This window comes from Lutjanus erythropterus, chromosome 3 (genome assembly GCF_056507025.1).
Source record: "Lutjanus erythropterus isolate fLutEry1 chromosome 3, fLutEry1.hap2, whole genome shotgun sequence".
Taxonomy (NCBI): Eukaryota; Metazoa; Chordata; class Actinopteri; order Lutjaniformes; family Lutjanidae; genus Lutjanus; species Lutjanus erythropterus.
Genome location: NC_139319.1, coordinates 16925626 through 17047521, shown reverse-complemented (window position 1 = coordinate 17047521; position 121896 = coordinate 16925626). Strand labels below are relative to the sequence as shown.

The window sequence follows — 121896 nt, the reverse complement described above, 5'->3', positions numbered from 1 at the left end:
CACATGACAATTAACCTACACACCAACTGCTCTTTCACCTTAAAATACACTCTTCTTCTTTGCTTGTTTTTTTAAATATGGCGGTTGGACTCCATCGCACACCTTCACACAGTTAATCACTGTGGTCAGAGGGGGTGTGGCGTGGGTGTTCACTTGGGCTGGGACAGCAGCTTACGTTCAGTTGCTCCAGCCTCCACGCAGGCTGATTCATGCGAAACAGACCAACGAGGAAAAAAAAGAGAAAGAGGGGAAAGGGAAGCGAAGTGTGGCACCGTCCGCGATTGTTTATAGGAGGAAATGGTATGCAGCTCGGGCTGGGCTGCGCCTCGCTCTGTCCCGTAGACACCAACTCATCTGTTGTTATTTGCACAAACAATAGCTCGCCTTGGACTGGAACAGCGGGCTCCGAGGCGCACACCGTGGAAGTATTTGTACCCGGAATGCCCCAACAACGGCAGCACAGCTAACACGGTTAGAGTTAGAGCTAACTAACGGCTGACGATGGCTGCGGTGCGGATAGTCGGCAAAGTTACGGCAAGACTTTTGGGAAGTATTCAGCCTCTTCACTGTGGTGTCAAAACTGCTCGCCCGGTTACATTTCTTCACCAGGTAAGCTAAATAAATTATTTGGCTAATCAGCTATTTAAAGTCGTCGCAGGGTTTGTAACTTTACGCCAACGTACAACCGTTTAAATTTGCATGGATGTAAGTTAACGTAGTTGATGAACTAGCTAGTTTCCTGGTTTTTGAACGCAACACTGCACCGGACGGTTATAGAAAACTTCTGCGCTGTAAAATCCGATTTGTTTTCTCAGCTCCTTGTTTTCTGTGATATTAAACCAAGTTTCTTCTGATGAAGTTAAACTTTAGAAAAAAAAAATGTTTGTTTTCAGTCGTTCGGGGTGTTTGAACATGAGCCGTTTCCCACCCTGTAATCTAATGGAGGTTTTGATGACTGTGGGAAAAGGCAGCTCTCTTACTGGCCCTGTCCATGTCTGTCTGTCACTATCTGTCTATTTCTGTGTCCTGTGATTTTCAATCAGGTCTAGCAGAACAACGTATAAATTATTCAAGTACATTACCTCGCTCTACACACGGGGTTAAAAGGTCTAAAAATGTCTACATGACTGATCATTGCTGTACATTATCCCATCACTAAAGCGCATTTAATAATTCCCTTGAGAAAGCTGTTCAGGCACCCATTATGAGGAGCCAACCATGATTAGACTTCTAGATATACTTAGAAACTTTAAGTAAGAACTTGCTGGGTGATGTAGAATAACTCAAATGCCATGATATTTTTGCCCAAATACCTCAATATCGAAATAAATCAGTTAGGTTTATACCTAAATATCGATACACTTATCAGAATACTATGTTTTGTCATGCTGTACCAATTTTCAAAACACTGTATCATGATATCATGATACATTCAAAGATTGCTGGAAGTCATTCAGACTGCTAGATAACAGTGTTGATATCTATCTCCACTGTTCTGATTGCATAAAAAATAAACTTATATAACTCAGATGTTATGCATATGACAGATTTCCTAAAGTTAGATTAAAAAAAATAGCTGTACATCATCTTGCTTACAGCACTGCTGTACACTGCTTTTTTTTAAAATACTTTATTCTGATTGGTCAATTACACTAAGGTTTATTATTTCTTAATAACAGACCTTTGCTATGAATAAGGTACCACTGCTGATGCAGATGCAGTTCCAATCGTAGATTCTGGAGGCGCAATTGAAAAGTTTCTTAAATTAATATTCTGCATTTTTAAGTGTGTAGCCATGTAATAAGTGGGATAATGCACAGTGAAGACCCTTACCTGTTAAGTTTTTTGCAATAATGACCTGCTCGCATTATCCCTTATTCCTTGTCTCAGTATATTGAATAATAACCTCTATATCATAATATATATCATATTGCTTGATTCTTGCCTTTACACAGTCCTATTAATATTGTAGCAGTTTTGTAGTGATGACTGGTGCTTTTCACAAAATATTAACACAGTTAGATTTTTGATAAATAATCATCAGAAATGGTGATGACTAAATGGGTAAAGGCAAATAATATAACAGCTAGAATAGTGTGGTAAGTTCAGAAAATTACATCAGTTTTACTGTAATGCAGCCTTTAAAGCTGGGAAAAGACAATACACATGCCATGTCATGATATGGTACATTACAAATCATATTGCAATTATTTTTTAATTTTATTTACATTTAGTGGAAATTATCAATTTTCCACCACAATTTTCATTTTCATAGAAAAATATAAATAAAATCATGTTGACATTTTTTGGGGTCTGATCCAAACAGGCATGTTCTGTTACATCTGGAGAACAAGATTTGTAGGCCAGGCCATCTCTGCAGCACTGCAGTACTTTACATTATAATGCTGTTTTGTCACATATTTCACCTGTAGGCCTGTCAGAAAAATCAATATATTTTGATTAATTGTGCAGCCCTAGATGATAATGAGTCTCATATCACAATATCAATCTGATAATGATATAGGCCGTTGCTCAGGCTTATTTTGCCCTATACAAACCCAAACGACAAGACTTACAACACTTAGTCACAGCTAACAGTTCTCTTTTCTGCAGCCTACTGTATGTTCAGCATAGAGGTCAGTATCTTATTGTATAATATGGCAGTGCTGTGCATCATCAGGTACTTGTCTGCCATAGTCAAAGGTGCAGGGTAAATGTGTCTGCACAAACCATTAAATGCATGCATTTGTGAGTGTAGTGTAGTTGAGAAATGCTGCAGAAAGTCAAAACCCACATTTCCCTCAGAGCATCATCAAGAGGTTTTTGTGGTGTCACAGTTTTATTAATAAGCTGTGAAATGGGACAGTTTAAATGACCTGTCTTTTATTATCCATTTTATCATCCATTGCAAGAAACTGCAGAGGTCAGCAAAGTCGTGAGCATGCAGATCCCATGTGGGCGCCTTGAATCTTGGCCAGTGCAGGAAGAACAGGGCATACTGTGTTGCTATACACCTGCAAGTCTCCATATTGAGTGTACACTTACATACAGTTGCAGCGTGGGATTGAGGAAATAGGCATTCTGTCTGTTAGATGGGCAAGCTGTCATGAGTCACTCCTGCATCCCAGAATGACTAAGATGAGTTCTATTTTTAGACTGAACCATATATAAAATCAGAGCTGCAGTTTTTCTCATTTCAGATGCTATACTGCAAGAAAAGTGTTCCTACAGCAAACCCCATTCAGACATCTAAGAGTGAAGACACACTGAGTGCAGCCATTATTTAAAAAACAGAACCCACTGGAATGCTCTGTAGTTTCAAAAAAAGTCAAGTTTTCATTACCATATTGTTAAGGTCAGTGCTTCCATGTTGTCTTGTCACCGTCTTTAAAGCCTGAAAGATACAGCAGAAACAGTGTATTTAGCCTGCTGAATACATGCATCAAGGCTCCCTGCAATTATATTGTCAGCATATTTAACAGCTAGGCTGCCAAGATGCTCCTTTACAGACTGAGTGCATGTTTTATTATCAAAAGATGGACTTTATGTGGCAAATCATTCAGGCTGAGTCTGTGCGGTGTAATTTTCATCTGTCCAGGAATATATAAATATAAATTTTGGTCACAAATTTGTTAAAATCCATGTTGGTGACACACTTAAAGGTGACTCTAAAATATGCCATTTTATCTTGAAAAAAGACATTATTAGACACCGAACTGTGGCTATTTCACAGAGGGCCACAGATACCAATATGTTTTCTCAGGAGGGCAAAGTCATGACCTCCCTTACTCTGCCTCTGATTGGCTTACCCTAACATTCTTATCCTAAACATAACCAATCACTCCTCATGCTTAAACCTAACCAGTCCAACCAATGGAGGTGATGAGTACTAGCCAATCAGAGGCAGAGTAGTGTAGGTGATGACTATGCCGTCCTAGGAAAAAGATTTGGTATCCCATTTGGCTATAGCCATAGTTCAGTGCCTAATTAATTGTAATTTTTTTCAAGATTAAAACTGCACATTTTAGAGTGGTCTTTTATTGTGACCAGCCCCAGGCACACCTGTGCAATACTGGATATAAATGGAAAGCAAAGAGCAAAGAGGAAGTACTCTCTACCATGATTTCCATAAATTTGTGAGCAAAATTTGAGAATAATAAACCTTTTGTGTGCACAGATGAAGTGTTAGGACTTAATCTCATGAAAAATGCAAGCCAAAATAAAAGTGCTGCATTTATATTTTTACTGAGTGTATGTACACTGAACAGAATTTGAAACTCAAATAAAGTGTTTTTCAAAGGAGTGGCTAGATCACAGCTTGTTTTGAATAGGTGAGTACAACACCTGTGATAAGAGAGCTGTTAACAAGACAGAGAATACTCCTATATATAAAACCAGTTTTAGGAATCCAGAGAGAGAGAGCTGTCAGTTTAATACAATACTGTTTCTAATAAATAGTTGAGAAAGTGAATTTAGATAATCTAGGAAGCAGTGGAAATAAACTGAGACTCCAGACGTTGTGGGTTAGAAAATGAAAAATTTGCAGGGATTGTGTATTTGCTAATTAACTGGTTCTGTACCTCAGTGTAAACACAAAGTATTAACAACTATAATCAGTGCGAGCAGACATGATTGAGCATTGACCTGTGTGTGTGGTCGACAGCACTGTTCAGACCTGAGAAACATTGGCTTGTGGGTAGAGAAAGTGTCATATTTTTGTCACATTTCATTTTTTAAATAATGTAAAGATGAGCCATTATCTACTAAGTGCACAGGAGATAAAACACTCTGCCATCTGCTGTAATTTTTACATTGCCCTCAGCAAAAGTTTGCCACTGAGGAAATTCTATTAAGGCAGACATTTCACTTTTATGAGAGAAGCTTTTGGGAGTTTGGCTTTTATGTCAGTAAGTGATGGTGCTGCCAGATAATTTCTTTCTTTTCTGCAGTCAGTAATGTTCTTCTATAGTATGATGGAGCTTGAAAAGCCTCTACGCAGGAAAGGAGTGCTGAGTAAAACTTTGTTTGACCTGTGGCACACACGATGGTACTGAGTTTGACCTGCAGCAACCTTTGTTTACAGTAGCACATTAAAGGAAGGGAAGTAGATTTGTTTGCATTTTTTTCCCTGAGTCAGATAAGAAGATCAATATCAGTTTCATCGCTGTGCATCTAGTATTGAAAAGTTCAGGAGGCTAAACAGAATGAAGATGGGGAAACTACTAGCGTAGCGCCATCAAAAGCGCCATCAGATGGCTGTCAGTACAATGCTTTCTTATGTAGGACACCAAGACTTTGAGGAACACCATAGAAAAACAAAGCTGTGACATTTGGAGATTGTCTAAGAATCATATTTTTTTTGCCATTGGATGGCAAACAATTTTATTCTAGAAAATGCATAGAAATAGTTTTATTGTCAATATGCCTAGAAGAGGTATACATCCTCTGATTGCTCCAGGTTTCTAGTGATCTGTGATTGTGAGGTTTCATGATGGTGTGATTATCTTAGGTCATTTTATACAGCAGGGTCAAGTTTCAAAAGATGGTTTCACTACAATGAAGTAGCGACTATGGGCACTAACATCATCACACATGAATACGATTGGGCTCATTGAATCCACAAGAATCTAAGCTCTCCAGTCATACCTAATGTACGCAATTCCAATACTGTTTAGGGACCCAAGTATGCAGAAATATTCAAATAGGATAGTGTAGGGCTGGGCAACATGGACAATTATTGCAATATTTTTGACCAAATACCTTGATAGCAGTATTTATCAATATTGCAACAATATTGTAGGGATGATTGGTACTGGTGCTTTCACAAAATATTCACACGATGACATTTTTGTTAGATAATTACCAGAAAACGGAGATACAGTATAATGAGTGGGTAAAGACAAACAATAGAAATGCTAGAACAGTCTGGCAAGTTCTGAAAATTTCATCACTTTGGCCTTTAAAACCAAGGAAAGACAACATTCATATAGGGATATCCAGATTAACTAAGCTTATCAACCAGTATTCATTAAAAATAGGCGATCGGGTGATTGGGATCAATCCTTTCTCGTCGCTGATTGCAAAGACCTCTCGATGAAACACTGTCACATGATGACTTCAAGGAGCACTTCATCCCAGGCCTGATGTGTATATCAGTTACTCACAGGAACGAGTTGTGGAAAACTGACTGGCTTGCAACTCCACTCTCATTCATAGACTCTTGATATGTTCAGCTCATGAGCGGCTGAGTCACCTGTGACGCATAGTGGTAAAATTTATCATTACAAGGGATGTAATGATATATTGATCTGGATCTGGCATGTATCGGCTGATATGGCTTATCGACGATTGGTAGTGGAGATCAGCGGCAAAAGGACGCGATTTGAGCATCCTATCAAGATATATCAATATCCAAAATCTAACACAATAGCTAATCTCATATCATGATGTTGGTATAATATCAATATATTGTTCAGCCCTAAAGGAGAGCCCTTTGAAAATAGTCATGCCAGTTTAACTTTGGAGCATTCTTTACCCCACTTGCAGACAAGATGGGATGACATGGTTGGTACCAATAGATGCCTCAGGTCATCTTGTTCCATATGATACCAGTATCATCATTTTACCAGCATTAAGTCAGGTACAGCCTCTGAAAGACAGTAATGTCAGCTGTGGACATCAGAGTCTGCATGGAGTTAAATAATGATGAACGTATTTAAGCATCTCCTGCATATTCAACAAAAGCAATATCTCCTGAAAAGAGATGCCACCATTTTATGAGCACTTATGATTTGGGGCACTTTGTACAAATCGATGAGCACAATGACTGCACAAATTGTTTTAAAAGTTGTGTTTCATAGTGGGTTGCCAAGTTTATGCATTGTCATAAAGTTTGCTCTGAACAAAACCCCTGTGACTTCTGGATGCCTTGGTGACTATCCAGTTTGCTGACAAAACACAACATGTGAAACAGACTACTCTGGAGCTCTTGATAGGCATTTTTTTTCCATTTTTGGCAGTGGTGGGGTGGCAGTAACTCTGTTCTTTAAAGCATGGAGTGTCAACACTGCACATTGTGAAAACAGAACACGCACAAGCATACAAGAATGAACTGTATTGTTATGGTTATTCAGTCACATTTATAGTTTGTGCATTGAGTGTGCAGAAATAATAAGAACATTTGAGGCAGAAATAGAGACACATTTTAAAATGTTAAGAAGACTGAAACATGCATCACTTTGTCACAAGTGGGGTTGACATTTTTGTCTGACAGGTGGCTCCATCTGTTATCTTGCATCTTTTAACATCGCGACTGGTATTACACTGTAAGATGGAGGAGGTTTCATTCCAGCAAGCCTGTTCATCAGTGTCAGGACTGGCCATGCCAGACACGGAGGCTGTTCTTTATTAGAGCAGCATACACAGAAATAGAATAGGACTGAACTACTGGAAGAATCACGTGGCCATTGCCCGCAGGGAGTCTTTCAGACTTGTGTTTCACACAGTAGATATCAATGTCTTGAACTTGGGACTGGTGTTGCTCAGTGTGGAAAATTCCTCAACAGAGTTATAGTAAGAGAAATAGTGTGGCAGACTCTCCATTTAAATCTGGTAATAACATGTGATCTGGATGCCTGGTCGCTTAGTGATTGAGACGCATACCCCGTAACTGCAACGTCTGCATTTTGATTCCAACTGGGGGCTTTTGTTGCATGTCACATCCCTTTCTCGCCCCTTTTATGCTCTGTCTGCTTCTCTGCTATTGACTGTCCAGTAAAGAAAAATGCATGGCAATACAAAGTGCACGCAGAACCCATCGCAATTGGAATACTGTCAAAAAGAACACATCTGGAGGTGGTCTGGCTCCCAGTGTAATCTGATCTGAGCTAGGCATAAATGCAATCAATAAAGTTCTGCCTCTTCCTCCTGTCTCAAGCAGGACTGACAAAAAGCTACAGACAAGCCATTTGTGTGTAAATGAGTAGGGTCTGTGCAGTAGCATTCCTTCCCTTAACTTTGGACACCCCATATTTTGCATTTAAGCTCCAGTCATGTGCTCGTAGGATGGTCACGTTCCCAAGTGTGTTCATGAGATTTTAAGTCGTAATGTGGAAACAACTTCATTACAAACATGGACACTGCATCAGTGCATTCCCCTATACTACTAAAATATTGCTTTACCGGACTTGTTATCAGGGATAATGCTATTAAATAACTTTAATAAGCATTAAACAGATTACATAACTAGATACATGACAATTCACTGGTATTTATAACATCTAAGTGTGATGACAGGGATAGATGCTAATATTTATAAGTACTGGCCACCAGAGGCCACTATGCCCCTAAATTTGGTGGCCAGAGTACATTTTTGGTGGCTCAAAGGCAAACTTATGTAAAACAACTCGGTGTTGTTTTTCCTGAAGGTATTGTTTCCAATAAAAAGTACATTACATCCTTCAGTGGTTCATATTCTAGCCACTTAAACTCCTGCTTCCATTCATTCCTATTTTTTCTTTCTTTCTGTGTAGTTTTTTCATAGTTGCCTTAGCAGTTTGAGTAAGCTAATTAAACCAGCACATCAGTAGCTTTGACACATCAGTAGGTAACCAGTAACAAGTACTGTTTGTGGAACAATAATGTTGTGCTGGCGAAGGCTTGCAGTATGGGGATATAACCTGGTGGCCATAGGGGGCCACCTACAAAGAATATTTGGTGGCCACAGAGTAACTTGTTGTGGCCACATAGCACCATGATAAATGTTGAACAATGATAAATATACAATTTTTAGTTATTCAAGTTAATTTAGCATAAAATTTCTTGTATTTATTTTCAGAAAACTCCAGAACTTAAAAATATGAGTTGATGAGTTGAATAAATGTACTGTATAGATGGGTTGATTGAAGGCCTGTGACATTATAACTGATGCAAATCAGCAATCATCTGGCACATCTGGTATTTATCAGCTGTTGATTCCTAACACCTCTGCGTGCTCCTGATAATGGTTTTAAACTAAAATCCAATGTTGTCCTTTTTGGATTTAGGCTATATCTAGGTTCATATTAAACCAGCTCTTAGTTTTCACTCTTTCTCAAGACTTCAAAATTACAGTAAAAAAAAACATTAAATATTATATGTTTTTCCTGTACGTCACTAGACAATAGTGATATTTGAATATCTGGTACAGGCTTCAAAGTTTACACCTGTAATCTGCTTGAGCCAAGTTTTTATTGATTCCTTGTAGAAATGTAGAGTAAAATACATTGTGCCGTTGTGGTTAAAATAGACACATAAATAAGTCACTTAGTGGTCTGTGGTTTGTATTGTCAACAGCACATGCTGGACATATGTGAAATCAATAAGAAGTCACTGAATCTTTCAAATAAAAACAACAGTTACAACCATGTGGCCAAATGATTACACACTGACAGAAGCCTTTGGCAAAGGAATAAAAACAATGGTGATGATGACCCAGTGACCCCCACTGAAATGATAATAATGATAGTTTTGTGATAGTTATCCCACAACAATTTTGTTGTGGTTCATAGCACTAAATTCCACGATACTGGAAGTTTTAAGTGAATCGTAAAAACACAAGTGAATTAATTTCCTTTGCTAACATTAATGTTAGACTTAGTTTACTTATTTTTTAAGGTTTGTTAATTTTCAATCCAATAAACTAATTAGCCAATGTGCTTCTAGTCCTGGCGTGACCTTGTGATGATGCATTGCTTGGCTATGTGTGACCAAATGGGAAATGTGACTCACTCAAGTTGGTAAAGGCATGGTTTTTGTGGCAAAGGAGAATTGGGTTTTTTTTTTGCTTTGCCTTTTTTTGGAAGAGTTGTTTTTCTCTTTCAAAATTTTCTCCCTTGTATCAGGCTGCACTGGACCTTTGTGAACACCACTTGAATTCCTAAATCAGTGCCCCCCTTTTGGTGCCCCTCTTTTCAGTATGCAGCTCCTCCGTTGTGTTTTACTGGGCTGCAGGGTAAGGACTGTTTGCCGATTTCAGCTTTGAGTATCATGAGTCAGTGATAAGTATAGTGTTTGAGCTAAGTAGTGATTTACTGTAAGAACAAAACTACTACTCTTATAAGTGTGGTATAAATAAATAAATGTCTTGATTCTCCTTGTTATCCTGCATCACCCATTGTGGCTGCAGTGAAGACACAGATGAGAAGCTCTTTCAAACAGACAGTTATCATTGTCTCATGACAGAATAACTGTTTGGAAAGCTGCCAGAAGCTGAAAAGCTCTGCTTGTTGGATCTGCTTGCATAAAGTCCATCTTAAAATTCACAGCAATGCATTCCATAAATTAAATCTGGATTTTCATTTGGAGTATCCATTACAGTATGCTTTCACTTTTTATTCCTCAGTTAATTTTTTTTTTTTATCCTGACATATTTATAAGCAGGTTTTACAGTTTTATTTCCATTATAGAGCTCAAGAAATGACCACCTAATTTTTCAACAGCTCTGTTTTCAGAAATGAATTTCCCATTCATTTCCTACACTGTTTCAGAAATTCTTTATACAGAGAGTTTTAAGCCCGGGACCAAGACAACTAACTAAGAGATGAGTAGTTACCATAGAACATTTGGATTGGAGCGAAAAAGATTGGAAAATATAAAAGGGAGAAGGTACAATACTGTGTGCATAATAAGTTTAAGAGTGAAGGACATCCCATCCCAACAACCACTGTGATTGATAGCGCTTCTTCTTAAATTTAACTTTAGTCATTATTATAGTGATTATAATCTTAGTAATAGCAGTGCTATAATAAATTGTAGTTTGTGCTGTGTGAATATAAAAATTATATTCACTGACAATATTATTATCATTATCATGTTAGTTAGTGTTAGCTGCCTAGCTAGCTAGCCTGCTGGCAGAGCCACCCTTTTACTGGTGCGGTAAATATTCCCATGGTAACGATGAGCTCCACCAATCAAAGACGTTGCTGCTACACTTTTTTTTTAAACAAGGTTCATATACAGATTTATGGCTTCTACAAGAGCATATATCGTCATTTCACAATCTCAATAATAATAATCTAAATCCTATATTCAGAATATGAATGGGATTTTCATTTCCATAATCTTACTGTTGAGCTCTATTACCAAATATTTTCAAAGTGCTATACAGATGCACACCTCGTCTTTCCACTACCTTTACATCATCATACTGCAGTCATCTTCATGCCATTGTTTCTCCCTAACTTGACCGGATCATTAACTGGATAACAGAAGACAAATGCCTCAATGCAAATCATTTTCATGGTACGGTGCCGGCTGTTCTTAGCCATGATGGCAATACAGAGTAATTCAATTTCTCCTCTTGGCAGCCTTCGTTTTTCACCCCAGTGTTTAGGCAGTTTATCACTCTTTCTCTGCCTGCTTCAAGTAATGACCGCCAGACACTGTAAATCATAATATTATGATCACGTGTTTGTGTGTGCGCGCGGGGAAAAAGTCACTTTCCTTTTGCTTAGTGGTATCACACCCTTGACAAGAGTGGGAGGAGATACCGTGAGGACATCGAGATGCAACAGGCCATAGCTCAGTTGTGACAGAATTCATAATGGAGCGACCTGCTGGGAGACTACAGGGAAAATGAGGCTGCCTGTCACTGTGATAACCCCGCTCATTCCTCAAGCAGGAAGCCCCAGCCTGCCTCACTGCAGAGGAGGGACATGGCAGTTTGTCACCATATTGCCCAGTTTTCACTCTGTGTCTTCTCGCTCTCCTCTCCCCCCGTTGGCATGGCATAAATAAGAAACGCATAGCTGAAGGGGTAAATATACCTTCAGCTGATTGTTTAGAGAAAAAACAGTTGGAGTAAATAATTTGGTGAGGAAAAGCAGGTGTGCAGCGTTGTTCCCTGCAGCTGCAAATTGACTCATGAAATGTGTGAAGGACAATGAATAGACAGAAACCACCATGCGCTCTAAATATAGATTAGTTTTATAATTGGGAAGTGTGTTTTGTTATGATAAGCAGACAGATGTTCAGCTGAGAAGCCACTGGTGACATTAGTCATCATGTGGAGCAGAAGAGCCCCCTCCTTTCTGCAGGCTGTATGAGTGCATTGTGACATAGCATGGGCGTGATTGCCTCTTACTATTGTGCTTGCTATGTGCAGGCTTGTTCAGGCAGCATGGTCTTAAACCTGCAGTCTGTTACAACCCTTTGTTATGTGTTTAATAATGCATGGGTGTGTCGGTCTCTTTGCATGGGAGTGGTCCCATCTATTGCACTGAGGTTGGACATTTTTGAAATACAGTAATTGGTAGCCCTCCAACTCATTTGCTGACCTTTCTTAAATTTGTCTGCAAAGCTTGAAATCTCAGTCTACCTCACATATAGGTAAAAATATCAGCAATATGAAAAAAAAATTCTAAATGAAAAAAATTCACAGTTTCATACCTAACTCATTTGGTCTTCCAGACATTTTAGTTTTATCCGACCCAAAGTTACAGGTGTGAATCTTTCCCAGGACCACTGTCAGCCAAACCTTGGTATGACGAAAAGAGACCATTTTCCATTGTCCTTGGCCAAACCATGCCGTGCTGATTTCCAGTCCATTTCAATTTAGGGGTGCTACAATTTTTCTGCAAGGCAGAATCACAGTTCTCACAGATTTTTTTCTCCATCCCTGCCTACTTGCATAATTCAGCACACATCCGAAGAAAAAACAAAACTTCAGACAACACAGTGTACCTCACCGGCCGTCACACTTGATACCATATAGATTATCTTTTTAAAGAAGAATTTGAAAATGGAGATGACAGTTGTCAGGGTATAGAACCATTGATCTGTTGATGAACGGCATAGGCATCACTGCATTGGTTAGTCTACCACCTTAGTCCAGACTGAAATATTTCACTGATTATTAGATGAATGAGCATGAAGTTGTGTCCAGGCATTTATGACCCCCTGAGGATTAAGCTTATCTGCTCTTGTGACCTCCTGACTTTTTCTCCAGCAGCACCACCATGAGCTTCACATCCTTTGTTTTGAGTGAAATATCTCAACTATTAGATGGATTGCCATGAAGTTTACTACAGATATTCATGTTCCTAGAGGACATGGGGAGGAATTTTCCTCTCACACCAATCTTAAGGCCAAAATTTTAATTTGTATAGTGCTTTGGTGTATGACCAAATACCTGAATGATATTCGGCTTAGCTATGCTTTGTGCTTATTGCCTTTGTCAGAAGGGATTTTCTTGATAACACTATTGATAATGCTTCGATACTGATCAAGACTCTCATCGATACTACAAACCTTTATGTGGTGCAGAAAATGTCACAAATAGATATGCTAAGACTTAACAGCTTAAATTGTTTCTTGAGCTGTTGCATTTAGCTGCATTTTCGTTAAACGTAGTAGAGTGAGCCCACACTTTTGAACATTTTGCCGTGTCAGCTGTAATATTACATAAATATCAATAGCAGTACCATCCCTGTGGTTAAGACTGTAGACATTATCTGCTGAACATCATTATGTAACTGTGAGCATGTTAGCATGCTAACATTAGCATTTAGCTTAAAGCACTGATGCACCTAAAAAAAATACAGCCTCACAGAGCCGCTAGCATGGCTCTGGCATGCTCCTGTCAATACTAAAGGATTCTCTATATTACTTTTCCAATGGGTTTTAAGCATTAGAGTCAGCTCTCAGATTATCCCCACAAGGCACATAGAAAGCCGTATTGCAGCTGTTCTTAATGTGTTTGAGTCTTTGAGTGTAATGAGGCCAGGGGGCTTGTCTGCTCCTTTCAATAGTCTTATAAAAACTTGACTATGGGAGTCATCTGTCACATAATATATATATATAACATATTGCTGCTAAGTTGTTCTTTAATATAATTGTACAGCTGTGCGAGAGCATTCGTGAGAGAACTGAAAGGGTCAGTACTTATAAGGTAGTGTGCTACAGACTGTGATAACACAGGGCAAGGAGCATGGCGCTGGAAATGGACTATTATTCATCATACAGCGCTCAGGCTGTATTATCTGTCACAGAAGCCACGTTCTGTTGATTTAGAATGGGATTGGTGTGTGAGCACAAAGCATATAAACTGCCTGAAGTCAGTCAGCTGTTGAATTGGTTCTGGTCAGTGATCTCGCACGCACACACACACACACACACACACACACACACACACACACACACACACACACACACACATACTCCCATTCTGTAAAGAGACAAATAGTCCAACCTCGCCCTTGATGCTTAGCGGTTTTCACATTAGCAGTGTGCAATGGGAGCGCAAAATTCGCTCCCCTGTTAAACTGCTTTGACATGAAGTGTTTGCTAATGAGAGTGACAAGGTATAGGCATTTTCTTCCCATGCAGCAGCTGTATGTGTTGGCAGGCAGCGCCTACACCACTCAGTTTAATGAAGCGCTATTGCTGCAGCAGAAGGGCTGGCTTATAAAATGCTGTTCCAGGCTGTTTAACATACTGGTAATGTGTTTGCTGTCTGAGGTTAACTGTGAGGAGTCACAGAATAAACACACTCTTTCAGGTTTCAGGGATAGCAGTTATGTAAAGATGTAGTACAGATGGATGATATGATGACAGTGAGATATCACAAATATGCCAGCTGTCAGAGAGTTATTTATACCATGTATAGCATGGTAGCTACCCCTTTAATCTCACTGGTTTACAGTGGGTCCCAACCTTTTTGGCTTGTAAGCCCTAAAACTAGAAATGGCTCAATACCATTTTTTCATGTCAGATACTTATATCGACACTACAACCTTGAGTATCTGCTGATAACAATACCAATCTGATTAGGTCTTTTTCAACCTTAAAACAACCAAGTTGAAGATTATATATCAAATCAGATTATACTTTTTCAGAAATTTTGGGCAGTATTGGACTGATATTGAGTATTGGGTCTACACCATCCCTACTTAAAACAAAGCAACACTACTGCAGTACTTGCAGCTCCCTATTGCAGATTATATTCTCAGTGTGGAAGTGAGCTGTGAGCAGTTGAAGCAAAGAGTGATTTCTTTTCTCTATAGTTTAAGAAAAAGCATAAATTAGTGAAAATTAGTAAAAAAAAACATTTTAACAAGTGATTCTGGAGGAAGATAATTTGAAAGATAATTTGACGACTTGGGAAAGAGGTTAAACAACCAACACTTTAAATTGGTGGCTTGAAGATGGTTGATTGTTGAGTCTCACTCCCAGATCATGAAATACTAAAATACTACTCCATCACAGGCCAGATTTTCCTTGATGATTTCCCAATGATTCCTTGATCGATTTCTTAAAAAAAAATGTAATATCAGCATTTAAAATTACACATAGACAGGGATAGAGGATTTTATTTATGCACTTCTCACCACTGAAAGCATCTTCTTTCAAAATTTAACCCTTGATAACCCTCTGCTCTTTACAAGTTAAGTTGTATGATTTTGGATGCCACCATGCTTCATGTTTCACTGTTATTTAAAGGACCAGTGTGTAGTATTTACCGGCATCTAGCAGTGAGTTTGTAGACTGCCAACACCTCATGTCTTTCTCCCCTTCTAAGCATGTAGGAGAGCCTATGATGATAGTGAAACTTGCAAAAAAATGCAAAAGACTGTATCTAGAGCCATAGTTAGTATTGTCCATTCTGGGCTACTGTAGAAGCATAGCAGTGCAACATGGCAGACTCCATAGAAGAGGACCCACACCCTCTGCAGATATAAATGGCTCATTATAGAGTAACCAAAACACAAAAAAATCTTTCAAAAAAATTTTCAGGTGATTATAAACTAGTGAAAACATACTTATAAATGTTATTTTCCAATGACATATTCTACACACTGGACATTTAAATATATACTGAATATCCCCTGAAAATACTTTTTCTCATTTTCCACAGGGAGCTTGTGTGCTCATGTGTAAGTGGTAAAACTCTGTGATGGCTTTCAGCTATAAAATAACATCTGGAGTTCTCACACAAGCTGAACAGCAAAATTTGGTCTCACTGGGATCACTCTGTTTTGTTCTTTTTGGGACATAGAGTAATTATATAAAATCATGTTTTCTGTCACAGTGTTGTGTACTAGTTCATTAGCAGGATACAAACACTTGTTCAGATGTGTATCAGATTGTATGTAATCACCAGATAACAAAAACATTTCCGAGCTGCCTTAATAATCTTTCTGTTTCGCCTTATGGTTGTAGCCACTGTAATCCATTACTGTTGCCGTCTTCATGGTTCATGTCACCACAGGAAAAAAAAAGTCTCTGGTCATGTGGACAGAGTTGCTAATTTCTGTGTGTGAATGTTGTTTTTTCCTGTTAAAGCCCCGTCTCCTAACCAGTGTAGTGTGAGGGACTTGTACACATCTGGCCTGTGCTCCATCTCTGTGCCTCAAGACTTGTTTGCGCTCTCAACCCATGAAAATGACAGACGGCTCCCTTGTTCCTCTTTAATGTGATATTGATTGAACGAACTCCCAGCTGGAGGACAAAGGGGTGGGAGATAGAGGCTGCCACATCCTTAGATGTCAGTCAAAGAAAGATGTATTTGAGCAGGACCCTCTGACTCTCAACTGAATGGGAAACACAGTGGACAGATTCTATTTTTGAGGTTTTAAGGTCCAAGTGTTTCAACAATAGGAAACTTTAGTGTTCGGAGCTTTTCATCAGAAAACTGGAGGACATAATATCAGCACTACTTTTCTAAATGTGATTGTTTGGATGTAGAGATATCTGCCTTCATTTTAATATAATGAAAATAGATGACACTCAGCTTGTGATGCTCAAATCGCCAAAAAAGACATTTAGATGTAGAAGGGCATGGAGGGAAAAGATAAATGACACCAACCTTGTGGTCACTTTTATGTCCACAGTGGAAGTGTGCAGGCTGCACCTGGCTAATAAACCTGTTTTAGCCACTAACTTATCCTTCATCCTCTACTGTATGAGTGTAGCCAACTTAAAGACTTTCTTGCCAGATTTAGCGAACTTTCAGACCCTTTTAGTGCCTTTGTTTCTAAAAAATGACTAGTGACAAATTTAGCATCTTCAGTCCACAGCTCTTCTGCCAACAAGCACCAGGTCTCTTTTTTTCCCTCCATCGTCTCTTTTCCCTAAATCGTTTGTTTGATCTCGTCTCTCCCTTGGTGGATTTTTAAAACTTTTTTTGATTTTGGGATGAACTGTCCCTTAAGGTGATCTCTGCTTCACTACATTACAGTAGATCACCTTCTGTGTTTTAATCTGTGAAAATGGATATCAGAAAATATTTATAATAATGCAACCTCTGGATGCCATTAATGTTTTTACATCCCATACTGTCACGACCATAGACATATAGACACAAACGCCACATTTGTCCTGTTGGTCATACTACCACTCTTGTTGACCTATGAATAAATACATGTAGTTATTGTCCATTTATTTTCTAGTTGTGTTATATTCAAGGCTTCATGATCTTCAGATGTCTTTCAAATGTTGGTAAATTTTTAAAAGTCCCATCCATTATACTTTACCAACATATCAACAACAAAACAGTCTACATGCATAAATAGCACTACAGGTAAGAGGGAAAATTTGTATTTTTGATACAGACGTGAACTGTCCCTTTAAAAAAAAAAATGCATTGTAGCATGTTGCACTGGCTTAAAATATTGACTAGAAATACGAGTTTGCATGTACACTGCCAAAAAAAGACAACATCCAAAGAATGTCAAGTACAGGGCAGAGAAGTGCTCCTGCAGACTGGAATAATGAGCTGTTCTTTTTGGATGCTGTTTCTATTATCAAATGTGGCAGAGGCCGGAGGTCTTGCAGAATCATAGTATGTTTTCATCGGGAGACACACACTGGCATTTCATTAATCATTAAAGGCCGGAGCGTCCAATTTAATTAACTTAATGAAATGTTGTGCATCAGCTAAAAAGAAGCTGGTTTAATCAAGAATCTGTGCTATCTGCTGGTCTGATTGCACACTGTTCAGACAGGGGATGAAAAACAGTTCAAAAGCCAGCGATTGCCACAGAAGAAATTCATATTAGCGTGAAAGCACTCTCTGAGACTAGGCCAGGAAATTCAATTGATGTGGCTTGTTGGCAAACTGTTTTTGAGTGGATCTCTTTTTCAGATCCGTCTTTTCAGGATGCTCTGGATCTGTTTACTCTCCGGTGTCAGCTGACATGACAGTTTACCAAGGGAGGGATGTGAGTCCAAAGAACAAACTGAATAAGCTGATAACACCCTTCTTTCTTTCTTTCTTTTCTTTTTCAGGTTCAACAGAGGCTTCCTCTCCTTGGAAATTCTGGAGCTCTTTTCTACAGTACCATCGCGCCATCCAGTGGTAAAATGCAGTTACTGCACCCACATGATAATAAATTGGTGCTCCTTGTGAATTTACATTAGGGATATGACAATACTAAAAACTCAAGGTACAATAATTCCATGATAAATAAAGTCCATGATAAAATTTTAATTGCGAGATTAAAAAAACAATAGTCTGTATGAAAAAAACTGATGTGTACAGGGTTTTTTGTTTGTATATAATTCATTTTTCCTTTTAACCTAAAGTGCTTCTACTTTCTGGCTCTTATTTTCATTATGAATTAATCTGTCAATCCTTGTCTTGATTAATTGATGAGTTGTTTGGCCCATCAATTTTTAGAGAGTGGTGAAAAATGTTGATCACCCAAAGCCCAGGGTCCACAACCCAAAGATATTCAGCTTACTGAGGGCTGGTTTAGAGGACTTAACCAAAAAAATATCATAACTGAGAAACTGAAATCTGATTTTTTTTTTTTTTTTTTTTTTTATTAAAAAATGACTCAGGGTGGGAAAGCAATTTATCAACAGAGGCTAAACACTGAGGCTAAACAAGATCATGATCATATGAAGATAAAGTTAAAACAAGTAGACAGAAAGATGCAATAAATAAGCAATAAAAAATAAGTGAATAAATACAAAAATGAAACAATAAAAGCAAGAAAAAGCAAGTTGGCAATTAATAGTTGACAACTAATCGATTACTTGACTAATTGTTGCGGCTCTTCTGCTTTCTTTCTTTAAAAAGTAGCCAGCCATGACCTAAGATTGTGCAAGAAATTGGCAGGATTTGTCTACAGTGATGAATGTTTGAATTATACTGTATATGTACAACAACAAAAACAATGCAGCAGTCAGTGGCAATAAGTTTTATAAAATAACATTTAAGTAATAAAATGAAATAATTAACAATTTAATATCACAGTAGATATCATCACAGTCCAGTATGGTATCAAGAGATTTCTTTAGCACAGAATCCTAATATTAAATATGTTGTTACATCTCGATTTTACAGTCACACCTGCTGGCTAAAAAACAAATTAAATGTGTCAACTTGATTTGAAAATTTGTACAAGACACGTAGCATAAAAAAAATGCAAGCTCATCAGATTTCTTCATGTCCTCTTTGTGTTGCAGATGTGTCCGTAAAGTACAAATATGGCCGTTTGGTTATGGAGGTCCCGTTGCCCTCCAGGGATGAGAAGTGTCTGTTCTTTCTCAGGCCCATGCTGATGAGCGTGGGAGACCTGATCGCAGACCTGCAGAGAGAAGACCCCGGAGCCACTGCCTCCGTTTTCTCCATGGGTAGGACATGATGCATGTTACCTATGTATACACATACCAGACTGATCACATTCTTTAAGTGTAGTCAGGCTGGTTTTACCAGTTTTGTTGCAGCCTGGTTTGGCTGGTTCCTAGGAAGAGTGCAAGCTAGAGAGCAGCACATAGTAGTTTGGCATGATGCCTGCAGAATGTAATTTCACAAACCATTAACTCATCATTTTTGCTGGATTGATTTAACATCTACCCTAAAGGGTTTAAAAGGTTAATCAGCTTGTAGAGTCTAGTAGTTTGCTTTTAACCTCAAAACAGTTGTGGGAAATGTGAACAATGAATAATAATCAGTGGTTCCCTATCTGTTTGGTTTGTGAGTCCTTAAAGTGGAGACAAACAAGTTCCCAATTCTCACCCTGTTTCCATTTCATATTATCGTTGGTTACGCTGTCGCAAAGACAAAACACCTGTACACAACAGAGTTTTCCTCCGAGCCTTGCTCTGTGGAGAAATGAGCAATACCACTTTGGAAAGAAGAGAGAAGAATCATAAGCATGTTCAGTGAAGAGGTAAATTGGAAACTAACGTAATGGTGTGTATTGCATAGTAATAACAGAGTTGGAGTAACATTTGTCTATTGCTTCACACAAGTGAAGCTACAGCAGGGGCTGGTGTCGAGGTGGAGGGGGGAGGAAAGTAAAGAGAAAAGGAATGAATTTGTTCTTTAATTAAGTCATAAAAAATCATGTCAGTTGGCAGACAGATGAAAAAGACGGTGACATTTTTCTATAGACATTAAACTGTGCCATCAACATTTAGCCAACATTATTAGTTAAAGCAGAAGGAATCTCCACTTTAAAATTAGTCTACTTTTGACCCTTCAACACACCTTATGGCCTTGAAGGGGAACTACACATCAAAGTCTGTTTACAGGTCTCTGAGAGTACTGTTGCATATTTGAAAAAAGTTGTATAAAACCTTTTGTGGCCCAAGTGGGAGCTGTGTGAAGTCTCATAAATTGGCTTGAGGCTATGTAAGCTGTAACTAGCCTAACAAACCTAAATCTCTAACCAAATGTTCAGCAGTCACATTGCATTGTGGGCAATGCAGGCACCAGTCTTTGACAATGAAGAAGAATGCAAGGAATACAAAAGACGATATCTCTGGTTCTGCTGAATCCACGGCTGCATAGATATTTTTATTCTTAATTAATTTTTTAACTATTTTTTATATATTTATAAAATACATAGAAAAATATAGATAAGTTTTCTCTAACAGAGAGATGATTTTATCTCTTTTCCCTTAATCACCTTGTGACCCCCTCCTAGCTATCTTGTAAACCTGCAACAATTAATCAATTAATCAATTAGTTATCCAGTATTAGATTAATTGGCAACTATTCTGATAATCAGGTAATCGTTTTGAGTCATATTTTAAGAAAAAAATTCAAACTTCTATGATTTCAGTTTCCCAAATCTGAATATTTTCTGTTTTCTTTAGTCCATTATGGCAGTAAATTCAATATCTTTGGGTTGTGGGTAAAACAGGACTTTCAAGGACATCATCTGTGGGCTTTGGGAAACAGTGGACAACATTTTTCACTATTTTCTGATATTTTCTGACAAACTAATTGATTAATTAAGAAATATAGAGGGCAACTCTAAATGACATAACATGAAGTCAACATGTCTCAAAGACTGTTACAATGAGGTCAGGTAGTTTAGTTATCCCTGTTGACCCATAATGCAACACTCCTGTAGTGTAAACAAGGGCGACTCACATTCTCCTGACTGGAAAAACATGCTTTTTTTTCTCTCGCAATCACTCCGTCCATCTACACCACCCAAAAGCAACACATGCAGACACATTGTTAAGAAATCACCAACTGAGGCAGGATGACAGTTAGATTTTTATCATTTCAAGAAATGTTAGAAATGAGGTGCATAAATTTTCTATCAGACAACATTTGAGTCTTCCTTATTTTCCCCATGTGTGTCATTCCATTACAAGGACTATCGTTTTGCAGTGATGAAAATCTTTGTTTAGGCTGCAAATCATTGACTCCCTCTCTGGCAATATTTATATGAACCATATAAGTGTATGCAGGGGTGATTCGTCTAGAATTTCATTATGTTTTTATGAGTATTTTGTGTCCATTTTGTGTTTTTATTGTTTTCATTTGGGCAGTCTGTCAGAAAACCTTTTTTCACTGGGAGATAATTGTGAAGTTACATGATTGTAATAAAAATACTGAGTTGGAAATTTGTCCTCTTCTGACAGATGGAGAGCGTGTAGCCAACACCACGCTGATTGACACTCTGCTGGACAAGGACTTCCAGCTCGTCATCAATGATGCCGTTTATAATGTCTGCTCTCCTGAAAAGGGTAAAAATACATTTCTCCCCAGTCTCATTTTGTCTGCTTCGTAATCACAACTTAAACCTGCTGAGAAATGGCAGTTATTATCTCTGCAGGCAGGACTCATCCCACATTTCTTCTCACTTTGTCATCCCTGTCCACCTTGTCGTGCCCTCTGCTGCAGTGTGTACGTCCAGTGAGCATGCCATAGAGCTGGAGGACATGAAGCATGTTGTGCACCTGCTGCACACAGCGCTCCACCAACCCGAACACCACCTGCTTCAAGAGAGGCAGCTGCTGGAGAGACTGGACAACCTCAAACAGGAGCTGTCACCTCTGGAGAAGGTAGTAAATGTGTCTCAACATCTGTATGCCATCAAACCTCTCTTTCTCCCTCATCACATCCCCCCAACAGTCTGTCTTTAATACCATGTTGAAAGTGACGGATGACATCTGTGATTTGTTAGTTTTGTTGGACAGAGTTGTATGAATTGTCTGGTAACCCATCCCCTCTTTCATTATTGTCTAACAGATGAGGGCACAGCTGGCCCACACAGCAAAGTTCCACACCTCCAGGGTGCTCTGGACAGGCATGGCCCTGTTATCTGTGCAGGGTGGCGCTCTGGCCTGGCTCACCTGGTGGGTCTATTCGTGGGACGTCATGGAGCCCGTCACTTACTTCATCACCTACGCGACCAGCATGGGAGCCTTTGCCTATTATGTCCTCACCAAACAGGTAAGTCTCAGCGACATATCACAAAAACTCTTCCAGTTGTTCCACTTTCTACTTGAACTGATATATAAAATATAAATATAGGAATAGGACATTTTAGGAAGTATGTTTATTTACCTTTTTGCTGAGAGGTAGACTGGAAACTACAGCCAGCGGCAGTTAGCTTATTTTAGTATAAAGGACTTGAAACAGCCAGTTTGATTCTGTCTTCAGCACATAATCACAGACCATAAAACCACAATTTGTCATTTTGCACTTTCCTTATTGTATGTATTAAACAAATATATATGAATATGTTTAATAGTGAGTGCTGGTAGATTGATTATGTTTGATTATGACAGCGCCAGGCTGTTTCCCTCTGGCTGCTAACTGCTACCTAACCACTGGATCTGATTTCTTCTTTAACAGATTTTAATCCTCTCATCTGACTCTCATCAACAAAACAGATTATGTGCAGCTATTCCTCTATCATGCAGTTATTTAAACTAAGTAATCCTACTTTATTTCTTCTTTCAGGATTACGTGTACCCAGATGTTAAAGACAGACAGTTCCTGCATTACTTTTATAAGGGGGCCATCAAGAAGAAATTTGATGTGACTAAATACAACGAACTGAAGGACGAACTGTCTCAGGTTGGTTGATTGGTTCACTTTTTACGCAACACTTTTTACTTTTTGCTCAGCTGTTAATTGGAGCACAGAGCAAAAGGCGGTGTGACTTAGGAAGGGTCAGTTAGCACTAAACACAAAGTACAGCTGATAATGACGGTAATGTCATTAGTTTTGTGATAATTGGTCATGATCCAAAGTACTGGACAAATTAACATTTTGACTTCATGGGGGCAGTGGATTTAAGTAATCACCAAAGTTATTATAATTCACTCTGAGGATGGCATAAATGTCTCTACAAAATTTCAGTGTAATTCATTCAATAATTGTTGAGATGTTTTACTCAAAACCACAAATGTGAACCTCATGGTGGCATAAAAGTCAGGAGATCACCAAAGCCACAGTGCTAGCACAGTTAAAAACAAGTTCTAATGAAATGTAAATTTAAGAAAATTGCTCTTTCATGTATTTGTTGTTTCAAGACACTATAGTTACAATCCACTGCCTCCTGGAAACCGTGCTGAACGCATTAGTAATGCAGTAATAAGTGGTCTCAGTGACTGTGTTTTGTGTGTGTCAGGTGGAGGAGGACCTGAGGCGTCTGAGAAATCCAACTCAGCTTCAGCTACCACTCGAACAGATCCAGCCAAAGCCATGAACGAAGCCAAGCCATGAACAATGGTCACTAACCCCTAAAACACTCCAGAGCAAAAACAAATTTTCTGCTTTATTTTGATAATGGCGCCTTTTTACCAGGAATCCATATCATCCTGTGTTTTGTTTACAGTCTTGATAATGATGATATCTTTGAGAAATGTAGACCCTGAGGACTATTGAAATAAAAAGTATTTCCCGAATATTGGGAGAATCTTCTGCCTGTTTTTGTCTTATTAAATCTGTTGTGATTACACTCACTGAAGATTTGTAATAAAGATATGAATGAATACACATTTGCCACAAAAAGAAAGAAAGTTCATAAAACAATCAGTCTATTGGGGGAGCAAAACGGTCACTAAAATGTAACACATGTTTTATTTTACAAAGTCACGACAGTAAGACCACAAAAATACAGTGTTGATGTATACTGGTAGCTTTGTTTTTCCTGAGGCGTACATCATATGACACAGCTAAGTGTTTTTAAGTCCACAGTACAGTTTTAAAAAATAACACCCATCCTCCCTGAGGTACTTTCCACACTGGTGTTGCTTGCCATTTTGGGTGCAAATACGCATTATTAAATTTAGTACTGTAAACTCCTACAACACAAAGAACAGCACAAACATGAATTCCCTTTTTGATGGAGCGAGCTTAAAGACAAACAGCATGTTTATGTCGTGTCTGAATAGTCTGTTATGAGAGATATTGCTTAGTCATTGGTCCTTATAGAGAGATAATTAAGAACTGAACCCTGATGTAAACAAATTCAGTAGAAATACCTGGTTGTCATTCTGTTTCGTCACCTTGTTTTGCAAGTTACAGTGAGTTGGAAAGCATTTGTCTGGCTTGTAGACATTCCTGCAACTGACTTTACAGTCAAGAAAACCAGACCCAGCTGACATGTTCAGCTTCCTCAGAGATAATGTTTAGTCTGAGGAAAGCTTCCCTGTGCGAGGCCACTGGGAATGTCAACTTCCACTGTCTTGTTGGCTTACGAAGAACTAAAAAGTCAGCTGCAGGATAAAGCAACATTTGCGGCAGTTTAAACTGGATTAAACAAGCAAGCAAAAAATGTGACAATGTTAATAAGAAAAGTAGCTAACACAGAATGTAGTCCATGATAATCCTGCAGTTTAAAAGCAATTTCTTGAAAGTGCAAAATGTGTATTAATCTACAGCAGCTGAACAAAATAACAGGAACACCTTAAAATATAATGCAATCCAATACAACAAGACATCCCCTTGATTTTGATTTGAGATCTATTTGTTTTCAAAGATATAGTCCTTTGAGTTAGTAGCAGCCTCAGCTGACTTTTGGGGAAATAAAAAGAATTTAGTAGATGAAGTGGGAGGATACTAGAGGACAATATCCACCCTAGTCACTGCCTCTTCACCCTGCTGCCATCTGGTAAGTGATAAGAAGTATCTGCTGCAGGACCTTTAAACTTCAGGAAAAGCTTTTTTCCTGAGGCTGTCAAACTCCTCTGTTCATCATTTTTAGACTTGTTATTAATTCAGGGGTTCAAAGATTGAACAAGGGGGGAAGACAGGCCCCAAACTGACATAATCCACCTTAGAGTTTATTCTGTAAAAGTATATCACCTTTCATTATGTAAGAGAGATGGTTTTGTTCATTTTTAGTCCACCTCTACTGTCATTTTCTTTCTGGGGATCCCTTACATTTGGTTATTAGACAGTTGTGACAAATATATACTAGGGGCAGGGTATTTTACTGTTGAACAAGCAATTAATTGGGTTTAAAGCCCTGATGAAGACATTTTCTCATTTTAAATTATTTAGCCACTAAATGCTTTTTTCCCGTCTTCATCACCACCATTTATTTTTGTATAACTGTATCTGGATTGCCTTTCTTTGATCATCCTGTTTTTTTCCCCCCGTTTTCTAAGAGCACCCGGCACATTGTTCATCTACAGCTGTATATACAGTGCAACCAATCTTTTTTCTTTTTTCAAAGAATTAATTGCTTTTTACAGACTGCTCAAGAATCTGATCCTTTGTTATATAGTACTCTGCAAACTCGGTGCTGGGCTGAGTATTGTAACGATTAAACTTGCTAAATAAATTACTATGACACTCTTTCTAAGATACCTTTAATGCTTCTTTGCTATATTAGTCAATGCATACACTGACTAACTGACTAAATACATTGGCTTAGCTATGATGAGCCTATTACTATCTCTCCAATAAATTGGTCTAACTTTGAATTACTGCATTGCCGTTGTATTAGATTGCATTATAAAATCTACTGTATGTTTGCATCCATGTGAGAAACCAGATTTGTGTGAGAGACCAGGTTGAGATGAGTCCAATAAACCAGTAAATCAGATACTGCAACATATGTACCAGCAGCTGGTTGGTAATATCAGATTTTTCTACTATCTTCTGCCTTACAGCTGCCACAGACACGTGCCCTGCCTTGATTTTCTGTCATGCAAGTGAAATAACCTGGACAAACCCTTTATAAACCAGGCCAAGATAATCTGGTTTCTCCAGAAGAAACTTGATACAGGATAAACAAAACCACATTTACATGAGGTTTTGCAAGTGTAGAAATTCCCTAAGGCCCATAATATTTATTTTCAGTGCATGTGAATACTAGTTGTTCCTGTTATTCTGTAACCAATGATTAGACTGTAGATACCAAAACTGACAGTAAGCTGATTGTTCAATGCATATGTGAATAACTGTGTTCATGAGCAACATATAGTAGAGGACTAAAGAAAGAACAGCAAAATTGTTTAAAATCTCCCTTTCGGGGACCTGGTTTCCCTGGAATTATTATAAAACCAGCTCATCTTATGACTGAAGTCTGAAACTGTTACTTTTTTGGTCGGAAGTAGAGTTTCTTGGTGAGCATTGAAGCAAAGCAGGGTACTTGCTTCTTCCCAATGGCATTCCGGTCACTACTGTTCCCAACACTCCTCATGGACACTTTCCTGTTGACCAGCGTGAGCAATTCTGTGAATTCAAGGGAGTCCCCGTACTTCTGAAGCAGCTCACACAGATCCTGGACATACCAGGAGCCGTTTATGGTCTCCCGGTGGGAATAGTAACCTTAACAAACAACACAGGACGGGACGGGATAGTTATTGACTCAACAGCAAAAACAGTTTCTTAGTGGGATTACTATTACATCTTCAAAGGATCAACTGAAAGCATTAAATGAAGTGTGACTTTTCCCATCACATTACAACAGGAGGAGAGTTAAAGTTTTAAGCGTCTTGGCCGGCTCACCTTCAGCCACAGAGTAGCACATGATGAAATCAGCCCCAGCAGGGAGGGTGTGTACAGCGCTGGCGTCCACCACCACCTCATTCGTCTTCAACTCGCTGTCCACTGCATCGCAGGCCATCACTGGATCGTCATGCTTGTCTCCACGGCATGCCTAGTTACAGACACAGATTATTTGTACACACATTATGTGTACATTTATGTACAAGAAACAGCGGCATATCTTCTTTGATTATTTTATTTTGTTCCCCCTGTAAAGTATCATCTATCCTGACAAGTTAATAACAACAGTTTTTAGTTTTGCTGCTTATACGTCACATGATTTACTGCAGTAGTCTATAGAGCTGGTAGAGGTGCAAGTTGTAAATGGGGTGTGCTACAGGTTGCTTTCAGTCATTTTAAACTATACTTAACATTTATGCAGCAAAACTAAACACTACGGTTACAAATTTGACAGGACAGAGGAAACTCTCCAAGAGAAACAGAAATAAATAATCAAAGAAGTTGTGCTGCAGTGCCTCGTGCCTAAATGTGCACACGGCCACTCTCATGTTCCTATATGGTTATGGATTTGACCAGGTTTTGGCTTTTGTTTGCACGTACCTGTAATATAAAGATCTTTGGCTTTCCCACAAGGCTCTTGCACTTGTCTCCTTTGAACATGGCTGTGATATCCTGAATGCTGATCTTGCCATCGTAGGTGTAAACATGATCATTCTCACCATGGCTCAGGAAGACAAGCAGAAAGGAGTCTGCATCTGAATGGTCGGCCTCTGCGGCTGGTGGGACATCAGATATTTGTTAAACTGGCTGCTGAACAAGTAAAAGTGTCCCATACTACAGCATATCACACGTTGTGCATGTTACCTTTGCATAAAGAGGACATAAGGAAACACATAAGTATTTAAATAACAGTAATGGTGTTGTAATGCTGCCTTCTGGATATATCCTTAGTCATTTGAGTGTCTGCACTTACCTTCACTGATTTTATCTAAGACTTCCACTTGTTTGTAGTTGTCATAAGACTTCACTTCGAAGTTTAGGTCTTTCAGTCTAAAAGAAAGTTGGTAAGTTCAGCATGTAATGAAATGCATGAGAATTTCTTCCACATTGTTACTACGGGAAAGACTTACAGTCACTGAACAAGTACAGACAAGTTGTTCGTCACACAGTTCCCTCTCCAACAGCTGACTAAGAAGTGATACCTTTTTTCCAAGTTGTAGCGGTCTGCATTCGTTCCATGCCTGTCATTCAACCCCAGACGCCAGAAGAAGCGTTCCTGGTTAAAGATGAGTGCAAGGCCTCGTCGTTTGTTGTCCATTTTATATTCCTCTGCAGGATCCAGAGCTAAAGAGCTGTTTCATAATGAAACAAAGACAATACTAGGTGAGTACTGGACCAGATGGAAGTGATCATTCCAAGCTCCAGCAACACGAACAAGAAGAAACAGTTTACCTTCTGATGACAGCATCAGTCTCTGTTAGGTTCTCCATGCATGCTATAGAAAACAACGCAGACATGAATAAACCATGCAACAATGTAGAATATAATGGTAGCACTTAACATTACTGCTCAGTAATAACACGGTAATAGCAGAGGTAAAAGTTTGAATTAAGCAATACTAACTAATTATTAGACTGGTCCAAAACAAATGGTAATAACAGGGAAATATTTAAATACAGAAACAAGGCAAAACTACTTAGTAATAGTAGAGTAATATTTTAGCAACACTATGGTAACCAGCTAACAATAAGATGGTTATATTATTTCATTTGGATTAAAACATGGTAATATGTTGGTATTATTGGGTTTATAACCTGATTATAATGAGGTGAGTATGATGTTTACAAATTATTGCAGGCTACTATCAGCATAATACTTTCAAAATCTCGTAAAAGTCTTTGAAGTCAAAATTGGTAATTAACTAATGTCCCAAACATTCAAGGAAATACTGTACAAATTACAGGCTTAAGGCTGTGACTTGTTATCTGAAAACATTAGTGGCAGTTTCTGTGTAATAATCATGAATCAAGTCTGCAAAATGCTAAACTACCTGTTGATTAATCTGATGGTAATCTTAGATTAAACCAAACATGAGGCAGGATTAGTGTTACATTATATTATTGTATAATTAGAATTGTGTCCTATTAGTCATTATATCCACATTATATTTTCTGTTAATATTTTGTGAAAACATTAATATTGTAATATGTACACTTAATACACTTAATTACTAAGTGTGTGTATGTGTGTGTGTGTATTTATATATATACCCACATCTATACACACACACACATATATACAATTTTGCATCGACAAGTTTGGATTTACAGGATTTTAGTATCATATTAACAAATACTCTGAAAATGGGATTGAAGTTGCCAAAATACATAGGACGAGGTTTTCGCTTCTTTGTTAAGCAGTACAACTATAGGTGTGTGAATCGCTCCAATGCTGCTGGTATGGGGTCAAGCAGCCATTGTTCCATCAGTTTAGAGTCAACATGGCCTTCAATAGCTGGTTGACAGGTGGAGAAAGATGGCAAAAGCTCCTAAAAGAACAGAGGCCAAAAGTGGCATCTCCATGCAGATATGTAGGTTAGACTTTGTGTACTAAAGGCAGTAGCTTAGGGCACTTGATGACTCGGTATGTTTTATGTCTTTTTATACAGAGATATCTTTGTACTTGTTTACACAGTCAGTTCCCAGTTTATTAGCTACACTGAACTAAAACTAGTGTGGTCTAATAAAACAGTCCTGCAATAAAGCCTACTTAATGTTCAGGTTCTTCTAAAACAGTTTGAAAACTATAGATTCAACTTGTTGATCATTTTGGACGCTGTATCAGTGCAACACAATTACAACTCAATAGCACCACAAGCAAGGGATCCTAACTGACCATAAAATTAAATCAACAGCCCTCTAAAACAGCTTTAACTGAACATTATAACCCTCATGAAACAAGTATTTATTGCAGGGCTTGTGTATTAAGCTGCTGTACCAAATAAACATGTGACGCACATGCAAAGTGTCTTACAAATAATATCTTGACATTACTAAACTATTCTGCAATATACTATCGGTCTCGATATACACATTTCCTTTAAAATAACATACCATAAAATCTCACATAGTGATGATCTTATGGACAATAATGCATTACTGTAGATTAAACTACCAAACATGTATAAAAAAAAAAAAGAGGGTGGGCGATATGGACAGAATCAAATATCACAATATTTTTTATCAAATACCTCTGCTGATATCACAACAACATTGTAGAGGTGAGTATCGGTGCTTTAAGAAAATATCAACACAATGGGATTTTTGATAAATAATCAGCAGTAATGTGGATATAACGACTAAGTGAGTAAAGGCAAATAATAGAACAGCTAGAACAGTCTGGTAAGTTCAGAAAATTACATCACTTTACTATAGTGCAGCCTTTAAAACCTGGAAGACAACATTTATGCTATATCATGATATAACGACAACCAACATCTAAAACATCACGATATAGATATAATAACGATGTATCACCCAGCCTGATATGAACGTATATTGGATGAAGACAAAACTATTTAGCTAGCTGGGCTGTCTTATCTTTAATGATCAATACCTCTGAGCTCTCAATCGACTCCAAAATACACCATTATAGTTTCATGTTGATCAGTTTCTAAATGACAGAAAATGACAGGGAACATGATATCGTGTTTACAACTCTGAGTTGATGATTAATCTCTCAATAGTTTTGAGCTGGCTGTACTTCGACTTCATTAGCAATAAATTCTGATTTCCTCACAACTTTATCTTGTTCGTTCCACTTTTGCTTTAACGTTCACAGTTAAAAATCTTCAAAATAAAAAGAGTAAGTGACTTGGTGTAACGTTAAAGCACTCACCTGCCCTGTCTGTTGCTGTCCTGTTGCCTTTAGCAACACTTCCTGGTAACAAGAGAGGGAGATAAACGACTCTGAGAGTAGTTTAATGACCACAAAACAACCCCTTCACATGTTGAACTAACTACGAGAAATGAAAGTTAGAGTAAAGGTGTGACAGCAGTGGTGTAAGAACAAAGTCAACGATAGTAAACAGCTCCAACAAATGATACCTAAGTTACATCTAACATCAAAAGTCTTTACGTTTATGTTTCTAACTTTTAAAATGCCTAACGCTAGAGTCCACAACGTATGTCTACTTTTAATTAAAAGCATAAAGTTGTTACCTCCACATCTGTCTTCTGTCGTGTTGGACATGTCCACAGGTTGCCGTCACTCCGACTGACACTACTGACAAATGAATTTGCTTTGTCAATCCAACCCCGGTGAGCATATGATTTGGCCCCTCCCCCTCAATTTCATTGGTTGCGCGGAACAATGGGAAAACACGATTGGTTCTGATGTCTGTCCGTGAAAGGTCAGCCAGCCAGGACTTCCGTGTTTGTCACATTGCAACGGTGACTCATAAAACTTTTGAGTTGCAGGGATTTAGTAAATCATTAACAGTAAAAGTGAAATTAGAGAAGATTAATAGAGCTAAACATCTAATCTAGACTTTAATTCAGTGTCCTTTTCTCATAATATATCATTATTATGATATAAAAACTATGTACCACCTTTTAGATGAGTGATCAGTAGGAGGCCTGCTAAATGATCCTGACTGGTCTCTCAACTCCACTCTGACAGTGTCTGTGTCAAAGGAGGATGCTTACAAGATATAGAGCGTCTACAAAAATATCTACGATGACAACTGACTGACTGATTCACAGAAGCATGTAACAAGATAAAAAAAAAGATATTCATTTACACACAATGGGGAAATTTACAGTGTTAGAGCAGCAAAGTAAATATCAAAAATGTAAAGAAGAATCAATAAATATGTTTTTTTTTTTTTAAAATATATAAGCAAGAGGAAATATAAATAATATGAACAATTTAATCACAGGAAATATAAAAAGAAAAATAGGAATGGTATAAACAGAAAATAAAAAAATAGGAACACAACATAAGGAGGCTCAGCAGAGAGAATATTCATATTGCACACAGAGTGATTATGATACACCCGATTATTGCACATTGAATGATAATACACCTGAGTGAAGTCTTGAATATTGCACATTGAAATTAAAAACTGAAAATTCACCTGTGAGAAATATTGCACTGTATAAAGTGAAATTACACCCAAAAATAAGTAACAATATTTGGGTGAGTATGTGTTCTGCTGCACAATTGCTGTATGTGGTGGTGCGATATATCAAACACTGCGATATTACAATAAAAAAAAGTCTCAATACCGTACCAGACCATGATAGCTACTGAGGTATTATATGGTTAACTGCTTTATTTTATTTATTTTATTTTATTTTATTTTTCATTTATTTTATTTTCTAAAATGACTTCTTCTAGCTGCTACATTGTTTTTGTTTTGCAACTCGACAAACATAATTCAGTTATTCATTGCTAAAGGCAATAATGCCAATTTTTTGCTCATGTTCAGGTCATGGCTGGCTACTGTTGAGTTAACCAGTGAATTCCCCTCCATGTGCAGATATTTGATTAGGGAAAGTCACAAATGTTCAGATACTATAGAAACATACATTGTTGACTTACTGTACTTATTTATCACATATTCCTGTTAGGGTTATAGGGGAGGGACTGGGCAGTAATGTTTTATTTTGTGGTCAATTATTTCTAAATAATTTTTCGAAAGTTTCTTGGAAAGAGCATAAGGCATATGTATACATTTCACATTTTGAATGTTCAGCTGACCTGCTATGCACTGAAGGTTCAGCTACTTCAGCATTTAATCAGGACTAAGATCACAAACTAGCTCTATCTCGCCCTCTGCTGGACATACTGTGTTTTACAACTGTGTGTACACACAAGTCGCTTTCAGTGAACCTAAATTTGTTTGTTTTAGTTTTAGCTTATTTGCACTCACTTTCATTCCATGCTTTTTGTTTTTGCCTTTCATTCTGTTTTCTTACTGTTGTCTTTTGTGCCACACACACCGGGTGTTGTTCACCTCAGGCATGGTCCTGTTTGATTGTCATTAATGATAGATGAGTGCGATGCAATGTGCATTGTTGGTTGCTATAAATAAAAATTTGATCACAAAAAACTGTGTGCACACTTACTCACTTACTCAAACTACACTTCACTTTCTACAGTCCCACATTAGCTAAATCCGTAGCCACAGGTACAGACACTTAAGAGTCACAATCTACCTCACTAACATGTTTTGTGCTACATCTGAACTATTTTAGTGTAAAAGAAATTCCTGTGATCCATTGTCCGGGACTCCATATTATTCTGTTTACAGTCCTGATAATGATGGCAATTATCATTCTGATAAACGTACATACACTGAGAACTATTGAAATAAAAAGTATTTCCTGAACATTGGGAGAATCTCCTGTATGCTTAATTTAATTATGTGATTGTACTCACTGCTGGTAGACAGTTATTTCAGAGGATTCGTAAACAACTCCAGGTTATGGGTGAAATAAAGACAAGATATGAATTCATATTTTGCAAATTTCATACAGATTTTATTATACAAAGCCGCCACAATAAAGCCACAAAAATACAATCAATGTATGAGCATTGAAGTAACTGCAAAGAAAATTCAGACTTTTTAGTACATGCAAAGATACATTGTTCCTGATATTTTGTAACCAGTGATTTCACTGTAAATGCTGAGGCTGGCAATTGACCATATTCACATGGCAGCCATTTTCCCTTGACATCAGACTCAGGGTGGGAAGCTCGTACGAATGCCGTACTGCTGTATTCCAGATCACAAGTCGTAAAAACGTGATGCCAGAGGAAAATGGCATCGCAAATATGAGGAATAAGCTGATGCATATGTGAATTTCAGGCTTAATCTATGTGAATTTAAGGAGGCTGAACCGGCTAATTTTATGACTGAGGTCTCAAACTATTCCTGTTTTGGTCGGAAGTAGAGTTTCTTGGTGAGCATTGAAGCAAAGCAGGGTATTTGCTTCTTCCCAATGGCACTGTGGTCACTACTGTTCCCAACACTCCTCATGGACACTTTCCTGTTGACCTGCGTGAGCAATTCAGTGAATTCAAGGGAGTTCCCGTACTTCTGGAGCATCTCACACAAATCCTGGATGTACCAGGAGCCGTTTGTGGCGTCCTGGTGGGAAGAGTGACCTTAACAAACAACACAGGGGAAAGGACAGGATTGTTATTTAAAAGGACATTTAAAGTAACTTAGATGTCTGAAATAATTCACTCAAGTTTCTAAGCGTGATAAATGCGCATTATACCACATTCAGCCTCACTAGATGTCAACAAACAACTATTTGCTATGTAAATATATAGTGGATTAATGTCATCTTGAACAACGAATAAAGTTACGCTCCCTCTGCATGTGTTACAATCCGAGTTTTCAGTTTATACGGCCCCGTATCCATTTTCAGTATCGCACCCTTGTTTGAAAGAATACAAAAAAAAAATGTTTCTGAAAACATTTTAGCTGAGAAATAGGCATTGTATAAACAGAATCTTATATCTGTATTTGACCAGATACAAATATAACTGGTTTGACAGTTTTATCTGAGTCTTGGGAGCCTCCATTGGAAACTTCACCCAAAATGGCAGCGACATAGTCACAGTCGTTCTTGTTGCAACTAAATGATAAATATTTTCAAAGGTATAGATTAGTTTAAGACAAGAAACAGGCGACGCAGTAACAGTATTGGTCCATATTTGATTGGCATTGATTTGCCTAGTTTGATTTAAATTATTGGAGGCCAAGCAGGGCACAAAAAAGGCAACCACCTGGTTACAATCTTTCTCATATTACACCAATACAGTGCACTCAACTATATTTTTAAAAACATTTTAGGTATGAAAAAAGGCAATTTAGTAACATAATCTTGATCCACATTTGATCAGCACTGCCTAGTTTGACAGGGATCTTTGGGACGCTCCATTGGAAGCTGGGCCCAAAATGGCAGCCACCTGGTCACAATATTTCTTCTATTGCAGTTCAATGGTACACTAATCACTACTTTTGAAAACATTTAGGTGAGAAATAGGCAATGTAGTAACATCATCTTGATTCATATTTGAGCAGAACTGCCTAGTTTGACAGTTTGAGCTGAATTTCAGGTGCCAACTGGACCCAAAATGGTGACTACCTGGTCTCAGTATTTCTTGGGTTACAGCTAAACGGTAAACTAATCTATATATTTAAACTCATTTTAGGCAAGAAATAGTCACTGCAGTAAAATAATATTTATCCATAACTGATTAACACTGCCTAATGTGCTCCATTTCCAGGCAGGGCACAAAATGGAAGCCAACTGGACCCCCCCAATCGAGTAAACAAAGCCTGCACGTGTCTTGGTCTGAGATGCTGGTGGTCTACTGCGACCACAAGTGGCAGTGAATGTTGCTTGCAGCCCCTTTCGACATCCCAGCCAGCTCACCTGCAGCCACAGAGTAGCAAATGATGAAATCAGCCCCAGCAGGGAGGGTGTGAAACGGTCTGGCATCCTCCGCCGCCATTTCATCGACACAACAGGCAGTCACCGGATCATCATACATTTCTCCTCGGGATGCCTAGCGACAGACAAAGCCACTTTCACTTTGACTGCATTTTTAAGACCCTATGGATTGGATTTCCAAGTAAAGCTTTAAAAATAAAAACAGACAATTTTGCATGTTCCCTTATTCTCATTGTTAGCATGTACCTGTAATATAAAGATCTTTGGCTTTCCCACAAGGCTCTTGCACTTGTCTCCTTTGAACAGGGATGTGATCTTCTGAACGGTCTCATCATCGAAAACTTGAGCTTTCGTGCCCTCAGTCTCGTTACCATTGTTGTCATGGCTCAGGTAGACGAGCAAAAAGCAGTCTGCGTCTGAATGGTCGGCCTTTGCGGCTAAAGGGACATCATGTATTTGTTAAACTGGCTAGTGAGGAAGTAAAAGTGGCTCCTACAGCATTTCACATGTCTCTAGCACAGGTATCTCGTTGTTCACAGTCATGTGCGGGCAAGTGATCATATCTGTGCTCACCTTCAGTTATTTTGTTGAAGACTTCCTCCTTGGAGTTATTGTAAGTCTCTACATTAAAGTTTAGCTCATTCAGTCTAAAACAGAGGTGACAAAAAGGTCAGTATGAAAAGAAATACAGTGGAAAATTCATACAGCATGTAACCACAAGAAAGACTTATCTTTTTCTGCTGAACAAGTACAGACAAGTTCTAAATCACACAGTCATCCATAAACTCAGTGTTCCCTCTCCAGCAGCTGGCTGGAAGGTGATACCTTTTCTCCATGGTGTCGCGGTCAGCATTGTTTCCAGTATCATCTAAGGTTAGGATGAGTGCAAGTCCTCGTTGTTTGTTGTCCATCTTGTACTCTTCTGCAGGATCCAAACCTGTAGACCTATTTAAAAATGAAACAAGACAATATTAGGTGAGTACTAGACCAGATGGAAATGATAATTCCAAGATGATCCAACCAACCAAGAAGAAACATTTTTACCTTTTTATTAAGGAAACTGTCTCTGTTAGGTTCTCTGTGCATGCTGTAGAAAATAACACATACATAAATAAAACATGCAACAATACTGGATTTTTGGAGCCAGAGCTATCTGGGAGTAAAGAAAATCTGATCCAATCAAATCCAAAACAACATCATGACACTAAAACAGTAAACTTTCACTGGTATTTCAGCAAGAGTTTATGATTTATTTGTTTATTTACTTATTTATTTGTCATCATCAACACAAATAGTTCTGCAGCTGGAGTCAGACTGGACTGATGTAGTAAAACATACAGTAAACATGTTCCTGCACGCTAACAGTAGCTTACAAGCTACTTTGTGTAGGCTAACGCAAAACTTCCTCCAGCTCCTCTTTTTAACAACTTGAATGTTGATGTTTATATTTGTGAGACAAGATCAAACATGCAGACTGAGACCACTCGAAAAGGTCGGACTTTGAAAGCAAATGTTAAACATCAGATAGTGTGTTTCCATTTGGGAAGTCGCCCTGAGAAACTGTTTGGAAAAGGGCAGACACTTTCAAAAACACTTCAATTGTTCTGTCCTTATTGTCTCAACAGAATCTCATCCACTGCTGCTTTTTTTATGACTTTAGTATTTCCAAATACCAAACTTTCTTAAAATGTTATTTTTTTTCTCCTCCTCCTCCAGACCAAGAAGACAACAGTCCTACACTGAGAACATCCACAACTAGAAAAATTGGACTTGGACATTTACAGTGATCGTTTTGCCACAAGACAGGGGGGCATGCAGGGCCGCCAGAGGTTTGTCGTAAAATATGAAGGTAAGTACATCTATGCGATTTAGAATTTTCTCCAAGCTCACTGTTACATCTTGAAGTGAGTTTACAACTGAAATGTCTAAATTGACATATTTAAACAGAATATAAATGACGAAAGAGAAGCAGTTTCGGTTTATTTATTTTACTGTACACTGACATATAGCATCTTGCAAAACTATTTTTGTACGCACTCATCACAGGTAAAGTTGTGTCTCCTTGGCAAAAGAAGGAGGACAGGGTCTAAGTGGATCACCTTCTGTATGGATCAGCCAAATCACTCCTGTTTTGTCCTGTTTTTTTTTTTTAAACAAATCCTGCTGACTTTGCTGTTTTTATTTTAAGATAAATAATAAGGTTTGTGTATTGATGTTGTTGTTGTCTTGTTTTTATTTTTATTCATATGGTTGTTTTTATAAACAACACAACATTTATTTGATTTCAGGTTGTATTCTATACCATGTTCAATATGTGCTGTTAAAATGGTTAAGTAGAGTTGTTTATCCATCGAAATAGTTTTGGAGTGAGTTGCAGAGTTTGAGATATCACTTGAAGAGATATCTCCAAAACCCTGCAACTTATTCAAAACTATTTAGGTGGATAAAACAGACTACAGGCCTGAGCAAAAACTTTTGAGGTGAACTTTCCCTAAACTTCCCCTGAAGTCTGTTATGTTATCTTGTGTTATCTTTGCCATGGTGAAGGTTGTTTGGAACAAGAATATAACTGACTGGCCAGGAATTTAATTTATTGAGTTGTTTTTAATATTTGACTTTCATTGCCAAATTACTGTCTAGTAAATATTTCGCTTCAATTTGGGTTTTGGAATTTGTTTTATTCATAAGGTTGTTTTGTAAATGCATGTTAATTCATTATATTTAAAGTTTACTTTATTAAGTGTGTGATTATATTCTAATAATTAAGTAACTATCATTTGAAAGCTTTAAATCTTAAAATGTAAATGGTAATGGTTTGGAGGGTCTGCAAGGCTGCAGTTGGACCCTTCTTCAAATCCCCAAAAATCAAGTGTGTCTTCAGGCTTTGTACCTACTGCAGCTTTAAGAAAAATGATCAATTATACATAAAATGCTGCCTATAAAAAAGTAAAATAATTAGACTTTCTGGGCTGCAGGTAGCAGATCAAGGTGTTTGACGGTTAGGTAGATAATATCTGAAATTAAAAAAAAAATCTAAATCAGTATATAAGTATATAAACATATATTTGCTTATGTGACATTTTTCTGTTTTGCTCACGTTGCTAGTTTATTAGGTACACCTACAGTTGTTAAAATGGATGCAGTTCAATATAACAGTCTTGCAATAAAAATCTGCTTTCATGTAGGTGATAATGTTCAATTTCTTTTGAAACGGTTTCATCAAGATCCTGTCCTGTCTGCTGCTGGACAGAGAGACAGAGAGACAGGGGCACACACACACACACACACACACACACACACACACACACACACACACACACACACACACACATACACACGAGCTGGTTTACAAACAAGTACCTGCTATCACTTTACTGTAACATCAGACCTTTACAAACCTTAATTAATACCAGAACAATAAATACAGATATTATAATTTCATTTATGACAGACATGAGGTTGAGGTTGTGGTTATGAGTCCGTTCTAAGAATGGTCAATTAGGGTCATTATGACCTGGATGGCCAATTATTACACTTTGCAAAATCCTACATAATGGAAATGCCTGAAGCAGAATTATTGAATTACCTGCAGTAGATGGTGTTTGGCACTCCTCCAGTTTGGAGAAGCAGCACAAGGACTGGTATGGGACACAAAGCGATGTACTGCTGTGGACAGGGTCAGCAGCAAAACATCTATATCATTTTGTGTTTTGTTTACAGTCTTAATAATTTTAATGAATTATATTTCTTAGAAAAGTACAAACAGAACTATTGAAACAAAAAGTATTTCCTGGACATTTGGACAAAGTCCTGCCTGCCTGATGTGATTGTACTCACTGCTGGTAGACACATGATAACCCTGGATTATTTTGGAGGAACGACTTCAAGGCACAAGTGAAATCCTGTGTAATAAAGACCATATTGTTTCTAGTTTTTGTCTAACTTGATGCAAAGTACAGCTTTAGGCATATGGTCTTAGTTTATTTACTGACTAATGAAAGAATCAATCATTTCAATTTTTGCCTAATTTAATGCAAAGCACAGTTTGTTATGTCTTATTAGTGTGCTGTAAAGTTAAGTGCAACCAGAAACTTTACAAGATAAATGAAACCACGTTGGGGTTTCAGAAATTAAGTGACTGCCTAAGGTAAAGAATATTGCAAGTGCAAGTTGTTCCTGTAATTTTATAACCACTGATTTACCAAAGGTGACTATAGTTTATTGTCAGCATGTGTGAATATAGGGAGTAGAACAAGCTCATTTTATCAGAGGTCTGAAACTTACCTTTTTGGTCTGAAGTAGAGTTTCTTGGTGAGCATTGAAGCAAAGCAGGGTAATTGCTTCTTCCCAATGGCATTCAGGTCTTTAAACCTCTCAACGCTCCTCATCGACACTTTCTTGGTGACCAGTGTGAGTAAATACGTGAATTCAAGGGAGTCCCCGTACTGAAGCAGCTCACACAGATCCTGGATGTACCAGGACCCATAATCTAGGTCCCGGACGGAAAAGTAACCTTAACAAACAACACAGATGACAGGACAGGACAGTTATTGATTGAAAAAGGACATTTGTCTGTGTGTGAAATAATTGACTCTAGTGTCTGAGCAGGATCATCATTCAGATCATCAACTGAATCAGCTGAAGTGTGACTCTTCCCATCATGCTAAGACAAGGGCAGATTAAGAGTTTTAAACATGCCGGCCGGCTCACCTTCAGCTGTAGAATAGCACATGATGAAATCAGCCCCAGCAGGGAGGGTCTGCATGGCACAGGCGTCCTCCACTTCCTCATCCATATCGCTGTCATCAACACCACAGGCAGTCACAGGATCATCAAACTTATTTCCTCTGCATGCCTTGTGACAGACACAACCACGTTCACTTTGATGGGATTTTCAAGAGCCATGATTTTCCAAGTGAAGCATTAAAAACAGGTAAAAGTTGCCATATTCTGTTGGATTTCCCTGCATTTTGGCTTTTGTTTGCATGTACCTGTAATATGAAGATCTTTGGTTTTCCCACCAGGCTCTTGCACTTGTCTCCTTTGAACATGGATGTGATTTCCTGAATGCTGATCTTGTCATCGTAGGTGTGAACCTGACCATTCTCACCGTGACTCAGGAAGACGAGCAAAAAACAGTCTGCGTCTGAATGGTCGGCCTCTGCAGCTGATGGGACGTCAAATTTTTGTTAAACTGACTGCTGGACAAGTAGAAGTGGTTCGTGCTACAACACATCACATGTTGGATCTGACATGCTTCTGTCATTGTTCAGAGTTATGTTATGTATGTGCTTACCTTCGGTGATTTCTTTTAAAACAGTCTCCTTTGTTTTGTTATTGTAAATCCTCACTTCAAAGTTTAGCCCCTCCAGTCTGAAAGAGAGGTGTTACTGAACATGTTTCCACAGGAAAGACTTACAGTCACTGAACAAGTCAAGACAAGTTCTTAACCTGTCAAATACCTGTAGGCTACATACTCTGCAGGCCTGTGTAGTCTATGTATGTTTTTGTAGTCTAATTTGGTTTGTGTAATCTTTTATGCATAGTCTCTTTTGTAGTTTCTACGTAGCACCTTGGTCATGAAGAAACGTGTCATTTCATTGTCCGCTAGCTGTATATGGTTGAAATGACAAATATATACAGTCAATACAGGACACAGTGTCCCCTCTGCACAGCTGCCTGAGAAGTGATACCTTTTCTCCAAGTTGTCACGGTCAACATTGGTTCCACGCCTGGGACGCTTCGTTGCAAACGACTCGTGGTTAAAGATGAGAGCAAGACCTCGTCGTTTATTTTCCATCTCATACTCCTCCAAACCTAAAGAGCTGTTACATAATGAAAAAGACACAGGACACAGTTGTGGAGATGTTACTCTCTCTCTCATATGAAACATGTCTGGGTATTGATAACCTGGATGGATTTTTTTTTTTTTTTTAAGATTTTTGCTAGCCTGCTTTCCAAACCTATATGTCATAGCTTCAGTTGATCTTTACTCAGTGGAACTTGTCCAGTGCCTTGGAAAAAGTCTAAAATCATACCTTTACCTAAAGATGGAAAGCAGGTTTTACGTGCTCCAAATGTAGACCGACTAGTATACTCCCTGTGCTGAGAATGATATTATTATTTTTAATCAAGTGTTAAATTATTTTAGTAGAAATGGACAAGTTACAAAAGCACAGCATGCTTACCAGGATATTCTACTGCATTAGTACATATGATTGATCAGTGATTAATAATTATGGATGACAGGAAAATAGTTGGAGCTCTGCTGTTGGATTTTGCTCCAGCATTCAGTGTCATCAACCACAATACAGCTCAAATGTTCTGGTTTTTCATCTTTAGCTCTTGCCCAGATGAAAAGTTACTTTTCTGGTAGAGCACACCAGGTGTTTTTCAGTGGTATTTCTTCATGAGTCATTTGACTTATTTTCTGGTCTTACATTTGGGCAAATATAGCATTTTATTGTTTTGTTGATACTGTGTTATTTTAAATGGTTGTCTGTTTATTTTGTTTGTTTTGTGTGGAACCCAGGAAGACAAGACACTCTGTGGAACGTACTGGGGATCCAAAATGAAAAATAAAGAATGAAAAAGAGCACAGAAACAAAGACAATAGTAGATGGGAAATTAGTACTCTGAGCTGATCAACCACACAAACAAGGAGAAACAGTTTACCTTCTGATGATGTCATCAGTCCCTGCTAGGTTCTCCGTATGTCCTACAGGAAACAACACATACAAGAATAAATTACACAACAATGTAGAATATAATTACCAAACAATAATGAGATGAATAATCTGGTTTGACAGCTTTTAAGTGGTAAAATAAAAGTAAGAGCTGATATTTATGCATATATAAATATAAAATTTCATACATAATTTTACTGTTAATTTTAATAATGATACATTTTAAAAGAACACAAACAACTCGAATGAATTAAGAAAAAGGATAAAATACACATAAAACGCTGCCCATCTGTGAGGAAGCCTCAACTCCCTTTTGTATTTGCTAAGCCCTTGTTTTTGTTAAGCAAGGTGGACAGATTCACTCACACAACTTCTTTATTTTCTTTATTAAATTTTTTAGTTTAATATTAACATACAACCAATTGTACTCAGCATTAGAAGCACACTTTTCTTAAGAGTCTATTAAAGTAATGATATAATCAAAGCCAAAGCCTGTCAGGGTGTGAGTCCTTGTGGAGGCCATCTTGTCCTGGTGTTTAAAGAGGAAGCACGCCTGAAAAAAAGTCCTTTTATGTGCTGCAGGACTAGGCGGATTCTCTGACTTGATTGGCCAAAGGGTGAGTGATGAAATGACAGGTAATTAAGACAAATACTGTGTGATACTCAAATGATTTGATTATTTTGAGTGTATGGTATTTATGAAAATCTACTGAAGAATGAAATGAGGCTTTGTTGGTTTGAGCAAGCTAAGAAGAACAATATATATTTGTGATTAATCTTGTCAACCTCCCTCCTGCAGAGCTGACCTGATAGGCCAGTTTGAACTGGCAAGGCAGGCTCTCATGCTATATATGAGAGAGCACCAGATTTGTTCTAAGCTGAGTACTGAAAAGAAAAGTGTATTGTTAAGTAATTTTTTTTTGTTTTGTTTTTGGAGACTGACAATAAAAGTTTGCCGAATTTTTGCAGCAAAACTCCCTGCCAGCGTCATGTTTTTGTCCTCCTGTCTCATCATGCTTCCCTGCACCTCACCGTGCAACACCATCCAAAATATGAAATAACAAAAATGTATGTTCGATTTTGTGTGCTACATCTCAAGGTGTTTGACAACTTGGTCAATATTATCTCAAATTTTAAACAATGTGACTCAGTATATGCACATATTATGATTATGATTATTGTGATGATTATTATGATGATGATTATTATTATTATCATTATCATTATCATTATGATTATTATTGCAAATAATGTTAACAAAAAAGCACGCTTATAGTTCCATGCCGACCAGTTTCTTAATGACAAAGGATGACATCAAATATGGAAAAGTTATATCCTGTTTACACAATTATAATAATCAAGGAAGTTTGAGTTGATGATTAATTTCTCCCTATTTAAGTTTACTGTACTGGCAATAAAACCTGACTTCTTTACAACTTTATCTTGTTTGTTTCACTTTTGCTTTGATAAGAACAGAACACTTTGATAACTGAAAATTCAAAGGAAACTTAACAGTAAACAAATTTTAAGAAAGAGTTTGAATCAGGTGTGTTGAAGCAGGGAAACATGTAAAACACGCAGGACAGGGGTCCCTGAGGACCAGGGTTGTGAAACAGTTTTGTGAAGGACTCACCCATCCTGTCTGTTGCTGCTCCATCGTCTTTAGCAACACTTCCTGAAAATGTGAGAGAAAGAGAAGTTAGGTCTCAGCATTAAGAATATAATGATATTAACAACCTCCCTCATACATTGTAATGAATTTAATGACTGACTGAAGAGAAAACAAACACACAGAAAGCACTAGTGTAATAACATAGTTTAAAAAAAACTGCCTCACTGATGATATTGAGCCTAAAGTAAATTAGATATTAAAAGTCATTGTATTTATTTTTCTGACCATAAAAGCCATACGCAGGAGTGCTCAATGTCTAATTTGAATGAAAAACACGTAAAGTTGTTACCTTCACATCTGGTCCCCGCCTTGTTAGACATGTTCACAGGCTGTCTTTACTCCGACTGTCTCCGCTGACACATGAATTTTCTTCTTCTATTCAGCAGTGATAAAAATTTATTTCCTCCCCCTCAGTCAAATTGGCCGTGTGACAACAGTGTAACAACTAGAGAACAGGCTCTCTGTCACGGGTGTAATAGGGGCCCAAAAGCAGCAAACAGAAAGTCTGGGACAGTTGGTAATATTCTTTAATGAAGCACACAGGCAGAACAGGAACTCAAGCAGACGAGGAAACACAGGAAACAGTTCGTTGTTCAGGCTCAGGGATTCAACAGCAAACAGGAGTGACAGAGAGGGGCTTACAGGAGACGAGGTTGACGAGGCAAGGAGTCCAGAACCAGAAGTGCAGGCCGATGATGCAGCAGGGAAGTCGGAACCAGGTGGAGAAGTGATAACAAATGGACTCACCAAGCAGCCACAGGGACAGGCAGGCAAAACAAGGAACGTAGAGAATGATCTCATGGTCAGGGACAGAAGGAATCTGGGAGAATAGGGGAACTGCAGAACTGTGACACTCTCATGATCGTCAACCAAAGGTCAAGGTCTGTGTTTACAAACACAAAGAGTGAGGCTTCTCCTGAGTCTTCAGTCTTTGCCTCTTCTTCCTCAGAGGACATGATGGCTGACTTCAAGAGTTCATGTGTGCTCCTTCCATCACTCAACAGCACCTGTATTTTCTCCTCCCATAACCCCTAATTAGAGAGGAACTATAACTTTAATGTTACATTTTCATCATTTCCAAATAGTTTCTTGAATGTTTCTGGTAAGAACCATGTAGGTTTGGCGCTAATTCCAGGTAAAATAAAGACAAAGTTCAGAGGATCTTAATATGGTTTGTTGTGCTGAGTTGAAAAGTTGTTGTTGCTGGTCCCAGAAGAACTTCCTTGAAAGTATACACCTCCATTTACACCAAAGTGAATATTTATTCATCCCCAAAGTATTATGTAAAAAATGTTGAATTGTATGCTTGCATATGGACAAATTTCACTTTCTTGATTGTTCAGCTCACTTGCTGTGCACTGAATTAAAAACTAAAACTCCTGGTTTACCTAATTTAGAATTTAATTGGAACTAATCAGTTGTAAATGTAGCAGTTGAACACTGCCTATTATCAGTAACAAATCAATGTTTTTACAATTAAATTACCAAGAAATCATAAACACAGAAAATACAGTGTTGAGTATGACCCAAATATCCAAATGCAAGGAAAACCCTGAACACCCTGTTTCCAGTTAATCACTGGACAAATACATTACACAGTATTAACAAAATATAAATAATTAACTGCACGGGAAAATATAATAATTACAATATTAAGTCTTTTGAAATTACATTTTACATTTTAATAAAAAGAAGGGGATGGAGAGACAAAGCTCTATCCATGAGAAAATCTGTGTGAGTGTCCTGTTCATTTCACACTGACACACACAAGAGTCTCTGTCTGTCCAGGTATGGTTTACATCTCAAGTGCATAACAACCTGGACAGAAAGAAGGAGGATAAGAACATGAGCAAATAAACAACAGTGGAAAGGTGAGCTGGTTTAAAAACAGGTGCCTGCCATCACCTTACTGTAACACGGGACATTCGCAAGCCTTAATCAACATTAGAACAATACAACTTATTTTATGAAAGACAGGATGGGCATCAGTATCGAATAATAACTGTCTGTTAGGGTAAATCTGAACCAGATAACAGATTGCAGTGTCACAAATTAGCTCTACATTGTCCTTTGTTGGACATGCTGTGTTTTAAACTCACTTACATGCACAAGCATAATCTGTAACTCTCCTATTTATCTTTGAACTGCAGCAGAAATGGATTTGTTCCATTTATTAGATGTCAACATAAAATACTCCTTTGACAAGCCTAAACAATTAAACCCATAATGCACATTGAAATACATTAAAATAATGTGCAATAAACATTTAAAATACATTCAGAATCATGCACATCAAGAAACTCAGACATTTAGAGAGTGAAGACAGTAAAAACTCAACTAACAAAAGTAAAAGTGCAAAAGTTTGTGCTAAAAGTGTGCTGCTGTCCAGCACTTTTTTTTTTTTTAGCAGATTGTTCTCTCAGATTACAATGTAATGTGAAACTGAAAAGGATTGTTGGGATTTTTTTTTAAGTGTGGCTGTATGATGTACTTATCCGTTGTCAGTGTAGTGATGGTCAATGTGCCCCCAGTTTGGAGAAGCAGCAGGAGGAAGCTAAGCTGCTGTGGACAGGGTCAGCAATAAAAAAAAAAAACATCCATATCATTCTGTGTTTTGTTTACAGTCTTGATAATTATCCCAATTATGAAAACAGTACAAGCCATGAGAACTATTGAATCAAAAAGTATTTCCTGAACATTTGGAGAATCTCCTGCCTGCCTGATGTCTCACTGTGGGAATCTAAACTGTGTCGTGATTGTACTCACTGATGGTAGACACATGATAACGCTGGGTTATTTCAGAGGATGGAGATTTAGATTTGTAAACAACTTCAGGCCACAAGTGAAAAAAAGACACATTTTTGCCAGCAAAAGAATTGCATTTTAATAAAAAATAACTCAATAAGGGAGCAAATCAGTAAAAAAAAAAAAAAAAAAAAAAAAGAAACACAGATGTTATTATACAAAGGCGTAACAGTGAGATCACAGAAATACAGGACCAGTCTATGCTGGTGATGTTTTCCTGAGTCGAGTCAAGATAATATTTAGTCTCAAGATAAATCTATAGATGTAGTGAATTTTTAAGAAAAGTTAAGGAAAAAAGTCAGCTGCAGGGTAACGTAACTCTGGTGACTTTCCACAGTATTTTAAACAAGTAAGCAAAAATGTGACTAGTTTGTATCCAATAAGACAAAAACTAGAAATAATATGCTCTTTATCAGACAGTATTAGACACTTCTTAGACTTTTTTAGAGGGTAATTAAGGACACATTATTACAGACCTGTACTGTAAACTAAAGTGTATTGTTTTCTACTTTTATACCCTTATTAGACTTTGTTAGAGGGTAATTGGGAAACACTACAACATCACTGTGAACTAAGTAAGGGGTCCTGCTTCACCCTGTTGAGGTTTATTTCTCAGTAATGACCTGCTTAATGTACATTGTCCCATTTATTACACAGTTAAATACCAAAATGGGTGAACTTTACCATCATTATGAACAGACAGCGATGAAGTCAAGACCAAGGTCTAATATTGCTTGACTGTTCAACCCTTATTGTACTTTATTAGAGGGTAATTTGAGACACACTGCAATAGAACTGTACTGTAAACTGCAATGAAATCACATATCTGCTTTCTTTCCATTTGAAAATGAATAACCACGACAGATCCACCCTGTAAAGGTCAACATTATAGAGACAGAGAAATATTTTGTCTTTGGGTAACAGCACAGACTTATTGTATTGTACTGTAGGGAAATAATAATGTCATGTGATCAGATAAGTAGGCATCAGTCTTGTCCACACTGCCAAATGTATGGGATGAGCCAAAGAAGGTGTGTCTCAAGTAGCAAATATGGGATTTCGCTTTAGTTTACAGTGAAGCTGTGTTGTAATCTGTCCTTACCCTTTAAAAACGGGTCTAACACTGTCTAATAAATAACATATTTAGAGTTTTTGTCTAATTTAATGCAAAGTACAGCTTGTTACATCCTATTAGTGTACTAAAAAACACTGCATAAAAAAGTGCAACCAGAAACTTTACACAATAAATGAAACCACGATAGGATTTAAGAAATTAAGTGACTGCTTAAGGCAAAGAATATTGCAAGTGCAAGTTGTTCCTGTAATTTTATACAAGCTCATTTTATCAGAGGTCTGAAACTGTTACTTTTTTGGTCTGAAGTAGAGTTTCTTGGTGAGCATTGAAGCAAAGCAGGGTAACTGCTTCTTCCCAATGGCATTCGGGTCTCTACAGCTCTCAACGCTCCTCATCGACACTTTGCTGGTGACCAGTGTGAGTAAATACGTGAATTCAAGGGAGTCCCCGTACTGAAGCAGCTCACAAAGATCCTGGATGTACCAGGACCCAGAATTTGGGTCCCGAATGGAATAGTAACCTTAACAAACAACACAGGGGACAGGACAGGACAGTTACTGACTGAAAAAGGACATTTAAAGTGACTTAGATAGAATCATTGTTGCATCTTCAAATCATCAACCATCATGCTACGACAAGAGTAGATTAAGAGTTTTAAACATGCCGGCCGGCTCACCTTCAGCTGTAGAATAGCACATGATGAAATCAGCCCCAGCAGGGAGGGTCTGCATGGCACAGGCGTCCTCCACTTCCTCATCCATATCGCTGTCATCAACACCACAGGCAGTCACAGGATCATCAAACTGATTTCCTCTGCATGCCTTGTGACAGACACAACCACGTTCACTTTGACGGGATTTTCAAGAGCCATGATTTTCCAAGTGAAGAATTAAAAACAGGTAAAAGTTGCCGTATTCTGTTGGATTTCCCTGCATTTTGGCTTTTGTTTGCATGTACCTGTAATATGAAGATCTTTGGTTTTCCCACCAGGCTCTTGCACTTGTCTCCTTTGAACATGGATGTGATTTCCTGGATGTTGATCTTGTCATCGTAGGTGTGAACCTGACCATTCTCACCGTGACTCAGGAAGACGAGCAAAAAACAGTCTGCGTCTGAATGGTCGGCCTCTGCAGCTGGTGGGACATCAGGTTTTTGTTAAACTGGCTGCTGGACAAGTAAAAGTGGTTCGTGCTACAACACATCACATGTTATGTATGTGCTTACCTTTGGTGATTTCTTTTAAAACAGTCTCCTTTGTGGAGTCATTGTAAGTCTTCACTTTGAAGTTTAGCTCCTTCAGTCTGAAAGAGAGGTGTTACTGAACATGTTTCCACAGGAAAGACCAGTGGTGGACAAAGTACTCAGCCCCAGTACTTGAGTAAAAGTATAGATACTCCTGGTCAAATATTACTCAACTACAAGTGAAAGCTGATCAGTCAAAATTTTACTCAAGTTAAAGTACCAGAGTACTTGTTTTTCAAAATACTTAAGTATTCAAAAGTACTTGCTTTCAAAAATACTTAAGTATTCAAAAGTACAAATTACAAAGTACATTTTCTAATATCAATACATTGTTGTATTTTTCTCACAGTGCATTTACAGAACCTTGTAAATCTCTGAAACCACCTGATGATGCATTGACTTGCTTGTGGAATAAATCTGCTACACTAAGCCTATAAAAACCTATAAAAACTTCAGCATAGCAATGCAATCAAAAACAAAAAGGACAGTTATTGTCTACATTAATTATGTGGTATTTTGATAAAAACAATCCAACATTAAAAGCCTACTTGGAATTATTTCTCTTTTTTTAATTATAATAACATCTTGAGATTTAGTTTTGTTTGAGTGACAGAGGCAGAGCTGCTTGTTCTTGTTACAGAGCACGCCTGGATGGCGAATTTCTGCTTTTACAACAATCCCTGTTTAGAGCGGGTACTTTGATTGGTTTCTTTCTGTGAGGAACACACCGTGTGGCCAATTGTATTTTAGAAAAGAAAAACGGCAACAGCTGGCTTCGAAGCTGTGTTTAGACTAAAAGTAACAACAACCTTCCTAGAAATGTAGTGGAGTCAAAAGTACAATATTTGTCTTTGAAATGTAGTGGAGTAAAAGTCATAAGTTTCCAAGAAAACAAATACTCAAGTAAAGTACAGATACTCAAAAAATGTACTTAAGTACAGTACTCAAGTAAATGTACTTTGTTACTGTCCACCACTGGTAAAGACTTACAGTCACTGAACAAATCCAGACATGTTCTTAACCTGTCAAATACCTGTACGCTACATACTCTGCAGGCCTGTGTAGTCTATGTATGTTCTTGTAGTCTGGTTTGATTTGCATAATCTTTGATGCATAGTGTCTTTTGTAGTTTCTACGTAGCACCTTGGTCATGAAGAAATATTTCATTTCACTGTCCACTAGCTGTATATGGTTGAAATGACAAATATATACAGTCAATACAGGACACAGTGTCCCCTCTGCACAGCTGCCTGAGAAGTGATACCTTTCCATCAAGTTGTTACGGTCAACATTGGTTCCACGCCTGATACGGTCGTCTGCGAAGCGCTCGTGGTTAAAGATGAGAGCAAGACCTCGTCGTTTATTTTCCATCTTATACTCCACCGCTGGATCCAAACCTAAAGACCTGTTTCATGATTAAAAAAGATAAGAGCACAGAAACACAGACAACATTAGGTGGACTACTGGACCAGAGGGGAATGAGAATATCCAGCTGATCGAACCACGCAAACAAGAAGAAACCGTTTACCTTCTGATGGCAGCATCGGTCTCTGTTACGTTCGCCGTATGTGCTATAGGAAACAGAAAATACATGAATAAATCACATAACGATGTAGAATATAATTACTAGACAATAATGAACTGAAAAACCTGATTTTATAGGTTTTAAGTTGTACAATAAAAGTATGAGTAAAAAAAAATATCAGATAACAATATATCGGACGATATTTTATATTTAAATGTGTATCAAATCCAACATAACATCAGGGCTAAACTTTTACTGGTACTTTGAATAATTATATATAACTGTAAATTAAACAAACAAATAGAACAAAAGACAAATAGAAAAACTTGCATTAAGAAAAAATCAAACATACATAAAATACTGCCTATAAAAATGTTTACACAATTATAATAATCAAGGACGTTTAAGTTGATGATTAATTTCTGACTGTTTAAGTTTACTGTACTTTAGCTTCACTGTCAATATAACCTGACTTCTTTACAACTTTATCTTGTTTGTTTCACTTTTGCTTTGATAAGAACAGAACATTTTGATAACTGAAAAATTCAAAGGAAACTTTTAACGGTAAACAAATTTTAAGAAGAGTTCGTTATTTAGAGCACTCACCCATCCTGTCTGTTGGTGCTCTGCCGTCTTTAGCAACACTTCCTGAGAAGTTGAGAGAAAGAGAAGTTCAATCTCAGCATTGAGAATAATTTAATGATATTAACAACCTTCCTCATAAGTTGTAATGAACTTGATGAGTGACTGAAGAGAAAGAAAACACACAGAAAGCACTAGTGTAATAACATAGTAAAAAAAAAAAAGCCTCACTGATTATATGCAGCCTGAAGTAAATTAGATAATTAAAGTCATTGCATTTATTTTTTCTGACCTCTAAAAAGCCATACACAGGAGTCCTCAACTTATGTCTAATTCTAATGAAAAACATATGTAAAGTTGTTACCTTCACATCCGGCCCACAACCATTCACAGGCTGTCTTTACTCCAACTGTCTCCACTGATAAGTGAAATTTCTTCTTCTATCCAACAGTGATAAGCCAGGTGTATCTCCTCCCCTTCAGTCTGATTGGCTGAGTGTGATGACCAGAGAACACAATAGGCTCTCGTGTTTGTCAGCCGAAGTTCAGGAGCACAGACTTCCATGTTTGCAAAACGGCAACAGGTGAGGCTTCTCCCAAGTCCCCGGTCTCTGCCTCCTGCTCAGAGAACAGGTTTGTTGGGTTCAAGAGCTCTGAAGAATGTTTTTGCCAACACTCAACATCCCCCGTCAGCAGCTCTATCCAAGTCTTGCTTTCACCACCTCAGTCGTGTGGCAAAACTCCAAAAAAAAGTCCTACCATGCTTCAGTTTTTTTCTTTGGTGGCCACCAGAGCTGCAGACTTAAGAATAACAACAAGAGGGCATCAAATAAGTGAAATATAAATATAAAATATAGAGTGTATAAGGAGTAGATGCAAGGAAACACTATTAACTAACTATAAATAAACAACTTCATAGGAAAGATGTTACTTGTCCACTCTAAAAGTTAGGACAAAACTTGGGGTAGGACAGAACAAACAAGAAATAGAACATGAGCAAATACACAACAGGGGTAAGGTGAGCGGGTTTAAAAACAGATACCTGCTATCACGTTACTGTAACATCTGCAAATCTTAATCAACGTCAGAACAATACGGATATTCTAATTTAATTTCATTAAATCATCAATCATTTCATTGGGGTCATTCTGAACTGGGTAACAGATCAAGATTTATAAATTAGCTCTCTGTTGGACATCATTTGCACTCACAAGCATGATCTGTAACTCTCCTATTTATCTTTGAAGTACAGCAGAAATGGATTTGTTCATTTTATAAGACATAAATGTACAGTTTTATATATGGTTTTCACTGAAGAATAGCCTCTATAACAAATTTTGTGCTAAAAGTGTGCCATAGTCCACCTGTGGTTGATTGTTCTCTCAGGTGCATATATATATAAGTTTATATTGTAGTGTGGAACTGGCTCAGGTTGGTTGATTTGCTCACTTTTCATAGTCCTGCATTAGTTAGCCACAAGTGCAGACACGTAAAGGGGTAGTTTGGAGTTTTTGAAGTGGGGCTGTATGAGGTACTTATTCATAGTCAGTGTACTGGTGATCAATGCGCCCCCAGTTTGGGGAGGCAGCAGGGGGCTGTACCAAGATGCAGGATTTTGTGGGTAGTGAGGTAACTTTCAGAATTAACCCCGGGTTTACAGTACTACGACAGTGGTTCACGTCTTACCAGAGTAGATCACCATGGTAACTTATACTGAACGTGTAACCTTCTTTGGAGCAGGTTATGTCCAAGATAAGAGATGTCCTGCTGACCAATCAAATCACTTTATTAAACGACACCGTGTGTCACCAAGATCCTGTGGAGCTCAGTGCGCAGATCACAAAAGGGAAAAGTGTTATTTCACTGTCATTTTAAATACTGATATCTTCCAACAACAAAGACTGAAGTACTAAAACCTTGTACTTGTACTTAAAAACATGAAAATCAGCCTGCTGACTGCTTTGAATTATGTTTTGCACCATTTGCACTAAGTCTGTTTTATGCTGCTCTCTGACCGACTGGTGCGTGAAGCAATAATACATCACATTACATAATTTAATATGTTTGATCATCTGTCTGCTGATCAGATGACAGACAGATGATCATCAGAGTTATTAAATGATCTATTTCTCTCCAAAGTCAGTTTGACACCGCCGAATGCTGCTGAAAGAACAAGACTAAAACTGTCTCAAGAACACACATGAGCGGCACATAAAATTAACAGACGAGACAAATGTAATTATAGTCAAATCTACTCATGCTCTAATAATGGAGCAGTGATATTTTAAGGCTCTGTGTCCAAAGTGTTTTTTCAAGCTGAAAACAGGCACCCTTGTGAAAACGCTCAGCTGCAAGTGCAGGAGAGGCTTTGGAGATGCAGTGAGTTTGTTTTTAATGCATGACCAATGTTGTGTTATATATATGCACACACACACACACACACACACACACACACACACACACACACACACACACACACACACACAGTTTGTCGTCTATGATCATTGTAACTCATGTAAAGTGTATTTGAGTATCCTGAAAGGTGCACAATAGAATAAGCATACTGTATTATAATTATTTTTATTCACACATTTTAGAAAATGCTAGCTGTCCTTCCTGCATGTGGCAGCTGCAGGTGTTTCTCTACCAGATAACATGACAGGCTCTCACATCTGTTAGACAAAGGTCAACAGCAAAGACTTCCTACTACTACCCAGCTTGTCCATAATGGCATGACTGCCTTTGAAAAAAACAAAGCAGCTTAAACTCTTTTTTTTATGTTTTTTAAAAAACACAATAACAGGACAGAAAAATATTTCCCCCTTCCCTGTACTTTGCTTGCAACTTTAGCCTACAAACTAAGCACAGTAATACAGTTAAACTGTGGTGTAGATGGGACTACAATATAGGAACATTTACTGTGGACAGACCTGAACTCAATGCCTTCAGTTAACGGCTCTAGTGAACTTCAGTTTTACAATTATTAGACTTGACTAGACAACACTAGACAGTCCTAGACAGTACTAGTACTAGAGTAGTTCCTACATGAAACTGCTCACAAAAAGATCTGTGGATTATCTTGAATAACAGTTTCATGATTTTTGGAAAGATACACTGGTTTGTTTTTTTCAAATGTTTTTTTTTTTGTGCTTTGAACACCGCAGGACTATCGCCATGTAATCCCACTGTATTAGAGAGAAAGGAGACATCTCTTCGACCGATATCTCGTAGATATAAATGTGTATTTTTGATTTTGGGATGAACTGTCCCTGTAATTCAGTGGCCGTCTCTCACAACATCAACTTCAATTTCATGACAGATAAAACTATGTTTAATCTTTTGGATAAGGGATCAATGAGAGCTCAGTTAAAGGATCCTCAGTGGTCCCTAGAATCCACTCTGAGAGTCTCTGTGTTGAAGGATGCTGCTTAAAAGATATATAGTTTATACAAAAATGACTATGATGACAACTGACACACAGAATTATCACTAAAAGCATGTTTCTTTAATTTTATGACATTTTATCACAGGTGAACCATTGCGTTCCTCTTTGTGGGACATTTAAAATTTTACAAACTTTACAAAGGAAAAAACACAAATGTTTTAGATGCTGCAGAAATAGACACTGTTGTCTTACTGAGCCTATATAGCACATGTTCTTATTAAGATTATGATAATAATTTCTTAAAAGTTTCTGGTAGGAAAGAACAGCTCTATTTACATCTAAGAAAATATATATTAATTCCCAATGTATTATTTAAAGTATTAAGATATTTTGAATTGTATGGTTGCATATGGACACACTTTTGAATGTTCAGCTGACCTGCTGTGCACTAAGTTTTAAAATGTCCTGGTTTCGCTAGTTTAGCATTTAATTGGAACTAATCAGTTGGAAGTGTACCACCTGACCCTTCCTAAGCCCCGCCCATTTCAGTCTGTGCTCCAACAGTTCAGTAAGCTTGATACAGGATGATCAATTAATATGTTGACTATTTTTGTCAATTGAACGATTAGTTGTTTGGTCAATAAAATATCAGAAAACGGTGAAAAATGTTGATCACTCTTTCCCAAAAACACCAGCAGGTCAGTTGAACACTGCCTCAACTACTTATGAGGAAATAATTTGGAAATTATAAACCCATAAAATAAAGTGTTGAGGATGACCCAGCATCCAAAAACCAGGGAAACACAAACACATTACACAGTATTAACAAAATATAAATAATTAACTGCACAGGAAAGAAATTAATTGTCCACTCTAAAAATTAGGTGGTTTGACATTCACTTTGTCTAACAGGTGTCTACATTTCAGTAAAAAGAAGGCAATGGACAAAACTCAGTGCAGAGACAAAGCTATATCCCTGAGGAAAATCTACGAGTGTGACCAAAATGTTTATTGCTGGCATCCTTCTGTCAGTGTTGTGCTTTTGAATCAGTCAGTTCCACAGTCGTGGTCCTGTGGCGGTGTCACAGTTCCCTCTTCATTTCATACTGACACACGCAAGAGTCTCTCTGGCTGTCCAGGTATGGTTTACATCCCAAGTGCATAACAGCGTCAAACAGCAGGGTCACTGCTGACTCACACGCTGCCAAGAAGGACAGAAAGAAAAAGAAGAACATGAGCAAATACACAACAGGGGAAAGGTGAGCTGGTTTAAAAACAGGTATCTGGTATCAATGCAGGCTAAGGGAAAACATTTTTGTGTGCATTTAAATACTACTTACAATATTGCTCAACACAAACATTATTGTAGACAATTTATCTAAGTTAAATAAAAATTAATATGCATCACAAGAACAGAGAAAAGCTGGTGCCAAGACAAATTTAAAACTAAGGATATTTTCAAACCTTAATTAACATCAGAACAATAAAGATATTCTAATTTTATTTATGACAGACAGGAGGAAACTCAAAGTTGTGGTCATGAAGTCAGTTCTGAAGAATAACTGTCAAATAGGATCATTATGATCTGGATAACAGATTATAGTGTCCAGACTTACAGTGTTTAAAAAATAGCTCTATCGTGCCCTCTGCTGGACATGCTGTGTTTTACACTTACTCACTCGCGTGCCATGAACTGGACTTGTTCATTTGTATGTGCAATGTATGAGTGTAAAACGTAAGTAAAAACAGAATGTAAATCCTTTTTGACCTTTATTCAACTGAATACAAAGACAAGATATTTAATGTTCAAAACTAATAAACTTTGTTTATTGTAAATGTGCAGTTACTTTGAATTTGATACCTGCAACATGTTGCAGAAAAGTTAAGACCAAGGCTTATTTACAACTGTGTTAGATCACCTTGTTATTAACAACACTCAGTAAGCGTTTGGGAACTGAAGACAAATTGCTGAAAGTCTTTCTCATTCTTATTTGATATACAGCTTCAGGTGCTTAATCGTCCGTTATCTCTGTTACACTTCAAACTGCGTCAAACATTTTGGGAGACAGGTCTGGACTGCAGGCAGGTCAGTCTAGTACCTGAACTTTTTTTTACTACACAGCCAAGCTTTTGTAGAACACAAATTCTTGGCATTGTCTCACTGAAATCAGCAGGACTGTCTCTGAAAAAGATGTCATCTGGATGGCAGCATGTGTTGCTCCAAAACCTGTAAGTACCTTTCAGTATCAATGGGCCCTTCACAGATGTGACAGTTACCCTAAATTGTTCTTATTATACTGTTCTTAAACTCTTGGACTATTTGCCAATGCAGGTTGTCACAAACCGGTGAGCCCTCATTAATGCTTATGAACTTTCATACCCAGTCATGATACTATCCACTGTTACCATTTCTCCCTAACCTTTAGATTGTTTTCTGAGCGTTCCACAACGCTCCCCGTCTTTTGTTGCCCCTGTCCCAGCCTTTTTTGGAACATGTTGCAGGCATCAAATTCAGATTGAGTGTATATTTACAAAAAACAATATCAGTTTGAGCATTACACTGTATTAAATTGAATACAAGTCAAAAAATCATTGCATTCGGTTTTTATTTACGTTTTACACAGCGCCCCACCTGATTCTTGCACTACACCCCATCCCGCATCTAATTTGAACAAACTGGCTCAGCCTCTTACCTTGGACACTCTGAGCCAATCCCAAAGTCCTTTGCACATTTCTGCAGATGGTCTCGAGACAGTCCTGGAACTGCTCATCGCAGTCGTGCTTCTCACGGCCACAGGTGTCATAGCAGCGGTCATGTTGGTTACAGCATTTGGTCATGGACGGAATACCTATGTCAAACTGGAAAACACAGGTTTGTAAGTCTTTATGTTGTCTTTTGGACTGACATTCAAATGATACTGCCTGTTGGAGACATGCATTTCCCCTAAAGTAAAAGATGTGATAACGGTTCAGTGATTGATCAGTAAAAACTGGGGGGAAAAAAGTATCAGCAATGACAAAACTTATACTAATTAACTAATAGTGTGAAATATCACTAAATCATAATAGAGAGACATTCCTGTTCTACTTTAACTCACTCTTATGTGTGAAAAATTCAGCGTTTCTAAGCATTGTTTACCAAAGCCTGACTGACACTGTTGTTGTTTGTTTCTAATAAAGATCCCTTAGGTTTTATTATAAAGATTTGTGCCCAACATTCACTGATTTGCTACTGTTGTTTTTTGATTGTATGAGTTTTATGTGTGATCTATGCTGTTGTCATTTCTGATGTAAGGTGACCTTGAGTGTCATGAAAGGCGCCACTAAATAAAATGTATTATTATTATTATTATTATTATTATTATTAACCACAACATAAAAACCACTGACAGATGAGGTGAATAACATTGATTATCTTGCACAATGGCACTTGTCAAGGGATATATTAGGCAGCAAGTGAGAAGTCTGATGCGTTGGAAGCAAGAAAAATAGGCAAGCGTAGCGATCTGAGTGTCTTTGACAAGGACCAAATAGAGAGAAGTCGTCACACCCCTTGGAAGTGCCATGGAACCTTACTTTGGAAAAAACATGCACGGCAATCAATGGCTAGAGACAAACAATTTTTTGACCCCATTTGAATTGTGCCTTGAATCACGCATAAAATATTTGTCAATTTAAAACGTGATTTTACAAGTCAAAAAAGATGCATTTTGTAAGTTTCTCATAGTTTAGTTTCGCACAAAATACAGTATGTCATCAAAACGAATATCGCCGTCCCCTGTAACCTTATCTTACCTGAAGTGTTTTTATCAGCTGGGAAGACCAAAAACAAGTAAGACCAGTTGCTGTCTGACTAAACCTCAAAACAAAAATACACAGTTCATCGTAGCCACCATACTGCTGGTCTGGTGTAGTCCAAGTCTCTTGTGTAGTGTGATGGTGTGCACGCACAAGTGAACAGCATGTTGGGGCTTTAGGAGACTTAGATTACACCATACAAGCAGTATGGAGGTATTTCATGTTTTCTTGGTTACACTCTGCAACGTACTGTGTCATTACTCTGGCGTTGCAGTGTAATTTTTTTGTAATAACACTGTACCAGCACAGAACCTATCAATGCATATATGTAGGTACTGGGTAGTTATTTTTGAACTACTGGGTACCTATTCTATTATTACAAGGTAAGTATGATCTACTGAGCAATTGAGATCATACTTGCCCTACAGTAACAGAATAGGTACCCAGCAGTTAATAAATAAAAACAGTATAGCTTTTTTGTAAAATCCCACATTATTACTTTATTCTATCTAGTTGCCCTGTAGCTACATATATGTACTGGAAGTTTCGGCGCTGGTACAGCATTACTTGAAAGAGTTAAAACAAAACTCTGGAGTAGTTACGTAGCACACTGGCTGTAATCTAAAGCATTACTTTTTCTTTGTGGTTGGTTTTTCTGTTTGAAAACTGGTCACCATTCACTTAAATTGTTTGGGAGATTCTGCAACACTTTTCTCCTTTGAAACTCCAGCAGTGTTTTGTGGACTAAAAAACTAAACCCGACCTTCAATCAGCATGAGGGCAGGTAGATAATGACTGAATTTTCATTTTTTGGGTGAACTATCCCTTTAAGCTAATGCTGTCCAGGGTCAAGCTCCGCTTAAACTCTGTCAGACTACCTGAAATCCAAACAATGGGGAGCCACATCCATTAGGCGGTGGCTGCTTGTACCCGGGACGAGGCACCGGCTTGTAACCTGTGAAAGAAGTGCAAAGGTGAAGATGTTTCTTGTTCTGCCAGTCAGTTATCTTGTTGTCAGAGATAAACACATCAGAACAGACTGTAATGGCTGCCTGTGTCTCTCAAGGGGTGATAATATATATCCTCTAGCCCCCAAAGTGTTGCATAAATTCAACATTCATTAATCTGGTTCCCTATTATTTAACTGTAGTTCTTTCATATTGGCTTAACATAGCAAAGAGAGCCTCAGGAATTATTCACCTTGATCTTTAGGTGTGTCAGTAAGCCAATGAAACACAGCCAACATTAGTGTTACTAGTTACACGTGTGTTTGACAGATCAATCGAGTTGAAATAATAAAGAAAGCAGCTGGCTCACCATCACTACACCTGTAATGACACAGGCCGTCATCGCCGCCAAACAGGTCAAGTGCTGCGTTCAGGTACGTGTCAATCTTGTGTATTCCGTTACGAATAGTTTTCAGAGTCATCCTCCAGTCTGGAGTCTCTGGCTCACTTCTACAGGCAGACACATACCGCAGACATCCACAGGAATACAAAACCAACAGAAAAACACAGATGTAGCTGCAGCGGCGCATTTTAGTCCACTTCACGTCAAAGCCAGAGACCAGCGTTTCCCGGGACGTTAGTTTAATGTTGGCTTATTTATTCTTCAAAACGCTGTCTTGATGGCATCGCGAGTTTCACTTCTGGTTGTTTTCATTTCTCTAAATGGATGACTGTCAACAAGCACAAGCCTACCTGTCACAGCTGTTGATATCGCTTCCGGGTTTGACGCTGTCATGTGACCGCTGATAAACCAATGAAGAGGATGACAGAAGTTGCAACGTCAGTAAACAAAAATACAAGTATGCGATGTTTAATATTAATTTTGCGCCAACAATAAAACGCTCTCGTTGTTTTTTAAGTATTAGAAACAATTACGTGATTTCAGAGCAGCAAATTTCAGTCACTGATTCAACATTGTTCCATAGCAATCTCTCCAAGACTACCTGGCTGCAGACTCTCACGGTTGACAGGAAACACGTAACCTCAGCAGCGGAAGTTCTTCTTGTAGCGGCATTATTTAAAAATTTATATCAGAATTTTTACTTTTTATCTCATAATTATGACACTTTATACCTCATAATTATGACACTTTATATCTCAAAATATAAATGATTTGTGATACATTAGTATGTCTGAATAGGATACAAATCTAATTGAGGACCGATAAACTGACTGGAAGGTTTAAATGCCTTACTTGAAGTGCATTCATTTTATTATTTAGAAATATTATGACTTTATTTAATTTTTATTTATATATCTATTTATATTTACTGAAAACATAGCATTGTTTGTTGTTTATATTGTTTTCAATATTACTAGTATTGCACTTAATTGAATACTATATGCAGTTTTAGAAGTTAAAAAAAAAAAAGAAAAAAGACAGTCCTGAAATTAGATTGGACATTGAATAATTAAAAAAAAAAATTAATATTTTTTATTCTTTCTAATATAACTCAGATTAAATGTAGATCACTTAAATTAAAATGTAACTCATGAAGACGCCTATGGACGCTATCTGTATGAGGGGTCTGTTTTATGGTAGATGTGATGTTGTGGCCCATTTCCATGGCAGTGATTGACTGGCATCCTGGGAGATGGCGTTGCTAGGAGACAAGCTGTCAACAGACTGCAACACATGATAATTGTATATCTCACAATGGTCGATACAAGATGTTTTACCCCCTTTCTTAAACAAACTCACCAAGAACTGATTTGTCTTGGCTGTTGCTTTACAACATTCAAAATTTGGATTAACTTTACACATACTACAAAAAACACTACATCTACTGGTATCTAGCCATACGGGTAGTTTTGATTTGCTCAGGTCTTTAATTATTTGTCTCTGAGATTTTTGCCTCCACCAAAATACAACAGGAAGACAACCAAAGAATACCAAAGAGTACCAAAGAAATACCAGCAGCAGATCTCAGAAATGACAAAACTTGATCAAATTAAACCACAACTATTTGTAACACTACATTTTTTTTGTTTGGTGATTTCACACTGATAATAAATGTTCCAATACACTGAGTGCCAATCCAATACAAGCGTGTAAAAACATACATATATTTATAATGGGAAAAGGAATGTGCAGCTTGGTTCGAATGGCTTGTCTGACAAGTATTCTTTAATGAGGAAGGAAAGAAGCACAAAAAGACAAAATCCAGGAAAAAAAAAAAAAAAAAAGCCAAGGACACTACAAATTTACACTATAATTTCACCAGAAGATAGAGTGCCTCAGTGTTTTTTTCCCTGAGGCTGTCTACATAACTAAAGTAACATCCTGGATTGTCTTTAGATACATTATTATTTTATAACAGCTGTATACTATTGATCCTGTGTGGATGTGATATGATACCCAGCTCAGGGTAAATCCTTTGTTCACCCTGAGCAACAATGACACAGAATGCATGCCATATAACATGGCTACCCCACCCTGGGGAAAAAATGGCATGCTGGACGATGCTGAAAAGTGGCAGGTTCCCATTTAATGGTTAATAAATTGCATGGTATCAGATTGATACAAACTCTAATGTACTCTACAATACCAGTGTTTTAGGCAGTATCAGAGGCATTTTCCAATATTGGAAAATAACCCAAGCTCTTTGCCACCTGAGTCAGACACAAATACATCCAGTCAATGGTAATAATTTTACTTTATTTAAATGATTAGGCGAGCATTGAAGAAAAACCTTGTTTCTTCTATAGTTACTTAAATAACTGCATAAACTTCAAACATTCAAAAATGAAAATGTACAACCATTATGAATAACAGTTTCAATGTCCTTCCATGTTTAGTCCCAACCAACTTCACATCTTGAAGTGGACAACATAAAAATGTTCTCTAGTAGCAAAAGTCACAGGTGTCTCTTCATAATCCGTTGATCTTCACCCACACGTGGAGGTTTGTACGAAGCTTAAAGAAGCATCATGGTTTATTTTATTTCCATCTTTTGTCCCTGTGTTCTTCAAGGAATGGATGTGGTCGGAGGACAGCACCTCCAGATGAACCTACAAAGTCTCTCGTCATATATTTATGTCAAGCAGATGATGCCGAAAGCCGTTTGCTGATCTTAAGACAGTGATTTGCTTGTGCAGAATGCCTCTTGGGGTTCTCACTACTCGAAGCACATGCCTTTACAATCAAGTGTCTTTGTCCCTCTTGGTTTCAGGAAAACACAAGAAAAGCAGAGTTAAAAAAAAAAAAAAAGAAGAAGAAAAGGTCTAGGGCTTTCTACAGTGTGTGTAGATCGGTTCATTAAGACGTAACAAGGCGGTTCCTGGGGTCAGGCTGGAGTGAAGGAGAGGAGTTGGCGAGGGGAGATATGAGGAGTGGGACATTTTAAAACTTTAACAATAGAGCTAAATTATTTCATTAAGTTTTTTGCTCCTAGTGTAAAGACTCTTTCTTAAAAAAACATGAACATACACATCTATTCATATACATTTACATAATCTAAAAGCGTCCGACTCATCCGCCTCTGAATAGGTTATTTAGTCTGTCCAGCTCCCTGCAGTTGTCCATGGTCATGAGTTCTGCCTTCTTGCGCATTCGGTCGTCCCTGTACACCTTGGCAGCATACAGCAGGTCTGTTTCTGGAAGAGACAAATTAAAAAAAAAAAACAGTGTGACTGTAAAGAAAAGAGTCCAGAACAAAATAACTCTATGATTGAATTCAGAGAGTTAGTTCTGAGGGTGCATTCTAGCCATGGTTACTCACTTGTCTGTCTCTCCTTCCAGCAGTTATTTCTGACATTAGATACGTAGTCCTCCTCTACATTTTTCTCAATCTGCTGCAGCGCTGAGCCCTTAAACTCCGACTTGAAATCTCTAGTGACGTAGTAGTCAACGTGCAGGTTTTCTGTCTGCCGTTTAACCGTCTGCCCTGTGGACCTGGAGGAAGAGATAGAGGAAGGACATGCTGCTGTAAAAATGCTGACAACGGTAGTTTTTTCATGATGGATGCTGAATCTTAAAAGGTGTTTTATAGCAGTGGATCCCAACAATTTTCATTCACAGACTCCTTTTCTATCACCGAGTAAACTGATGACCCCTGACTATGGATGCTTCATATTGCACTGAATCTATAACAGTAAAGAACAACTGATAAACTGTACAATTAACCCGAACAGTGACAACAACAACTGCAGTATGTCAGACATGAGTTTTCCTGTTTGGAACTTTTTAACACAATTTTCTGTCTGTATTATGTTCAATTTTTAATTTTAAGAATCGGCTTCCTTTTCTCTCTCAAATTCAGTGTTTTCCTCTTCCCGATGCTTAGCCATTGTTATATCGGCTCTTTGGTTATTTTAACTGAGAATGCAGAACAAGGGTGTTTAGCAGAGTGAAGGTTCTGTGAATATAGCTTGTGTTTAGGTCGTAACTGTGCCCTTATCCTGTGAGTTTTTTTCTAATATAACTTTACAGCTTAAATAATAATCTAAACTTTACAGAAATGAACAGGCATGCAAACTGGTCAGGGGTAAAAAAGCTGAGAGGGATATGTAAGCAGTTTAAAACACATCGTGGGTCTGGGATGCAGAGATACGCTACCCTGGAGAGTTTTTTTTTTTTTTTTCCCCAATAAGATACTCAATGATTATTATTTTTGGTGACTTTTTGGATTACCAAGGTGCTGCACACGACCTAACAGAATTACAGGAGCAAAATAAAATTATATTTACATTACACATTACATTATATATACATTATACTGAAAAATTATCAAAATATTCACCTGACGGAGGTGACATAGAACTGAATGATCACATGAACAGCTGAAAGGTGACAAGTTTACATGTCTGACTGAATGAAATGCACTGATAACATATAATGTTCTTAGACTCCATAAAATCAAGAAGGGCTTGCAACCCCCTGTGAAGCTTTGGCGACCCCTAGTGGGGGCCCAGAACGGCCAGGTTGGGAACCAGTGTTTTACAGTATCTTTAAAAACTGCAGATTTCATGGCATTCATGACTGCAAAGAGGCCAAATTATGAGTGAGAACAAGTGTGAATAAAAGACTAGATAAAGATGGAATAAGAACACCTTAAGAATGCACAAGGTTGACTGAGACACCAGGATGAGCTGTTTGTGCCAACATTTCATAAGACATGCTACAAAGGAAGAATGTGGACCAGCCTGTTTACATGTAGTAATCAGCACTACAGATCTGAAGTTGAAGTAACAACAGTTGTGGTTAGCTACCTATAACTGCAAGGAACAACCAAGTTTGCCTCAGTGATGAAGAAGAGAAAATGAGTGTGACTGAGGGTGTGTGTGTGTGTGCGTGTGTGTGTACGTACGGTCTAGAGTAGAGGCTGTAGGGTGGAGGGGACACCATCATCTGGCTCAGTATTGACACTAAAATCAGGACCACGATGGGCATCAGCTGGATGAACATTGAGAAACCCCCCTGGAGGCAAACACACAGTACAATAAGTACTTTTTTCCCCAACAACAAATGTATGAGATACAAAATCTGAACCCATCTACGTACATCTCCCCTTTCTTCTGTTCTCTCTTGTCGGTAATCCGTCTGATGGCTGTAGCTTGTCCTGCTGTTGTTGAATGTGTGTGCACTTGCTGCGGACAAAAACAATAAAATTGAGGTTAAATACAAAGCCATGAAAAAGGACTCAAAACTATATCATCGTGTTGTTCTACATTATGTAGAAAATCAGGCAATTTTAGGGACAAGAAAAAGAAAAGGGTGCATCAGTCCTAACAAAAATCAAGTCAAATTTTATTTGGGTAGTCCAATACCACAAATCACAATTTGCCTCAGGAGGGTGTGTGACACCCTCTGTCCTGTGGACCCTCAAACAAGCAAAGAAAAACTTTTAACAAAGGGAAAAAAGGAAGAAATGTCCAAGAGAACAAAAATCATGGTCTGACTTATAGCATGCTCATTTTCAGCACCACAAGCTTAACTGGCATAATTTAGTGACGCACATGTAAGTGTATTCAAAGAGTGAACTCCTTCTACCACATGATCCAGTCCATTGACTGAACCCACAAAAATCTGTGTACAAATAAACAACTTTTAGGATCTCAAGATTCACCAAAAAGCTGAGATAATATAAAAGACAATATCATTGACCACTATGTTGATAACCAAGTGACATCACAGGAAGCGAGGGTTAAAATAAATATATTTGGATAAAAAACACAAATCAAATCTGAGTGGGAAGTAATGTAAGCTTATAAGTATACGCACAACAGGCTCACTTACAAGAGGGGAAGCCACCTCCAAAGAACATGTTGAAGAGGTCCTCAGGAGTGATGTCAGCCTCGAAGCCTCTGTGGAAATCAAAGCCTCCTCCGTGGGAGTGACCCGGGCTGCTCGGCTCCTCTCCTCCCGTCAGATCATACTGCCGTCTTTTGTCTGGATTGCTCAGTACTGCATACGCATTACCAATCTCTGAAGGAGGACACAGTTGATGTATCAAAAGTGAATAAACTATGGAAATAAGACATTTTTCCTATATGTTAAATACAAGATATTGAGATATTCATTGAGTAAAGTTACTTTTAAAGGCCTCTGTTGCTCCAGGTGCATGATTTTTGTCAGGATGGAACTTGAGCGCTAGTTTCCTGTAGGCTTTCTTTAGCTCGTCTTCACCAACTTCTTTACTGACACCCAGCACTTCATAGTAGTCCTTACACCGCTTTATTCTGAAAGAAAGGAGCGGAGAGTGAAGTAGCATGAATGAGAAGGCTGTCTGTATGAGATGTGTTCACACATTAAAAGTTATCTGTATGGTTTAGGCAAAGTGTGGTGCCCGCAGAGCAAGGAGGAGAAGGACTCATCCACAAAGATGACTGTTTTTGCACTGCTGATTATGACGTGGAAATACCACCACTTTTTTCCACTGAGGCCTCCAAAATCAACAATTTGAAAGTTCCTTGTAGTAACTTAACAAAAATTCTAATAAGCCATTTTGTTAGCTTTTTATTACAATTAAATCGTTAAACAAAATTTTATTAAATGCTATGATCAAATATGATTAAATCATCAGTAATATTGAGTCATTGCCCAGTCTACCCATCATTAAATCATGACTGCAGTAAAACTAATTATGATGAACTAACTGATGAGGTCACATGGGAAAGTAAACACAAAGCTCAAATGGTCAAACCTTTTGTTAGAAGGCATGATGCAATTTTTTACCCACTTGAGAATCTCCAAAGGATTCAGTATAAGCATCAGGGAAAAGAGTGATTGTCTAGGTGTAAGTGCAATACACTGGTAAGACTGTGCAATGAAAAGTAGCATGTTTACCCCATAAATGAACTCAAAGCTTTCTATCTCGCTATGGCTGTATGTTGCGAATAAAATGTACTGACTTCCTACCTCTCTCTCTGTACTCCTATCTCGTGGTCTAAAATTAGAGCATATAGCGGTAACCTGGTATCTAGCTCACACGTTTAAACGTCTCTCACTTTCTCCCCTCATGGGCATGATATAAAGCTGAAGAGGTTCCCACGGCAATAGCTGCGTGTGCACAACACTGCAGCCACAGATGAAAGGTCCAATCAAGTATAATAGATACAGTCCTGCTGTCACAGGGCCAACTGTAGAAGAGTACCAAAATAGCCAAGTGAAGTGGGACAGATTACAGCACCAATGAGTGGAATAAGAAACACAGAATTAAAGGGAAGACCTAGTGAATGCAACAGTTCTCACCTCTGCACACCTTCCACCTGCTCTTTGGTGAAGCCTTTAGAGGAGTCGCCTCCTCCAGACTCTTGATTTTCCCTCTCTGGCTGGGCACCGTTGCTTTCTGAGCTTTCTGCCGGTCTCCTACGATATGCCCCATTACCTGCCGAGCTCCCATTCTTCGTTAATGCGTCCAGCAAAGCTGAAAAAGAGAAAAAGAGACTTAAATGGCAAATTATCCTTTCAGTATATTTTAAATGTGCAAGCTTTTAACAAATTGCCAGCTAAGATTATCCATGACAAAGCTTTAACGTTAGAGTAACATGAGACCTGAAGCACAATCAGATTGTTCGTCGACCTCTGATAAACACGAACTATTATAACTTTAATGGTTGTCAACTAATCGACTAGGCTAACTACTGCAGCTCTAGTGTCACGACATATTATCACAGCATATTACCTAACAAAGTCTAGTTGGTACAATGCTCAATAACACCTTTATATAGCTCTCAATTTAATGTGTAGTCACTAAATAAAAAGGCCACACTTGAGCCAGAAAAACAGTCACTAAAATCACTTTTGGCAGAGTATAAAGAAGTACTGGGTTCAATTAACCAATGAAAAAGCCTGCGAGTGCAAAGAGGGAGAAGATATGACTTGCAAGCAGAGGTGGGACATAATGAAGTACAAACACCTTATTACTGTACATAAGTAGATTTTTCTGGAAACTGTATCTAACTTGAGTATTTATTTTTATTTTTATTTTTACCCTCTCCATTTTAACACAACTATCTGTACTTTCTTCTCCTACTCCTTACATTTTCAAAACAGGCTTGTTACTTTAGTTTTATGTTTATGTTTTATTTTATTTAAGAAGGGACATTGCACATTAATTAACATGATCACTTAAGTCATGTAAATGTGCCAGATTTAGCCATACAGGCCAATTTTCATATGCAGTCCCTGGCAGGTTGATGGTATGTATGTATATATATAAATATATATGTAAGAAAAGGCATTAAAATAACATACAAAAACACAAAAGCATATAAGCCCGGATAAAAGCAGATTGATGGCATGTCCACAGAAGGGCACATAAACAAATATAGAAAGTACATAAGCTCAAAGCAAGTACATAACCACAGACAAAAGTACATAACAAGGCACATAAGCAGAGACAGCAAGATTTTAGCCCTATTAATGAAGTAACATAACCATATAACAAAACATTAAAAACATACTATACAAAAGTACAACATAAAACACAACACAGACCAAAAGGCATAGCCAAAACCAAACACACAAAAGCACAAAGCAAATCACATAAGCAAATACAACCACACACAAGCACAATTAACAAGACAGGGCTTATGTGCTCTTGTATAGTACGTTCTACTTTATGTGTTTTGGGTTTATGGTTATGCCACTAACATATATCATGATTCAGATCATGATATTATGTTTGATTGTCCAGTAACCACTGTTTTATTGATTTGGGCAACAAGTTAAGAGACGTGATGTTCCTGAGTTCTATGGGTACGATGTTCCAGGTGTGTGCTGCTCGATGGGAAAAGGCTGACTGCCCACTGCACTCTTTCTGTATGTTTTTTTTTACAATCCCCCCTGCAGGTAGATCTGGTAGATGAGTTTTGAATTTGTTTAATGAATTCACTGAGCGGAGGGGGTGCCAGACAATGAAGAGTTTTATATACAAGTAAAGTATCTGCAAATTTGATCATATTTTCCCAATTTAAAGATTATATTTCATCAAAATTTTGCAATGACGATATGAATTTGACTTTTTATCCAATGTTTTCAAAGCCCGTTTGTAAAGCCTTTCAACTGGTTTTAATGTAGATCTGACTGAATTAATGTTTTAATGCATTTGAGGGGAATTATTGATTGTTTTTGTTTTGCATCATTGCGTGCCGACTTCCTAATATTAAGACCAATTTCAGCCTTAAAGGACAATGACAGAGATGAGATGAAGCCTTGGTCTATTCATCAGTGCATAACATGCATGACAGGCAAATGAAAACAAGAAAAGATGAAAACAAGGTAAAAGACATACAATGACAACTCAAACAAAAGAGGGAGACCCAATTGCAGAGAAAAGATGAGCTTCTGTTAGATTTGCACAGATGGTAGAAGTATCTGTAATTGTACTTGACCAAAGAATCTGTGCTACTTTGCAACCTGTGCTTGAAAGCACAGCAAAACAAGAATAGTGTACAATGCATTTTGTTTACACACCCAGTTTTGCTTTCCATAATCAAAATCATTTAAATCCAGTTGCCAGTTCCTAGCCAACAGGCCACAACCAAGTAGTCAACGATGCATAAAATTACTGCTGCATATTCAGTACACTACAATTCTTCAGTCATTCTTCAGTCCCTCTGTATTTTATTCACAACGTATTACAGAGACCTTGACTGAACTGTGCTTTTCTTCAACCTTTGTATTTATATATCTAGAATGTTTGCAGTGTTCCTTCTGTAGCAATTCATGTTTTGCAATCCACTTGGGAAATATGGTGAATGATGCAAAAATATATGTACTCAAAGATAATAATTTCCATTTAAATGACAAACCATGCTAAACTTGCTGACAATTGATATTATAGCTTCAAAATTTTAATACAAATGGCAAATTACTCAAAATATTATCTACGTGACATATCCAAATCGCAGATGTCGCAATTTTCTGATAAAAGAAAATATGTGTGACAAAACAGCATCATAATGAAGTACCATAGTGCTGCAGAGATGCCCTGGCCTATAAAGCTCCAGATAAAAGTAAGTATGTTTACTGTGGTATAAACCCCAACAAATGTCACATCATCATGATTTGAATATCTTTCCTTCCTGTTAAAATGAAAATTGTGATGATCATTTCAAATAATCATGAATCCTATCTGTCAAATCAACTGTGATTTTTTTTTACCATATTGTGCAGCCCTAATTTCTAATCATCATTATAACTGTGTTTTATTACCACGTTTTGAAAAACTCACAAACTTGATCAGAGTGATCCCATCTGAAAATTCTTTGAGAAAACAGGACCTATAAAATCACCTTTATCTGGGATAGCAACACAGGGATTACAAAATCTGGATAATTCTGATCTGGATTAAAGATTTTGAAATACTGACCCCTGGTGATAAATTTGGTCACTATAATCATGACAGGAAATTCTCGTACCTTTTCATCTCTACTTAAAGACACTAGCCAAAAGTAGATCAGGCAAATCATTTCAAGCTTGGCAGCAACTATGCTCTGCACTGTTAGGCTATAATGTTCCTTACTGTTTATCAATGCATTATTCATCAGTAAACAGTTTGTTCTAATGTGAACTTAAGAACACAGCCATTGCCTCCTGGCCTCTTGCACAATCAGAATCATAATCCCTCCTTCCCATGGCCCTCAAGACTACTTAACATGTTTTCTACAAATCCTATTGTGATGCTTTGTATGCTAGCTGTGCACTTACAATCTATAGCTTTTCCCATATATTTCTGCAGCTGCAACAACCTACTTTTACTACAGTGATCAATAGTTTAATCTAATGTTTGATCTCTTAATCTTATCATATACACTCCTCTTGATATTGGACTATCATGACAACTTATTGCAATCTCCCCCTTTAATCTTCATACATTCTGCAAAATTGAAAGTGCAGGGTTAACAGAGATAAACAGTCTTCTGATGACAGATTACTAAAAAAACAGTAGTTGTAAATATGAAAGCATTTTGTGATACAGGCAAAACCCCCATCTGGCTGCTGTGAGGATGGCTGGTGTACAGGTGTTGCCATGACTTGCCTCCTTCTGTCAGCCCTTTACATGTGATGCCCTGCATTGCAACGTCAGGGGATGCGACACACTCGTAAATCACTCATGGTCCATGCACACACCTAAACCCTCTCTGGAAACTCTACAGGAATGGGGAGACATCTCACAGCTGTAGATAAGAGACTCAATGACTTTTTAGTGTCAGAGGTGTCAAACAGCACTGAACAACTTGACCTAAAAGGTCATGTTCCAACAATATTTTTTGTAATTACATCAGTCTGACTGTTAGCCAGTACCTGCAAAGGTATCAACAGTTACTCCTCCCTTACTGCTCCTTTCAATACACTCTTTATGCAAATATTTTCCTATATAGTAGGCTACTTATTTTAACTCCTCTCACAGAAAAACCCTCCCTCTATAGCACATTATTTAAAAACTTTTGTTTACACTGTTTCTTCTGCATAATGTGGACAGTAAAAATCCTTTATGTTTCTAGAGATTTTGCTAAAATAACCTGACATAAATGACATCTGATTCATCCAGTCACTCAGCACAACTGTGATATGATGTAATTTTCATACATTCTGCTTTGAGGAGATATGAGTTACGATCATGACTATAGAAACACACCCAAGCTGTTAGGTTTTTGCAAATCTGTATTTTCACTGTAACAGAAACCCTTATGCATGCAATATTATAACATCATCATTTGTTTAGATTTTTGATAGCATGTGTTGCATGTAAAAGTTGCATTGTATATAGTCCCCTATCTACATTGTAGCACACTCGTGAATATTTAAATTTTTGTTTTATTATTATGTCATGTTGAAAAAAGGTGATGACCCACAATACTGTGATAGGATTTTGAGCAATTACAGGTCTGGGAAACATCAAACCAATCTACCAATACCGAGCAGTTTCCTAATAAAAGTCTTAAGCTCTATATACACACACGCAGCTAAACCTGTGCCAACATTTATACGGACAAAGGACACCTTTGGACACCCATGGTTACAATTTAACAACTGAGGAGCAACTGGTCATCAATATGCAAGTTATCTATCCTAGTACACAGTCACTCACATTACTGTAGGTTTAACAAAACTACAATCCAAGACACTAATGTCAGTCTCATCCTCACTTAACTACTGTTTACAGTCGTCTCACGGACAGTTGTGTATCCCGGATTAGCTGAACTTCGAGGCTCTCTCCGGGTTTATCATTCAATTAAAGGATTGAACTAGAGAGGACTAACCAGCCCCAATTGACCCAACATCGTTATCCAGGCTTCACTTGCCTGTACTGCCTTCACCAAAATCCAAGCAAAATTCCAGGCCTTTATATGGTAGTAATAATAACCTAGGCCAAAGTCTACTGCTTGATGTGACACTAAAATTAACGCTAACAGCTAGCCTTCAATACGTTACAGTGAGTGACAGCTAGCATTAGTTAGCTAACTACTGAATGAACGATGGCGTGACGTTTGAGGAGTAACCTAGAAAACTTGGGCTACTTATTGATATCCTAAAGTATAACAATGCTTCACCGATAGCTAACAAAGGTACAGACTAACTTAACCACAGACATTATATCCCCGATTTACTGAGAAGTCAACTAATACCGAAACGCCAGCCAGGTTAGCTAACATAACACCAGGCCCACTACATAGCTAACGCTAAGTTCACGGTAACTCGGGTGTGTGTTGTTTAATTTTATGTCTTTAAGCCATAGTTTATTCTTGACTAACGTTAAATAATCATACAACTATTTATAATGGGTACACAATAGTCAACAGGTAATCTGCTGTCAGCTTAAACCGTGAGTGATGTTAACAAACGTCAGCTACTAGCTAACACTTAGCTAGCTAGATTAGCCCAGGCTGAATAAAGAGACAAGTCAGTCATAAACGGCTCTACCTTTGGCTCTGCCAGTTGGATACAGCTTCTCTGCCTTGTTGAGAAACTTCAACGCTTTCTCTTTATCTCCGGCTTCCAGGGCTTTCGTCGCTATATTTATACATTTTTCTGCTTCGTCCCTGTTCCCTTCCATTTTCACTCCCCTTCCTCCTCCGGCAGAGTCAGCTGATCATCTCACGCAACACGTGGTCACGAGCACCGACAGCACAGTCTGGCATACAAGGTAAAATCCTTCTACTCACTGAGAACCCAAATTCTGCCAGTTAGGCTTGCAAATTGTAAGCACTTCCCTCAGTTGATGATTCATAACATTGACAGTGAATTAAGTGATCAATTATTTTCATTATTTTATTTTTGTTTATACTAAACAATATGAAATTAATTTCCCCCTCAATCCAAGCATTATTTCCAGAACATATTGGACTCTCTGACAGCATTACATAGCCTATGTAAAATATAAAGATGTAAAGACATACAGAGCAAAGACATACAGAGCATGCCATAAAATAATGTTATATTTCAGGTATTTATTTGATAGTAAATCATTTTTTTTCCTGATTGGACATGCCAGATGTGATGCACACTGTATTAATTTACAGTGGTGGACAGTAACGAAGTACATTTACTTGAGTACTGTACTTAAGTACATTTTTTGACTACTTTTATATATACTTAAGTATTCAAAAGTACATGTTTATAAAAATACTTAAGTATTTTTAAAACCAAGTACTCTAGTACTTTAACTCAAGTAAAATTTTGACTGAGCAGCTTTCACTTGTAGTTGAGTAATATTTGACCAGGAGTATTTATACTTTGACTCAAGTACTGGGGTTGAGTACTTTGTCCACCACTGTTAATTTATCATATAGTACAGATTAACCTTTTGAGAATGCTGTTGAGGAATTTATATTTGCCCAAAAAGTATTTTATGTTTAGTGATCAAACATATGATTTACATTTTGTCACAATTAAATACCACAGGACATAATTTGATTTGTAAGATTTATTCAGCAAATGTCATTGATAGACCAATTTATATTGCACAGAAAAAAAAGATAATACAGTTATTTACAAGGAAATTGTTAAAGCATGGCTGAACAGTACCAGGACATACAGTATTTTATAAAAACATCATTAAATACTGAAATATATATAATCTTGTGAACAAAAACAAGCAAGCCAAGTTAAATAGTCTAATATTATTGGAGACTTTCATTCATAAAACTCTAACAAGCTATTATATAATTCAGTGGGAATAACCAAATAATCTTCAAGCCATTGATTGAGTCTCCTGCATAGTCTACCTTCACATCATCTGATTTATGACAAATCTACACAGGGCTGCAACTCAAGAGTTCTGTTCTGCCGTACTAACAAAGTGAGTGTAGATATATACACCGTTATTATCATCAAGGGGCTGACAGCAAGATGCCCATCTGGAGGATTTCAAGTACAGTCAGATGAAGGCAGCAAACAGGGTTGAGAAACTGTGTCAGGTTTACTGCAGTCTTTTGTTGTTGACCTTCCTGCCATTGAGTCTTTTAAGCTGGCGTACGTGAAGGCGGAAGTTTGGCTGCAAAAGAGCCCATGGTGTTGAGGGCTGCATGGATGCGGAAGTGTAGCCTGGACTCCATGTTGTAGTCTTTGTAGTTCGTCCTGCAAAGAAGATCACTCGTTAGCTCCTTGTGTATTATGGCAGTATAGAAGCAGCTCGAACCAACAGGGGGATTCTCTTTTTGCACGCGTTGGTGCATTTGATTAATAGATCTTTTTCACAGCAGAAAAATAAATTAGAAAAAGCCCTAACCCTCCTAATTTTTTATATTTTATTATTCATAGATTTTTATTTTCAAAAACAACAAATGTGGATCAACTTACTTGGCATTTTCTATCACAGTGATGGCCTTGCTGAAGTCACCTTTCTGCTTGTGCAACAGACCCAGCTCATACATGGTAAATGGCACCAGGTAGCTGTAATGCTTGATATCCTTTTCACTGCGGAGAGAAAATATGAAATTAAAGTCAACATTTATCTAAGCAAGTTTATGGAGTCTGTTCAGATGCAAACTGAGGCCAGAGGGAAGGATAGTGGAGGATGGGAAAAATAATGAAAACTCCCTGAGCAAAATGAAATGGACAGACACTCTTAAAAGTGGAGTTAACACATTTGTGTAAAGATTATCAACTGTGAAGCAAATGAGACTGTGTCATAGATGCAAAACACTCACAGTTGACTAGTGTTAAGAGGACAAAAATAACCAGCTCACTTTGTCATGTATTTCTGGCTATTTGCAACCAGGATTTCCCAAGATAACTGACAATTTCTAAATATTTCAGTTCAAGCTGCAAATTTTGGATTAATCCAAGTATTATATTTTCCATACAACGGAATACAAAACTAAAATGACAGCCAATATCTGCAGCAGACATTCTATATCCATTTCACAACTATGGCGGGGCTGAGCCTTAATTATCTTTATTCTGCAATATAGTTCATTCTATTCATTCATGAAATGCCATGGCCATTTTTTTCTAAAGTATAAATAACCAATATATAAAAGCCCCCAGATTGATGCCATCGTACCAAACAATTTTTATATCAGTTTAGAAACATTAATTTGATAAGCTCTTGGAAAGCAGTTGATAGTTGTAGCTGAATAACTTGGCAACTGTCATTTTTGACCTAGTTTATAGTTTTGCCGCTTGCCATGTTGTTATTTTACTTTTCCACAACCCTAACCCTGAAAACTATCCAGGTTGTTTTGTTTGCATTTCCTTCCCTTGCAATGACACAAAGGAACATACAAAACAATACAAAGTTGAAAATTGTAAATAAAATAATAATAAAAAAAGAAAGACAGAAATGACCCCACCTGGCAATGACATGATTGAAGCAGAGTTCAGCCTGGATCAGACGCCCCAGCTGTCTCAGACAGAGGCCCTTCAGCAGCTGGATAACACAGTGGTCATCCAGGTGATACTCTGATGGATCTACAAATTTAATATAATGCTGTTAGTTTCATGTTGATGCTTTAAAAAAAAAAAAAAAACAACAAAAACACAATACTGGCCAGTGTCATTTCTCTCACTTGGGTCTTCTCTGAGCTCCTCCTCTGCTTTCTCCAGTACCGTCAGGATCCTTTCAGTCAACTCAGGTCTTTTGCCAACAACTGTGAAACCGTTCCATACGTACATCATTTCCTGTGGAGAGAAGATAGTTGTCTGAGCAGCAGTATTGGCTTGATTGTAGTGTAGCAAGCAGGACTGTACGTGCATTCTCACCAAAGCAGGGACGACCAATTTCACAGGGACAGGAGAAGAATATCGCTCTGCCTTCTTTGCTGCAAACTTCTCTGTTGGAATTGACTTCCCAGCAATCCTCAGTCTGAGACCATCCACCTGCCTACAGACCACATGTTTCACAGTTACTGTACAATGATTACAGAACTAACAACCAATTTGTCTGCACAAATAACGGCTCTCTCCAGCACACCTGAATAATTGCACCACATTTTCCCCCAATTTGTCCACTTCCTCCTCTGGTAGCATGCACAAGATAGCAGCTTTCTGGAACATATAGACGGCCTGCAAGAGAAGAGCAATCAGGTTGTCATAAGAGGTAAAAATCTGAAAGTATAGTTTGGATTATTTGAAGTGGGGCTATATGAGGTAGTTATCCATATTCAGTGCATTTCCTACAGTAGATGGCAGCTTTAGGAAACAACAGCTAAGCAATGTACTGCTGTTGACCGTGTCAGCAGCAAAATGTGTCGGCAAAAATCAGTCATTTTAACTTATAAAACAAAGTTGCTGCTTTTTTTTTTTACATGCTTTGCATATTGTTTTCAGATATTTTATTTGCTATCAAAGTAAGCTATGTTTTATAGTATTAATTTTTGCACAAACACATGAGGACTGTATAGCTCTTTTTAGCTACTCTATTTGAAAGTAGTAGTAATTAGAAAGTAATTAGAAAGTAGTTGTTCTGGACAAAAGTTCAGTTTTGTGTTTTGCAGGTAAAAGCATTCCTTAATAAACAATTTGCTTTATTGTAGTTATATCTTTAATTGCATTACTGCAAAAAATTGCACAAAGTTAAAGTACAGAATAATCACGACTAGCCCACTGTAGGGTAGCCACATGTATCAAAACAGTCAATGCACATTTAGACTTAATAGCAATGTTTGATGGGCTAATTAAGACTTAATAGCCTATGTCATTGTTATAAGGCTAAAAAATGTTCTGTACCTCCAGACAGACTTATTTTGGCCAAAAATGTATCTGATATAAAGGTTAATGACCCCTGACCTAACTGATTGAGCCACCTGTAGATCTCCTGTTTTATGTGTGATAAAATGAATGTTTTTGCCAGCGGAGTCTGGGTGAGCAAGAGAGCAATATCTTGGTCGTAAAACATCAGTTTCCTCTCAGAAAAGGCTGTCCGATGGCAAGGTCAGTTTGTAAAAATATTCTTATAATAAATATATTTATAAATGTTTTTTTGGTGGCGAAAATACATTTTGTTACCGACCCCATCCACAGCAGATCATTGCTAAACTTCTGTGTTGGTACTCTTGTCGTCGTCTCCAGATTGGTGGAGTGTTGGCTGCCAGCTACTGCAGGTAATACATTGACTATCAATAACCATCTCATACAACCTTATTTCAAATAATCCAAACCATCCCTTTAATACAGGAGCATTTTTATAACAGGCAAAAAGGAAAAGAAGGTTGCATTAGCTACCTGTGACCATTTGCTCTCTTTGCAGAGCAGGTCAGCGTATCGATACGCCTCCGCCCAGTTCAGTTCAAAGGAGTAGGCCCACATCAGCTCCCAGTAACACAGGTGGTGAATCTGACGCCACTCCTGCTGTGCTGCTATGCACGCCAGGAACTTCTCCTGGGCCTGCAGAGAAACACAGAGTCATAGGTTTTCACTTTTACTACAACAACATGAGCTGAGGTTGCATTATGAAAACACTGGGCTGCTGTAGACACATGACCAGTACTCACAAATGTGAAGTTTCCTTTGAGCAAAGCAATTCTTGCAGTGTAGAACAGAATGAGGGCTCCCTGTAGACATGATGCAAACAAATTAATTCAAAACAATGACATTTTACCAAGGAGGCAGTAAAATAGTGACGTCTGTTATCAGTTCGAATCAGCAAAAATAAAAACACTGCTCACATTTGGGAACTTTTGCCTGTAGGGCTCCAGCAGAGCTTCAGACTCAGCAAGGTTTCCTTCACCAGTTCCTGAGGGAAGAAAATCAGAGCAGAATAAGAATTTTTTTCAACCATTAAAGGTCACAATAGAAATCACAAAGCTGCCTTTTATTTTGCGAATGAGGTACTTCGGTCCCTGGAAGAAATTTGTCAAGAGCTCTCACCCAGAATCACTGTGATGTAGAGATGAAACATCAGCAGAGTCAGGGTGCTGAGGATGGAGCGCAGGCTGTTACTGGATGCTCCCTGTCTCAACTCTGACAAACCCAGCTCCTGTAAGTTTTGTCACAAAAATCTTTTATATAAAAAAAACAATAGTAAAACCTTATAGATTATTATTTTTTTAACCTATGTTTCACCCGTTTGTAATTGTAACTATGGTAAGTAATTTAAGCACTGGGAACCTGATCTCTGATGCTCACAGCCATTCTGGGAACAACTAGCTCCCTATGTTTTGCCAATAAGTATGAACAAATGGCCATTTTGTTTGGACTGATGATCGCAAACAAGTTCACCTTATGACTGTGGAAATCAGATGTGTATCCATGTATGATTCATGTAAAAGTCACTTAAGTACATCTCATATTTTGGCAAATGTGTTGTTATAGCATGTTATTTATGTTCTCATTATGTAAGTGTTCACAATAGTTAATATACTTTTGGAATATTGTACTCTAAGGTTTTGTGTCTATAATATTTTCTATTCTTCAGTGTAAATTGTATAAATATTTATTTTTGTAGTTAGGTGACCAGGTGATAATGCTGTGATGGCTATGGCTACATCTGGAGAGGATGGACCCTGTACTGATTTTTCTTGGTTGTTTTTTTTTTTGTTTTTTTTTTTTGTCCACTAACTTTCATTGCATATAAATCCTTGGCACTTACTCTGTCTCCTGAGAAGCCCAAAAACTCCATCAGTCTGAGGACTCTGGATGGGAGCAGAGACAGCATCTAATAACAGAAATATAGTAGAAAGTTCGGTATGATGCAAATTAATTGCAACATTTTGTCCATTCAGACATTTCAGTAGCCTTTAATTTCCACACCACATATCTGAGGAACTGCAAACACAGTGCATAGATTTGTTCATAAAATAAGTGAACAGAATAAAATGTCCTTAAAGGCACTAGTGCTCTCTATCACTCTCACCAGATTAAATGATCCAATACCCATGCTGACGCCACCTCTAAAATGAATGTGTGTGTTCTTCTGTTTCTCCAAGTCTCTTGTGACGTTTGCCAAAGCCTGGCAATCCCTGGTTGGGGAGACAAAATCATTGAAAAAAATTTTAATATTTTTATTTTTCCTTTTTTTTTTTTATGTCATTATGTCTCCAGCAAAACACTTCTTCAAGCCACCTACTTGTAAATCTGATAACTGTTTCGGATTCTCATCCCTCCTTTGATGAAGCCAATTATACTCTCATCCAGGAACGTGAGAGCTGCTTTCTGCAGTAGAACTTCAGCGTAGCAGAGCTCTGCATGCATTTCTTCTGTTAACAAAAATGGCCAAGTTAGTTGGGGATAAAAACAACATTTTTTTAAACAAAGAAATAATGTAGGTGTATTTTCAAAAACATTTACCAAATTTTGGACTGGCTGTCCCCCGCATGGCAAAAAGTCACCTATGCCTTTTTTCTGTATCTTTTAAAAATGCACAAAATCAAACTAAAGTAGCCAATTTGCAAGTTGCAATAAGGCTGCACTGACATTTTATAGCACATGTCGCATCAAACCATATTTTCGAGTGTCACTGCGCTTAAAACTTCAATCAGTGCCCTAGGGTAACATTAATGGGTTTAACAGTTTTTAGGGCTACAAATAATGCCACAAATACCAAACAAGACAGGATGGAACAGTAGCCCTTTGCGTGAAGGATACATGGTATACAGGCTAAATAAAGATATTTACAGAATACTTTATGTGCAGCCCTAACAGATCACACTTCCTTTTACTGCTGTGATTCATAGGTCAGCGGCATTCATCCAAATGTTGGACAACTCTACTAATTTCTGGCAAAACTGGTAATGTCATTGCTTAAGTTACAATCTAAATTCCTTTAAGCTTCCTGTATGTCAACATGTCATACAGAATTAAGTGTATATTCACTGAAAGATGTCTACAGTCTGGAGATATAAGCCTGTCACCTACCTTCTGTCAGGTTCTCAGCTGGTTGTTTATACCACAGGCTGGTTAAAGTCTCCACTATTCCAGTTTTCTTCCGAAATCTAGTAACACACAGTATATAGTCAGAATTTAGTAAAGACAGTTTCTCCTTACTTTCTGACAAAGTGATCAATACATTTTCTGTAGATAGTATACGCCTATAATTTTCTAACTCAGGAAAGTACCACATGCTGTTGAAGTGCCGTACCCTTGGCATGTCTGCAGGGATTCTCTCAGCGACGTCATGGCAGCATCCATGTCCTTTGGGTCAAAGGTCATGCCTGCCTGCATCACCAAGATGCTGCTGTAGCCCATGGCATGGTACATGCTCTGACTCTTCCTGAAGGAGACAAATACTTATTTAAAAAAAAAAGCAAAGCACATTCCAAGTGTGAAAGTAAAACATTTATTAGAAAAGTAAAGATTGGTACCAGGGCATCAGTGACTTACCAGGGTTTTAAGAGAGCCAGAGCATCAGCAAACCTGTTGTTCAGAAAAAGGTCAAGGGCCGTGGAGCATTCCTTCAATGCGGTCTCTAAATCCATTTTAGATGACCTAAATGAAAGATTGGCAAATTAAGTTTCTACATACAACAGTCATACATACATCTGACATCGAGTTGTACATAAGTAGCCTATCTGGGAGAACAGTACCAGAGCAACAAAACAACCAGTTTAACTGGAAAACTTCAGGCTTTAATTCTTTAGTCTTGTGAAAACATTTGCATTGCTAGGTTAGAAAAAAACCTTGGGTCACACTCAACTTGCTAATGTGCTACAAAATGTACATTTTGCAGGTTACTATCAGCCATGCAAGAGTTTTTTTTTTCTTTCTTTAAATATGTGTATGCATGGTTTGATGAAAGTAAAGCAGATATCTACTGACCTCTAGTGCAGTGTTTCTCAACCCTGGTCCTCAGGGATCCCTGCACTGTATGTTTTAGATGTTTCCCTGCTCCAACACACCTGATTCAAATGTCAGGCTTCTGCAGAGGTTTGATGATGAGCTGATCATTTGAATCAGCTGTGTTGGAGCAGGACAGGGGTCCCTGAGGACCAGGGTTGAGAAACACTCCTCTAGTGTGTGTGTAGTACATAAAAAAAAAAACAAAAAAACTGCCGTTTCACTTACGTTGCATCCTCACTGGGATGGCTGAGGTCCACCTGAAAAAGGAGGGGGGAAAAAAATCTAATTATAATTCAGTTTTTAAAGTGAAACTGGATTATTGTGGCCCTTCAACTTCATTTGAATAGCACCTTTCATACAGACATGCAGCCTAAAGTGCTTTACTTGGCAAAATTTAAAAAAAAGACCACAGACAAGAATAAAACAAACAAAAATAATAACATTTCTGCAAGATGACAGCATTACAACAATCAATAAAAAAATAAATGATAAAAAAAAAAAAAACTAATAAAGTTTAACACAAAAAAGTAACTAACACAATGATTGGAGCTTAAAAACTATTATAACATTTCTCCAAAATAAAAATAAACAGCCAGGTTAAAATGATATCTTCTTTTTAAAAACTGAGTGATGACAACTACTTTTCTTTTTCTCAGGTCAAAGTATCAATACAGCTATGTAATTATAACCTATTACAAGAAAAAGTCCTGAACTCAAACTCGCACTTAAAAGTAAAGCAGCCTTGGGGCAACGTGGTGAACATGAGGTTAAGCATTGTGAGATAAAAACAAACAAACAAACAAACAAAAAAACAAAACAAAACATATTAACCACTTAACATCCTTCCTGCCCCTATCTTTAATTAAATGAAAACAAAGAAACAGTAAAAAAAAAAATAAAATAAATAAATAAATAAATAAATAAATAATAATCAAATAAATCAAATAAACTTTGAAAACTTAAATTCCGGTCATTAAAGACGTGTGGAGAAGTTGCAGGGAAACATAACCTACCTGTTGTAGTGTCGTCTCCATCTGATGTCGGACTCTGAGAGAGAGACAAGAAGATATTAAGAGGATTTAAGAGCGTCTTTTTTTTTTTCCTTGTCAGAAGCGATACTGCCTCTGTCTTGTCAACTGGTCGGTCACCTCACTTGCACACAAGACGCTAATTTGTCCTCCTGCGATATTTATAAGGTGAGGAAACAGGAGTGGCCGAAATTTCAAAGACCAGCCCACAGACGTGTCTCCCTGACGGCATCATCGTGCTGCACGCAAAGGATAATTTCTCCCATAACGGTGACACTTCATGCACTTTTAGAAACATTAACAAGAAAGATTATACTCTATTAAAATTTTATCAATTGAAGTTAAATGGCCTAAATTTTACAGCACAGATAGAAAGTTCAAAGGGGCATTTCATTGACTTAAAAATGCGGGACGAGTCTCTGATGGGGACCACATACCGAGATACAGCTGAGATGCAGCTGCAGGGACAGGCGGCAGGTCACGAGACTGATGACGCAACACACGTGCACAGAGCAAAGATGTTAACGGGGGATACTGGTCCACATACTGGGGATACCTGTACTGGACCCGTATTACTGGTCCTCAAGGTATCCCCAGTGTCAGTGGTGTAATGTAACGAAGTACATTTACTCAATTACTTTAGCAATCATCAGTCATCATGCATGTGGGTATGTGATTACCATTATACAAATATACTATTATATATTAGGCTTTGTATTAGATTGTCAGTACTTATTCAACAATGCCTATGAAGCATTTATATATTTACTCTTCATAATTTGGGGGTCACATCCTCTCCAAACCATCACAAGATTAGTCTGGTTGTCTGTCCTGTGGCACTTTTCTCTTTTTTAGTGAAATAATGGATCATATTACCACTTAGGATGTCAAACAGTAGTTTAAATGAAACCGTCTGAAACCACCTGTTTCGAAATGTGACAAGGGGCCACAAATAAACCGACTTTTTGTAAGGGTTTACCTGCCAAAAAGCTTCTGTAACAACTCATTATATTTTGTAACCTCATTACATGTCTTTGAATGTAAGATCTTAATCTGAAGAGTAAGTAATTTTAACTATCAGGTAAATGTAGTTGAGTAAGAAGTACAATATCTTCCTCTTAAGTTTTACCAAAGTAGAACAATAAAGTAAAATTGAAATAGTGAAAGTTCCTCAAAACTACAAAAATACTTGAGTAAATGTGCTTAGTTACTTTCCACCCCTGGGAGGAACAAGGAGGCAAAGGCATCATTTCACCATCACAAATTAACACAAGTTATTAATAGTGAGTGTTTTTCAGGTCAGATCCCTTGAGCTGCTCCATGCCTGGTCAGTGATTCATCCTCACAGCACAATTGGTGTATTTTACTGAGATCTGGTAACCTTTTCTAGTTATCGGCATGCATGTGATGATGTCCCTGCCTAACAGATTATCTCTGGTGGTTTTGTCATTTCTCCATTCACTCTCAGTCTACTCTTTGAAGCTTCTTTCTGCCTTTTTTTTTTCTTTTAACACATACACGTCACAGAAAGGATGGCAAGTGGTGATATGAGTCCAGTCAGTTGCATCACAAATCACACTTTGCCTCAGGGGGTCTTTACAATCTTTGGAGCATACGAAACTCTCTACATAGACCCTTGATTTGGGTGGAGTACTCTTCATTCAATTAATAATCAATTATAATAAGCAATAGTAGTACATGACAGACAGCAGTGACCATGTGGCCAGAGGTAGAGTCAAGGGGTCAAGTCCCACAGCAGTAATGACTAAATTAAGATTGTTATGGTGGGTCACTCTACCTCTGGACAGCTGGTCACGGCTTTATGTCATGTACTTTAATTGACAATTATATATTGAATCGAGGGTCAATGATCCCCACCTCCGCACCATAAAACTTAGCCTTGCACAAACGAGGACTGATTATTAAAGCTGATTAAATCATGGTTTAATTTTAAATTATGTCACACCAAACTTTAGAATTTAATATTGAATTAATTAAATTTAAATCTCTCTTTAAACCTCAGTCTAGTTTTTACTCTAACACTAGATTAAGTTTAATTCTGTTGCACCAAACCTTTAAACTACAATTTAAAAATGTCATCCAGTATTAACCTTCAGCTTACACTTGAGGAGGTTTAAGTTTTAAAATGTCTGACTTTTTGAGACAGATTGAGAAAAATATTGAAGTTCCTCAAAGAAAGTTAAGGGACTCAATGCAATAAGTTTCTCTTTCATCTCTTCTTTCTTTTGCTGCAGTTGATAATTTGTTTCACTTAAAGGAAGGGAAATTTGACAGCTAGGTAACAAACAATGTAACATTTTATGAACTTTAAGGCTAGCTAATAAACAGTAACTTTTTTTGGTAAACTTTTAGCTAGCTGGCCAACAATATAGCATTTTGTTAAGAAATACAGAGCAGCATAAAATTCTTTTTTTCCCTCTGTTGTATTTATCCGATATCACTACACTTAGATTTACTAAATGGAGATCAGTTTTTAATTATGTAACTGAGCCGTGACATTCTGTGTTGGGATGGCTTTCTCATTGCTGTTACTTCCTACATTTTTTTTTCCTGTCACATTAAGTTAAAAGAAAAATTTATCACTTTTTATGTTAACCAGAACAAGGCAGCCTCTGGGGGGCTGCAACCTTTTCCCTGGACCCTCTCTTGACCCCTGAGACTTTTGATCTTGTATCTCAGTCCTCTCTGTTCCTTTCACCTCCAGCCTGTCCTGATCCCCTTGATGCTGTGGCCCCACCCCTCGAAAACCTCTTGCGCTGATGGCATAAATCTTCTGTCACAAATTTAAATAAACCACAGTGCAAATGGTTATGTAACTGTTTTTCTTCTTCTGTTAAGTACCTGAAAGATTAAGACAGTTTGTGTGGCGCTGCATGGAAAAAGTAGCTCCAGGTGACAGCAGTAGTGAATTTCAAAATAAAAGATTTGAAAGCAAAAAGCACAATTGCAGAGTATTTATTTCATATTAAAAATGAAAGGAAAATGATGAAAAACGCAGATAACGAACACTATCTGCAAAGGATAGCCCCCTGAACATTTTTTGGGGCAGGTTTGGAGAGGACTGGAAGCACTGCAAACACATAAACTCACAAACACAAAAACTGCTTTTCCCAGTCATATTAGTAGGATGTCCAGTCAGTGTTGATGATAAATCAACTGAAGCAATAAATTCCTCAGTGCATGCGATATTGACAGAGAAAGCTGAGTTCAGCACGGATTTCTAATACCTGCCTCTAGGTAGCCAGGGGACGAGCTAATCAGCATTTTTGTCACCTCACGCTACATTTTGGTCAACGACGTAATACCTATAGGCTAGGGTGGTGATACACAGCTACATGGGCGTGGGTCTTCAATATATACTTATACATGAAGGCACTGCCTCCCAGCTCCAGTCAAAGGGCACAGGTGACCAAGGGCAAATTTAGTCATTTTGTGGCCTGAGGCAAACACAGGCGTGGTGCCCTCTACATTACTCGTTAACTTTCTTTTTCAACCCTTGAATATCAATTAAGTGCTAAGTATGAATTAAGGAGTCTCACAGCCTGAGAAGAGACGCTTTTCTAAAGTCTGATGGAAGGGAAGTGGATACTTCCACATCTCTTGCTAGACGGCAGCAGGACGAACTGGCTGCGGCTAGACTGAGTATTATCTTTGTAGTATCCTCTTGCCTCCTCCTTTCATCAGCACTGCTGGGGTAATTTTGCTTCATTTTTTAAGTCCAGGCCAGGCCCTTTGCTTGCATGAATTGATACTGTCTTCCTGAAGCCTTTCAGTGGATGTGCAGAAGTATCATGGAATAGTCCTGTTACTGGAGAGACCCTGAGACACTCATGAAAGAATAATTTTCATGCAATTTTTGCATATACAGTAGAGAACATAAACAGTTGGTGAAAGTTAGAAAAGCTTCCTTAACCATGAGCGTGTTATGGGGTCCTTTGTATGCAGACCTTTGCCTGTTAGTAACCCCCCAAAAATCAGGCCAGTGGTTAAGGGAAAGAAGAGCCAGGGTAAAGAGAGAACAAGAAAATGAAAGGAGAAGAGGGGTCTTATGGAAATTTTAATTGGTGAGATATTGTTGTAAGTTCCCCTTCTAGAGAGGTTCTAAGGCTGCATTGTGCTGGTTCCAACCAGTTCTGCAGTTAGACATAGACAGCAGAGTCCCAGACTGTATTTTAAATGAACTTCTACTAGTGAGGACAAAAGTGCAAAAGTTAAACAAGGGTCTGACTAAAAGTACAAAAGGTTAGAAAAGGGTCAGACACGATCAGACTAGACAAAAGGTTAGATAAGGGTAAGACTAGCAGATTTTCCACTACAAGGGGCAATGCAGGGAGGGGTGAATGTGGTGATCACAACGAATATCTTCTACAAAGTGCCTGATATCAGGCGGATAGTTTAAAAGAAGATGTCTGCAGATTGTTATTTGCACAGAAGCTGGATGGTCTATTTGTACTTTGACCTTGATGCTGTAGAATCTCCTTAAGAACCTCCTGAACTCTGTAATCTATGTTCTGTCGTCTGCTGCTTGTTCACAAGTGTTTTGCATGATTTTTTCTGTGTTTTTGTTTTGATCCTGGATTTAAATCAATTTCCCTGTAAGGAACAATAAATATACATTAAACTTTGAAATAAAATTTAGGTAGCTTAAACTTTAAATGCTTTTAGTAAGTTTATAAAAAAAAAAAAAAAAAAAAACACCACTGCACAGCCCTCATAAGGTTATATTTGCATGCTCATGCTGGGGTGGGTGTGACTGAGGGACCAAATTTGGAAAAGCTTCACCCTGTCCATAATTCTTAATGGCATGCTGCTGGCATGGAGAACTCAGCTTTCTTGGCCAACATTGCTCACACTGAGGAATTTATTGCTCAAATTAATTACAGTTACCATCAACACATCCATGTCAAAAGTAATCCCTATTATACACCTCATGTCTGGTATTAATGTGTGAACGTGACAAATAATTTCTTCACATTCTTCAGATAGAAAAAGGGAAACACCATACTATCAAATTGTATTTAATAATTATACAATTAGCAGGATATGGATAGTGTGGGCAATACAATATCTATAGATTTTTTAAAAATATTTGTAATCACTTTCTCACTTTTCCAACTTTACTCCTTCTCCTGCTTCTTCACACAAACTAAAACCAGCAATTCAGTTTAGCATCAGCTTTTCAACAAACCTTTAAAAAGCCACGTCTTACACATTATTGGTTATTGATTCAACTTTTAGAGCCAGCAATGCAGTTTAGTGTCAGCTTTTCAGTAAACTGTAAAATATTGTACGTCTTATACATTATTGGTATAATACACACTTACGCAGCTTTTCACCAAGCCTTATTCCACATTTACATAAATTATTGGTATTATTCTCTTTTAGAGCCAACAATGCAGTTTAGTCTCTGTCTTTCAACAGTCAGCATTCACTCCACAGTTTCCTCAAAAACTGCTTTCTCTGGTTGCTTCCTGCTCTTTTTGTTTGTACAGATGTTTTCTGTAAAACGAGGAGGGGGAAAAGAACTCTCATATAAATGTATTAAACAAATTCAGTGCTTTCTCTTTAACCTTCGTGGCCCCAACAATGACCTGTTGCCAATAGTCGCCGTAAAACTACATTACCCATGATCCTCCACGCTCAGCGTAACCTGTGAGGGAAACATGGCGGCGACCAAGCGCTCGACGGATCCCAACAGAAACATCCCTGATTATGAATACATTGATGTGAACACCAAACCGTTTCATGTCGGCTCTTTCAGAAACGAGTGGCTGAACAGACTGAAGCCGAGTGACTACTCTTACCAGCGGGAGGACGACGACACGTTTGACGCTAACTTCGTGAAAGAGATGGGCATCAGTGCCGAGACCCTGAGCGACCTGAAGTCCGTCTGCAGGTAGTCACACCAACGTACACCCAACGTTCAGTTCAAATTAACGGTTTATTAACGGTTTTCAAACGGTTAAAAGCGTGAATTGTGTCACGCGAAAAAAAAAATGTAGCGGCTCTTTCCTTTTCCTTTCTCTCAGCATGTCACACTGTTTATTAAACATCACGGAATGGTACTAAAACAAATCGACTAATATACAGTTTATGTTATGTCAAAAACAGAATTAACTTTATTGGCTAAGTATATACAAAAGGATTATACACGATGCTTAACGTAAAATTCAATACCAGAAGCATTTCACACAATAGCCTTAAATAGAAATGTTATAATAAAGTAAATAAAAACAAAACTGCAATATAACCGGTGGTGGGAGCACCGATAGCCAACCTAACGAGGTATTTCGTCAACAGCACATACAGGTACAGCTGAAATTATGAGTTGATTAATCAATTGATTGATAGTTTAGCTTCATGGTTCCTGCTTCACAAATGTGACAATTTGATACTTTTAATTTAAAGGTCCAGTTTGTAAGATTTTTGAATATTCATAAGTATGTTTTCATTAGTGTGTAATCACCTGAAAATAAGAAAATAAGCTAAGTTGCACCGTTATGTTTCTACAGTTACCCAGAATGGACAAACCAAAAACTGGCTCTAGATACAGCCTTTTGCATTTTTCGTGAGTCTCGTTACAGCTGTAGGTTCTCCTGCCTGCTTGGAAGGGGAGGGTGAGATGAGGAGTTAGCAATGTGCAAGTTCATTTCCAGATGATTTTTTAAGAATTTTAGATTATTTTTAATAATTTTGGGTGTCAGTCTAGGTAGTTATAAAATAAACAGCAAATTAATCCATAATGAAAATAATCATTAGTTGGAGTCCCATACAGAATAGCCTTCACCAGCTGCAACAGAGAAATCCTGCCTTTATATTAATCCATGAGTTCCTTTTGCCAGTTTTTACCGTGCTTGCAAACTGCAGTAGTTACCTGACCGTGTTTCCATGTTTTCCTTTCAAGTCTTGATTCACTCCGTTGCCACCCCGAGGACCAGCAGCCCAATACAGACATTGTACCTCCAGATGCAACGCTGAAAACACTTGTGTATGACTCATCCTCAGTTGTTACCATCCATATTGTGGTTTTGATAAACCATCAGCACGTAAACAATGCTCTGTGGTTTGTTTTTGACAGACAGAGAAAATCAAAAAAAGATTACAAGGCTACTCTGAAACTCACCAAGACCAACAGGCACGACCTCTACGCGGCTGAGATGGTGGGTACATTGATTGTGGAGCGTTGCTGAAATGCTGTCAGTCAAAAAGATCACAAGCTAGAAAAGTACAATAGATTTGATGTGTAACAATTTGTAATGTATCATGTATCTTATAAAGCTTGGTTCTCTGTGTGATTTCCAGGACCGGTTAACTGTTGGTAGGAAACCAGACATAGTGGCTGACATGATCCCTGAAGGAGAGCTCATTCTAACTATCAACGTCTACTACCCAGCTATAATCGAGAGAGTGAGCTTTCAAACCAAACCAAAACACATCTGACTATCTTCCATACATTTTTTTTCTTGAATGTTACTATTCATGGTACTGACATTTTCCCTCTGTTCCCCCTCAGTTTACCTACGTCAGACCCCACATGACTCTGCTGATGATGGGCTCCCACAGCTTGGCAGAGCTCAGGGATGCTATCTGCTGTGTCAGTGACTTGCAAGTGTGCGGCGAGTTCAGCAGCACACCAGACATGGCTCCGGACTTCATCAGCAAAGTAAGCACACAAGTTCATCTCAAATCCCAAGCACTCTGCATGATCTGAACATAAATATTTTGTCTCCCTGTTAGGGATGTAACGATACATTGAACTCACAGTTTGATACGATTTCTAATACTGGCTTCACGATACAATTTTTTTTTTAACAGAATGAGCTTGCAGATAATGTATGACTGAAAAATATTTCTGTAATTATTTCTCAGACAAAAAAAAAACACAACATGTCTGAGGTAGGGTGTAGCTGCAGAACACAAACTATGCAATGAATGTATATTTTAAATACATACATATATTTTCTCTTATCTTTAACAAATTAAACAGAATCCATTTTAATTTGTTTTTTTTTATCCCTGATGTAGAGTAAACTGTGCAAAACAACCCATATGTCCTCTTCTTAAAAGTGGAACTGAAATTATATTTTATCTTAAATAAAAAAATTAATAAAAATTGGATTTTTAAAACAAATCTCACATCAATGTAACTAAATGAGCGAAATCTCTTCAAATAAACAAACTAAGGCTTGCATGTGTTCTCCTGGTTCGAGAAGTGAAAGCACACAATATATCATCCTCATCCCCTCCCATCCTCACTCCTCTGTCCCACTAACACTACTGTGGGTGTAAGAAACAGAATTTAAAAGTCTTTCTGAAGTTTGAAGTGTGCAAAATTACGCACGGTATGTCCGACCAGCTCTGTCAGAAGCACACATACCCTTTACTCTCTGTGTTGGGCAGGTCTTGCGCAGACTTGCGTGCTCTGCTCTTTAAGAATGACATCGCAAATCATTTTTCATCTCAGCCGATTTCAGTTGTCATACGTTTGTATAGATTTTTAACAGTCCTGCGATGCATCGTTACATCCCTACTTCCTGTGCACTTAGAGGAAGGTGGAGCCTGATGAAATTCTGTTTGAAACCAACCTGAACCTGACTGTCATTTGCATATCTCAGCCCAGATCCAATTACAGCCAGATATTTTTGTTATCAAGCTTCTCTCTGTGTATTCTGACTGAAACGACACTTTGCATATAGTGAGCATGTGCAACACAAAATAATAAGACCAAACAACAGGAATTGACAGGGACAATACATGAGAAGGATTGCTACAGTGATAGACCTTCTTGTTAAAGAGAAAGATACAATTTGTTTACCCAGGAACAGCTGTTTTATTGCTCTTGCCAAACTAACCTGACCCCCTTTACGAAACTATACATTTAACATCTCTTTATCTTCATTTAAACTAAACAGAAACAAAATAAAACTCATCAATCCTGTCTTGGCTTTTCTTTCCACTGTCTCTTCCACAACTCTGGTTGTATGGTTGAAATAAATCTTTTATTCATGACGTTAGATGTAAAACTACTGTGGCTATACGCTCTGTTTCTCCCCACTGCTTCTCTGAACCATCCTCCCCTCTTATTCCTCTCCTGATATTTTCACATCTAACATGGTGAATTTAGGGCTTATTTCCACCAAACCAGACAGTGGCCAAAACAAGCACTTTAGTGTAGGTACTTTGATGGTCTGCAGTTGTCCAAAGGGATTACATTGTAGCTCAGTGTTGCTTCTGACAGCTGCAGCACTCTCCCTCAGTACTGGAACGATTAAATAAAATAATAGTCCAGGTTGAAAAATGCAGAAGTTAGCCTTTAAGAACTTTATGTTAAAACTACCTGTTATGTTGTTTGGTGAATCAGAGTCAATATTTGCATGCAAGACCAACTCATAAGACCTAGAGGTAATATTTTCATGTTTTCTGTTTCAGGATCACTTCAAGTCGGCTTTCTTTTTCTTTGAAGGAGTTTTCTATAATGACATGCGATTCCCCGAATGTCAGGACATCAGCATGTAAGTTTTTAGGGCCTTTCCTTTAAAATTTTTAATGTATGAGCTTCTAGAGATCAGCAATTCTTTATTCTGGCAGCAGTCTTATTACCTTATTGATGACAGTAAATATGAATTAGCTTCTGTCATTTAAATTATGCCGAATAAGAAAGTAGAAATAACCATATTAATTACCATGGCTTTCACACTAATATTTTAGGCACATAAGATATGTGAATATTCATTGTCAGAGTGGTGAATAGCTAAACGATGCTGGTTATTACTGACAGAGTGCTAATGTTAGCTTGAGGGGCAGGCTGCTGGAGTTCAGCCATAATGTAACAGCAGCATCTGTCATTGACTAAATTTAAGCCCAGCTTAGATCAAACTGTTGTCTGTAACAGGTTTTGTTATTGACAGACAACACATAGCCTGGTAATTCAATATAAGGAGTGTCTGATCATAATTGGCTCATTGATCCACTTGGACAGGAGAATATAGAGGGCATGATGGCTGACTGATTAACCTTAATTTGATGAGGTATCACTAGTGCTCAGGTTCAAACAAGGTCAAAAAATAATTATTATAACAAAAGTTTTTTTAAACTCTATGTGAATGCATACAAACTTGTCAAAGTTGTATCAACATCTATAGGATCTTATATTTTTGATCCCCCGAAGGGGGCACTGCAGGGACATTTTGGGTAAGCACCCGTGTGTGAGATGCTGACATTTACTAAAATAATCCTACTAATCAGTAACCGCAGTTACACTCCATTCACTCCATGTGCACTCCATTCACACTCTGACATATTCTGTCGGGAAAGAGTTGATGGAGAGGTGTTACCACAACAGAACAAAAATATTCTCAGGCATATTTATTTTTAGTTTAAACTAAAGTCACACTCTTGCAGTCATCATATATCCAACTAAAATGATCATAAAGTGAAAGTCAGTAAATCTACTACAGTTTAATGTGACATCTAACTTTACAACAAACAGACCGGTATTTGAGAGGCCATTATTATGACTGACCTGCATGTTTATGATACAGGACTACCATTGAATGGGCAAAGGCCCGCAACTTTCCAACGTACAGCCAGGCCAAGATGGAGGACACACGGTTTGTGGATCTGACAGTCAAAGTAGGCTTCCCGTATCTCTACTGTCATCAGGGAGACTGCGAACACCTTGTCATCATCACAGACATCAGGTTAGTGCTGTGTTTATTCTCTTATTGCTCAACAGCCGGTCAATTCTGTGATCTAGCTTCTTTTCAAAACCCACTCAATCTCTAGTCTCGCAGAGCCAGACCTCTCCACAGTGCTCAGCGTTGGAGAAACGTCTGGCTCCACACACACACACACACACATGTTCTGCTGTAGGGGAAAAATGCCCTGCCCTGTTTGTGTTTCTTTAAACCAATCATGATTGTCTCGGATGGCGCTGAGCCCAGGATGCAGCAATGGTGCTGCTGCAAAAAAGTGTCGAAGGGGAACTTGATGGAGGCGAGTTAAAGCATGCATCCAATGGCAGGACTTACATCTGCAGTGTACATCCAGTGAATCAGACTAATCAACATCTTACTAAAAGGTGTAATAGGTATGAATCATATCATCCCACAATATTATGTATGGCAATGTGATTGGTTATTTATTTATTTAAATGACATGGATGAAAGCAGCCACGTGTCACATCCCATGACCACGACCCCCTTTGAGTGAAAACGAGCACTGTACAAGTGGCCAGTCAGTGTGTCTCAAGTTAACAAAATAAAGTGTATCAACAAAACAAAAACTGACAGATGTTGGAAACACAAGACCTCAAGATTCAATAAGGTAGTTGCATGTCAGGTTCGTCCATTCTGATGGAGGCAGACTGAAAGGACCCATATTTTTTATTTATTTATTTCTTTTAATTCTATGTAATGATGCTGATCGTTGATAGCACAGGTCTTATAGCATCTAACTGCCCTCCCCTCTTTTTAAACTTCATCTGGGTATACCTTGTGCATTACACAAAAGAAGCACAGACTGAAAGTGGGCTACAGTGATGCCAATGGTGTAGACCAGTGTTTCTCAACCCTGGTCCTCAAGTACCCCTGCCCTGCGTGTTTTAGATGTTTCCCTGCTCCAACACACCTGATTCAAATGATCAGGTTGTTGTCAGGCTTCTGCAGAGGCTTGATGACGAGCTGATCATTTAAATCAGGGGTGTTGGAGCAGGGAAACATGTAAAACATGCGGGGCAAGGGGTACTTGAGGACCAGGGTTGAGAAACACTGGAATAGATGGTCAGAGGTCTACACAAGTTTTATGTAATCTTCTGTGACCCCTGGATACACTTCCGGGCAGCACATTCCTCCCGCAGCTGTGGCCCCTGGGGGGGCTCCCCTTCAGGCTCCAGGGCAATCAGTCGTGGTCAAATCCTCAGAGAGTTCCTGTTTAAACAGGTTGGAGAGTGCAGCTACCACTGTGAGTGGAATTTGTGATAAAGAAATCTAAAAAAAATGTGTTTGTGAGCTCCCGCAGCTTAATGCCAATCTTGGCTACTGAAGGTTAAAATGACTCTAACATCCGTTATCTGTCCGTAATGGTTCATGTGTCTTAAGTTTATGTTTATTTTATTTAAGAAGGGATAATGCACATTAATTAACATGATCATTTGGTGGCCTGGTAACTCAGTGTGTTGACTCCCTTCGATGGCCCTTTGCTGCACTGGCTATTTTTTTGCCTTTATGTCGTCTGTTTTAGATGCCAGCTAATCTACATCGCTGTCAGATCAAAGAGTGACGTCCCATTGTCTGGCAGGATGTGAGGACATTGTGTCGTAGGCTTTCACATTAAAATGCTGCCGGATTATTGAGCTTGATATTATTGTATTAGTAGATAAAAATGTTAAAAGTGCTGCACAGTCATTTTCATTTATGATTTCTCCAGGGAAATATGTGCTATATTATTGTTCTCACATGCTGCCTGCCCGCAGTTAGTTCAGTTTTATCCGTGCCCGTACCTGTGAATTTATATAAGTTTATTTTTGGCCCATTACACCTGTGGGAACCTGACCCAGTGGAGGACTGTATTTGAGATTTTCACCTTGAGTGTAACGTCAGAGGTAACTGACGTGGCTTTGTGAATATGGTAAATTCACTCTGCTATCAGAATATGACGCAGGGTGCCTCTCAGCTGTGGTGGTTGCTGCTGCTAACCACACATACAACCGTACCCTTTCTTTTGCTGAACTTTGGATTTTGTGGCTGCATCAGCTGATACGGAACACATTTAACATAAAAGTCAAAGCACAGAGGCAGTATCACAGGCACTTAGACTACACTTTAAGCCTCGTTAGCGGCACGGCTCTATTCAGTCAGCTGAGCACTTTTGGTCTGGACTGAAATGTCATCAACCCTTAGTTGGACTACTGTGAAATTTCATGCAGCCACTCATGGCCCCCAGAATCCACTGACTTTGGTAGTCTTCACATTCTACCTTAGTAAACTACACTTTTATATTATTGTGCAATTATATATGGTGGTTTGATTTGTCACAAGATGTGAGTTTGTGTGTACTTTCTGAATCTCTGTATTATTACTTGAAGCTTTTAAAATAAAGCACTTCGTTGTCAGACAGGATGTCACTGCTCTCACAAGACCTTGTAGCTAATTTGTTTTAATCATTCTAGGAAATCCTAATAGTAGATGTATCTATGACCTGATTTATCTTTGATGGGAGCAGGGTAACCATGCATGAAAGCAGTTCTTAATTTCACAAATGTGAGACAAATCTGTTTTCATCACTAACTATAATGGGCCTGGTCCTCTTCCTTTTACGCATCACAGACTAGCCCATGAGAACGACTGCCTGGACAAGAAGCTGTATCCACTCCTCACACACAAGCACAGGGTCTCCACGCAGAAGTGCGCTGTCTGCCACGTCTACATTGGCAGGTGTGTAAAAACTCAGGAATGCATTAACAGCTTTGGTATTTCCAAACTGTTTAATACAAGTTCGATGTCCCTGACTCTTTCCAGATGGTTTACGACCAATGACCAGTTTGCGCCGAGCGAGCCGTGTCTCTTCTGTGACAAGTGCTTCCGGATGCTCCACTACGACGCTCAAGGGAACAAGCTGGGAGATTTCCTGGCCTATCCCTATGTGGACCGTGGTGCATTTAACTGATGCTGTTCTTTGTTGAACTGTTGAGGTTACTGATTTATTGCTGTATAATACAGTGTTTTATATTTCTAAAAGAAATGTTTTGACATTTAGGGAATGTTATTTTCTTAACACAAATTACTTTTGGGAAATAATTATTTGATTTTACATACCGTCTTGTTTGAAATAAACCTTAACATTCCGTTGAAAATTTATTTTGCTGGCCTTTATGTGAAAGTTTATTCATTAATTAGGCTATGATGTCTCACTCTGACAACATGGTTTCAATTAAAGCTGTAACAATTAGTCGATTAAGCAGTCAGTTTTATTTTAATTAACTATTTTGATTAATTTTTCAAGCAAAAATGTCAAACATTTATAGGCTCGAGCTTCTTAAGTTTAAGACTTTGCTGTTTTTCTTTGTCATTTATGTAGTAAATGAAGAGTGTTTGGGTTTTGGACAGATGATTGTTTTCTTGCTTAATAGTTTAGTCTAAAAAATGTCAAAATTGTGAAAAATATGCATCACAATTGCCTCTTCTGGCCAACCATTATTAATTGAGCTCCACGCCTGTCACATGTTAGCTGTGTAATGAGAAAAACAATGTAAAAGACAAAACAACAAAGACGTAACAAGACGAAAAAAACAACGCTAAAGACATAATAACACATAGCAGTTGATAAACAACGTAAAAGACACAAGGCAAAAAAGATGGAATGTGACGCAAAACTAACAAGACAAAAGAGTAACGTGCGTAAAAGTGACGTAACAACGTACCAAGACAACAGACATATGAAAAACAACTTAAAAAGATGTATTAAGACAGATGATGTAACAAGACAAAAAGTGTGACAAGACAAATTTCTAATTACTAAGATTTTAACAGTCAAATTCTCAGTTCGCTGTGGTTTGATTGGATTTGATTGACGGCAGCCGGCCAACAAAAGCAACGGTCATCAGATAACATGACACAGCAGTAACCCCAGTGTTGAAACAAGTGAGTAAAGAATTTCATCAAAGGGAGAATACTTTCTGTCCAGATCTTTGTGAAGTGTTTTAAATTACCACATCAATCAATGTGAAGACACAAGGAGTATTATACGGTATGCACTACTTTATTATTGGATGCTGGAACTAGACAGACACAAAAAATACTCTTATTTACATCTATGTTAAAAACGACCAACGTTTAAAAGCAAAGACACTTGGACATGGTTGACAAAACAAACTTTGGCAGAATTCTCCAGAATTTTCTGTTTGTGCATCTGAAGTGAGTATGCATCTTCAAAATGTTCATGTAGCCAACATTATTGGATATGGTAATAGAGCGTCTAACTAAAACTAAACCTTTGTGTCACGTAATCTGTAAGTAGAGTTAAGATCAAACTGTTCATTCTGTAAATGCCAAAAAGAATTTAAATGTGCATGAAATGATCCAAATACAATCAAAATCACCTACTTCAGTTGAAAAATAGGACCAAACTGCAGTATCTAAGCGTTCATAGTGCTGCAGATCTACAAGTACTCACTCTTTACGTTACTCAAAACAGACGAGACATGAGCATGTGACACAAGCTGTCTGAAAGGTAAAGATTACACAAAGTAAAAAAATAAAATATGCAGTCAGTCAAGGGGTTTGATGTACTGAAACCTTTGAGCAGCAACACTGACAGAAACAGTCAGTAAACTGGAAACCAGTGATCATGATCAGTCATCAAACGGAACTGGACAAGGAGATCCCAGTTGGTCGGTCCGGTGAGGACAGCGGTTGCACGAGCACAGCAGCAGACATCTTGTCTTTTCTTCAGGCATGTGGGACACTCAGGTGGACTCCTCCTGAGCTTTTGGGGCACTAAAGTCAAAGAAAACAAATACATGAAGGTTAAATAAGTTAAGACCGTATTGGCAGTCTGGTGTGGCTTTGTCGACTGTGCCACACTGCCGTATTTCTGCTTTATGACCTTTATGGACCACCTTTGAGTTAGCTTCCTGTGACAAATCTGCAGTATATGTTTATGGTCCCCTGAGTACCTTTTCATCTGCAACTTTTTACAGTTCGATTTGTACATAAGGTTAATAGTTTAGCATTCACTTTGTATATAGTGTGTATTAGTGTTTTAATTTTTGATCATTTTGACATATAGTCTATAAACTGTTAGGTATGTTAGCTAGCCACAAGCTAACAGCAATTCATTCATTTCATCAATATACTGGGTGCATTTTTTTATTCACTTGCTGCTGACCTCTGCCTCCTTCGTCTACATCTCCCAACTTCTACAAGTTAAACAGATCATCCATGCGTTAGTCTAACACCCACAATTCAGTTCAGTGACATTTAAAAGCAAATGCATTTTACAACTTTTTTCCCAGTCATGGCAGGAAAATCAGTAATGAGTGTTAGTTGGCTTTAATTTTGTGCATCCTGCAAACTCCCAAACAGAAATTTGATGATTCAAGTCATCAGTCAAGAAGACCTTGCCAATTTTGGATTTTAGCTGCGTTGCTGCATGCAGGAGCAACAGCATGGCAAGCTTTAAAGTTTGACCACAAAGCACAAAACTGATGAGAATCAGAGAACGATGACAGAAAAAGGGACATCATGATGCTAAATAGTCGTCACTGGAACGAAGAGTATCCGAGCAGCCAACATAGTGCTGACTTCACTGTCAGTCATGTGGGCTAAATCACATTTGAACCAGAGTTTAGTACAACCTCCTCTATAACCGCCGTCCACTGTGATTGATTCTTGGGCTGACAGCGCCATGAGCAGACCAGCAGGAGAGACGCCCCGTGGTGCGCTGGGATTTCATAACTGAACTATGAGCTGGATGTACATTTTTACTTTCTCCGACTGTGTGGAGATCTGCTGTTTTAACACCACAAATGACGAAGAGAGGCATTAAAACGTGAGGTAGGCTAAAACATGCGACTCATGCAGGCTGAAATAGGCAGCTAGCGTGGTACTGAGCCGAACAAAAAGGGAAGAAATGGTCAAATCTTTGTAGTGAAAAGCCAAATCTGATTCAACTGAGAGAATTCCAAGATCCGTGCAGCTCAAATTTGAGGGGCAAATTTTGAATGTCACACAGCAAAGGTCAAATTGATGTGTGTAACAGATTTACTTCCATGTTGTCCTTCAGTTTTTATTGAGGCTGTTAAGGGGCAACACAACAACACACATTATCTGATCTTACACATTATCTCTGCATGTGTTGTACGTGTAAACTACCTGTGATTTTCTCCCACTGAGGTTTCTTCAGGAAGCTTCTCCGTCTCCTGCTTCTTCTCTTCAGGGCTGATATCACCATTTGTCATCTTGTCTTAAGGCAGTGCACACAGAGACACACAGAATCAGTTAGATGGAACATCACCACAAACCTAACCCACCGCAGTGAGGAGAACTCACAGGAGCATGTGATGACACATGCTGAGCTGCAGACCTTTCTGGAATAAACACGATTTTCCATCCATTCGGCATGCCTTGCTGTAGAAAAGAGACCTTTCAAGGAGACACTCCTTTCGGTGATAGTACAGTACGTGCATCAGTTGAGTGAGTCAATAGAGCGAGGATGTGGCTGCAGACCTCGGATAATAGTCAGAGTTTCTACTGAGAACGTTAACCACAGAGATCCTATGACGTCCCGCTGAAAAGGACAGAGAAAACTGTTTGAAAGCTTCAGTGTCTTCCTGCTCTGGGTGGTTTTCATACGTGACTTGGCTGGTCATAATTGATTTCAATATAACCATCAGACATGCCTTATGATGGAAATTAAATCATCAGACCAAGCCAACTCTCACTGTTTTGACGTTTAACTGTGTTGCTGTACTACAACCTGCAACGTAACTCACACTCCTGACTTAACTGATTCTGTACAACTTGTATGCAACAATTATAATAATCATTATCATGGATAATGATAATAGTAATTTATGTGGCACAACACATAAAAATGCAACACAACATGCTTAACATAAAACCAGATTCACTATGACCCTCGATTTTAAAAGATACTGCAAGGAACTTTGACACTGTAATGATTTTAGAGGCCAAAAGTGATAATGTTTCTGAACAAATACTGAATGTGACTCAAGATCTTGTTTTGAGGAGGGTTATGATAGTTTTGTTTGATAGACTGTTGATGTAAACAGACCTGCAAACTCATAAAAGGTAAGAAAGGTGACATGTTGCTAAACCAATCCCCTGTAGGGTGGTCTGGGAGCATCCTTTTTGTTTTTTTGCAAAGTTTTGGTTTGTAAAACTTTTGCAAGATTTGCACCCATTGTTTCTGTTAAAATAATCACACTCGCAATTTTTTGTGGGTCTGGGGTTCTAGACACGACTCTCTCGGTCTCACTCTCACAAACTCATAACAGCAGACCTGTCTGTGAACAGTATGATGTTACACTCTGCAGTGTTTCTCCATAGAGACTTTATTTAGACATAAAATCAGGTTTGCACATTTACTAAAATCACAATTTCAGGGTTCATGCACCTTTTTTCCAAAGTCGAACTGAAGCAGTTTTCAACCAAGGTTCATTTTCAAAGTTTTCCAGCACCGTACAGCTGGTAAGGAACACTTCAGAGAAAAACAATGGAAAGGTTCAACAGTTCAGAGCCCCTAAGATCTTCAGGCGGGCAGTTCCAGAGTTTTGGGGCGTAAATAACAAAGGCTGCCTCCTCCTAGCTTTCAGTTCTGACATCTGGAACAATCAAGAGATTTGAGTCAGAGGATCTGGGGGACTTAGCAGGCACGTCTGTCAGTCAGATAAGTCAGTGATTTAACTAGAATTACTGCCTCGCAGTTGTTTGTCCTCACCAACCGGTCAAGTTCCAGTTCACATCCATGTCCATGTCATAATATATGTAGTAAAGACTTAAAAGGAATTTGATAAAATGAAATGTATTTTTATCGCTATACTGAAATGTATGATTCCAGTGAGTAATCTGGAGTGAGAAACACACTGTCTTCACTTAAAGACTACTTTTACAGAGGAGTACAGATTATTAATAAATTACTTCTTGAGTTATGACCAAGACATGATATTGCGTTCACGAGAATGGTACAGATGCGAGGAACCTTTGACCACCAAAATCTTTTATCAATTCATCCTCGTGTCCAAATGGACTTGTGCACAAAAGTTTTTAGAAAGTCCCTCCCTGCCTCTTCTCGTGAACCTGGACTTGCTCACGTTCTGTGGCCGAGGTGTGATTTTTGCGATTCCCTCACTCTTGATTATTTATATGATGTTGAAATGAAAATACGAGCAGAAATTATAAACGATGGCTTCACCACAGCTGTCGGAACTGCAGAGGGAATGCCTCAGTGTGTATTAAGCAGGGATGTGCTCACCAATGATTAGGGCTGTGTATTGCCAAGAATCTGGCGATACAATACATATCACAATACAGGGGTTGTGAATCAGTATATTGTGATATACGGCAATACTATAAACAAGGTGATATATTGTTATTTTTTTATCTAATTTTAGCATGCATAAAAAGTTAAAGAGTTTGTTTTTCATGCAATCAGAACAGTGAAAATAGATAACACTGTTATCTGTCAGTTGGGGTTTAAACACAAAATGAACCACTGCCACAAATCTTTTCACGAATCACAATACAGTGTTGTTGAAAATACATTATCACAAAAAATAATATTATGACAATCAATATTTTTTTACACTCATATTAACACCTGCTTATAAACAAAGAAATTAAACAGAAAGACGATATAAATGTTAATGTTATGACAGTTTGAGATGTATTTTTCCAAGTTCAGGTCCAAAGGAGACCTTAAATCTCTCTTTTGGGTCTCAAGCTGAAGTTTGGGGACCCCTGGTAGTCGTTAATAATAGTGATTTATAGGGCTAGGGACTGAAATTTATACTTTTTGAGGCCGACCTCTCCATTAGGTCAAGTTTGTAGGTCTGTTCACTGTTTTAAAGTGGTAAGTAGCAAACCGTGTGACCCCTCAGCCCGCAGGGGATAAGGAAGGCCAATCTGGTGCCATCAAAGACACTTACTGACTCGAACGCGTCTTGTGAGGGCCTTAAGGTGACAACTGGACAAGTAGTAACAAAGACAGATGGTGGAAGTGGCTGAGCAAACACTGGATAAATCCTGAGCTGGGAAGGAAAAGCCACGGGAAAACAAAAACTGGTAGGGAGAAGGCCTGAGGGACTGCTGGCAACAGCAGGGTCAGCTGACCCAGGACGAGCGTTTACGTCCGAGCATGCTGAGTTATGTGACAACCATAGGACTCTTTTATTGTGAGTGATGTTGTGTTTGTGCCTGTCAAAGGAGGCAGGTCTCTTCTAACACCAGGTATATCCAAACAAAAACTTGGACTGGTATTGGCAGGATTTATTGGCACCTCACATATTGTTCTTCACCATTGAAAAAGTCAGACAAAGCCTGTTTTTGATGAATGGTTAAAGCTGATGACGGACATTGCCTCTTTCAAATTGCTAATGGCAAGGACTAATAATCACCAAGGGAAGTTTTATGAAGTCTGGTCTAATTTTTTAATGAAGGTCCTTGCTTTTGGGGTGAACTGTCCCTTTAAGGTAGCACTGGTGCCTTGACCAGCCCCTCAAAAGGTTTTGGCACCTTTCTATTACATTTTATCTTCTTAATGTATCAGGTTTTTGTCTTTTGTATATGTGTGAACAAATGAAATCATCCTCTGTAAGTCATATTTGTACACAATGTGTACTTGCCTTCCTGTATGAGTTCCAGCCAACTGAAAGAGGCAGCACGGACACACTAATAACTTCCTGTCTATAGTATATGTTCTAAAAATTTAACTTTAAAATGAGTTACACAACAAATCATTGAATCTATAATAAATAGTACCTGAGATGTTTTCCTTGGCTTGCTCCACTCTCTTCAGCGCTCCTTTCTTGGCTTCCTCGTGCTGCCGCTGTTCGGCTAAAGACTTGTTGAGCACCTGGCTGAGCACACAGTCACCCTCTCCCACCAGAAACATACTCTTAAACTTGTTATACAACATGGTGGCTTTGTCCATGATGTCCTGGCTGGCTTTGAAACGACGTATCTAGAACATGGATTAAAAAAAACATGCATTACAACTCAAAAAGTGCTTAGAAACACATGATGGTGTAGTTTGGCTGTTAAATTTGAAAACATCTTACTTTAAAAATGATTATGGACGAATAAATCTACCTTTTTGAGGGTGGCGATGAGTTCACTGTGTTTCTGCAGGTGTTGGGTTGTGACTTGAAGGGCACCAATCTCATCTAATGCATCCAAACACTTCTTCACATCCTAAAGAGGTGGAAGCAGGAGGGACCGTGGAATGAAAGTTGCATGGAAGGAAGAACAGGTGTTTAGAAAGAAAGGAAAATACACTCAACATAAACAGAAACACAGCATTTGTTTTAATGTTGTTAATATGCTGTTCGTGTTAAATACAGTAATAAACTAAATTTTTGTTTTTGCTCCCGTTTTTCATGATTTGAAGTAAAAGATCTCAGCCTTCGTCTATGCACACAAAAGGGTTATTTCACTAAAACCGCGTTCACAAAGTCTGTGTTAGAGAAAGTCAAAATAATCCATCCACCTGACAGGTGTGGCACAGCGAGACGGTGACTGAAAAGCATGATTAGTCTGCAAAGTAAAAGCTCATCTCATGGCTTCGAGGGATGCTGAGCAATGCTCCTAAAAACTGTCCTAACACTGGATATTTTTTACGTGATGAATGTTGATGATATTTGTAACTAAATGTTTGTAACCAAATAACATAACTTTATCTAATTACCATCTTTTTTGGGCTCTGAGGTAATTCATTTTTAAAATCCTTGCGTGTCCTCATTCTGGGGTCAGAAACACTGTCAGAGATAACAGCATCTGACTCTCACATTGCTGAGGTTCCTCCAGGGGCCGATTTCAACAAATTCATGACAATAACCAGCTTCTGCGTGACAATGAAATAGTTTTGTTTGTACTTTCAAGGTCATGCACAGACCTGAGCCCCAAATAATCAAATTTCTGCACACACAGGGAGTGGATCTGTAGTTCACCAAGTTTGACGGTTTAGTAAACAAAGGTTGGGAGTCACAGGGGTCATTCACACTAGGATACTAACTAGGGCTGCAAGAATATTTTCATTATTGATTAATCTGTCAATCATTTTCTCAGAAAATATTGAGGACTGTTCCCCAAAAGGTGATGTCCTCAAATGTCTTCTTTTGTTCATAACTGAAAGATATTCAGTTGACTTTTTTTTTTTACTTTTAAAATGACTCAAAATTATTAATTGAAAAAAAAAAAGAATGAATTCAATAGTGAACAACTAATCAATTAATCAACCAATCGTTGGAGCTATTTTGATGATGAAAAAAATCCACTTGGTTCTGCTTTCAGTTTCACAGAGTTTTATGGAGAGGTATTATGATGTAATTATGATTTAACAGTTATTAACAGAGCTTACAGCGTTGTCAATTTTCAGTGAAATTTTGATTTCACTGTGCAGTCTCTGAAGTTTCAAGTCAGTTGATATTTCTGTGAAAAAGAAAAGAGAAAAGGAAACATTATGACAGAAATGTTTACAGAACTTAGATCAAATGAATTTAAGAATTATATCAGTTTCAAAACCACAGTGTGGAATATGCAACAGCTATTTACACTTGTGTCCATTTGTTTTTATCTGAATGGAAGTGTTGGAAATGTCTGAGGGACTAAATTAAAACAGGGTTTGTCCTGCCAGAGCATGAGGCTACAGCGACACAAAACAGCGAGACCACCTCATATATTGTCTGCCTTGAAAAACTTCTGCGAAGGATCCATCCATTATCTGTAGCTGCAAATCCTTTGCAGGGTCATCACTGTGTAACTTCAATTAAATATAACTTTATTTATCTCTTTAAGGAAAACTCTATTCAGCGGCTCCTGTCATCTTAACGGTATTTTTTATTTTATTGGCTTTAAATAGGAAGCTTTTAGGACTGTCTCATTCTCTTCCAGTACCAGTGTGGAGGATTTAAAAGGATTTTAAAACACAATCACTCCTATTTTCCTGAGCAACATATAAATATTATATCAATATCCTGCTATGAAACTAGAGATCATGTCAGATTTTGGATATTGAGTCCTCTGCAGCGTCCCTGGGTTCTCCCTCTTTCCTGTCATATACTCAGCTGTCCTTTAAATTAAAAGGCATAAACCCCCCCCCCAAATATTTTAAAAATAACATTTTTCTCACCCAGCCCATATTGTATGTTATTTTAGAGAAAATGGAGCTCAAGCCTGAAAGTTTTCTGATTTTTCTCTCCTTGCTCTTAAACAAAGCAGGAGGAGGGAAATACACTGAGTATGTTGATGAATCGTGTTTGATCTTAAATCAGATGCGCCTGACAGGAATTTTGCAATTATCATACTGACTATGAGTCCAGTAACTCGATATAAGGACAGCAGAGTTAAGTGCTGTGTGCAATACTTTGTTGTTAGTTGGGTAACTTTTGGTTGATGCATGGCGCTCTGTGGTGTCTGAGGCTGTTCGCGCGCGCGTCTATTCGGTAGTAATCCAGCGTTAATACTAGTTTAACAGTGGGCTGAAATATGTCAGACCTATCACGAAACTCTCTTTCGAAAGCCAGGAAACCGATAACGGTGAGTACTTAAAGATGAGCTGGATCAGATCGTTTTATCTCTGATCGATGTTGAGGCTCCAGAACGAAACACAGGTTTTATCATCTTTAGGTGTAAACCTTTGAAATCATAACATGAATGAACAGATGTATAATATTTTCGTGATGTGTTTTCACGTCATAAACTACTACTCAACCCCTTTTACAGGCTAACTGCGTTCTAATATTTGAACCGTCGTACTCACCCTTTTTCTTCACTCCTGTTCTCTCCTCATTTTTCTTCCCATCATCTTTGGTTGGCCTGCAACATAGAATAACCACCATGTCAGAAATGTCTCTCCTACAGATTTTTTTGTGTCAATGCCATAAATAGAACCAACAAAAATAGCAGATTCATCAAATAAAATGGATGTTGTTCTTCTACTTAAATATTCAAGTCATTTCTCAGAATACCTTTAAAGTAAAATTTTAAAGTTTTTCTCTTCATATAATTGTAAAAATTAAAACTTACAGATTGCTGGCTGTTGATCAGAACACAATATGAAATATGAGAGATTACTTTCTTTCTGGTAACTTTTGATGGGACGTGTATGTATACGTACTCTCTCACTTCCTCTGCTTTCCGCCGCCGCACATCTTTGTCTATTTCTGAGTTTTGGTTTTTCTTTCTGCCTTTATTTTTCTGAAATAAAAAAAAACTGACAGTTTTAATAAATGTTGGTGTTTCATTGCAGACAAATTCTAACTGTGAAGATGTTTGTGTGGACTGGACACCTGCCTCTTCATCATCAGAGCCGGAGTTGCCGTCGTCCTTGGACTGTTTCTTCTTCTTGGCTTCAGGCTCCTTCCCCTCCACATCTTTTCCTTTGCTCTCCTCCTTCTTTCTCTTCTCCTCCTCTCCACTCTTGGACTTGTCCTCGGCTGCCCTCTTTCTCTTTCTGTCTGACTCAGCAGTGTCCCTACGTGGAAGAGGTCAGTTAAGACAAATGAAAGTGGGGATGGACAGTAATGAAGTACATGTACTTGAGTGCTGCTCATGAGTCCATATTTTGAGTAACTGTGCTTTAACTCAACTTTAATTAATTTTTTCCTCTACCTTTTTACCACTGAGTGAAAGTCAAAGCTACACACAGCTCACACTGGAGAATCTGAGGACATAATTATGATTGGAAAAATTTTAGATTTAGCTGCAGACAGCCTGCGACCATATCAACTAATGTTGTTCATAAATTGAGGTTTAGAGCAGAAACTTCATGTTTTCAGCTCTCTATGTACACTGTCAATTTGACAAATTAATGATCAAAATGAAAAAAATATTAGAAGTATTTCTTTCATGTAGGAACGGATGATTCTTTGTCTGCCAACCAGTCAAAGGTAGTGCACAAGAAGCAACAGACGTAAGTGAGAAGGTTGCACTGTGTGTATGTTGTGTGTTCATTTTCATAGTTACATTTCGGTTCCTGAGCCTTGCTGCTCCTGCTGCTGCTGAAGCAAGAGTAACTTCTCACTTTTGGGCTTCCTGCCTCTTCGTTTCGGAGCCTCTGCACCTGATCACATGGACACAAAAACACACCACACGCAGACACACCATAAATCCTATACTTAGCAACCCTCCTGATTTTCCCAGGACATTTCTCTCTCCCCATTTCCTCACGTGATCACAATTGTCCTGTATTACTTATGGTTTCATGATCACAAGCTGTTTCTGACACTCTGCAACACCTATAAGCCCTATACAACTCTAAAAGTCTGCTGTTTTCACCACAACACAACACTATAGATACACCAAACCAAACTTTCTAATAAGTGAAAGTTTTAAAGGAAAGGGGCATGCATTTTGTAAAATCTGATGCGCCAATTCTTCTGTATTTTTTTTTCCTGAGAATTAGAAATATAATGAATGCTCTTGCACTTTTGCAGTGTTACTTTGTTGTCTTCATTCTTTAAAAGTCACCAGATTGCAGGAAACAAGGTCTCAGGAATTCAAATTTTTTGGTATCAAAGTCTTCCCTATTGTTGAGATCCCAAGTTTGGCAAATATTCATAAATCAAGTTTATGGAAAATGAGAGCTGAATGCTCTAAATTCTACTTACTGTTAACATACAAGTTAAAATGCCCTGCAAATATACAGTGCAATATGTTTGTGATCTGATTAGTGTATTCTCTTATATTTGTTGTATATCCATTATCACTGTAAGTACCACTACCATCAGAGGGAACACCGTTTACCTGTAGGACTAACAGGACTAGCAGGAACGTCCTCTTTTTCAGTTTCCTGCTCAGCATCACTCTGGAAAATAATGACAACATACAATTTTATAAAATGCTTCTTAAAAAACACTTCTTAAGATTATAATCTCATTTGATCTAAGCCTTGTAATAAACACCACCAACCTTTTTCTTTCTTCCTCTCTTGGGTTTAGGAACATCTGTGGTTTCTTTCTGTGTTGAGCCCTAAAATGTGACACATTCTGTTATTTTCATTACAGTCTACAATCCTAACTTTTAATTGTCTTCTCTGCTAAAGTCAAAGTCAGGTATACATGTCAGGTGGACAACTTATATTTAGGTCCCTCCTGGATGATTTGATTCATCCCGTTTAATCTTCCTCTTGATATTTGGGTCAGTAGCACCATCTACTGTTTAAATGTGATATTACAGTCTGTGCAGTGATCAGTGTGCCAGTGTTTCATTCATAATAACTGTGTCCAAATTCCCTGCACACTAATTGAACACAGTATTTAGTATATTTAGGTAGTTTATGTTTATCATCATTGCTGTCCTTTGAAAACCATGTATCTCCAAGTGAAGTAACACAGTCCTGTTTTAAGTTTTTGTCTGTACTGCTGGAGCTTTTATTGGTTTCTTCTAAATGGTTCTATTTAAATAAATAAGGGGATTTTTTTTTTTCATTTAATCCTTCAGGTCATATATAAAATTCCTAAATCACCAAATGTGAAGACATGTGGCTTCATCAAGTCCAGGACTTTTTTCCATCTTTGTCCCTGATGTTCCATCAAACTAAACTAACCACAACAATATGATGATCAGTTCATATTTTATTAATGATGGTTATTTATACATTGTTACCAAAAACTGTTTTTAGTACAAATTCTAACTTCTTCAGGTAAACGTAGTGTTTATGGAACTGGGACACAGTTAATCACGTCTTAAAATATTGCAGGGGAGATTTCAAATTAAAGAAATTAAGCCCATCTCATCCCAAAGGAATGCATAAAGACATTAACTGATTCAGAACTTACCTTTCTCCAAAGCACACAGAAAGCCATGCAAAAATAAAATAACATCAACCAATTGCAAACAGTAGTTTTTGTGAATATGTGGACAGGGAGAGGCAGGAAATGGAAAGCAACAACACAAGCTGTCAGGGTGATCTCAGAGAGGGAAAGACAGAAGAAGAAAACACACCTCCCAAAGTTAATATCCCAAACCTAAATCAATTTGATGCAGAGCTGGCTGTGCTTACCTGCAATTATTTAATCATATAAATTATTTTTCATGGCAACACAGGGGCTGTTTTCTCAAGTAATTCAGCAATCACCTCAGAGGCATTAACACAGCAAACCCAGACGAGGCACTCTCATCAAAACATCAAGGACCGAAACAACTTTGTGGCTCTAAACAAGAACTCTGAATCAAACGGAAACAAACCACCAACTGAAAAAAAACACCAAAGTGTCACATGCTTTCCCACGGGGAGGGGACCTGCACCGTTTTATGTGATCCCAACATGCAAAGTACGTACATCCTGGTTCTGAGGAACCTGCTCAGAGATCAGAGACCCTTCCTCCTCCTCCTCCTCCTCCTCCTCCTCCTCCTCCTCCTGCCCATTCTCATTCTCCTGCTCAGCCTCACTTCCTGGAACCTAAATGCACCCAAGACACAGCATAGGACGCAGTGTGGTGGGGTGAACGAGTCTTGAAAGGGAGAAAGGTTAGCGAGTATCCTTCCGTTCCACACACACTACTCTGTACACAATGACACCATCAATTGGTAAACTACTGCCTGCACTGATAATATGTAGTTCAGTATGAAGCAGATACACATTAGAGAAAGATTAGAGGAAAAACAGCAAAAGAAGAAAGAAGCTGACAACACAGGAACACACCACTGGCATGTCAACGCAGTGAAGCGACTGTGTAAATACTGGATCTTTACTTTTGACTGACAGATATGAAGAGCAAAAACTTACTTTGGATTTCATCCCCTTGTCATCTGCTGCTTCCTCTTCTCCTTCTGGGCTGCTTTCCAACTCTTTCTCAGGGAAAGGTGCTGGGGGGACCGGCTTTGAACAAGACAAAAAAAAAAAAGATAAATGAAAGAAACTGGCAAAAACATAGTAACTAAGACGCTCTGCATCAGTTATGTGCACACAACAATGTCAGGGGATTTGACACGGGCCAGGAACAACAGCACACAGTGATGCTTACATGTTTTTTTCCTAATAAATATACATGGAGAGACATGCTCAACCTGTGCTGTCAGACTGAGCAGAGAAAAACTGAGCCAGCATCGAGTCCTAGGACACGCCACATTCAAAGTTTTTCTGATAATGTTGCATTAAATGTTAAAATTAATCTCTTATATGAACAGATGAGGTGAAATCTGTCTTCCTATTCAGAAGAGAGGAGGGGAGGAGGCTAAAGGTCCCAAATGTTACAAAAACAATTTATCACAAACAGCCTGAAACACTTTTTATCTGCCTGAATAAATAAAAAAGTAGCCAAGTTAGGCAGACCACCTACCAATCCGGCAAAACTGAGCTCAACTCTTCCCTTTTTCTTTAAATTTTAAAATACAACTGAAAAGTATGCAGGTCAAGCTCTTCTTTAACTTCTTAATATGAGCACTTTTCAGACTTTTTAGTCGCCTCTTAAAGTTTTTCCAGCCCAACATTAAGCTGAAGCAGTACAAGCGAAAGTGTGGGGGCACAAGACATTTTTTTTTCATTCTGAAATAGTTGCTTTTGAGTAAAATGTTTACAAATTTTGAGTAAGAGCTATTTCCCCCTTCCTGTTTTTTACTTTGCTGTCAGCTTTGTTCACCGCAGCACGGTGCTGCAGAGTTTCAGTTTCAACTCCAGTGAACAGCACAAAACCAGGAAAACTGCTGCAAAGTTCTGCTTAAAATTCAGGAAAAGTGGAAAACCTCATGTGGCCGAACCAAGAAGTATAATTTAGTTTTGTATGTTGGAGGTTTGAGGTTCACCCAAACTCCAGCTGCCTGCAATGTTTACAATTTAGGCTAATTTGTGTAAAACATATTAAATTACATGATCAATTCCCTTTTGTTAAAGGAATTTAATGCGATGCAGCTGCAGGAAGAGCTTTGTTTTCATTAACAGCATATTAACACCATGAAAGTAAATGTTGGACGCTTTGTTTATGTTCACCTCAGCTTTTTCTCAGGTAGCTAAAAAGTAATGAACACACAGAAAGACTTTGGTGCCCCTGGGTTACAAAATGAGAATTAAAGTAAATAAAAGTGACGGCAAATCTCAGAGAGGTATAGCAGTTAAACCATTTGAAGAACAGTAAATCCAAGTCTAGATGATATATAGTGAAAAATGTCTTTGGAGGAGACAGAGAGGAGGGAGATGTACCTTCGGTGCAGTGAGCTCAACTTTTGGGTTGTTCTCAATCTCCCACAATCCTTCGTTGAAGCCTTTCCTCTTGTTGGGCTTGGCGTACTTCTCTTTGTTGGGCTGGTATGGAAAGATATCTTTTGGGCCAAGAAATGCGCTGTTTGAAAGAAGATAATCCAGAATGTTTGTCCATATAATTAAAAATGTAGTGTTACATAAGGTGTTTGCTGGGAGATGGAGCAGCAGCACTCAGACAAAACAGACAAATAACTCTATTCAGAGTCTCATCAAACATTTACATATTTAAAGAAACACCTTCAATAGAACACAACACTGAAATGTTAACATGCAACAAGAACAAGATAATTTCATCACAAAACTCTTCAGTTTTCTGATTCCCCTTTACTTTCACATGAAAGTCCTGTTGAAAGTGCAGTGATCTGTGTAAACTTTCACATTAACAACTCAAATTCATGAGAGAATTGACTTTGTGTATGTATGTGACCATGCGAACTTTAGTTTTTCTGCATTTCCTGCAATACGTTCTATTTGTTCTAGCCACTCAGAAAACTAAACAAAACATTAAATGCTACTTCACACAAGTAGGTATAATATAAACCGATCAAACTAAAGGAAACAAAGATCGTTAGCGGTCGGTTACGAACGTTTCATGGGTGCCAAAGAAGAAGATGGGGAACTTGATGTTGGATGGCTTCACAGCACCATCTGGGACTTCATCAATCTGGCAGGAAAATGAGAAAAAAAAAAAAACAACCATAATCAACAAAACTCATCATACTGTGTCCACATTCAAAAGCATACTGAAAATTGTCCTGTATTTCTGTGAATAGAGGTGTTTGATTAATCACTGTTTGTGTGTGTGCATCTGTAGGTGGATGTGGGTTATTTCTGTCATTTGGCATATTGGTGGTTTGAATGTGTGAACAGATTCTGCATCAGTTCTCACAAGCCACTCAATAATCACATAATATAAATATAAAAGGTTGGTGGCAGCATCACTTACAGATATGGATACGGATATATTGGCCAATAATCTTTATACAGAATATAATATACAGAATTAAGAACATTTACATAAACACACATTTGTGTAGTTATGTCTCAAATGTGTTTATCAAACAATGATAAGTAAGGCAACATATTGTACAGTTTAAAACTAAAGTCTACTGTTTTAAATGATATCATGACACTGTCAAAGTAAACTTTCATGGGTATTTTTAATAATTATAAATAACTAGATATTTAGTAAACCATAAAAGGAACAAACTTGATTAAAAACTTGGAGAGAAAGGATCAAAACAATCTGGATTATACTCTGTAAAATCAAATAAAATTTTCATATTGGTGTATGTTGGACAACATATATGCCATCACCGATGAAGACCGATAAGCCAATATTAGTCAGGATGTAATAAAAATATAGCAAGATGTACTAATTGCAACAAGAAAGTATTACACAACAGTTCCATGTGTAACCTCATCAAGAATGAACAAAAACAAAGATAACTTTTAGTATCATTTTTATGATAGTATTACTCTAAAATAAACTATTTTTTACACTGATTTGAGCAAACACTTTTATTAAATAGACTCATATTTGCTTTTGCAATGAATTTGTCATTAATGGCCAGTATGTGATTTTCAGATTTTTTTTTTCATCAGTCATTATCCTGAAAACTTGCACTCATTTTAAAAAAATATCAGTCCTTTAAAACACAGAAAATCAGCATATTCTCACATTTGAGAAGCTGCAAATAGACCATGTTACATAAAATACTGTAAATGACTAATCTATTTACAATATAGCTGTTGATCATATTTTATTCAATCAACTTAATTGTTTCAGTTTGAATGACAAAACTTTCCCCCCCCATTTTTGGAGTGATCCATTAATTATGGTTATCTAAGTATGGTTACAATAATATGTAATTAGGCAGGATTTTATACAGTACAAAACAAATTTTGCATTACATACCCTTATGAAGTAATATCAGTACTGGTAAAACTGACAAAAAGTATCGGTATCATACTGAATTAAAAAAGTTTGGTGTTGCACATCCTTACATGGTGGCTGGATGTTTGCAGTTGCATTTAATTGTAATTAATGATCTATATTAATGAAGCTGTCAGACTTTGCCTGTGATGAAGGCCCGGACTTACTCTTGCAGGCCAGTGCGGATAGCCCTTCATCTTGGCAAAGATCAGATCACCAGGTTTCCAGTCTCGAGCCATGCTGAACGCGTTACCGAGCTGGAAAACGAAGACAAGTAAACATAACGTTTTAACATCTTAGGTGTAACTCCTCAGGCATGTAAAACGTGTACACATTTCACTTGATGCCCCTCCCCCTAACCCCCACCGACATCCTTTACGGTCCACAGTTCATTCAAACATGACAGTCATGTTCAGCCCGACAGAAATAGTCCTGCATCACACACAGTCACTGAATGTACTGAAGCTAATCTCTCTGATACTTGGCAGTCACTAAAAGCTAAATTAACAAGCGTGAACAAAATGTAAGCAGAGCAGAACGCCTCAGCAACAAACAGAAGTGCTAGCTAGCTTGTGGCTGCTTAATGCTATCGAAACTAACACTACAGTTTGTACGAGAGTCTACACGAAAGCTGAATACCATAAGTAGTTCAATAAAGTATTGTTGTAGCATACATTTTACCAGGAAAACACACCGCTCCTTCTTCTCAAAGTCGGATGCACGTTTTCCGCTCCCGCGCAGGACGTCGACAGACTGTACCATCACATGCCAATACGGGGGTGTCTATTTTGATGATATATCCCTACATGCTTGCTTTTTTCTAACTAAGAATCAAAACCAAATGCTTTAATGCACTTTATAAAAATAGTAAGTACATGCGAAGTTAACGTATGAGTCGTAATTCTGCCAAATTTGATTTTTATTAGAGCACGATTTTGTGAAGAGTAACCATGCTGAGCATCTTACTCTTACAAAGATCGTCTACTTTAGGTTTACGGACGTTGCTCGAAAAAGTGGGCGTCAACTTCCACGCATGCGCTCTCGACCCATAATTTACAAATAGATATAACTATGTTAAACGTCGTTGCCATAGAAACTTGTTTGTTTATACCTATAATGACACCTATAACACACCTATAATAACATTAATTTTCTATGATAGACGTCTCATGAAGTGTAAGTTGACTTATATGTGTACTACAGGTCGGGTGTAAATCTCGGATGTTCTTGGTACCTGTAAATTGGATCAGAGTGGGAGCTCTGTAGCTCCTCCGCTCTCCTGTTTGGTACTGATGCTGAGACCGATGGTGGATCCAACCTGGAACAATAACAACAACTTGTAGGTTTACTCCTGGCCCACAACTAATGTTGAATCTAATCGAGATTAATTTTAGTGGTTATTGCTATCACTACTTTTACTTTTTTCCTACTTTTATTTTTTATTCGTTTTTGTGGTTATTACTCACACATACATTTACATTTCTCTCATGTGTTTTGTTTGTATTTATGTGTGTGCGAAATCAGTGAACCAATAAACATTTTTTTAGTGGTTTATCTGTAAGAATAACAGAAAAGAGGATAGAGATCTTCTTTGTTCACTTTTGTCACACTCATATGAAATCACGTATGAAATCCATCACTAAAATGAAATTCAATTTACAGAGTGTGTGTGTGTGTGTGTGTGTCTGTGTTGAAAATTAACATACATTTTCTATGAGACTGTATGTTTAATACTGTCTTGACTTCCTGACTCTGTTTGGTTGGCTTTCAGTGACCTCTAGTGGCAAAATCAAGCTTTACACATGGAGTAAAAGGCACTGATATCATTTGGTGTGAATAAAGAAACTCCTTATCTGATATTGGAACTTGTTTAACTTTTATTTTACTACAGTGCATCTCACAAGCTACTGTGGAAAAGTAACTTTTTTTTTGTTTGTATATACTGTAATGCATCTGTAATAGCCCTCTCAACAGCTGCTCTTCTATATTGTTTAAAATGTTTAAATGCAGCAATTATATTTTATTTATCAGTCTGATAAATAAAATTATTTATGAGACTGAGTGGAGCCACAAAATCACCCAGCATCTATAAACTCTGTTTTGTATGTGACTGTATGGTACTTATGGATGAGAACTATAAATATAGTCAAACCACAAAATCTGAGTTTTTGAAGGAATGATGATTGTGTAACATAAAAAAAAATAAAAATAAAAAAATAATTAATTGCAAAGTATTTAGACCCTTTCTCACTCAGTTAATTAAAAATAAAAAAGAGGGTGTCACTTTGGGAAACACTGATCAACATTTCAGACATTTTATGGACCAAACAACCGATCGATTTATTGAAAAATGGCCGGCAGATTAATCGATAATGAAAATAATTGTTATTTGTAGACTTATTCAAATGTCTTGTTTTGTCTGACAAACAGTCTAAAACCCAACAAAATTAAATTTACAGTGATGTAAAACATAAAATCATAAAATTCTCACAGCTGAAAAATAGACTATGTTACATAAATTAAATGATAAATCTATTTTCATATTAGTTGTTGATTTTCTTTTCTTTTTTTTTAAATTTTTTTCGTTCAATCAGTCAACCACTTATTTGACTAATTGTTTCAGTTTTGATCACAAATCTTTATCTTAATGATTCTTCCTTTGTTTCCCTGAGGTTTTTTTTTATTATTATTATTGTTCAGGCTGAAAAACTTTAGAGGACATTTAAAGGGATAGTTCAGAAGTTTGAATCCCCCAGCAGGAGTTCCTGTGTAGGAAGCTAAGCAATGCGCTGCTGTGGACAGGATCAGCAAAACATATTTTAGCCACCTGAAAAAGGCTCACCTAAAAAGAAAACAATACCAGTTTAAGTGTGCACTATATTTAGATTATTTTCACCGCCTCACCTTGCCACCAGACAGTCTCATCCAATGGTAAGATGCTGTTACAGATAAATATCACTGTCTTCAAAGACATCAGACTCATAATCAAGAGTTTAAGAAAAAAAATCTATATATAAATTATCCACCAGGCCCTGAAGTGCTCCATACTGATAAAACCCTGCAGATGGTGGAAGTATATGAAGGTGACCTCAACATTTGTGGCCGCACAGATACACATGCGGGCTTACATAAATCCAAGTCGACTGTGTGTGTGTGCGTGTGTGTGTGTTAAAGACAATAGAAGATGCTGATGGTTGAAGGACAGGCTCATCAGCCACAGGGTCCCTGAGAGGGGGATAAGGGAGAAGAGGAGGCCAGGCTGGGCCGGAGGAGAGTGGAGGAGACAAAAGGAGACGAGAGAGGTGGAACCTGAGGTCCATGCCCAGGAATAACTCACAGGAAGCTACCAGGCCCCCCTGCCCAGCCTGCGAGGTGAGAGACCTTGGTGTTGGACCCCAGCCAGCTTAGTGGGGTTCCTGCTCAGACACACGGCTGTAACAGAGGCCAGGGATGGAGCTGTAGAGAAATGACAGTGTGTGTGTGTGTGTGTGTGTGTGTGTGTGTGTGTGTGTGTGTGTATGTGTGTGTGTGTGTGTGTATCCTTCACCCTGGCAGACGAGGTGTTGGCAGAACATCCCAGCCCACTCTGTCTCTGAGGGCCACAAAGTCCTGCTATCCTTCCTCACTCATTTGTTAACCTGCCTCTCTTCTTTGCAGCGTCCTCGCTCACATGCTGAGAGAAGCTACTTTATGTATGACCAGTGCCATTCAACATCACCTCCCTGCTCAGCGCTGCCCTCTGGACATCACGGCAATGAGACAACCCAGAAAGGAAACAGTCAAATTTCAGCACTTACTTACTTACTTCACATTACTTAATCTGGATACAAACAAAAGGTAACTGTATTGTCTTACAGTTACAGATAAAAAGATGGAACCAGATTGCAGATACATTTGGCAAAAATGGGGATTATTAGTAGGATTACAATTTTAAAACAGAGAACAATATACTGCCATGCACAACTGCCAATTCATTATCATGGCAGAAATGTTACAATTCTTTGTCTTTAAATCAATAAATGAATCAATAAATTGCAAACAACAAAGGAAGGAACAACTGGACAAACTCATAAACTTAACAATGAACATAAAATACTTACAGCTGCAGCCTTTTATCTATTGTCAATCGACTATTAAATTAATCTGTATCTATTTTGATAACTGATTGATCATTTTGAGCTGACTTTGAGAACAAAAGTCGAAATTCTCTGATTTCAGCTTTTAAATATGAATACTTTCTTGTGTCTTGACTCCTCTGTGACAGTAAACTGAAGATCTTTGAGTTGTGGACAAAAAAAAAAAACATTTAAGGATGTCACCTAGAAACACAGATCAACTTTTTTTTTTTTTTAAGATTATTTTTTTGGGGGATTTTTGCTTTTATTGTGATACGACAGCTGAAGATATGACAGTGAAGGGGGCAGAGAGAGAGAGAGAGGGAATGACATGCAGCAAATGGGCTGCAGGCCCAAGAATTAGACTGACAGCCTCAATACATGATGCACATGCTCTACCAACTGAGCTATAGGGCATTTTTCACCATTTTCTGGCATTCTGTGGACCAAAACAGGTACTTGATTAATGGAGAAAATGGGCCTCAGATTAATCGACAATGGAAAATAATAATTCCATGAAAGACTTGAAAAATAGGTCCAAACACTTGAATGTAGAACAAAGGAAATACTTCGCACATCTATTAAACAAGACAGGTGCATTGGAGAGAGAAGACCAGAAAGTTGCAAAAAGATTCCTGCACACTGTCTGACCTGCAATATATCATTTATTTGCAACATTTCCATACTAGACCTTCATTGGGCAAACGGTTTTTTGTTCATGAGAGGCCATCTTAAATAGGGAGTTGACGTTTCTCCACAACCAATCCCATTCCCACATGTAAACAAAGACAGACAAAATTATCATAGGGTTATTGCAACACAAAACAAACAGAAACAGCAAAAAAAAACAAAGCTAACAATAGCAAGTAGAACAGCAACTCCAGAGTTCTGAGGTAAAATGGCTGTTTTTGCCAAAGGAGGCTGGTGGCTTTGGAAAAAGCAATATTTGGATTTTACATTGGTGGTTTCCTGTCGAAAAGGAGGATCTGATGGTGAGATAAAGTGAGGAAAATATTGCTGGCAGCCCAGCTTTCCCCACGCCACCTCAGCTTCAACAAAGGCTCATAACTTAAGATAACTGTGTAAATGACCCGCCTGTGTGTTTTTGACTGCTTGTGCATGAGACTTGTAAATTAGTGTAATTAACACCCCAGTAATACCATATAAGGCTACACGTCTTGCCCCATATGCCAGGAAGTCTTCATTTATTAAAACTACATCAAAGAGCAAAAATAAGAACTTTATGAGTTTGGAGTTTGTCAAGATTCTGCTCTCAAGATTCATGAAGGAAAATCTGTCATTTTAACAGCGTCAGCAGAGGAATTAAAGGACCTGCTGAAGCAAAGAACGGGAAAAGCTAGTGCTGACTGAAACGCCTGTTTAAACTGTCTTAACTCAATGTGACTTGCAAAGATTTATCCTAAAATAGTTTTAGATATACGCTGTTCGGGATTGAACTAAATCAAGTGCAAGAGGGAGGATTAGAGCTGCTCTAGGACTTCAAAGAGGCAGGTTTAACTTTATCTTACTGCTGTTTGTGAGGGAGCATGGACTATTGGGAATATTTAAATAAGGGGTGGCAAAACTTTTTTCACTTGGTGGGGCAAAACTGAAATTTTATGTTGGGCCATGAGCCAAAACTGTGTGATGGACTGATCTTTAAACTCAAAGTGACTTGCACAAACCTATCTTAAAATAGTCATAGATTTAGCCTGTCCTGGATTATCAACCAATTGCAAGATCGAGTATTAGAGGTACTCTAGGACTGAACTGAAACTTGAAATGAATCCTTCAAGAGGCAGGTTAAACTTCTGCTTAGTTCTGTTTGTGGGGGAGCATGGATTATTTGGAATAAATAAAAATCAGATGTGGCCAAACTTTTCCCTTGGAGGGACAAAAATGAAACATAATGGTTGGCCATGGGCCAAAAGCACGCGCCTATTGTATTGTATTTTATGTAGTTTATTGTTAATATGCAAAATGGGGCCAGAATCCTTTAATAACCTACTTTCTGTCAGTGTCGCTACAGTAAGTACACGAGGTACATCGTGTACCAAATCAGCTACCAGAGGACTCCATAAAAGAACTCTTCTACCTCATAATCATCAAACAGCATCAACAGCAATTCATATTAAATATTTTCTGAAATTAATTAAAAAATAGCTAGAAACATCTGGCAAGTCAAATTGAACCTTATGTCCTGTAGGCCCCAGTTTGGGCAGTTCTCATCTCAGTGAGGGCCAACGTGCATTTCAGAGGTCAGCCAGACAGGTCTGATTTTTACTTTCTGTTACTAAATGGTATGTTTTTTAAGCATTTTTTCATAATCAGTTAAGTTTTTTTGATCAGTTCTTTTTGTTCTAGCCATTGTTTTGTTTCAATATTCACACAGGTTTTTGTGAAATGTAGGCTACAACAAAGTATTTTGCATAAATAAATAAATAAACAGTTCATTTCTATCATGACAATTTAAATGAATGAATCTGAAAACTTTTCACGGACTCCTTGACAGAGTGCCTCGGCCCTCTGCAGGTCCCTGGACCACTGTTTAAGAACCACTGACCTATCAAGTGATGCCAGTGGGAGAAGAGTCTGGGAGGGAGGACAGCATATCATCTGTCATAAAATCTTTCTTACATTTCTGGACAACACAGAAGGACTTATACATTTAGACCGTTTCCAGTATAAGGCAATTAATTACTTCATTACACTAATTATTCAAATTGCCCAGGATGCAACTCTTAGCAACCAAGCTTAATCTCATCTGATAAGAATATAGATGGTATTTTTCCAGTGAAACTATCATATGTCAATTTATAAAATAAATTTAAGACTCAGATTTACATTATCAAGACAAACTGTGAAATATTACTTCAAAAGTCCAAATAAAGGAAGTCCTGTTTTGGGGTTAAATTATTGTATATGCAAATACATATTTTACCTTTTTGTAGAATTAAGCTGTATGTGTCAAATATGACACAAAGGTCAACATTAAAATGAATCCTTGTCACTATACCGCCTCGTCAGTAACATGTGGAAGTTTTAATTTGCATTCATTTTAAATACAAATAGGAATGACAATATACATGCTGCTAAGAAACAAAATGTAAGTCAAGTGATTATGAAAAAACTGCCAAAAAATCCTGCTAAGTAACCTCATTTGACATTTTTCAGTCTAATCTTTAATACTGTTGAAAATTTACGAATGTTTTTCTGCTTCAAACTTTGTGCAAAATCATTGATTTTGGGTTTCTACACTCTCCTGTGTGGCACCATCTGAAGGGCACCTTCCTTGGACCTGAATGAGTGATGGTGTCCTTGAGCCTGTGTGTGTTTTTTATGTGTGTGTCATACACATGGATTGGCATCTTTCCCCTTACTGCTGGCAACCCTTCAGCATGTTAGGGGAATGGACGGGGGTGCCACTGAAGAATGATAAAGTAGTCGCAAAAGACAGGTCAGTACATTCATTAACACCATAGCAATATTTGTAAGTAAATGCTGCTTAATTTGGCAAGGACATGGCAAAGTAGAATCTCATGCATGTTTGCATAGATGTTGTTCAGAGGCCATCCACTTAAAGTAAAAAAAGAAACTTATGCACAACAATTTTAAAATAAAACCAGCACAGTTAAAATTAAGCAGACCTCTGTTGCACAATTAAAAACTAATCCCTCTACAGTAAACCCAAGTTTATTTATGTAAACTAACATGAAACAGAGTTTGATCAGAATGGAGAAAATATGAATGCTGTTGCTACCTGTAAAGTATAAAGAGGGGTGGGAAACATGTTTTGGCAAAAAAGCTAACAGATAAACAGTTAACATAACAATATATTGTTTGCTAATTCACTAAAAGTTAACAATATATATTTTTTTCCTAGTGTGCAAAAAGGTTAAACCTTACATTGTTTTCTAACTAGCTAAAAAAGTTAAAAATCTAGTTAAAAATCTTACATTTCTGCTGGCAAAAAAGTTAACTGAACTTTGCATTGTTTCTGCAAGCTAATAAGTTTACAAAAAGTTACATTGTTTGCAAGCTAGTTAAAAAAAACAACAACAACATTGTGTTGTTTGGTAGCTAGATAAAAAAGTCAACCAAATGCTACACTGGTTGCTAGATGGCTTTAAAGTAAACAAAGAGTTACATTGTTTGCATGGTAGCCTAAAAGTTAAGAAAACATTACAGTGTTAACAGGATCTTACATTGTTTGCAGCTAGTAAAAAAGCCAACAAAGTGTTACCTTGTCTCTAGCAAACTAAAAAGTTTACAAAATGTTACATTGTCAAGTTAGCCGTGTTAGTCTGCACATGATGGCTTTTGTCCTCTGAGAAGTGTTGGACAAATTAATGGAGCGATATGGTCGAATAATAGTAGATTAAAAAATGGATAAGAGCACAGAAATGAAAAAAAAAGAGACTGCCTGGCAGCAACCGGAGTGAAAGAAAGACGAATCATAAAACTCATTTTGGCTGAGTCTGTTCTTCAAGGAACTTGATTGTTTTGCTCAATCCATCACAAAAAGTCAGTCATTTAAGTTTTGGTGCAACAGAATTACATTTAATATAGGTTTAAAGTAATAACTAAAATCAAAGGTAGAGATATGAGCTCTCTTAAACTAGTTTGTTGGTGCAACATTGGCCTAATTTAAAGTTAAACAATGATTTAATCAGGTTTAAAAATTAGTCCTTCTTGGTTCTAGCCAGCCAAAAGGTGGGACTGGAGAGGGTACAGTTTATGGGCTT

General features: G+C 37.9%; 10 protein-coding genes across 10 annotated transcripts; 2 read left to right on the top strand and 8 right to left on the bottom strand.

Annotated features, from left to right (window-relative positions):
- Positions 1-203: 203 nt before the first annotated feature.
- LOC146329843 (calcium uniporter protein, mitochondrial-like) lies at positions 204-24160 on the top strand. The gene is made up of 8 exons (XM_084715222.1): positions 204-609; positions 18265-18334; positions 19450-19617; positions 21868-21972; positions 22130-22290; positions 22478-22681; positions 23195-23311; positions 23868-24160. The coding sequence occupies exons 1-8, from the start codon at positions 502-504 to the stop codon at positions 23943-23945; spliced, it is 1011 nt and encodes a 336-aa protein (XP_084571348.1). The 5' UTR covers positions 204-501; the 3' UTR covers positions 23946-24160.
- A 1679-nt stretch (positions 24161-25839) lies between these two features.
- LOC146329842 (caspase-6-like) lies at positions 25840-31522 on the bottom strand. Its single transcript, XM_084715221.1, has 8 exons — positions 31420-31522; positions 31097-31138; positions 28652-28694; positions 28402-28551; positions 28173-28249; positions 27800-27975; positions 27200-27350; positions 25840-27019 (listed from the first exon to the last, which is right to left on the bottom strand). The coding sequence occupies exons 1-8, from the start codon at positions 31448-31450 to the stop codon at positions 26784-26786; spliced, it is 906 nt and encodes a 301-aa protein (XP_084571347.1). The 5' UTR covers positions 31451-31522; the 3' UTR covers positions 25840-26783.
- A 2198-nt stretch (positions 31523-33720) lies between these two features.
- LOC146329841 (caspase-6-like) lies at positions 33721-40177 on the bottom strand. Its single transcript, XM_084715220.1, has 7 exons — positions 39958-40177; positions 36718-36760; positions 36499-36618; positions 36247-36320; positions 35920-36110; positions 35656-35788; positions 33721-34372 (listed from the first exon to the last, which is right to left on the bottom strand). Exons 1-7 carry the CDS (start codon positions 40028-40030, stop codon positions 34134-34136), a joined length of 873 nt encoding a protein of 290 aa, XP_084571346.1. The 5' UTR covers positions 40031-40177; the 3' UTR covers positions 33721-34133.
- A 159-nt stretch (positions 40178-40336) lies between these two features.
- LOC146329840 (caspase-6-like) lies at positions 40337-44351 on the bottom strand. Its single transcript, XM_084714452.1, has 7 exons — positions 44321-44351; positions 43993-44034; positions 42349-42391; positions 41367-41498; positions 40970-41046; positions 40665-40840; positions 40337-40528 (listed from the first exon to the last, which is right to left on the bottom strand). Exons 1-7 carry the CDS (start codon positions 44349-44351, stop codon positions 40337-40339), a joined length of 693 nt encoding a protein of 230 aa, XP_084570578.1.
- Positions 44352-46895: 2544 nt separating this feature from the next.
- Positions 46896-50831, bottom strand: LOC146329839 (caspase-6-like). Its single transcript, XM_084715219.1, has 6 exons — positions 50682-50831; positions 50418-50558; positions 49136-49212; positions 48869-49044; positions 48588-48732; positions 46896-48431 (listed from the first exon to the last, which is right to left on the bottom strand). The coding sequence occupies exons 1-6, from the start codon at positions 50744-50746 to the stop codon at positions 48199-48201; spliced, it is 837 nt and encodes a 278-aa protein (XP_084571345.1). The 5' UTR covers positions 50747-50831; the 3' UTR covers positions 46896-48198.
- A 3911-nt stretch (positions 50832-54742) lies between these two features.
- pla2g12a (phospholipase A2, group XIIA) lies at positions 54743-60207 on the bottom strand. The gene is made up of 4 exons (XM_084715217.1): positions 59760-60207; positions 59321-59397; positions 57338-57503; positions 54743-55845 (listed from the first exon to the last, which is right to left on the bottom strand). Exons 1-4 carry the CDS (start codon positions 59977-59979, stop codon positions 55727-55729), a joined length of 582 nt encoding a protein of 193 aa, XP_084571343.1. The 5' UTR covers positions 59980-60207; the 3' UTR covers positions 54743-55726.
- Positions 60208-62087: 1880 nt separating this feature from the next.
- On the bottom strand, positions 62088-73000 carry dnajb14 (DnaJ heat shock protein family (Hsp40) member B14). The gene is made up of 8 exons (XM_084715216.1): positions 72822-73000; positions 67143-67317; positions 65985-66130; positions 65688-65876; positions 64953-65038; positions 64759-64868; positions 63172-63344; positions 62088-63046 (listed from the first exon to the last, which is right to left on the bottom strand). The coding sequence occupies exons 1-8, from the start codon at positions 72952-72954 to the stop codon at positions 62922-62924; spliced, it is 1137 nt and encodes a 378-aa protein (XP_084571342.1). The 5' UTR covers positions 72955-73000; the 3' UTR covers positions 62088-62921.
- Positions 73001-73809: 809 nt separating this feature from the next.
- On the bottom strand, positions 73810-82245 carry LOC146329836 (tetratricopeptide repeat protein 39B-like). Its single transcript, XM_084715215.1, has 17 exons — positions 82130-82245; positions 81342-81373; positions 80661-80765; positions 80419-80550; positions 80196-80272; positions 79408-79537; positions 79195-79300; positions 78931-78996; positions 78210-78318; positions 78008-78075; positions 77834-77893; positions 77565-77726; positions 76315-76406; positions 75911-76224; positions 75695-75812; positions 74700-74816; positions 73810-74477 (listed from the first exon to the last, which is right to left on the bottom strand). The coding sequence occupies exons 1-17, from the start codon at positions 82148-82150 to the stop codon at positions 74363-74365; spliced, it is 1824 nt and encodes a 607-aa protein (XP_084571341.1). The 5' UTR covers positions 82151-82245; the 3' UTR covers positions 73810-74362.
- A 5549-nt stretch (positions 82246-87794) lies between these two features.
- On the top strand, positions 87795-95938 carry snapc3 (small nuclear RNA activating complex, polypeptide 3). The gene is made up of 9 exons (XM_084715213.1): positions 87795-88061; positions 89070-89153; positions 89244-89325; positions 89468-89572; positions 89679-89828; positions 91595-91677; positions 92707-92865; positions 95491-95598; positions 95683-95938. The coding sequence occupies exons 1-9, from the start codon at positions 87829-87831 to the stop codon at positions 95828-95830; spliced, it is 1152 nt and encodes a 383-aa protein (XP_084571339.1). The 5' UTR covers positions 87795-87828; the 3' UTR covers positions 95831-95938.
- Positions 95939-96901: 963 nt separating this feature from the next.
- On the bottom strand, positions 96902-113798 carry psip1a (PC4 and SFRS1 interacting protein 1a). The gene is made up of 17 exons (XM_084715214.1): positions 113718-113798; positions 113204-113293; positions 111688-111764; positions 111041-111179; positions 109631-109723; positions 109184-109303; positions 107812-107871; positions 107647-107707; positions 106867-106963; positions 106195-106375; positions 106019-106098; positions 105662-105717; positions 104261-104331; positions 102994-103095; positions 102664-102865; positions 99037-99127; positions 96902-97659 (listed from the first exon to the last, which is right to left on the bottom strand). Exons 1-17 carry the CDS (start codon positions 113796-113798, stop codon positions 97629-97631), a joined length of 1632 nt encoding a protein of 543 aa, XP_084571340.1. The 3' UTR covers positions 96902-97628.
- Between the last annotated feature and the right edge of the window lie 8098 nt (positions 113799-121896).

Coding starts and splice junctions, on each gene's coding strand:
- psip1a (XM_084715214.1), bottom strand. CDS start 113,798: ATGGTACAGTCTGTCGACGTCCTGCGCGGGAGCGGAAAACGTGCATCC. Junction 109,724..111,040: donor TTGAGCTCACTGCACCGAAG/GTACATCTCCCT, acceptor TCTTGTTCAAAG/CCGGTCCCCCCAGCACCTTT. Junction 107,708..107,811: donor AGAGAGGAAGAAAGAAAAAG/GTTGGTGGTGTT, acceptor ATTATTTTCCAG/AGTGATGCTGAGCAGGAAAC.
- LOC146329842 (XM_084715221.1), bottom strand. CDS start 31,450: ATGTCCAACACGACAGAAGACAGATGTGGAG. Junction 31,139..31,419: donor GACAGAAGACAGATGTGGAG/GTAACAACTTTA, acceptor TCTTGTTACCAG/GAAGTGTTGCTAAAGGCAAC. Junction 27,976..28,172: donor CTTAGATAAAATCAGTGAAG/GTAAGTGCAGAC, acceptor ATGTCCCACCAG/CCGCAGAGGCCGACCATTCA.
- LOC146329840 (XM_084714452.1), bottom strand. CDS start 44,351: ATGTCTAACAAGGCGGGGACCAGATGTGAAG. Junction 41,499..42,348: donor ACTGATGACATCATCAGAAG/GTAAACTGTTTC, acceptor ATTATGTAACAG/CTCTTTAGGTTTGGAGGAGT. Junction 40,529..40,664: donor CAAAGATCTTCATATTACAG/GTACATGCAAAC, acceptor GTCTGTCACAAG/GCATGCAGAGGAAATAAGTT.
- LOC146329841 (XM_084715220.1), bottom strand. CDS start 40,030: ATGCCATTGGGAAGAAGCAATTACCCTGCTTTGCTTCAATGCTCACCA. Junction 36,619..36,717: donor ACAGTTTCCTTAATAAAAAG/GTAAAAATGTTT, acceptor ATTTTTAAATAG/GTCTACAGGTTTGGATCCTG. Junction 35,789..35,919: donor CAAAGATCTTTATATTACAG/GTACATGCTAAC, acceptor GTCTGTCGCTAG/GCATCCCGAGGAGAAATGTA.
- dnajb14 (XM_084715216.1), bottom strand. CDS start 72,954: ATGGAAGGGAACAGGGACGAAGCAGAAAAATGTATAAATATAGCGACG. Junction 67,318..72,821: donor TCCAACTGGCAGAGCCAAAG/GTAGAGCCGTTT, acceptor TCTCTTTTTCAG/CTTTGCTGGACGCATTAACG. Junction 63,047..63,171: donor CTGGAAGGAGAGACAGACAA/GTGAGTAACCAT, acceptor TGTCTCTTCCAG/AAACAGACCTGCTGTATGCT.
- LOC146329836 (XM_084715215.1), bottom strand. CDS start 82,150: ATGGAGACGACACTACAACAG. Junction 80,273..80,418: donor TCCCTGCAGACATGCCAAGG/GTACGGCACTTC, acceptor GTGTGTTACTAG/ATTTCGGAAGAAAACTGGAA. Junction 76,225..76,314: donor AATGTGGTGCAATTATTCAG/GTGTGCTGGAGA, acceptor TGTGGTCTGTAG/GCAGGTGGATGGTCTCAGAC.
- LOC146329843 (XM_084715222.1), top strand. CDS start 502: ATGGCTGCGGTGCGGATAGTCGGCAAAGTTACGGCAAGACTTTTGGGA. Junction 19,618..21,867: donor TGCCTCCGTTTTCTCCATGG/GTAGGACATGAT, acceptor CTCTTCTGACAG/ATGGAGAGCGTGTAGCCAAC. Junction 21,973..22,129: donor TGTCTGCTCTCCTGAAAAGG/GTAAAAATACAT, acceptor CCTCTGCTGCAG/TGTGTACGTCCAGTGAGCAT.
- snapc3 (XM_084715213.1), top strand. CDS start 87,829: ATGGCGGCGACCAAGCGCTCGACGGATCCCAACAGAAACATCCCTGAT. Junction 91,678..92,706: donor GAATGTCAGGACATCAGCAT/GTAAGTTTTTAG, acceptor TTTATGATACAG/GACTACCATTGAATGGGCAA. Junction 92,866..95,490: donor GTCATCATCACAGACATCAG/GTTAGTGCTGTG, acceptor TACGCATCACAG/ACTAGCCCATGAGAACGACT.
- pla2g12a (XM_084715217.1), bottom strand. CDS start 59,979: ATGCGCCGCTGCAGCTACATCTGTGTTTTTCTGTTGGTTTTGTATTCC. Junction 59,398..59,759: donor TCATTACAGGTGTAGTGATG/GTGAGCCAGCTG, acceptor CTTCTTTCACAG/GTTACAAGCCGGTGCCTCGT. Junction 55,846..57,337: donor ATTGGCTCAGAGTGTCCAAG/GTAAGAGGCTGA, acceptor CCTTCTTGGCAG/CGTGTGAGTCAGCAGTGACC.
- LOC146329839 (XM_084715219.1), bottom strand. CDS start 50,746: ATGTATTTTCTGTTTCCTATAGCACATACGGCGAACGTAACAGAGACC. Junction 49,213..50,417: donor CGTAACAACTTGATGGAAAG/GTATCACTTCTC, acceptor CCTCTCTTTCAG/ACTGAAGGAGCTAAACTTCA. Junction 49,045..49,135: donor TTTAAAAGAAATCACCAAAG/GTAAGCACATAC, acceptor ATGTCCCACCAG/CTGCAGAGGCCGACCATTCA.